The sequence below is a fragment of the Cupressus sempervirens genome, chromosome 6 (genome assembly GCF_028749045.1).
Source record: "Cupressus sempervirens isolate cs-2001-9-10 chromosome 6, ASM2874904v1, whole genome shotgun sequence".
Classification (NCBI taxonomy): domain Eukaryota; kingdom Viridiplantae; phylum Streptophyta; class Pinopsida; order Cupressales; family Cupressaceae; genus Cupressus; species Cupressus sempervirens.
The window spans coordinates 629,946,055-630,090,233 of record NC_143123.1 but is presented as its reverse complement, the minus strand read 5'-3'; the positions used below and the strand labels follow the sequence as shown (position 1 = coordinate 630,090,233).

General features: G+C 33.9%; 2 protein-coding genes and 1 pseudogene across 3 annotated transcripts; 2 read left to right on the top strand and 1 right to left on the bottom strand.

The window, feature by feature from the left end:
• Positions 1–3,426: 3,426 nt before the first annotated feature.
• On the top strand, positions 3,427–5,868 carry LOC149553812 (transcription termination factor MTERF8, chloroplastic-like). The gene has a single exon (XM_089789168.1). The coding sequence runs from the start codon at positions 3,646–3,648 to the stop codon at positions 4,801–4,803; it is 1,158 nt and encodes a 385-aa protein (XP_089645294.1). The 5' UTR covers positions 3,427–3,645; the 3' UTR covers positions 4,804–5,868.
• Positions 5,869–7,515: 1,647 nt separating this feature from the next.
• LOC149553811 (putative inactive leucine-rich repeat receptor-like protein kinase At1g66830) lies at positions 7,516–9,855 on the bottom strand. 2 transcript variants are annotated; one of them, XM_089789169.1, is made up of 3 exons: positions 8,095–9,855; positions 7,827–7,898; positions 7,516–7,723 (listed from the first exon to the last, which is right to left on the bottom strand). In XM_089789169.1, exons 1-3 carry the CDS (start codon positions 8,199–8,201, stop codon positions 7,648–7,650), a joined length of 255 nt encoding a protein of 84 aa, XP_089645295.1. In that variant the 5' UTR covers positions 8,202–9,855; the 3' UTR covers positions 7,516–7,647. The 2 variants fall into 2 exon arrangements, with proteins under 2 accessions (XP_089645295.1, XP_089645296.1); XM_089789170.1 differs by having other exon boundaries at positions 8,101–9,855.
• Positions 9,856–45,097: 35,242 nt separating this feature from the next.
• Positions 45,098–101,281, top strand: LOC149553810 (uncharacterized; annotated as a pseudogene).
• The last annotated feature ends 42,898 nt before the right edge of the window (positions 101,282–144,179 follow it).

Below are 144,179 nucleotides of genomic sequence, written 5' to 3'. Positions count from 1 at the left end.
TCATTTCTACACATCCACATATATTTCTACGTATTTAGTATAGAAATTAAAATTAAAATTTTGGTTGCTTTAATCCATTTAAAAAAAATCTTGAGTCAATCAAGCACATTTTTAAAAATATATTTAATCCCATGTGCTAGTATTTAAAGTTATTCATTGAATTATTCTATCATTCAAGCATTAAATGATCAAACTATAGAGATACATTTAAGTTTGGTGCATTATAAAGAGAAGAATCTACATCTAGTACTCCATTCAAAGGCCCTTGCTTACTATCTTGAAATGTTTGTTGACACATCTAAGTTTAGTGCATTTAAAATAGAAGAATCTTCATATTCCACTTGAGAACTCTTGTTGACTATCTTGAAAATTTTAGAGACATTTCTTAAAGTCAATCTAGAATAACAGATATCTCACATAACTATTCTCCCAAATTATTCTAAAATATACATTTAGACTTAGAATTGAGTTCTTTATGAACTACTTCTGAAATATTTTTTATGATGTCATCTTTATAGAGAGGAAATTTAATAAATACAAATGAAATATATAAATAATTAATATTAAAATATAAAAAATAGACTTAAAAAATTACAAAGTTTGTAGAATAAATAAATTGCTAAAAAGGTATCAAAGAGTCGTCATGTAACTCTATACCAAATACATTATACATACGACTCAATGAATAAAGTAGCTGATGAATTTAAATAATTAAGATACAATTAGTAAATTAAGAAGGAAATTATACTAAGGTTGACTTAAAGAGAGACAAAATACAATTAAAACAAGTGCCACGTAGTGGTGAGTACTTAAACATCACACACTAGGACTAAATTCTCAGGGGTCGTAGTTATGTAGTGCAAAAAATTAATAGTAACTAACATTGTTATATTTCATAACTATTTAAATAGATTATTACAAATATGTTGTATATAGTATTTGTAAGGAATTAAAAATACACTAGGACTAAATTCTTAGGGGCCATAGTTTTGTAGTGCAAAAAATTTATAGTAACTAACATTGTTATATTTCATAACTATTTAAATAGATTATTACAAATATGTTGTATATAGTATTTGTAAGAAATTAAAAATAGTCGAATGGTTGAAAAAATCAAAATATGTTTTAATTTTAATTTTTAATGAAATATTTAAAAATTGTTTTAAAGTTGATTATTTAGTTACATTAATTATTAATTTTTATTAACAAAGATTAATTCATTATTTGTTTTAATTTTAAAATCTAAATTTTATTTGGAGTGTGATATTTTTTAGTTCATGGAAAATAGTTATTATTTAAGCTATGGGATAATTAACGTTTTAAAGTTTAAATTAGAAACATAGATGTTGTAATGTTATTGTATTTGTTGTAGGCTATACTATTGCAATCAATTGTACTTAATTAGTGATTAATATTTTTGATTTCGACCAATTAGATGTAAGTATTTTTATTTCTTATTGTCACTTTTCATTTTTCTGAAGTATATATGTGCATTTTTTAGTTTCTAAATTCATTAAAATTATTTTAATGCAATTTGACTAGCTGATATATTTTGGGTGTTATAGAAACAGATTTCCAGGAAACACTACCCGACAATATTCTAGGAGGCTCAATATATTAATATATCTAAACTTTAATTCTTTTAGATTCATATTAATTTATTATTTTATATTAAGTGTTTTATCCTATTTACACTCTCAATGTAATTTTTCTACAAACTATATTCCACCCTAATTCATCAATTTTTCATACTTTATTTTATTTATATATAAAAAATACATAAGTATTTTGAACACTATTATATATTATTTCTATATTAATTTAATTGTTTCAATTTTTAATTTTAATATTGTATAATCATTTTATTTAAATGAATTCTTAAAATCAAACTTTTATTAACCTATGTATTCTATTTCTATTGATTACAACTTACGAGCCACTATGTGACACTTGTTAATTTTTATAATCTATAAGATGAAAGTTGTTTCGATTGTTTGTAGCTAACATTTGACCGAGAAAAATACAATATGGAAAACCCTTCTAAAAAGGGCTCTTATAACCCATAATCAAATCACCTCATCATGTCTTTCTTATCTTAATCTTCACTATAATTATATGAGAGTTATGTTTCTTCCATAATTTTCAATTGCATTACATTGTTACTTAATATCTAAATCAGAATTGTATATTTCCTTATATTATCAATTTGTAAAAATTAAGGAAAATTATATTACCCTAACAATACAATTAATTTGTATAAACATACACTTAATTTTTTTTAATGATTTATTTAAAACATAATGAATGAAATATCTTACCCTCACTAACTCTAATTATACAATTGTATATAGAATGTATAAACTAAAAAAATCTCCTTATAAATTTAATTCAACAACTGCACAATTAAATATTATAATTTCAACATCTAGGGGAGAGGAACCAGTAGTCGTGAGGGCTAACTTCGTCAACATGTAACCCTTACATGGGATATCATAAGACCTTCATTTGTTTTTGAACTGTAAAATAGACATTGAACTACCTACAACTAAGGTTTGAAGGTGTGACTCATCACACAACTCGTTAAAATAGTGCACCTAGTGAAATGTGTCTAAAAAATGACTTTTAGAACATTCGACCAAAGTTTAATCTAAAAATCTCTACTAATTGAATTTAAAATTATTATTTGTTATTAATAGAATATTGTATAACTATATGAAATGTAACATATATGCAACTTAAATGGACCAAATAGTTATTATTAATCATAAATATTTGTTATATATAACTTTTATAAATAACACAAAAAGACAAATCCTTTAACACAAAAAAATTATTTGTTGTTATAAAAATAACACATTATTATATAAAATACAACATATATCCAACACAAAGGGACCATTAGTTGAACACCTTTTTTTTTTTTTTTTTTTGACAATCTCACACATTTCATAAGAAAATACAAGGCATTTATTGGTATTCACCTTTTATATTTGTGATGATACATATTATTGATATGGTTTACTTTATGCATATACATTGCTACCCCAATAGTTGTACAAATAAGAATAGTATGTGTAGACTAAGATATCAATATTTATTTAACTGAGCATATTATGTTTTGAGTGACACACACATATTAGATAACTATGATATTTTGTTTGAGACAAAAAGTTATTTATTTCACTCATTAATGAATTCATTTATTTATTTTTTCTATAATATTTATAAGTTTTCATGTGTTCAAGTATTGGTATATTTTTTATCAATATACGAATTTTTTTATATTTATAAATAGATCAACTAATTACAATATATGGTAAAAATGTGTTGGAAGATTGGACTCTATGTTCACAATAAGGTGATCGACTATTAGACCCCGCTCAACTATTAGATCCTCTCCCCTACTTATCAATTCAAAAACATTCAATAGATGGGGAATTATGTTATCCCATGCTCTAAGAAGAATTTTCAGCATAAACATCTCTCTGCTGCACAATTTTTTTTCAAAATCGATTGTTTAAAGAACCTTGGAACCCTTTGCTTGTCTGTTCAAAACCTAGATGTCCTTCGTCTGATGCAAAATTTTCAGTATAAACATCTTTCTTCTGCACATAAATCTACCTTGGGTGATGCGCTTGTCGAAACATGATCACTAATCTCTTATTCTGCTTGCCTGTGCGGCGTTATCTGTTTCTCAAAACCCTAACCAATTGTCGCTTTAATTTCTCAGTTCTCGCCGAGAGCAATGTTAGCAACAACCATGCCCCTTCAAAAAATCTCTTCGTGGAGTTTTTTACGACCAGATTTAACATGTCTTCAGCGGACGCCGCAAAAATGTTAAAATCGGAGCCCCGCCTGCTGCGTCTCAAAACCCTCGATAGGGTTGAACAGCTCGCGCATGTGCTCAACGGACACGGCTTCACCGAAGATCAGATTGTAAATATAATCAGATGTGAACACACGTTCATGTTGTTGCGCGCAGAAAGATTGTTGGAGCCCAAGATTGAACTGTTAAAAGACTCCGGCTTGGGGGTAGAATTTATAACAAGGTTCCCGAGGATCTTGACCTGTAAACTGGAGACTCTACACTCCAACCTTGAGCTTCTCAAGACTGTATTCCTTACACGGGATAATCTGATCAGAGCAATTACGAGGAACCCCCATATTTTTCGAAAGAACTTGCAGAATGTCTTGAAACCCTCGGTTGCCTTTTGGGAGGATTTTGGTTTTCATGGAATAGAGCTCACCGAGTTGTTTTCCTCAACTCCTTGGCTTTTGACGCGCTGTTCGCTGACGCCCGAGCAACTTGATCTCATTCGCAAGATTGGCATTCACAGGGAAAGCAGAGCGTACAAACACGTTGTGAGCAGGGTAGCCGTAAGTCGGGTGGAAGTGTTAGAGGCTAAGATAAACAATCTTCAGCTTTGCGGTCTCTCGCCTGAACAAGTCTTGGATTTGGTTAGAGCTTACCCTACAGTCCTCAGTTTGTCCGAGGAAACCATTAAGAATAAGATGGACTTCATGCTCAATCACATGGGACTCTCTGTAAACTTTGTAACAAAGCATCCACGCATGTTTACAATGAGTTTGGACAAGGTAACAAGGCCCAGGGTTTTAGTTTTGCAAAATATGGCAGCAAAAAATGGAGCCGGGGAGGTCGATCCGACTCGACTTTATACTATGTTGATGATGACCAAGGCCAAGTTTGTTGGTCAGATCATACAGGGGCATCCTGAATCCGCTGCTCTGTGTACGGTTTATAAAAATGCCATTGCTAATGTCTCAAAGAGCTCAAAGATCTAGAGCTTTTAGTTTCTTAACCTCCGATTAGTAATCAAGGTATGTTAGTAAATTGCTTTATTTCTGTAATGACTATCTAATTTCTTTCATCAGTGTGCAGATATCTTAGAACTTCCAGCAATTAGAAATATACAGATGTTTTTAGGTCGGGTTTTGTTTAGTTACTCCACTGTTATGGTATTTTGTCTAATCGATATTAGAGCACCGTGCATTCACGTGGATGCTTATTCTTCACTGTAGCAGACCTTTAATTCCTCATCTTAATGAATTTGGAGAAGTAGTCAGGTCCAGATTTTAGTTTTGCAAAATATGATATCAATGATGGAGAGGGAAGGTCTATTGAATACAGCTTAATCGTATATATTGATTATGACCGACGCCAAGTTTGTTGGCCAGACCGTACAAGGACATTCTGAATCTGCTAGTCTATGGTGACCGTTTACTAAAATACCATTGCTAACTTTTTAAAAACCTCGTAGCTAAGAGGTTTTCAGTTCCTGAACATTTTGATTTCTTTTTAAATGAGTAAAGGTCATGAGATTTTGAGCTGAAGAACCACCTCAATACTCGCGATATCCCTTTCTACTTGATGTTGGCTATCTAACATTTAAATGGCGGTGATCCTGACCCTGTTCTCCCCAGAGCACCAATTTCAGTTTAAGTGGAATGCAACTTTTGTTGCTCCAATGTAGAAATTAGTGCTCTTGTAATTGCACTGTTTTAATCAAGGCATGCATCTGGGTTAAAACATGAGGTTTTGAGTCGAAGAACCATCCAATATCCAGGAAATGCCTTTTAATTCATGGTGTACAAAACCACTCCTGATCTTGTTCTCTCTGAGAGCACCAATTCCAGGGTAAGTGAAAGGCAACTCTTGTTACTCCGATGTACAAACTAGTGGCGGCCATGATTTGAGATTTTACTTTCATTGAGTGTGAAGTTATTTCTGAACTTTCAAGAAATACAAGTTCACACATGTTTTCTGTTGGGCTATCATATTTAACAGATGTTTCATTGCCCCACTTTCAGGGCATTTTTATATAGATGATTGTCTGATTTGATGGATAATATGAGACCATTCATGTGAATGTTTATGTGATGATTTATTTGACATTTTCTTATGCTGCTAATTAGCTGTAAGCAGGAGCTTATTGATAATGTAAAGGAACTACCGAATGGAGATGAGCTTATTGATGATGCGAAAGACTGATCCAATGCAAATGAGCTGATTGATAATGCAAACCACGTCAGTGAGATTAAATGTGAAGTCTCTTTATCATAAAAATTGGAGTGGTGTTTGATTTGTTGCAATAGCTTTTTCTTTTACTAAATTTCCTTTCACGTCCAAAGATCTGAAGAAATCGCCCTTTGGCCAAGACTCACATATTTGCGCTGGCAAGGATGGTGGAAAATGTCATGTACTTTGGCTTGACACCTCTCAATTTCATTTGCTTAAATATTTTTAAAATCTCTTGAATGAATGTTTCTAAAGCCTTGTGCGTACCCTGCAATCAGCACAATCCATGAGATTACATTTCCTTGGGAATTCACGTCGAACTGTCAACATGGGTTGTCTATCGTTACACATTTTTGATATCCTTAATTCTTATTCATTTTAAATTTGTCTCCTTATATCATACAATTCTGTACTTTCCTTTCTTATGCATAGTTTAGGTCCACAAACAATGAATTGTTTCCATTAGAATCTCTTGTATGAACTGAGAAGTCTTGTATATTTTATAAGATGTTCTTAAATATTCATAAAACTCTCCCTGCCTACTTCCCCGCCCCCATCTCTCTCTCTATATATTTTTTTGATGGAGGTTTCAGACCTGCGAGGCAACCCAGTGAGGCATGAGGTCTGCGAGCTACCAACCAGTGAAGGCCACCACTGAAAGATTTAGGAACCCAATACGGGCTCACACGTCCTTGAAACCACATCCGCTTAGAGCCAAGGACTGACGGGCATCCACGCTGTCAAAATCACCTGGGGCACAATCCCGGCCTCATCCCATATGGTGTCGGATCCTTGCACTCAGCAAGATTTGATCCCTGGTAGGCTCTTTGTGAGCCATTCAACTTCACCAGTAGACCAAGGGCCCATTGATCTTTCTCTATATTTCTATATCTCTCTATTTTTATATTCTTATTCACGTTATTACTTACACCAAGTACCTTATATACCTTACCACAATCCATCATCAGAATGTGAGATAAGGGTAGAAAAAAAGAAAGAAAGATTTGCATATTTTTTACAGGAAAGTGAAGGACCTCCTAAGCCAAAAAAATTGCCACTTACAAAATCATGCGATGGGTCAGGTTACCCAACTCTGCAGGAACTTCACCTTCTAGGTAATTACCTCGCTAGTACCTGTGAGAGCTTAATATGGGTAGAGACTAGTAGATTCAGAGCATGTCGGTACCATAAAATACCTGGATCCTGCAGCGAAGCTCTGGAACTCAAAAATTTTGTATACACAATTTTTTCACTTCACTATGAAAAATAATAATAGACCAGGTTATAGGATGAATGCAACTTTTACCTAGCCCTAATTGCTGTCAGCATTACACAATATTTGACAAATAATGTAATAAAACAATCTTTATCCTTGTGTTAGTTTATGATTAGGATAAGTATAAATTTTTGATCTGCCTGTGACAATGATTCAACTAATTTGTTAAGCGACTATCACCTTAATGAAACAACAATCGATATCAGAAACTGAAAATTCGCTGTTTAATTTCATAAAAAGGGAAAGCAAAAATTTTGCCCTGCTTCCATCAGGTTTCTGCCTTGAACACATGGATATACTTATTAGAAAAGAGAATGAAGAACAGATAATTTCCTCACAATGCTCGCAACTCTTTATAATTGACAATCTCTTGGGGGGATAATCGGTGTAGCCTATTTTCATGAAGAGATCTGCACACACACAATAGTATCCAGTCACTGATACAGAAAACAAAGAGAAGTTTTGTATTTGCAAAAGCATAAATCCCAATGACTAGTAAGGAATCAAACATACGATCTGTGCAGCTTCTTCAATTTGCCAATGCTGGGAGAAATAGTTCCACCAAGGAGTAGATAAGGTAGGTTTCTAGCGATCAAACAGAGGACACCATATAGTTCCATTAGTAAATCAACGAAGTGGAAAAATGTTGCACAAAAATTAAATGCAGTTTCCAGTCAAATTATGTGATCTCGTAACAATAGCTAAAAACTTCTATTTGTGATATTTCAGGACTGTAAATAAAAATGGGTGCTCGAAACTTTGAAGAGAAGAGGGTGTGCACATGTACAATTGAGTAGCTCTTTTACTGAAATGGTTGCATACTACCCCACTCCAGCCACATGGGTTGGCGTCTGATGCATTCCAATTTCTCAAAACATGCTGTGTCATTGAGTGTTGCCTTGAATTCTAGTAAGGCTAAACCTGTCATCCAATTAAAACTCTCTCCGAACCTCACAAAAATTAACAAATTTCATGGCAAAAATCCTACTTATATGCAAAGAAGAGAGAGTGTAAATTATCATTTTTGCCTTATCAGTAGAACTCAACAACAACAATTCCTCTCGTTACCCACTGATTGTACATTAGGACCCTGCAATCAATTTATACACCTTCAATAGATACATTGGACTGACTACCATCTCAATCTCACAGAACTTAAAAGTTTAAAATCCTGTATGGTTAATGATAAGACTTACAATCTCACTTAAGGACTTCAAGCAACAAGAAGAATACTATTGTCTTGGCATTGATACTCACTGCTACCTGAGACTTTTTATGATTGAAAGAATCAGCTGCACTCCTACATTACTTCTCTACAATTTAAAACCATAGAAGGGATCAGTTGTATAGCTTACCTTCCGGTATCAGGGCAGTGGAATGTATACTAAAACAGAGGAAAGCTGCAAGAAAGAGCAGGCATTGAACAGGCCTCAGAGCTTGAACCTGTTTCATGCAATCTGTCCAAAATGATGGCAGGGCACCCAATGTCATTCACACTGGCTATTTGGTTCTTTGCAGAAGGGGCAATGAGTATCGGAATCGCTGGAGGGTTGCGCTAAGGCAAATGATTGCTGAAAGAAATCCCTGTTACTGAAGAAGGCAGCGGATCTGATGATGGTGGTTTGGGGTGGTTGAGGAGTTTTGCTTCTCCACCGCATGCATATAAACCACCATATTGCCATCTCACCTGCAACATCACATACCCTGCTGTTCCTCCCCATGGAAAGTACACATTTGAAACACAGGCTTCCCACAACCCGAGTCAAACTGATATAATGGAATCCTCACTCCTGACGACAGCACCATGGATTTTGCTGATAACGTTGCAGGTCTCTTCTCCTCCACCCAATCTACAAAGGACATGAAATGCTCACTGTTTCCAAAGCCACTCATAATGCTGCGTACAAATTTCTGCAATCTTACATAAAGGCTCTTCCGATGTCTGCTCTGCATAACTCTCCTTGAAAGAGATTGCCATAACGTTTCCAAAGTAGGAGGGAGGGAGGTTCAGATGCTCGCGCCCATCAATTGGGAGTTTCCAAATATACGCAGAAACTGCCTCCATCTTTGTTATGGCTTTCCTAGGGCGGAGTTTTCCTTGAGTTTGGCTCGACATAGCCTGCAAAAGGAAGTGCCATGTAATGCTCATCATCCACAGTACCATTGGGAGGGTTCTGAGGATTGAGGAGCGAACGTTCAAAGCATGGTGTGGTCATTGAAAATTACCTCATTTCCCGGCGTTTGACCAGGTCGGAAAATCAAAACAATCCGGTGGGCAGTCTGGCAGGAATAAGCCTATGGGCTTAAAAACTTTTTGAAGTATTTATCTGCTTTTACAATTGGAAGCTCAACGATATTAGATTCATACAATTTGTAGTTTAATGTATATAATTATTAGGATTTTGCATTGATTTTTAAAATAACATTTCTAGTCTAGTAAAAATTGGAGTAGTTAGTATGAAGAATTTTACACAAATATTTTAAGATTTGATTATCTCAAGTTTTTATAATTGTAAGTAAATATGTTATATATCTATTTTACTCTTTTAAAGATTTTTCATGCATGCTCAAAATTATTATCCTCCAAAATTTTTGAATAGAGAATTGTGATGCTATTTATTATGATTTTATATACCTTACCTTACATATATTCAATATGAGACATTTTTATTGATGACAAAGTGTGGTATCTAAAATAAAAAAAGATAAAAATTGGTGTCATTAGCAATATAAGTTTTTTCCTTTTTTTTTAAGGATCATGAAATGTTCAACTTTTAAAGGATTGAGAAATAATAATTATGGTATCTTGTTGATTGTTGCAATTGTCATCGGCTACAAAATTATCACATCTTTACCTAAGACAATTGTTATTCGTTTCTATGATTTTTTTTTTCACAAATATTGTTGTAGTAATTGTTGGAGATGATATATCTCACATGAGCATTTTAAATGTGAGTATAATAGTTATGTTAATAGTCAAAACACCAGTGACAATAAGGGTGGATTATAATGGTGTGAGTGTGCTTACAAAAATTCCTCCATGTAAATTTTATTGATAAAATTGTGATTCTTTTTTTGAAATTTTCTACATTTGCTTTTTGGATTATGCTCAGTGATGCATCAATAGGATGGGGAACAAATATTCATGTTGAGTATATCGATACCTCTAAATTTAGTTATGTAAGCTTTTTGAATTGGAATTTTTGGTCATTGTTTATTTACTCATCTTGATGGGTCAACTTTGGTCTAAATCATTCATTTCAAAAAGTACATAATTGAATTCAAAAACACTTGTATCCTCCACATGAATGCTATGATATTTTTGTGCATGGTTATGGTAATTGTGAATGTTCATTTGAGGTGTGCTATTAGCACCCTTAATTTATGAACATTAGACCATATTAGGTGGTGCGGGAGCACCTCATGACTCCAAGGGCCTCTAGGATGTTCAATTTGAAAGATTTGTGTTTTGAAGTACATTGTATCATGTAAATAAGGTTGTGTGGACCAAATGATGTAATAAGGCCAATTAGAGCTAATTAGTATTATGGTAGGGTCATTAGGTTTGATAGTCTTGAAAAGTTGTCAAATTGTACAAAGTCGTCATTTTGGTCATGGTCAAATTTGGAAGACCATGAGCAGGTTTTGGTATTTGAAGCCATATTTGATGTAAAAACATACAAAGTAACCATTTGGAGTCAATAGGTTGACCATAAGGGCATCGATTGGTTTTAGGTAGTTAAGGGGAGTTTGGTTGGTTGACAAGTTTGTATGGTTATATATGTGGTGCAAACATTCAAGGAACAATGTAATGGTTGTGACTCATAAATTTGGTAATGATATTCAAGTGTTCTCTGCAATTCCTCACAATTTTCTTGTGTTAACTTTCTGATTCCGTCCGTTTTTCATGCTAATGTAATGTCCTCATCCTTTTAGCATTTCAGTGGAGTTCTTAGCCTTTACATTCTCCAAAGTGGAGAAATAAGGAGAAATTGATTAAATTAATTTCTTATAAAGTCATTAAATAAATTAAAATTAAAAGGTGATTTTATATTTAATTAATTTAATTTTCTAGAAGCACAATTAATTATTGTATTGCAAGGGAGAAGCTTCTAAAGAGTGCATTTTTTAGAAACACAACTAATTTTGTAGTGGAAAAGGGGAAGCTTCTAGAGAATGCAATTAAATAATATTTTATTTCCTTCTAGAAGGGTGAAGGAAAAGAATAAAAAGAGGTGAGAGCTTCATTATTAATCATCCAATTATTGTGAATTGCATTTGATATAAAATTGGGAGAAGAAACTAAGGCTTCCGATTTCAGTCAAACATTGGAGAATGTCAACTCTTCAGTGTTGCAACCATTTGAGGTGGTGAAATATCCATTGAATTTGGTATTCAAGAGAGCTTCAATTCAAGAGTTCTATTTGTGATTAAATTGGAGCATACATTTATTGTTGGCTACTACAGTACGCAAGAACGACGCCGCACTATAGTAGTTATGCTTGATTCATCTCCATCCTTGGGTATCACTATTATCAGGTTCCTCTTGCAGCTATTAGTAGTTAACATTGTAATTTTTTTTAGGTCATGATTTTGTTGTGATTATTCAGAATCAAATTTTGGCATTACTATAGTGATTATTGTAAGCCATTTGTCTTGGCAAACTCACAACAACATTGTACATGAGAATGAATTCAATAAAAGAGATAAATGTTGCATACCATTTGTTTGACGAAATGTCCATCTAATAGCATATATGATCAGCATAATAGTTGTATGTCAATTGTTTATCAAAATGTTAGTTGGTTGTAGGTATGCATTCTATATCTAGTTTCCATGTATATGCATTGAAAATATCAAAAGAATTGCACTTGCATATTAGTTCATTGTAAGAGGCATTGTAATATCATTTGCGAACATTCTAAATTTCATAGCATTGAAAGGTAGCAATACAAGTGTTTGACAATATTCTTTGCACTAAAATTAGTTAGTTTGGGCCAAAGATATTACATTGGGATCAGAGCTAAATCCTGCCATCCTAAGGGTTTAACAATCATAAGCCACCTAAGGTTGGCTCTCATAGATTTTTCACTATCAGGCGAGCTTTGTTTGACAGGGAATAAGATTTTATCAGACAACCAGATACCATAGGTGACAGCCAAGAGTGTAGCCCACCAAGAGACAATAGGAATGAGGATAAAAAAGAAAGGGAATTTTTCAGAGCAACGGTTACAAGACGAGAGCGAATGGCTCAGGCTTTGCAGGCACTCACCACCATGGTTAAGCACATGAACCTACAGGACAAACAAAATTTGGAACAAGGGGATATCAGGAGTGCAGTGGGATCACCTAGAACTCATAGAACTCTTTCCAGAACAACAGACAGGCCCACACATCCTACTTTTGTTAGAGAGGAACCAATAGGAACCAATAGAGGAAGTTGAGGATGAGACATTTGCAGATATCCTTATGGTTGCACATGATGAATGAGAATTATTGACACTGCAGGTTCAGGAGAGGATGGCCTTTAAACGCTTTGTAAATCAGAGGAGAGAACATTACAGGTCACTTAGACAAGATAGGAGGCCTAGGGGTCAAAATAGTGAGTTGAAGAGGACTATAGGCAAGCTTACTATGCCTACATTTGATGGGAGTGGTAAGATGATAGCTCAAGCTTGGATTCATAAGCTTGGCACATTCTTGACATTGAGGCCAATCACAGAGATTGAAGCTATCAAATATGCCACTTTGCATTTGGCGGGAGTAGCACATGATTGGTGGTACCATGGTATTGTAACACTTCAGCATAATCAGGTGACAGAGTAACACGACTTCGTGGATAGGTTGGTCGAAAGATTTGACAAGAAAGATCTAGAGGTTTACTTCTGAGAAATAGCACAGTTGAAACAAATGGGCAACTTGGAGTATTTCATTAGTGAATTTCAACGGTTGGCAGTCATGGTGCCAAACATTTCAGAGCATAGATTGATAGTTCTTTTCATTGAGGGCCTATCCGAACCATTGAGAGGTTGGATAAAGGCATTTGATCCCACTTCTTTACAGGAAGCTATGAAAAATACAAGAAGTATGGAATATGTAGTCCCAAAAACAAATTTTAGTCCAAAGGAGCATCTTCTAGTAAGGATAACAAACCATTTTATAAAAAACCAAAGAGGACTAATTTTAAAAATGATTCTAAAGATAAAAATCCAGTACCTTTTGACAGGGAAACATTGAATGATTTGAGGAAGAAAAAATTATGTTTCTACTATAAGGGACCCTATGATGCAAACCATGACTGTACTCTTAGACCAAAAGGCAAAGCTAACATAATTATGTGGGCATACTATGAGGAATTAGAATCAGATAATTCAGACCAGCAGTTTGATATAGAGGAAATAAAGGGTGAAAAAAAGGAAAACAAGGTTGAAAACTTGTCTAAAATCGAATCCACAGATGGGGAAGGAGATGAGCAACTTAGGGAAGCTCGTCTCACTAGTATTAAGTAGGAAGGATCATTTCGAATGAGAGGAGTACTTGCTAGACAACGAATTATAATTTTGGTTGATACCGGTGCCACTCATAATTTCATTGATGCTAGGTTGGTGGAGAAGCGTGGTATACAAACAGAGGAGTTTGGGGGAATTAGAGTGAGGGTAGCTGATGGCTATGTCCTCAATTGTAAGATCACTAGACTCCCGTTGGAAGTTAAAATTATACCTTTAAGGCAGATCTCTATGTTGCCTATGGGAGATATAGATATAGTCCTTGGGATGAGTTGGTTGCATGGGATGAGTTGGTTGCATGATATTGGCGAGTTCACTCTTAATCTCAAGGAGATGGAGATGAGGTTTAAAGTGAATGGGAAGACAAATTAAGAAAATTAGGGACAATGATTTCAGAATGGTCTCTTACTGAAGGATGGCTAACTTGATTCGACATGATCAAGTAGAGTGGGCAGTAGAGTGCATGTTAATGCCATCATAGGAGGGACGACTAAAGACTAAATATCCTCCTGATATTCAAGAGCTTAGAGTTAAACACTCTAAGTTGTTCAGTGACATTCCACTAGGTAGACCACCAGACAGGGGTATTGAGCACATCATTGAGTTATTAGAGGGGGCTAAGCCCATCATGATTACACCCTATAGGCATCTAAAGAGGTTGAAGGATGAAATTGAAAAAACCATAAAGGAGTTGCTTCTTCAGTGGTGTCGGTGAAGAAGGATGGGACATTAAGGATGTGCATTGGTTATAGGGTGTTTAATAGGAAGACAATTAAAAATAAGTACCCCATTCCCAGGATCAATGAGTTGATAGATGAGCTTCATGGAGCTTGCTTCTCAAAGATAGATTTGAGATCAGATTATCACCAGATCATAGTTAGAGAGCAGGACATCGAGAAGACAACTTTTAGATGTCATTGTGGCCATTTTGAATTTGTAGTTATGCCATTTGGGCTAACTAACACACCTGCTACTTTTCAGGCAACAATAAATAGGGTTTTCCATCCTCAGTTGAGGAAATTTGTACTTGTCTTCTTTGATGATATCTTCATGTACAATAGATATTGGGAGGAGCACTTGGTTCACCTTGACACAGTGTTTGATATATTGGGCATAGAGTCCTTGTATGCAAAGGAGTCAAAATGTGATTTGGGTATGATAGAGTTGTATTTGGGCCACATCATCAGTGCAGAAGGCGTACACATGGATCCTGAAAAGATTCATGCCATTGTGGAATGGCCTTCACCAGTGAACCTTACACAATTAAGGGGCTTTCTGGGATTATGTGGTTTCTATAGGAGGTTTGTGGATAGATATTCTAGGTATGCAACACCCTTGACAAATTTGATGAGAACAGGAGCTTTATTGTGGACTCTTGAGGCACAAGAGTATTTTGAGAAATTTAAGGAGTTGATGACTTTCTATCCAGTGTTAGTGTTACTAGATTTCAGAAAGCCTTTTGAGCTACACTGTGATGCTTCCAGAGAGGGCATTGGAGCAATGCTTATGCAAGAGAAGTACCCTATTGCTTATCAGAGCAGGAAATTAAGAGGGCCAGAGTGGAGCTTCAATATATATGATAAAGAAATGTTAGCCATTATGCATGCTTTGGCTAAATTCATGCAATATTTGGTAGGTACAAAATTTTGTATCAAAACTGACCATAATAGCCTAAAACACTTTTTGGGGCAGTGAGATCTCAATGATAGGCAATAGTAGTGGGTAAGCAAGTTACAATCCTATGACTTTGATATTACATATTTTAAGGGGACACAGAATGTAGTTGCTGATGCTTTATCACGTAGGCCCCATTTGAGTTTATTGACAGATATATCGAAGGATTGGAGACACTTGATCCTTGTAGAGTATGCAAAGGATGTGTAGACAGTTGGATTCATAGATGAAACTATTCAGGAGAGCAGATACACCCTTTTGAATGAGCTCATCATTTACAAAGGACGAATATTTTTGGTTCCAGGCTCAATAGTGAAGAGGATGGTTCTGAAATCTTTTCATGATTCACCTATGGCAGGACATCCTGGTTTCTTCAAGACATACCAACAAATTAGAGAGTGCGTCACATGGAAAGGGCTCAAAGAAGAGGTACTTTAGTATGTTATGGAGTGTCTCACCTGGCAATAGAATAAGCATGAACACTCCTATCCAGCCGGTTTACTTCAGCCACTTCTAATTCTTGATAACAAGTGGGAGTGTTTATCTATGGACTTCATTACAAGACTACCTAAAGCCCATGGCAGGGACTGCATATATGTGGTTGTGAATCACCTTACAAAGTTTGCATACTTCTTTTTGATCACTGCTACATACATTACTACACAAGTGGTAGAGTTGTTCTTCAAGGAGATATTCAAATTACATGGCTTACCTTGGAGCATTGTGAGTGACAAAGACAACAGGCTTATGAGTCACTTTTGGCAGGAGCTATTCACGTTGTGTGCAACAGAGCTCACTCCGAGTACTAGCTACTACCCTTAGAGAGATGGTTAGACGAGATAGTGAATAATTGGGTGGAGGGATATCTCAGAAATTATATAGCAAGGCAACATAAGACATTAGTAAAGTGGATTTATCTCTGTGAGCATTGCTACAATACCATTTATCACATGTCTATTCAGATGTCACCCTTTATGGCCATGTATGGGTATGGGGCACCCAATTTTATGGATCTAATTTTGAGTGATAGTAGAGTGCCCAGTGCAGGTGATTTGTTACAGGAGAGTCAAGACAATGTTAAGACTCTCAAGGATAATATAACCAAGGCACAAAATCAACATAAGTAGTATGTCGACTGGAAGAGGACTGAGCAAACTTTTGAAGTTGGTGATATGGTGTATCTTATGTTGTAGCCTTACCGTCAATCCACTCTCAAGAAGAGTGGTACTAAGAAACTTAAGCCACGATACTATGGTCCATTCAGGATTATTAGGAAAGTGGGAGAGGTGGCTTATGAGTTAGATTTGCCAACGGAGAGCAAGGTGCACAACGTTTTTCATGTGTCATGCCTCAAGAAGGTGCTAAGACATCATATTGTTCCCTCTACAGTGCTTCCACCCTTTGATGATGAGGGAAAATTGGTATTGGTGCCAAAGGCTATCATTGATTTCAGGAAAAGGAACTTGAGGTGGTGTACTATAAGGGAGTATTTGGTGAAATGGAAGGACCTGTCAGTAGAGGATGTGAGATGGGAGAATGAGGAGGTTTTGCAGCATCTGGACTTGAAGTTGCTTGAGGATAAGCAATTTCTGGGAGGGCAGACTGTAATGTCCCCATCCTTTTAGCATTTCAGTGGAGTTCGTAGCCTTTACATTCTCCAAAGGCTAAGTAGAGAAATAAGGAAAACGTATTAAATTAATTTCTTATAAAGTCATTAAATAAATTAAAATTAAAAGGTGACTATATTTAATAAATTTAATTTTCTAGAAGCACAATTAATTATTGTATTGCAAGGGAGAAGCTTCTAGAGTGTATTTTCTAGAAACACAACTAATTTTTGTATCGAAATAGGGGAAGCTTCTAGAGAATGCAATTAAATAATATTTCATTTCCTTCTAGAAGGGTGAAGGAAAAGAATAAATAGAAGTGAGAGCTTCATTGTTAATCATCTGATTATTGTGAATTACATTTGATATAAAATTGGGAGAATAAACTAAGGTTTTCGGTTTTAGTCAGCAATTGGAGAATGTCAACTCTTCAATGTTGCAACCATTTGAGGTGGTGAAATATCCACTAAATTTGGTATTCAGGAGAGCTTCAATTCAGGAGTTCTATTTGTGCTTAAATTGGAGCATATATTTATTGTTGGCTACTACAGTATGCAAGAACGATGTTGCGCTATAGTACTTATGCTTGATTCATCTCCATCCTTGGGCATCACTATTATTAGGTTCCTCTTGCAGCTATTAGTAGTTAACATTGTAAAAAAAAATTAGGGCATATGATTTTGCTGTGATAATTCAGAATTAGATTTTGGCATTACTGTAGTCATTATTGTAAGCCATTTGTCTTGGTGCAAACTCATAACAACATTGTACATGAGAATGAATTCAATAAAGGAGATACATGTTGCATACCATTTGTTTGATGAAATGTCCATCTAATAGCATATATGATCAACATAATAGTTGTATGTCAATTGTTTGTCAAAATGTCAGTTGGCTATAGGTATGCATTCCATATCTAGTTTCCATGTATATGCATTGAGAATATCAAAAGAACTGCACTTGCATATTAGTTTATTGTAAGAGGCATTGTAATATCATTTGCGAACATTCTAAATTTCTTAGCATTGAAAGACAACAATACAAGTGTTAGACAATATTCCTTGAGCTCAAATCAGTTAGTTTGGGCAAGGGATATTACAACTAAACACTTACTAAAATGTTCTAAAAGTTATCTTGAGATGGTAATGCATTGAATTAACTCCCTTTTGGCATTGTAGTCAATCCATTTCATTTTGCTTGGAGGAAGATATTCATTTTTTTGTAAAATAGATTAAAACCCTATCAACTACGGTATACAATGGCTTTAATAAACTGAAAAAAATTGTGTTTCACAATCAATGAACCCTCAAATTGGGAGGGATGATGCCATGCCATTTGTAGAGTACACACTCAAATGCATGTGGATCCAATAAGCAAAAGTCTGGTTTCTCTTTCACAGACTGAGACTTTGATAGTAAATTGAGAATGTGGCACATTTTGTCTATATAAAGGTTTTGGGGGTGGGGGGTGCTATGGGTTTCAGAATGTGTGGGAGATGGGTCTTTGACATTTCCAAGTGAATGGAAGGCAAAACACTCAAATCAAGGCACCTAAGATGATTGTCTCAAAAGTAAAGTGCAAGTGTCACATTTTGACAATAAATTATTATTTTATATAAGTTGGGTCAAGAGTTAAAATCATTGTCCAAGGGACTGAGATGTTCGAAGAGGACCGAGACAAGGGTTCTAGGTGAAGACATAGAGAGGATCCCTTGAGAAGGGATAGACATGTTGTGGGAATAAGGGAGAACGTACTTGAATATCTAGGGGAATATGATGTAGTCACGAATGCTTTGATTGTACAAAGAGCTTTAAGGTTTTTGGGTTTTATTTTGTGTTTTTGAGAGCAAGTCAAGAAAATCTTTGACCATAGAGCCAGACCAAGGAAATTTATGGAAGGTGATCAAGTTTTTCTCTAGGACAAGAGAAGAGAGCCAAAGGGAGCTCATGGCAAGTTTGAATCACTTTGGAAAGGTCCCTTCAAAATCAGCAAAGCTGTCAACCCCAATTCTTTCATACTCTGGTATTTCGATGGAACGAAACTTCACCTATCCTACAATGGGAAGGACCTTAAACATTATCAATTATGTGGTTCTTTGTTCTCTTTCCCTTCTTGTATATATGTTTTGTCGTGTTTTTTGCTAGTCTTTTTCTCATTTTTGTTTGCTTTCGGTTGTCATTTTGTTTGATTCCTTTTTGTGAAACCATAGATGTTAAATTCATTTTCAATCCCTTACAGTCTAAATCCCTAGTTAGATCCAACTATTACCCATGTAAAAGCCACATGTAATTTTTCTCAATGATTTTCAATGACTTTGTTTTTAGTCTGATTTTTGAACTTTGAACATTGAACTCAACTGAGTTCAATGTTCAAGTTCACTAGTTTCTTTTTTCCCCCAGACCCATAAATGTAAATCTTTTTCGTGCCCTTGAACTTGAACTCTGAACTTATTAAGTTCAAAGTTCAAAGTTCAACCAACATGTCCAATTGGTAGCTGAGCTCGGTGTTGACATAAAATCTATTGAATATTGGGCCCTTTTTGAACTTGAGATTTGAACATTCATTTTCTTTCAAACTTTGTTGTTTATCATCCATATCCTTTTGATGAAGTTAATGATGGTTTCGTACACCTAAATTTCTATACTCGTTGGCTTTGAACTTTAAATCTAATCTTCTAAATAGTTCAAGGTTTTAGTTCATGAACCCAGAACATTCAAGGAGACTAGCAAGTGGCAGTATGAAGATGTATCAACATTTTTCGAAAAAGGCTGAAGCGACACCTTGTGATAAATGATTGGTACAAAGTGTGGTAGAAAGATTTGTTATGTGCGAAGGCAAATACTCTCATCAATCAATCTAGCACTCCTGTCAAATCGGTACTTTCCATATCAAGTCATGATGCGAGTATCCATCTAAAGGCTTCTCTAGGTTGTTTTCCTTTTCATTATGATATCAACAATAAGGTAAATACTCACCCTTGTATGGAGTTGTAAGTAGTTTGCAACAAAATTGTTCATGGAAATACATTGTTGTTTCTCCCATACGGTGAGTTTCTTTTACCTCCTCAATGGTTACTGTTACTTCTTTCACTTAAGTGAGTAACTCTATTAACCTCCTCCATTTCCATTTGTTCTTAACTATTTTTGAAAAAGGATTGTTGAGTTTTGTTTCCATGGTTGGTTCTCGCCCTAAGTTACCAAAAGAAAAGTCTGTCACTTCCCTTACCTGTTTATTGCCCACACTAAAGGATACCTTCCTTGATGATGAAGACATAAACAAGCTATTGTCTAGGTTCTCTAAGCCAAACCCCAGTTCCATTACTAAAAAGATAGCTAATAGTGGGTTGTTGCAAGCCGTTGGTTTCTCAGAATCGGTTCTTTTCCTGGAACTAGTTGTAGAATGAAAAATTAGATATGATGCTACCCAGAGATGCATTAGGACATATCTTGGAGAAGTTCTTGTCTATATAAACATAGTTACAATCATGGGTGCTTTGAGGATTCTGCCACATGAAGAGTATGAAGCTTGGACAATTGGTCTCTAAGACATTAAATTTTCAGCAAACCCCAACATGTTCAATAATGCTATTGCTAAGAACTAGTTACTCAAGCCAGAGAAAGGGGGTTCTCGTCTTTCTCACTCGTTGACAAGAGAACACATGATTCCTTATTCAAGGATGTGATTACTCCCCTGAATAGGGTCAAAGGAAATCAACATGCCTTTCACTGGGAGAACTGGATGTATTTCTTTGTCCAAACCATCTTGAGTGATAAAAATAAATGCATTGACTAGGAAGAAATCATAGCTAATAGATTAAACTAAGAGCTTTCCCAAGCGTCTGGAGTGTCTTGTTTCTATATGAGTTCATACTTGTTTTATGTCCTGGCATGTTGTAAAGAATGGGTCGGACTTCCTCATACCAGTTGGGTAAATAACATGCCTATTTATGAATATATCCCCTATTCGCAAAGAGAAAAAAATCAAGATCATTTCAAGAGAGTGCAAGATACATTCCTTACTAAACCGATCTTTTAGTTGAAATGAAGGTGAAGGATGAATAGATGATGGCTGATCTAGAAGCAAAGTTAAATGTGTGGGCTGAGGAAAATGAGAGATGGGAGGACGTTGTGGTTCACATCACATAAGTTTAGGAGTATAGAGCATATAACTTTTTGGTTGAAAAGAAAAATTTCGAGATTGATGCGGATTTCTTATATATCTCCAGAACTAACCTGGAATGGAGAAATATGGTCATTGAACAATGCCTGGAGGAGTGTTCAAAGCTAGTCAAAGAAATCAATTTCTTGAAAGAGATCCTACACAATGATGTGAAATGCACCAATGTTGAGATCTTAGGTAATAAAGACCAGTCCAAAAAGGATTTGAAGTAGATAGAAACTACTTACCGGGATAAGCTACAAGCTCTCAAGGACACCAAGGAGGTCTCAACTACGAGTCTCACACTTGTTCAAACAAATTTGATGATCATAATCAATGACGATCATCTGATGATGCAAATGAAGAAGATGGAGCACGCCCGTCGGGTCATCACCATCTGGCAGCTAAGAATAGAACAATTGGAAGTCCCACAATAGAAAGAGATTGTGGATTTCAAAGTCACTTATAAGGATTGGAAAACTGCAGGTGGCAATGCAACTTTTGAGCAAGGACAACTAGGAAATCCAGTTAATATTTCAACTACCTAGCTTAGAACTAAGGCTTCAGTCATTTAATTTCTTTTAGTTTCCTAAATTAGTTTCTTTATGGTTCTAGGTTTAGTTTTATCAACTTTGACTGAAGTTAGTTTTATAACTATTTTGTAAGCCTTGCACGACTATGTATTGTAAGACTTTAAATGTTTTTGGTATTGATACTCTAGTAATTCTACGATAGTAACTTAAGTTGTTAAGGTAGGTTCAGATTGAACCATTTTGGTTATCCTATTTACATGAACAAGAAATACAAACATAAATCTTTTGGTATTGGTTAAACATTGTTGGTCATTTGTGATCGTACAAATTTAGCAATCTAAATTCGTTTCATATGGAATATTTTCTTGATCGTGATTAATGATGATATGCTTTGTTCTATGAATGGTTCTTAATTATATTGTTCAGTGGAATCAATCATCCTTAGTTTTAATTATTCTCTGGTATTTATTTTATTAAGTCTTTGGGCTTATTTTTGAAACAACATTATCCTTGCAATAATTTTACATAAGAGATGGAAAAGTATTTCTAAAAATCCTTAGTTCTTTCTGGTTAAAAGATCTCACTTGATAAATTCTTTTAAAATAAAGGAAATTATTGTTCATCATTTAAGGAGGGAGCTGTGGCTCAAAACAGAGGGAGTTCAATCAAAGGAACTTAATTGTGGTGGAAGTTTTTCTTGCTCATTATCTTTTGTGCTTCATTTTAAAAAAGGGAAAAATTGTTCACTAACACCACCAATATAAATTTGTCTTTATTTTGAGTTTAATAAATGATCATTATTGTTCTTCTAATCTTCTTACATCTAAAGTCCTAATTGAAATATATATATAACTTTCAAATGGTATAATATTTTTCAAATTTTAAACATTTCTCATATTCCATTCACATAAGTATAAGAAAAAATGTTTAAGTTTCAACTAAATTATGGTGGTTAGACATGCAAGTCTTTATATTCTAAAAAATGTTTTTGTTAAAAATCATAATAAATTATTTATTTAGAAAAAAATACCAAAAAATATTTGTTAGATCATAACACAAGTCTTCTACTTATATCTAGAATGCTATAAAAAAAAATTATCTTTTGATTGTGGTTAGGGTAGTTAGAGGTACACCTACTACTTATCTTTTTCTTGAAGTTTACATGCTACCACGTTGAAATTTAAAATTTACACCAAATATTATATATATATATTCCAAAAAATAACTAGTAACTGAAATACTATATTTGATTTCCTACAAATTATGTTCTTACATATTTTTGATATAAGATTAATAACGTATTGAAATTCTCATGTCACATTGCCTACCTTTATTTTTCTTCTAAAATTTTATTACCACTTAAGGGCCTACTTTGGCCCCTCATGATCGTACACATACCATTATGTTGATTAATAATATCTTCCCTTGAATATAGAAGTTTTATCCCCATTATTACTTATATCATTCATAAAAAGTTTTATCCCCATCATTAGTTATATCATTCATAAAAAATTTACTCTTGATACAATTAACAATGGTAGTAGGATACTCTATATCACAATTCTCCCCTATTGTTGTACCTTATGTTGCAAGGTGTGCTCCCTTGTTCTTCTTGTTCAATATAGTGCTCTAGTTTGTGACATACAACTTAACCACATCTTGTAGACTCTATTAGTTTAATGGTAGTATCGAGTATTGAAAAGTCAATATTTTGGTGCAAAGAGAACCACACTTGTAATAAGTGGTATCAAATCTTGTCATGTGTTAAAATACCTCGCTCGCATTGTTGGGGGGGGGGGGAGATTGTTGCAAGATGTGTGCCTTCTTTTCAACATAGTGCTAAGGTTTACGACATGGCTTAACCAAATCATATGGATTCTATAAGTATATTGGTTATATCAAGCATTATCAGGTTGATCTTTTGGTGCAATGACAAGATCACACTTGTAACACTTTATGTCTCCTCACCATTTCCTATCATATTTGAGTTTGAAATCAAAGGAAGATTTGAAAAAGAATGAATGTCAACATGATTATTTCCTTGGAACACTATAATTTGATATTCTTTCCACTGTATATACCTTTGAGGTGGAACAATTATCTAACATGGTGTCTTCCTTTATTACATTTCATTGACTACTAGTTATTTTAGACCTCGACTCTTTACATCATCCATGTTCATAAGCTTTTTCTCATCCTAATTCTAGGTGTTCTACTGCACTAAGACGGGAAAACATCTTTAATATAGGAATGGATTTGTAATTTCTTAAACTCAAATATAAGAAAATTGAATACTAAAAAAGGGAAAGCATCTCTAACAAACGAATGAATTGGCATTTTTGAGGATTGATGCATGTACATATTAATAATCAAATGTGAATTTGAGCTTATACTCTAGTTCTCATTTCTACACATCCAAATATATTTCTATTTATTTAGTATAGAAATTAAAATTTTGGTTGCTTTAGCCCATTAATTTTCTTATCTTGAGTCAATCAATTACATTAAAAAAAAATATTTGATCCTATGTGCTAGTATATAAAGTTATTCAATGAATTATTCCATCAGTCAAGCATTAAATGATCAAACTATAGAGATACATCTAAGTTTGGTGCATTAAAAAGAGAAGAATCTACACCTAGTACTCCATTCAAAGGCCCTTGCCTACTATCTTGAAATGTTTTTCGACACATCTAACTTTAGTGCAATAAAAATAGAAGAATCTTCATATTCCACTTGAGAACTCTTGTTGACTATCTTGAAAATTTTAGAGACAATTCTTAAAGTCAATCTAGAAGAACACATATCTCACATAACTATTCTCCCAAATTATTCTAAAATATACAATTAGACTTAGAATTGAGTTCTTTATGAACTACTTTTGAATTTTTTTTTATGATGTCATCTTTATAGAAAAGAAATTTAATAAATACAAATGAAATATATAAATAATATAATTACACTATAAATAATTAAATATTAAAATATAAAAAATAGATTTAAAAAATTACAAAAAAATTACAAAGTTTGTAGAATAGATAAATTGTTAAAAAGGTATCAAAGAGTCCTCATGTTACTCTATACCAAATACACTATACATATGACTCAATGAATAAAGTAGTTGATTAATTTAAATAATTAAGATACAATTAGTGTATTTAGAAGGAAATTATACGAAGGTTGACTTAAAGAGAGACAAAATAAAATTAAAACAAGTGCAAAAATTTAATAGTAACTAACATTGTTATATTTCATAACTATTTAAATAGATTATTACAACTATGTTGTATATGTTATTTGTAAGAAATTAAAAATAGTGGAATGGTTGAAGAAATGAAAAATATGCTTTAATTTTTAATTTTTAATGAAATATTTAATTTTAAAAAAAAATTGATTATTTAGTCACATAAATTATTTATTTTATTTATTTTTTATAAAAGGGGTAAAAACTTTATTAAATATCAGAAAGCACTAATACAAAGAAATCAAGGACCTAAAGTCTCGAGAAGAAACAAAAGTACAACCCCAAATAGAGATAAAAATAGCCAGCACCATCAACTGCCATCATTCTCAACCCTATCCTCATCAAGAATACTCCTTAAGTCCAAACAGAGTTCTTGAGGAAACAACTCCCATTCCTCAATTCTCCATCCCTTAGTATGCTCAGAAGCCCATTTCGCCAAACAATCTACTGTCCTATTCCACTCCCTTGGAATATGGGCAAAGGCCACCATTTCCATCAAAGAACTAATTTGCAAAATTTGTTGCACAATCCTAGCCAATTGCCAATTAATATCAGTCACTTTTTGCTCAATAAACATGTTTCTCAAGACCTAGGAATTGGATTCACAAACTATTCTTCTCCATCCTAGAGCGTGAGATTTCTCAAGAGCAACAAGATTAGCCAACCCTTCCACCAAGTTAATGGTCTGAATCCCATCACAGATCGAAAAGATAAAAAACACTAAGCCCATAAAATCTCTACCAATCTCGCCAATATCAGACAGTCTCGGATTACCCCTTGAAGATCCATCAGTATTGATCTTCAAGACCCCATAGGAGAGAGGTTTCCATTTACCAATCCTTTCAATTTTTTGATTCTCATGATGCCTTCTCTTAGCCTTGGTTAACGCCAAAGAAGACCCTAAAGTCCCCAATCTCACCACCAACTCTGTGTCTCATTTACCCAAAGGTAATTCCACTTCACACTTAGCCTCCACTGTCTCTTGAATCATGCCCAATATCCTTTGCCAAATTTGTTGCACTAGCCTCTGCTCTCCATGGAAAATCCTATGATTGCGCTCCAACTAGATCTGCCATAATAAGAAGACAGGCCCCACAAACCACACCTCCTGCAGAAAAGGGGCCGTAGAAGGGGGGTGCCCCATCCCCTGCTAAAACTCAATCAAGGAGGACGCATGAACACAAGGGGCTGTCCAAACTCCCCACCAAAAATGCCAAAGCTGTAGGGAAAAAGAGCACTGAAAGAACAAATGTGAAGAATCTTCCTCATTATCCCCACACATAACACAAATAGAAGGGCCATGGAATCCTCTCTTCTGAATATTATCCCAGGTTAGCCACTTATTCCAAGCCAACATCTAGATAAAATAGTTACATTTTGGCCAAGATATCTTGTTCCAGACCCTCTTCCACCACTGTACTTCAGGCAGAATCATCTTCTGAGACATCAATTTGTTGTACCTAGAGGCAACCGTGTACGTCCCCTTAGAATCGAGAGACCAAGCAAGCACATCATCCTCCCGAAGTGAACAAAAACTTCTATTGGAAAGGATGTTTTTTAACATAGCACATTCCTCCTGTAAATCGGCAACCAACCATTCATCTAGGGACTTCCATTTAACCATTCCCATCTGACCACATGGGAAAAAGGACTTAAAATCACTCACCCGAGACCAGCCCGCCTCCCGAAACTGCTGGCCAAGAAACTCAAGGTTAGGAAATTGAGATAGAATTGGGGGATATCCATCCTAAGAGTTCAACCAGAATTAGGCCTCCATCCCACTCTTGCAAATCCAAAATAATCCATCCTTAATAAGCTTAGCCCCTTTCTTTAAAGTATCCCAAATCACAGAACCCTTCCCCCCATGTGGATAACTGGAAATATCAGAGTGAGGAATTCCTGGGAGATACTTTTGGGAGAGAACCATCACCCAGATCTTATCCTGCTCATTACACCATCGCCAATAAAGTTTAGTGGCCAATGCGTCACTTGTCAAAGCCGACTGCCTCAAGCCTAGTCCTCCATGTTGTTTCAGACTACACACCACTTCCCATCTAACCAAACTCCATTTGGAAATCTCCAAGCTTCCCGCCCATTAAAAAATGGTGTATCACAGAGTCTAGATCCTTCAGAAAGCCCATAGGCGCAACATGGAGCATGCATCTATAAATGGGCAAAGCCTGCACAATGGACTTAATCAATTGAACACAACCAACAAAGGATAACTAACGGTGATTCTAGTGATTAAATTTCACCTGAAATTTATCCAAAATAACCTACCATGACTCCTTGGGAAGCCTACTCACCGAGATGGAAATGCCAAGATACTTCAAAGGAAGATTCCCAATCTGAAATCTCAAAGTGTGAGCAATTCTTCGTTGAATAGAGCCCAGAGTATTGAAGAAGTAGATGGACGATTTTCCTTCATTAATATGTTGTCCTAAAGTTAGCCAGGTACACATCCAAGACCCTACGAAGATTGGATGCCTCCCTCATTGTAGCCATTCCCATCAAAGCAGTATCATCTACAAATTGCAAATGGGTTTGCGGGGGCAATGTTCCACCTCACCTCTAGCCTTGAATAGAACCAGACTCCACATTTTGTTTAATCCATCTCCCCAAGCCTTCTGCCAAAAGAATAAACAAATAGGGGGAGAGAGGGTCTCTCTGGAAAATCCCCCTTGAAGCTTCAAAAAGCTCAGAATGGCTCCCATTAATAAGCACTGAGAAAGAGACTGAAGTAACACAACTCTAAACCCATTGAATCCAATCCTCTACAAAGCCAAAGGTGCTAAGAACCCACCATAGGAAAGACCACCTTACTCTGTCATATGCCTTGACCATATCCAATTTGATAAACATCACTTTTTCTTTTGATCTAGCCATTTAATGGATGACCTCAGTTGCAATAACAATGATCCCATCCAGAATTTGCCTACCTGCAACAAAACCACTTTGCTCCTTAGATATCAAATCAACAAGTCCCTTCTTCAACCTATCTGCAATAAGTTTGGAAATAATTTTGTAAATAACATTGCATAAAGAGATGGGTCAAAATTGGCTCAACCTATCAGCCCCCTCATCCTTGGGGATAAGAGCTAGAAAAGTCGCATTTAGAGCCCTTAACATCTACTTATTGTGTTGAGACTCATGAACCATAGCCAGGAGATCAAATTTAATGATATCCCAAAACTCTTGGAAAAACTCAATTGGGAAACCATCAGGTCCAGGTGCCTTCCCTTTCTTCATACTAAAAATGACCCCTTCAAGCTCCTCAATAGAGATATCCGTCATGAGTTGCTGATTCATATCTTCGGTCACTAGAGAGGGGATACATGTAAGAACTTGCGCTTCCTCAGGAGACCACCCTTGCGAGTCTTCTCTAAAGAGAGATTCAAAGTGTTGTACTGCCTCCCTAAACATCTCTAGAAAGGAAGAAAGATGCTCTCCCCTATCATTCACCAACCCCAAGATAGAGTTACCATGTCTCCTAGCTTTCAGAGAGTTGAAGAAAAAAGCTATATTTTTGTCCCCTTCCTGAAGCCACTCAATTCGCGCCTTCTATTTCCAATACATTTCCTCTCGCAGTTCCCATTCTTCAAGCAATTTTATAGCCTGAGCCTCATCCTGAAGCAGAACATCTGTTACTCCCTCCTCTCTTATCCTTCTTGTGATATCATCCAAATTAGCCTAGGCCCCTACCTTCTCAAGGAAGACATTCCCATAGTGGAAACGATTTCATCGTTTGAGCTCAAATTTAACATATTGAAGAAGCCTAGCAAAAATATACATTGTAGTGCCATAGGCTGGTCTACCTTTCTTCCACCAATCAAAGACTAAATCATACAAAGATGAGTCCCGAAACCACATAAGTTGGAACCTAAAGGAAGGCTTCCGAAGTACTTGAGTTGATTTTGTAGATAGTTTAATAGGCCAATGGTCCAATCCTCTCCAATCCAAGATCTCAGAGAAAGATGACCACATCCCTCTAATCTAGTAACAAGAAACTAGGAACCGATCCAACCTTTCTGTGATACAAAACTCTCCACTCCACTGGTTGTTCCAGGTGAGCTATCCATTGCTAGGCTTAATATCCACAAGGTTCAGGGTATTAATATTGTCTTGAAGTAGCAGTGTAGAAGGCTCCAATCTTCCTTTACCACCCCACTTCTCAGCCAACTCACAAATAGCATTAAAATCTCCAGCTAAGATCCAAGGATGAAAGGGCAACATGCTATGAATCATCCTGATGGGGGACCACAAAACTTGTTTACCCTAGCAATTAGTAGGAGCATAAATATTGGACAACAATATGACCTACCCTGTCACAAGGCAGGTAGCAATCATGGACTGAGAGGATTTAGAGGAAATCCACCAAAGAGGCTAGATTTTTTGAGCATTCCATAAACAAGACAAACCCTCAAAAGCACCCTGAGCACCAATGCATTGACATTCCCCACTAGTCCAAAACCTTGGCTTTAGACCTTGCATACTCTCCATAGATAGTTTAGTTTCCTGCAAAAAGAGAACATCAGGACCTTGTTTTCTGACTAACCCATGAACCGCTTTTTGTCTAGGGCTGCTGTTCAAGCCCCACACATTCCATGAAAAAACAATCATTTTGAGAGGCATGAAAAAATAGAATCCAGAGGCTTAACTGCCCTCGACTCCACTAAATTTTCACCAGCTAATTTAATCTTTTCCATGTCCTTTTTTCGGCTAGATTTAACAAGTTTCTCTGCCCCACCCTTTTTGATATCTTTCTACATAATGCCCAATCTGGGAAGTGGCTTAACCTTCACTACCAAACTTGAGCCAATGTGCTACCCAATAGCTGGAGAATCCATGCTTGCTGTAGTAACAATGGCCAAGGGTTCCTACACCTCGGAAGTCCCCTTTTGCTGGTCAAAAATTAATTGCCTACACTCCTCCCCTAGGTGATCCATAGTAGAGTCGATGACAGGATCCTCCTGAGCTACATCCACAAGACTGTGGTCCAAATTAATCAAACCCAGGTTCACCTCTTGTTAGCTAAGCTCATCCAACACCTCAAACCTATTAAATGTATCATCTTGCCTTTCTTTAAAAGACCTTTTTTGACCCTTGTTCCGATTTCAAGCCCTGACTGGAACAAAACCATTAGAAGCACCTGCCTCACCAGGAGAAATGCGCTTCCCTTTATCTATCTCAGGAGGATTTCTCATAGGCTATGACAGAAGGGATTTCAAAGGTTTATTCCTTGGGCATCTTCGCTGCAAATGACCATATTCTTGACAAAGGCAACAACGAAAAGGCAACATTTCATAGTCCAATTGTTGCACCTAAGAATAAGAACCCACACACATCTCTATTGCATCTAGTAAAGGTATACTTAGATCAATTTCAACACAAATGTGAGCAAAAGTCATTACCTTTTTTCCCAAGGTCTGCGATGAAGTCCCTACAGGTTTTCCAAGCACTAAGGCCAAAAGATGCAACACATTCTCTCGACAACATTCTACTGGGAATCTTGGTAAGCGGACCCATACTGGAACACGATTAGGTAGCTCCTCTATGGGATTAAAGCCAACATGTCATGGCTTGATAAACAACCCAACCTTATTGTGGAAATAAGGGCCTCCCTCAAACACCCTATTGCAATCAGCAATACAATTTAAAGTAACCATGAAATAACTATTCGCCAACAACATTATCTCCATTTCCCATTTTGGCTCCCAGGTCCTCCGAGCCCAAACCTCCAAGAATTGCAAGGACACCCTCATCCCTAAGAACTTACAATATAGGGAATGATGCGAATAGTATTCAACATCATCTGTAATCATTTCAACTGGGACCACCAGTTTTGGCCTCTCCTTGCATCTCTCAAGACAACCATTGGTCTTCGTAATCCTTGAACCATTAGATAATCCCAAATCAACATTCCTAGAGTTTGGAGTGAACAGATTGTTGTCAAAAATTTTCATCCCTTGATTTGAATACCTAGGGCCTAAAGCCACTCGAAAATCCATGCGAAGGCTCAACATTGCTATCTCCCCCTGAGCATCCGCCATTTGCAAAAGCCAAGAATGAGAAAGGAAAACCCTCCACCCTTAATCCAATCCCAACCAACTTCAGTGCTACACTTAGACTTCTCCTTCCTTCACACCAAAAAATAGAACAGAGCCATGGGAAATCAAATCCCACACAATCCCGTCCACTGCCCACACACAACAGAGAACAACAGGCAAGAAACTCCTCCCCACGGGCGGCAATAAAATCCTCCCCCGGAGCATGCCCCAGTCCACGGTTCTACAGTAAAATTCACCCAACTCAGCACCCTTCAAACCCCCAATCACCCACTAGCATAGCTAACAGAGGAAGCTCGAGATAGAGCTAGGGCACAAGTGCCCTAGCTTGCGACACAATCTGCATGAGAGCCATCCGAAAAATCCAATTGTGTAAAAAAAATCTACAATATATAAATTATTAATTTTCATTAACAAAGATTAATTCATTATTCATTTTAATTTTAAAATCTAAATTTTATTTGGACTCTGATATTTTTTAGTTATGGAAAGTAGTTGTTATTTAAGCTATGAGATAATTAATTTTTTAAAGTTTAATTTAGAAATGTAGATGTTGTAATGTTATTAATTTTTATAATCAATAAGATTAAAGTTCTTTTGTTTGGTTGTAGCTAAAAAATATGAAAACTCTCCTAAAAAAGGCTCGTATAACACAAAATCAAATCACTGAATTACGAAATTTATATAATATATACAAAATATAGATAAATTATAAATTTTTTGACAAATTTTAATTATTTAAAAATAGTTATACATGATCGGTCTAAACTAATTCAATAATATAACAAAGTGAATGCAACAATATAATTTCCTCTAATACAATAGTATGTGAAAGCCAACAAGAAATATGGAATAACTATTATTTAAGAAATGATGTTCCTTCAAATGTAAGTTGATTGATGAAATGAAGAAAGAAGTGATCCATCAAAAGGAACGCATGAACCTTAATCACAAAAATATCCTCAAACCAAAGATATGCTAATCCCATGAAGCATGGGCCGATGGGGCCAACGTTTCTCCTTTAACATAGTGCACAAATAATGAAGGCACCTCATCATGTTTATTAATCTTAATCCTCACTATGAGAGTTAAGTGCTATAAGTACATTTTTTTTCCATAATTCTCAATATGCATTACATCTAATTCAAGATCACATATTTCCTTATATTATCAATTTGTAAAGATATACTAGCAATACAATTAATATATATAATTTATTTAAAACACAATCAAAACTTTAAAAAAAAGTCTTAACTATAAATTTAATTCAAAAATTGCACAATTAAATATTATGATTTCAACCAGTGTAACGTGACTCGTGGAAAGTCACGCAAGTCATGCGAGTTAGCGAACCACACTAACCTCGTCGAGTCACAATGACTTGTAACCCATGAGCAGCGAGTCATGCAGAGTGACTAATGTGACTCGCGTGACCCTTGAGTCCCGACCCTCCTTGACCCGGTTGTGACAGAGTTAAAATCCAACCATTAAAATATTATTTTTTACAAGTTTTTTTAATGTTTTCTTTTACATTTCTCACTCATATAACCCTAAAAGGGCTCCCATAATAGTCTATAGTGAAAAGAAGAAAGAGAGAGAGAGAGGTAGAAGAGAAATAAAGTTTTCTTGTTTTGCAACTAGCTGAAAGGAAGGGAAGAAAAGCTAGCATTTGTGACATTGGAGCTTGCATTTAGATCATCAAGGAGTTTATAGGAGCTTTGCTCAACACTTCTCAAAGCATTTGAAAGAGGTAAGACTTGATTGTTTAGATTTTGATGATTTTTTTGTCTATGCTTATGGGTTTTTTGCATGAATTTTTTTTGTTTGTTTATGAGTTTTTTTTTAATACTTTAGATCTTTATAAAATGCAATGCTGAAATGGTAATATTTAGTCTAAAATGTCTTATTGCAACAACCTTTATATTTTTCCTTAATTAAGTCATAATGGCTTCTAGAGGTAAAAAAACCCAAGCTCTCTAAAGGCAACAAAAAAGATGAGTGTTGGAAGTTCACCGTAGACTTTCCAGGTAGAAAGAGAACCCAAAAAAAATGCCTATTTTGCAAAACCATTAATAGTGAGGGGATAAATAGATTAAAATACCATATTGCTGGCATACATGGTCACGATACTGAGCCTTGTGGAGCTACAACTGTTGAGGCTCAACATTTTTGTTATGTAGCCTTGGAAAAATATGAACAAGAAAAAGAATTAAAAAGAAAACAATTAGAAGAGTTAGCTCAGATTGGTTCTAGTTCCCTTCCACACTCATTTGTAAATCTTTTTAATTCTGAGTCAGTAGGTTGTGTTGGAGAAGGTTCTTCCTATCCCCCCTATCGTCCTAGTGCTTCTATTACTCATGCTTCTTCTACATCTATTCCTTGCACTTCTAGTGATGCTACTACTGTTGCCCCTTCTAGTAGTACTGGCTTTACCTTTCATCCTAGAGTCAAAAAATCTAGTAGGTTGGACAATATTTTTGTACTGCGTACCACTACTTGAGAGCATGAGCTAGAATAGGGAGATACATGAAGTTGGAGTAAGAGCAATTTGCAAGTTTTGGTTTTTCTGCAACATTCCATTTATAGTAGCCAGGTACTTCAAGTTTTCAACTTCATTTATATTTGATTGTTTTATGTTTTAAGTTTTAAAATTTATATTCAATTTTATACTTTTAACTTGATGTTGAAAATTTGAAATATGCTAATTAAAATATTTTTATAAATGTAACAAGACTCCTTATTGGCAGGGGATGATTGATCACTACTACATTTGACACCATTTTTCGACCAAAAATTTTGACCATCAATTAAAAAGGTTAGGTTGGTCGGATTGTAGAAGGAAATTTTTCTCTTTTTTAAAAATCTAACCCGTGTTGGTTGAAATTTTGACCAACACAAGCTTTAACTTTAAATCATTTCACTGAATGCGGGAAGGAGCCAAAGTTTAAGTTTTAATTTGCAAAATTTGTCGTGAAATTGAGATTGAGATTGAAGGAGCTGGTTTGGTGAAGAGGCAAAAATGGTTGCACAATTCGATGTTTCCGATTTCCTATTGCTAGTCTTCATTCTAGAGACACAAGAGTCAAGTAGGGGAGGTAGATTAGGGTTTTTTGAAGCAAGAGATGACATTCAAAAGGAAGAATGGAGGGCATAATAAGCACGATCATATTTCTAGGTTTTCCTGTTCTTTCTTATTTTACTATCCTTGTTTCCGTTCTTGCTCTTTTTTGATAACTGGCCTTGTATGCTTGTGTTTTGTTCCCACATTTACTACAAATTTTCATTTGTTCTACAAAATTTCCCCATCAACCAGATACATGCAACTTCTAAAACTTGCCCCCCAATTTATTCTTTGTAGGGTTTGTGAACTGTCCTCAACCAGATACATGCAACTTCTAAAAAATTACCACCCCCCAATTTATTCTTTGTAGGGATTGTGAATTGTTATGTCCAATGTATTCAGATTATATTTCTACTCATGTTGAGTATGGTGTACAATCTTTTGCATATTTTATGTTTATTATTTATAATTATATTTACAATGCTGTGAAATTTCCATAATGCTAAGGAATGGTTTCTTCTCTTAAGAATAGAATCATCTTAGGGAACAAAATGTGTTTGTTAGTTTAGGATTCTAGTGTAGGATTTTCACTTATTTTATTATTAGAATTTACATTTGCTAGTAGATACAATATAAGGTATACTTCAGACACTATAGCATTAATCATGGAGTAAAAGTTAAAACATGGATATAACATCTTTCGACTCATTCGCATTTTTGTTGTTGACATCTTTCTATTTTGCTTTGGTTTATATGAAGAGATACTTGGAATCTAATAATTAAGCTACAATAGATGGTGAGCAATGAGAATCAGTGACAACATACATAAAATCATTTTTCTTGTTTGTATAGACCTATTCTAGTGTTCCTGTTATAGAAAAAATACTGTCAGTTACAACAAGTAGGTATTAACTAACATATTCATCAAATACATATCTATATATAATTCGTGGTTGATTATAGGTATCGGTGACATTTCTTTATAGTTCCTCTGTTGTTCCATATTATTGTCACACCTTGCAGACCTTGTTCTGTGAAGTCAATGTGTAAAGCTATTTTGTACTTAAAAGTGTAGATTATTAATTTGTGATCTTTTTTGGGAGTATCAATTATTCATATCAAGCCATGGTAAAAGCTTCTAGAGATGTAGATCTAACAAGAGTGACTATTTTAACTTTCCAGATATTTGCACATACATAATAGTCAGCAACCTACATAACCAATTGGGTTTCCTTTGATTAATAAACAACTATGATGTTGATGGAGTTGCATATGGAATAGAAACTAAAAGGAATAAAACACCTTGATATAAGACATGATTGATAGTTTGAGAATAAGATCACTTACATAACAGATTGATATAAATATGTAAACCTGTGAAAAGATGCTATAGCCTTCAATTTAGCATTAATCTGGAGATTGTATATAAGTTTTTTGTAACACGAGTTCTTGTTGTAGTGGGAAGCTAATCATATTTTACTTTTGTGGACTATGTTTGATTTTTAAGCTATTCTATATCCTTCATTTGTGCTTTAAAATTCATAATGTCCTAGTGAAAGGTTGTAAATTTCATTTCATTTTGAAGGTTGCTACAAAAGAAATTTCAAACATTATATAGGCCTCAATCAAATATGTTTGCAAAGTGGGACATGTTCTTGATTTCAAGAGATTAGTCATAGGTAGTATTGAAATGTTTCTTCTGCCTCTTGTAGTGCAGGCATCCTATATTTTCTTTGTCAGGCTAGGAGAAAGATTTGTGTTAGGAGACTTTGTGATAAACTTTTACATTTTCTTGTCTCTACATACTATTGATTCACTTATTAGACTGTGTAATATGCCATTGCCACCTTTAATAAATCTCTCACTGTAATGTCTCAATCATAGACTCACAAGTGGAGAGAGTTTAATAGGCATAGTTTTTGATTGAAGTATGAGAGCCAGTTGACCAAAACAATAGATCAGTGAAGGAGAAGGAGAGTAAAAAAGTATTAATATTAAAGCTTTAATGATTTCATCTTGTTCACTCTCTTTAAATACCCAAACCATACTGAGGAATTGTGGAATATTTGCATCAAAATCAATTTATAATAAGCCTTAGTTCTATTAGTGACCTACCTAATATGTATGATGATAACAAGTAGATTATAATAGTAGAACAGAGAAGGAAAACTTTAAACATGAACAAGATCATAAATCATATGATGATGACATATTGGAAATGATAAACTTATGCTTGAACAATGATAAAGTTTATTGTTAATCAATATTCTATCAAAGTTTCAAACTGATTAGGTATTGAATTAAGCTTGATAAACAACGAGCTGATGCAAAAATAAAAAATTGGAAAAAAAAAATAGAAATCTCAATCAAGGTCCTTAGCTATCAGGCTCTCTACCAATTAGTCAGTACTTGGGATATGTGTACCCGGTACTTGGGTACATGGGTACGAGTTCCAAGGGTGTGGGTACAAGTACCCATGCAATGTTGATAGTTTATCAGAACACCAATTTTTTTTTCTTAAAAGTGAACTTTGGTGTACAAAAAGAAATTAAAATAATTCTAATAATCCTAAGGTACAACACCCTTTTATTTTTCTTGGTCTTTCTTCTATGCAAGTTCCCTCATTAGAATCCATTATTGTTTGTCTTTAGAGAGAGAAAATATAAATTGGTAATGGTTGGAGTAGAATGTGGCCTTAATTTGGACGAGGAAGATAGCCCTTAGGCATTTGGTAATAGAACATGGGCCTACTTGAGTGATAGGCCATGTAATTGTACAAGATTATAAATGATTGAATATCAACCTTCTACAGAAAAAAATGGTAAAACGTTGCTTCAATGAGCACTCCATCATGAGGTGGAGGCCTACCTCTAGTTTTTAAATGCTTAAAAAATAAAAAAATACTTGCTTCCTTTTTACTATAGTCTTACAGTTTCTTTCTATATTTGCAGCTCTGGAAAGTGCCAGATAGTTCACTGGAGAAAAGGTCACAAGCAATAATGTCAGCCACCAAATAGCAGCACTAAATCTGATTTTCCAATTCCATTCAAGATGGATGAAGTTAAATCTTTTGATGTGAATATACAAGAGACAATAAACTTCAGTTCTGGATCTCAAATGTTGGGTTCTTCTATTAGTGCTGAAGTTTTTGAAACCTCTGCTTTAGGAGTGATTGATTTGCAGAAGACTAATTCTGAAGCAACATAAGAAATCTTAGAGATTTTGGTTTCTAATGCAATTGAACCTAGAGAACCAGCTATTTCTGCTATTGAACTTGAATTAAACAACTTAGATATCCATCTATCAAGTAGCATATCAACATATGTCTATTCAAAGACTTCTCCCATGGATGGCAAGCATAGCTATCAATGTACACTCTCGAATTGTTGTATTACAGGTATGGAGGCTTTACAAGATTATGTCAACTCAAATACTGGCAGCTCCTGTCATGCCCTAAACCTAGCAAGGTAAAAATACAACTACTTTTTTTTTTTTGAAGCTAACTAAGATAACATGAATGGGTCCTTACTGAGTCACATACAAATACCAACTCCTATCCACTTGAGAATGTTATTGAGTTTCAACTTCGATCAAAGTGATTCATAACTAGTGAGGTATTATTATTTAGTTGTTGATCAAATAAAATTGTCAATTAATTGTTTAGTTGATTGATAATCAATTTGGATAATAGTATGCATTAGGGTCTTCTAGTTGTCTTCCCCTACATTCGCATCCTTAAGTTTGATTCCCTTATTTCCAAAGTAAGGTTAATCGAATAATCTCACACAATATCCACATGCATCTAGGTCTTCCTATGTGTTATGGTATATGGTTAGCTAAAGAGATTTCTATGGGGACTCACATAAACCCTTTGATATTTCATTACACCATTACCACTTTCAACTCTATTCTATAATTTGTAATAATAGGAGATCTAGAATTCATTTAATAGATTAATAAGCTTACAAATGATTAATAGTTATCAAAATAAAATAAATATCTTAAGGAATTAAAGTTAGTGAAGTATATCAATTAATATATGATTAAGTCAAATAACTTAACTAGTACTTGAAACAATAGATAATCGTTAAAATGAATCCAACTCAAGATGTTATCCTATAAGATGGTGAAGTAAAAAGTAACTAAAGGTTTCCATATTATTAATTTTCAGTCCTCCTCTTCAAATAATTTAAATTCCTAAAAATCAATTCCTCAACCATTTGCAAAATGATTATAAATCTAAACCAACCTCTGAACCTAATTGATTTTTATCTAAACTATACGCCCCTTATCTATTTCCCTAACACGTATTTGTTTAAAACAAGTAATAAGGAAGCAACAAATTTCATTCTCATGATTATCTTACTCCTTTCCAAATTTCAAGTTTACCTAGGTCACATGCTCAACACTTTTTTTTAAAATTATTATTATTTTGTTTCATTTTAACAAGAATCATGTGACTTACTATCCCTGTGCAGAGAGGATTTGACATCTCTACTTGACAAGGTTTAAGTCCCTTCAGGGACCCTTCCCAAGGCCGCCAATTATCTCTCCTTCTACACATGTGGGTCCCATTCTTCTTAGGCGTGGTGGGGAGAAAAATGTTTCCCAACAAAATCTCACACTACCTTTTTGCACTTTTCCCCAAACCTAGGCGGATCTGCATTGTGTCAGGCGAATAACTAAGCTTTCTTTTCCATGCGGTACTCTTGGTAAGTTTTTCAACAATACTCAAACATGGGTCACCAAGTATTTGATTCAAGGTGAAATATAAGTCACCTCCCAAGCACTTTATTTTTTGGGAAAATAGACATGGGCGGAAGATTTAGGTGGGTCCCCATCGTCTCCTCCATAAAGTAGACCCCCATCAAGTGGCTTTTTCCTAGACCTTTGGGAAATTGGGCGCCTATTACATGGTGCCCCCAAATTATAAATTTGGTTAATGTAGGAGTGTAACAATAAGTGGGAAAATTGGATAGTTTAAATAGTTTATTTATTTAGTTATCCATTTTTTTTTTTTTTGCTATCCTGTCTTAGACTTTATATATGAATATTGGTCACTGTCAATGAGGAGAATTTGTTAAGGACTTGAGTGTTCAACTAGTATTAGCAATACTAGGCTTAAGTCACTTCTCTACAACTTGTAGGTCCAATCTAGGAGTTAAGTACATGTTCATTTTATTATATTAGTCTATATTCTTGGGGCATTATTCTTCTTTCTCCCATACATTTTCCAGAGAGGAAAATGTAGGTCTACAGCAAGTCAAATTTGGATTGATATAAATGTTGTTTTTCTCAACTAACCTCTTTATTTTGAGTATGTATGTTGTATCATAAAAAGTTCTAGGTGGATATATGTATAGTAGAATAGTATTGTCTACTAGCAAATTTATTTGATCTTCAAGAAAATTCAACATGAATGAAGATTAGACATATATAATGAATTATCAAGCAAAAAAAATGATTTTCTTCCAAGCTATATTATGCACAACCTACAACTTTTCCATGTTTCTTATACTTTTTTTTTTGTATCTAACCGACTATATTCATAATCATAAATCTACATGTCACTTATAAAATACACATATATAATGCATCAAGAGAAGAATTAGCTACAATCTTTCTTCATAACATATGAAATTTAACATAGAGAACTTCATTACAATTAAAATATGAGCATACAATCTTTCAATCTTCCTTCCACAATTTTCAATGGTAACCATGATACAAATATATTATACATCACATAATAACTCTTCCAATACTCATAAAACTTCAAATGATCATTTCTTAACAAGGATACATACATACATGTACAACACTCTCAAATTCTTCCCTCTACATAGTCTCATGGTAACAATGGCACAATCACTTTACATCACAATGAGACAACACAAGAGTCCTTCAAAATCATGAGCATTGAGAACATGAACATTGAGCCTTCTTCACTCATTTGGTTCTTCTCCTTTTAGACAAGGGTGAAACCCCTAATAGGTTAGAGCATGAATCTTCACAAAAACCTACACAAAACACACAAATAGGAACCATGGAGGCTCACCTCCCAACCTAGGCTTCTTGAAGCCACCCACCGAGCAAGGGGAACAAGGACCAAACAAGTTACACACATACATCACATGAATACACAACACAAACACAATCAAACCCTTACATGGCTTGCACAATGATTCACCATTGGGAATCATAAAACACTGGGTGAAGGTGGGCTCTTCAAGGAGGAGAGATTCTAACAACATAAATATCATATTGCCAATGCATTTTTCCTTTCAAGGCCACCACAACATAAACAACATATTGCCACTGTATTGCCTCTCAAGGCCTTCAAAAACAACCATCTTCTCCTCATCCAACAAACCTCCTTATACCTCCCAAACAACAAGATTTCATGGCCATGATGGAGCCCATGCTCCATGATAATAACAAACCTCATCATGAGGTAAAAAAAAAGATTTCTTTTCTCACCTGCAATGTCAAGCCCAACTTGTGCCCTTCACCCAAGGCTTCTTTGTCCTCCCAAGGGTGAGTGAAGCCTTCACACCCATAATCACAATCAACACTCACACTCAAACAAGAACAACAACAAAAAAAATGAAGAACAACAAAACAAAACCAAGAAAAGATCTTCACGAGCACAAGACACATTCACTTCTCCACATCACAATGACAAAGATCATAATGCAACAAGAACACTACATATTCTCACAACAACACAATATCCATCCAAGATACAAGACTCCCACTATAATGCATATTCCATTGACACATTCCTCATACTTGCAAATCTACTTTGCAATACTCAAGAATGAGAATGAAGCATGGTTTGGAACACTAACCTTGGTCCAAGCTAGGGTAAGGATAGTTGTAGTAGATCTCCCTTCATCTCCCTCCAAAACTTAACTGTCTCTAAAATTAGAGAGTGGGTGAACACCCCACTAGTTTTCCCAAGACCCTCTTATAAGGCCTTCACACTAACTATTTTTAGCAAAAACACTAAGCCATTTTCTCTTACAAACTTGTCTCCTCTGATTTTGCTATATTTGGTTTAGTGGAAACATGAAAGAGAACACATGTGACAAGTCCATTTTCGAATTTGAGGAAGAATGCATGGATAAAGGGGCCCTCTAGGGTGTCTAGTCACCATCATGGTCAAAATTAGTTCCCTGACATGATGTACCATCATATGGGTAACTTATTTTCACCTAAAAGACACTTTGGGATCACCTAATGACCCCTCAAAATCCTAGTCAAGTCCAAATTCGAATTTATTATGATTGAGACCCATCCTTCCCTTGTCAAGTGCGTTTAAATTACTTATTAATAGGGTAATTATTTTTAGGGTAAATTGCCACCATGGTCCAACCCAAAATGACACGTCAATCACATATAAAATTCACAAGTGTCAAGTGACACATAAAGCACATTCACCTTACCATGACACACTCCTCATGCACCTAACTTATGATTAAACATTTCCTCATGCAACAAAGTTACATTAAAACAACACATTTTCACAATGAGGCTTTTTGAATCTTCCATAGATTTTCCTTGGTTAAACTGTGTTCACATAGGTTTGGAACTTGTTTCCCCCCCAAAGTATCCATGGTTCCACTTCCTGCACATTCAACTTGAGCATCAGTAGTCCAAGGAGGTTATATGGATAAATATCATAAATGCCTATAATTTCAATCGTTACATAATCTTATTAACATAATTCAAATAAATTTCCTTTCCCAATCATTTCAAGTAAATCATTCAAAATGTTAAAATATCAAGATCTACATATCAAAATCAAGTCAACATATGTCTATGTATCATAACTCATCATAATTGAATTAACATTTATCTGCATACCACATTAAATCTTAAATCATCATTATCAAATTAACATTTATCCGTATTTACATCATAAGCCATTGTAGTCAAATTATCATTTATCTACATATCATAGATCATCGTAACCATCATATTATAATCTAATTTTATCATGTCATTAAGTTGCATCCATATGTGTTTGATCATTCCATTCACAATATAAGTTTTGTTGTGCATATCGTAGAAGCAGAACACTACTGTAAGTGTCAAAATCAATTGATAAGTAAGCCATTGTCCTACTAGATATGGAATAATGTCAAATATTCAATTATCGAATATAAATAATGAATCACAAGCATTTCTACAATTTAGCCTCTATCAAAGCAATAGAAAAGGTCTAGTTCATGAGCAAAATCATTAATTATATCATTTAGGCTTTAATGTGCAAACATAAATGTGGATCATCAAAATGTAGATATTAAAATACCAGACTAAAAGTACCACAATGCAATTATGTCATCTATACTATGACGGATTGGGTGAGGTCTCACAACTCCTGTGAAGGAATCAATCTTTCCTCTGAAAATAATGTGAATCAAGTCACCTCCCTAGCAGATGAAGTGAATCTTATCCCTTGTTTCAGTGAGAGAACAATCAAAATGTGTGATGATCCAGTCTCTCCTAATTTCCTCAAAAATGTGACAAGGTTTCTAGTTTTTGAATAGAAAATTAATAGGTCTTTGAGCTGCACTCATGATCTTTTGAATTCTGGTGGGTTTATTACTGAAATAACTCCAGATAGTATACATGAAGGATCTAAAATAACGAATAACATCTATGACCATACTCTTGATGACTCTTCAAGTACTGATCATCATATTGTTGATACTGTTATTTCTAAAAATCATATTTCAAATACTGTTAGTGAGTTATGTCATGTGGATGTTCCATTTTATGGAAACTCTAATATTAGTATCTTTAATTTTTCCATTTCAAGCATCAATGTCCCTTTTCTTCATATTTCTACTAGCTTAGGTTCAGAAGGAGCTTTGCTAATCGGTGATCCTAGTTCTAGCTCATTATTGAATTTCATTAAGCTCCAAAGTCAGGAGCCAAATGAATCCAATACAAAAATTTCAGAAGATGAACTCCAAAGTTCAAGCACTTATATATTTTTCTATGATACTTATGAAATTCTAAACACACCTTAAATATAACCTACACACATATTTGCAATGCCAGTCACAATTACAACAATCCTTTTTGCATTTACAGCTTTCAACTTGGAGAGTATGGAGAAGAGGAAGGAGACTTGTATAGTTTATGACACATCACCCTAAATTATTCACTTTACTCACACAAATGAAACTCATGGCATTAAATCTTGAAATTCAAAATACACCTTCCTTGATGCGAAATATGAAGATTTTATACAAAATCTACAAGTGGTCCCAAGGGCACCCCAGGGAAGTTGGATACTTTGGTTTTCCCGCAAGCTTCTTCCCCTTATCAAATCCTAAACTAAACCTTATATATGATCCATTCACCCATTTGCATGACAACTCAACAACCACAATCATTTTTGCAGTTACAACTGTTACCTGAAGAGGAAGGAGAGAAGAGGATAGGACCATGCATTGTCTATCACTAGTCACCCATGAATGGTCACATTTATTGCACAAATCAAACTCATGGTGTGAAATAATAAAATGCAAAATACACTTTTTGATGCCAAATATGACGCCCTTCTACACAATCTACACATGTTCCTGAAGGCACCTCAGGAAAGTTGGATACAACAGATAGGTACAAGTGTTCTATTAGGACCATATGCTTGAGTTATTTTCCTCTAATAGTGTTTCAAGCTTGGAAACAAGGTTTTTTGGGTGCTATTCTTCGGTTGTTTAGCTCTGCAACCTAAAAGATTCATTTCCATTGCTTCTATTTCTTCTGCCAAATTGGGGGTGGATGTAGTTACAAAGTACACATTCTTTTCTCTCCTAAACATACAGTAGCTAGATAGACATCTGCCCCTCCTTGGATACACATATCCTATCTGTATGGATACGATATGGATACATATTAGATAACATACCCACACGAGCCCAAAAAATTTTAATTTTTAGACTGTGCAGGATACTGTGTGAAAATTTGGCATAAACCTTCCTAAACTTATTTAACAAAACCGGAACCAAATGAGGATGACAAATGAAATGATTTTTCTATTTTGGGGACCCATTTTTTGGGTTATCTACTGATGCAACTCTACAATTTTTTTTGCATAGTAAATTTTTTAATGTAAATTTATAAATATGTATGGAGCAATTATTTGTCTATATTGCTTTAGATGTAATGCAAATAGGGTGAGATTACATTTGGGTTTACTTTTGGTGATGTCATTAACTGAAGTTCAAGAGACTCATTTTGTATCATTGAGTTCATTATGTAGGAGTGACAATGATGCTGAATGAAAATTTTCTAACTCTTAAGTATTTGTAGAGCCTATGGAAGCATTAATTATGTATAGCATCTTGAGTTGGATGTTTCCTAGGGTGCATTTAGACATTCATCATTAGCTGAGAAGCAAGAGACTCATCTTGGACAGTTGAGTCCATCACGTGGGATTGACAATCATACTACTGAGCAAAATTGATCTAGCTCTGATTTTCTTGGAGAGCGTAATGTAGAACATAATATTAGAACTTCAGTTTGGGTGTTTGTTGGGTGAGGAGTTCTAGTTGTGAAGGTTTATTTTCTACTCAATGATTATGCTATATGTCTTCAACTACTAAGCTCATATTTTTGAAGTTTAAACTTTAAAAGTAATTTAGACATTTTATCTTGCGACTTCCAATTTTATCATATTCTGATCTTCTTTGGGTAATAATTTACACTTTTGGACAATTTTATATTATCTTTTAATAGATTTATATTTATTTTTGGACAAATGTATAGACACCACAATGTATATGGGAGGTCCTTTGCTTATGAAAATGCATGCATCCACTATATGTAGATGTTTTTTTAATGCAAAATTGTAAGTGTATTTGCATGATAGTGGTTATTGGTTAAAAATTTTTAGGTAGAAGGAAATACAGTGCATATAATGAACGCATTGGCTAGTTGCCCCGGAGCAGCACAAAGTCTGATTGAAGATGATTCACTTCAACTTTTATTTCAAATGGTTGCAAAAGGGGAAAATATTGGTACACTTCCTTTGCACATAGTTCAACTTCACCGACATGTTGTGCAAGTTAGATTTAGCCATAATTTATGCCAATTCTAGGAATAATATGAGGGTTTCCTTTGAAATTTTGAGCTCTCTTAATTATAAGATTTTAATTGCCATTTCAGTTGTAATGCAGATACTTGGTCTCCTTTTGGTCAATGATAATGGAAGCACAGCCAAGTACATTCACACTTGGTGTTTTGTGTGTTTTCTGATGACTAATTAGGCTTATTAATTCAGTGTATTGAGCAGTCAAATAATCATTCAGTGGATGAATGGCCTTGAACTTATTATGGTTTTATAACTTGTTAAATATTTGATTTCTATGGATTTTAATTTTCTAAGCTAAAGTGCATGTTGATCTTTGTTACTATTAGAGTTATTTCTTTATCTAGGGGCAAAGATAAAATGATTGTTTTTTATTTCAAGTTTCAAAATTATTTTTATCAGTCATTTGTTTCCTAGCTAGATTTTTGTTTGTTGGTTCTTGGTCATTGCTATCTCGAAACCATTCCATTAATTCTCAAAATGCATCTAATCAAATGGCTAATGTAGATAGTGAACAAAGAGGAAGGTCTCTATATTGTTGCAAATATTATGAATTTGAGGTATACTTTGATTGTTATTCAGGCATTTGATGCTGAAGTTGGCTCATTCATAATATTTCTCCATCAGAACTATTCCACTTTTTGCTATGTCATATTTTAGATTGATAAAGATGGATACAATTTCTAGCTCAAGTGATTTATCTTTAATACACATGTTATTGGTCTAATGGAAAGTCAATTGAAGGAAGAAAAATAAACTAGAATTCCTCATGCCGTGGTGGGATCTACAGCTTAGACTCTCAGTTAATCAATTTTTATTGATTTTCTTGTCAAAAAATTCAGATTTGAGGTAGAGAATCTGTAATCTCAAACATAAATTTGAGTGTTATAAAAAATAGTTGTGGAAAGAGTAACTTCAACAATTAGAACCATTTGTAGCTTTCTTCATTCATTTTGGGTAATATAGTTGATGGGGATATAACCTCTTTTTGTAGTTAATGAGGGGATGCATATGCATGTTATTTATTGTGATAGGTAGAGAGCATTTTCTTTGCTCTTTTTTGCAGTGGAGAACAAACCATTTACTAAATTTCTAGTGGCAGATTTTCATTCCTGGCCTCAGCATGTTCATGAGAAGAAGATTCAAATTGGTCTTGCTCTAGCTGCTATAGTTAGGATACACAAACAAACAAATGATACCTTGAACCCTCAAAATGGTCTATCTATATATCCTCTTTGGCCCATAGGTAACTGGCCCACTAGAATAGATCCAATTGGATTTTAATTACATTAACTACAACCAAGGATAGAGCAACAATGATTAAACCAGTAATTGCAACACCATCCTGAGAAACACAATAAACATATTCAAAGGTTAATTCATATAATATTCTCACAAAGATTCAGGCTTTTATTATAATGATTGGTTGATGTATCAAAAATAATCTCTTAGTTAGAAACTCTTAGAACAAAGCAAGGAACCATTATTTTATTTATAATCTCATTGTGGCATTCTTTTCTGATTGATCTAATACCTCCATCATTACTGCCACATTGAAACAGGTTCTTTTCTGACTAATCTAACATCCATGTGGCTTTGAATATGTTAAGAATTCTCGTCTACTCTCAACAAGTATTTGAAGGATGTATGAATTTGATGTAATCATCTAAATCTCTGTCCTTTATATTGATTCTTATACCCTTGTGTGTATGCCAATATATTGATCAACATGAAGGGATGTTGCAGATCAATTTGGTAATATGTCAGAGATTCAACACTCTTTAGGCAATATTTAATAATGTTCCTGATTTTCATCGCTACTATGAATAGTATTGTTCTAGCTATGGTTGATAGAGTACCTCCTTTAGTTGGTGGTTGTTTGATCTCCAATAGTGAATATTCTTCTGAATATAATTGCTAGATATATTCAAATGTCTATAATCTAATCCTATACAAGTTTTGTGAGTTATCTTCTTCTCTATCTTTGTCAACAGTTGACTTTGATTGCTATTGATTTATTTTATTTTAATTTTTTCATGATTTCTCCTCTTGTCTGAACATATCTTGGAATCTATGACCTTTTTTTGTACTTCTTCCTTGTGTAAATATTCAATAGTTAAAGTCAAATGGCTAATTGTTCAAATACATAGATCTAATGAATAGAAGGGGACCGAGGTCTAATCTCATATCCTCTCCAAAATGAGATTGAGAAGCTTTATATCTAGTCAATATGTAATTATTAATCATGTTCCGCATTGATAAGTAGGAGATATTTTCCACAGCAATTCAAATTGTGATATTGCTATCATTATTTAACTCATGAGGCACAGGTCAATGAGTTTGACTAAAAAAAATTACACAGTTAAATTTTGATTGTGATATCACAATGTCCCATATTACTAATATCATGGCTACTTAGATTCTTAACAAATATTTCCTAAGGGAAATCATATTAATTCATACTATTTGGTTATTGTGTGTATCAATGTCTCGGTGTGCATTTTTAGTGGTAATCTTAGTAGTTAGCAATTTGTATGATGCCTGTTGGTGGAATTATCATGTGGCAATGATTATTCAAAGGGATATTTGTTATATTATTAATTATGTGTCTCACTAGGAAATTTATAAGGAGACGTCCAATGTAGATGACTGTTTCAAAATTGGTATATTGCATCTAGCTACAAGCCATGTCAGAAATACAATGCTAAACCCTTATTTCAATGTTCATGTCCCATTATCTCAAAATCAATTTTTTCAATCTTTTCTCTTTATGTGATGTTTCCTAGCCAATTCCTATTATGCTTGTTTCATGGCAATATTATCCTTCTTGGAATATTCATGTGTAGGTCTGTGAAGGCTTCCCCAAATTATATTTGAGAGCAAAAGAAAAGTTTGCCAAGGCTGAAAAAAGTGGTCAACCAAAGCCACTTTTTATTCGTCCTTCTACATAGTGGTATGCATGTGAAGAGAAGCTTGAAGGCATAGGTTCTGATTTGATTCATGTACCATTTATTTCCATAAGACAAATGAAATCAGTACTAAAAGGAGTAGAAAGAGACCAGTTTGTTGTTTGGCATGTTTGTTTTTCTATGCACTCATCTAAAGAGGAACTTGAGGAAGCATTAATGGTTCTGAATCCCAAAGAAGTCATTTCAACCACTTCCAACTGCAAAGCAACTGAACTACAGTATGTTAGTAAGAAAATTGGAAATACTTGAAAATGGTCTGAAAATGATTCAGGTTTACAGTCCAAAACTACAAATACATTCTGTCAAGCTGGTTCAATATTAGGAATCAAACAAGATAGGGTTAATGATGTAACTGCATTTCATGTTTCAATCAACTAAAATTTATTTCAAAATGAGAGAGAAACTCAGATTTGAGAGTAGCTTTAGATGAGAAGCATTCTCACACACACGTGCACTTTTCTTCACCACTTAAACCCATTCCTCTTTTTGGGATAACAAGATACAGTCTTCCGCCATCTCCACCTATGTCTTTTAGTGATGAGGAGGATTTTTTAGCTCTTCAAAGTGAAAGGCTTCAATAAATGATGCAGGACCTCTGTCACCTTCTCATTTGCCACAAGATATTAAGAATTTTATGTGTGGTGGAAAGAAAACATCTCAATTTACAAATTCAGTAAGGGCTAGAAAGCTTGATGATGAATCCAAAAGCTCCATAGATCATGCAGAGGACTGCACACAATCATCTGGAAGGATAGCTTTGCATATCAATGAGGAAGTGAAGAAGCCACATGTATTAAGTGGCCATTTAGAAGAGAGTGAGCATTTACTTGACTATACTGACCATCCAAGTCCTAAAAAATATGGTGTAGGTGACAGTGAACAAGTAGGCTGCATGTAAATTTACATGATGGAAGAGAGCTTCTTGAGTTTTGATAGCCATTGCAAGCATCCCAGGTCACTTAATGAAAATGTTAGAAAAATGTACACATCATTACATGTACCAATTCCTCAGCCCCCTTTTTCATTATTGGACCTTGCAAATATCACCAAGTGACCTAAAATCTAAAACTCTCAAAGTTAATCAAATGAAAAGAAATCATTGTGGCTTCTCATTCAAACTCCTTTCCTATTCATTTTCTAGATAAAAATTGGAGTCTAGATTAAGATAGTAGCATTTCATTCTATTATTCATTATTATAATTATTTTGTAAATTACCTCATTCTATGTACTATGATAATTATATTTTCTTATCAAGAATGTCATGACACTCAATTGCTTCAGCTCAGTGGGGCTAGTTGTATACTAGTTGAAACATTTAGTTGTACTCCAATGTAGTCCAGTCTAAAATTTAGTCAAATATTAATTGTTCAAAAGCTATTATTATTCTATGTAATATCATATTTTTTTGAATTCAAGTGCATTTAATACCGACTCAGTCTTCATGCTAATTAGCTAGAAATAATATTAGAAAGAAATTATGTAAAATCTGGTAGCATGGAGTTCCTGACATTTGCTAAAATGAATGTTTAAAAGAGAGCAATTCTTATGCAGTAGCTAAATGGTTATATCTTCTAGATCAACAAGACCTGAACATTAGTAATGCATTTAAGCACCATACTTGAAAAGGGTTGTTCATTTGTCTTATCAAAATAAGTTTCCTCGAATCTAAGAAAAGAATTTGAAAAGTGTTTCTTTTGCATATGGTACCCATGTGGTGATACATAACATAATTAATTATCTTTGGCACAAATACAAATGTCAGTTTCACTGCCATTTCTGTGAACAATATATTTGTTGTGCTCGCATCAATGTCCCTTACTAATGTTTTTCATCCTAATTGTATAAACTAAATCTTTTCTTGTGAACCATATTGAATTAAAGGATTCTTTTCCTTGAATAGGGTTGTTATGATTTTAGCAGATGTATAAACTATCAATGTTGGAGCTCTATTTCTCATGATAGATTTTGAGTTTTTGATCACTTCATGTATAAATCTTTCAAGCTCTAAGGAAATTTCTGGATGGAGATGCCATATTAATGTTAGATCCAAAAATAAACAGAAACCCTGCTGCAAACTTGGTGATAGAGAAAGTGCTATTAAGGAGTGGTTAAAAGGCTTGGCAGTGATTTGATTTTGATCAATCATGTATGCTTCATGTGTCTAGACTTTGTCTACTCAAAATTTAGCTCTTGTTTATGGACTATTATTATTATGAGCTTTATAAGTTTATATAGTTCATTTCTCTGTTAAAAATTTCTATTACATTTTGGTTTTCTTTGTGTTGTACATAATCCAAATTAAACCTGTTTATTTATTATTACAGGGCCGCATTAGCCTTATGCTTGAAAAAAGAAGAGGAAGCCTCATGTTATAAGAGTAGAACCACAAGAGCCATAGGAGAATGTCAAAGATAGTCACAATGTGCCTATTAGCATCATGACTATCTTTGACATTCTCCTATGGCTCATAAGGGAGACTAGCTAGCGAAGATGCTCTGTTAGCTTTTAATACGCTTCATAGATGAGATTGCATTATATGAAATTCATTACTACACCAAAAAATGGGCTCATCTTCAATCTTTGGAAGATTGAAGATGAGCCCATTCCCAGTGTAGTAATGAATCTCAAAGCTCCTTCAGCCTGAGCATATGATGTCTTTTGGACAATCTTTCTGAAGCTGCATCAACATTTTATCCTTCAGGTGTTTGATTCTTCATCTTTCTTCTTTATTATTCTACAGAAAAATTCTTATGGTTTAAGTTTTTAGCATCAATTTGTAATTTTAGTCAAAAATCTCTATATATCTTTTCTTTCCAGACAAGGTTGCTTAGTTTTTATGTAAATGTCTTTGCTTTTGTAGCTTGGACTTGAATTCACCACCAATGTTCTTTATACTTAGCTAACAATATATTTGTACCAAGTATAGTGCATTGTAATGGTATTGTTCATAAAATGTTAATTTTTACTCAAGAAGACTATTTTTATTTAGTTTTATTCGCCAAGTTTCCTTTTCAGTTTGATTTTGAACTGGTGATGCTTGAGACTCAAATGCCTACAAATGCTTCATGCAGTGTCTAGTCTCAAGCCCTGATCACTAGGGAAGCTCCTAGCTCTTATTACAGTTTGCTTATTGCATTGTCACATCCAGTTTGCATGTGATTCTATTGACCTAAAGGATCCTTAACAACAAACAACAGTAGTCTCCTCTACCCAAGATAATACAACTTTGTTTGGATTTAAATAAGAAAATTGCAACAGCATTATTAGTGAGGATTTGTGTCTGCTCAGAAACTTCTTATCTAAGAAAGCCTTCCTAAGGGTTGTGAGCTTGTGTACTTCTCCTTTACATCAAAGGTTCAATGTGAGCATGTTGCTAAGACCCTGCCCAAGGTTACAAATGCAAAGTGAACTAGTTCTAATTTACTTATGGTTTGCTGGTGTACTTTGATTGCTGTGGTTTTCTCAATATACGCAATGCCACACAATATATTTATAGCTAAGCCACTTGTAAATGGATGTAGTGCACTTCCAGATTTATTTAAATACCAAAGTGTGTAATAGAAACTCTTATTATTTTTCTTCGACAAGGTAAATATTAGAAAGCTTGCCTACCATAACACCACCCAGGTCAGATTATAATTTCTGAGAACTAAAATATCACTAAACAATTCTTGATTCCACTTCAAAAATGCATCATTTGATTTATAATCACTTGTAGTAATTAAAATACTATTTGTGATATAGATTTTTAGCATATTTCTCAATCCCCGTCTTTAGTTATGTGCATCTCTTGTCTGCCTGTAAAGTTGGACTTTGCCCTTTGTTTGTTATGATTTTTGAGTCTATGATATAAAGCCTGTGATATGATAGGTGTTTCTTTGGTTAGTTCCTTTTTATTATTGATGGTATTTTCCTTTTCTCTGATTTCTTCCAATCAATATTTCTCTTTTCATGATTACCCAAGGATATATCTCTATGTGCAAGTTAAGTTTTATTGTAGTGTCAAGGGAATAGCTGCATATCTTTGGCTTGAAGTGTCAGATGGATAGAAGAGCATTGAGTCACTGGCCTTGCATCGAACTCAAGAATCGGCATGGGGAAAAGATGTCATCTATTTCAGAGATTGATCAAAGGTAGTATTCTATGACGACTTTTAATGTTTCTTTTGCATATGGTACCCATGTGGTGATACATAACATAATTAAATTTACTTGGCACAAATACAAATGTCAGTTTCACTACCATTTCCGTCAACAATATATTTTTTGTGCTCACAATCAATGTCCCTTACTAATGTTTTTCATCCTAATTTTATAAACTTGTATAAGTCTTTTCTTGTGAACCATATTGAATTAAAGGATGCTTTTCCTTGAATAGGGCTATTATGATGGGACTAATGCTTCATGCAAAAGGTCTACATTTAATTGAAAAGTCACAATATAAAGAGGCTCTTGAAATACTTTCCATGGGAGAGGTATCTAGTGCATAGACAAGCATTTGCAGGACAAGCATTTCCAATGAACATAGATGTTGCATAGACAAGCATTTCTAGTAAACATAGATGTTTTAGTTGGCATCCCTTGCCATTTGGCTTGCCCTTCTCAATGTGATTGTAGCATCTAATGTAATAGTAATAAGTTGTAATTGAACTAAAAAGTTATTTATATGCTTGTGATAAATGACTAATTCAATCACAATAACCATGATTGAAGTTTCTCGTTGTAGTCTAGGAAAATTTGCACTAACCTACTTTTGCATTGTTTGAAGGTTGATAGATGGGGAAGTCATGGATGTATGAACTTTTTGCAATGACTTTATTCATTTGGGTCACAACATTGGATTCTTTTTACATGATGATTTATTGTCAATCATGTCCATTTGCTACCAAACAATTCATATTCTACAAATTTGAGATGAAACTTTTGTGGATGTGCAAGCCATCAGAGCATACTACAGGGAGGATGACAAACTTATTCTCAACAGTCAAACTTAGGTAAGTGATACAAATTGTAAAATCTTAACATATGGTTGTTCAAATTCTATATCTCCTAAATGATTTCCTTTTAGCATATAACTTGTTGTGCATAGTTGCCAAGTTCGCTTATTGTATCGAGCATATTAATCAAGAAGCATATTAGTTACTGTTGGTGTTTACGACAATTTGATTAGTTACTGTCAATTTTTTTAGGCATTCTATGAAATAGTTCACATGCTTTGCGTATGATATGGCATTTTACATGCATCCTGCACTCTCTCATCCGACCGATGATGGATTACGGAGAATGATCTAAAACCATGATGCTAAAAAACACACACAATAAAATCCAAAATGAACTTGCATTACAAATGGATTGTGGAAATCTGATATTGTTGATTTTGCATGCATGTCTACCAGGACAAACACAACTTAAACATATTGTGGAAATTTGATATTGTTGATTTTGCATGCATGTCTACCAGGACAAACACAACTTAAACATATGTTTAAGTTGTGTTTGTCCTGGTAGACATGCATGCAAAATCAACAATATCAAATTTCCACAATCCATTTGTAATGCAAGTTTGTTTTGGATTTGATTGTGTGTTTTTTAGCATCATGGTTTCAAATCACTCTCCGTAATCCATCATCAGCCGGATGAGAGAGTGCAAGATGCATGCAAAATGTCATATCATATGCAAAGCATGTGAGCTATTTTATAGAATGCCTGAAAAAAAATTTACACCCAGGCGTTGGTAGAAATTTCTACCTTCATTGGTCAAAATTTCTACCTTTACTGGTCGAACTTTTTGACCTTCATTGGTCAAAATTTCTACCTTTATTGCTTGAAATTTCTACATTTATTGGTCAAAATTTTCTTCCTTCATTGGTCAAAATTTCTACCTATATTGGTCAAAATTTCTACCTTCATTGGTCAAAATTTCTACCTTTATTGGTCAAAAATTTCTTCTTTCATTGGTCGAAATTTCTACCTTCATTGGTCAAAATTTTCTACCTTCATTGGTCAAAATTTTGACCAATTCCTAGAAGAACTTGCACCATGGCTATGGAGGTTTTTTTGACCAACGTATTGGTCAAAATTTTGACCAAATTTTTTTTGATTTGGTCGAAAAATGGTCTCAAATGTACTAGTGGATGCATTTTCCATCTGTGGTGCGGGGTTCAAAGCCCCCACTGAAGATGAGTTGAGTGGCCCCCTCTTACTAGATATGGTTGAGGAGATGAAACTTGAGTTGGAGGACCATAAAGAGATTTGGAGCCAAAAGGGGTGTACCATTATGACAGATGGATGGATAGATGGGAGGAATAGAACCCTCCTAAATTTTCTTGTTTCTAGCGGAGGTAATTCATCATGCTCTACTTCTTGAAGTCTAAAATTTAATGTATACTATTATTGAATAACGGAAATTTTGTTTTATTGACTATTAATTCTTGAATGATAATTATTTTTTTAAATTTTCACTTTTAGGATCCACCATGTTTTTGAGGTCCATAGATACTTCGTCACGTGTGAAAAATGCAACATTCTTATGTGAGACTATTGAGGAGGTCATAAGGGAGGTGGGGGAAGAGAATGTTGTCCAAATGGTGATTGATAATGCAACTAATTTTGTTGTTGCAGGTAAAATTTTAACTTCTAACTTTCTAAGTTCTACTCCTAAAAAATTTGTTTTAGTTTTTCATTAAATTTTGGAAATTAAAAGTCTTTTAATACATCAAAAAATTTCATTGTTCACTAACTAATTTAAAATTGTTGCAGGAAAACTTTTGATGGAGAGACACCCAAAAATCTTTTAGACTCCATGTGCGGCTAATTGCATCGACCTTATGTTAGAGGATATTGGAAAGCTTGTATGGGTGAAATCATGTGTTACCAAGGCCAAAAATCTTTGCAAGTTCATCTACAATCATGCCTTGGTCCTCAGCACTATGAGGCAATACAAAAAGGGAAAGGAGTTGGCTCGTCCTGGTATCACAAGATTTGCCTCTAACTTTATCACACTGAAATCCTTCCTGACTTCAAGGTTAGCATTGAGGTGCATGTTTGTTGGTCCAGAATGGAGTTCCTCCTCCATTGCCACCAGCCCTACAGGGATAGATGCAACAAAATGCATTTATGATGATGAAGGTTTTTGGGAGCCATGTTCAAAGATTGTGGAGGTAATTTAAATTTTAAAAGCTTAAGTCTTAAAATTTTATAAATTAACTTATCTCATACATATTTCTATTTTATTTTCATTGTGAAACTTTACAAAGATTCATCATTCACTAAATTGTTTTTTTGTTTAATTGTTTTGTAGATCATTGAGCCCCTTGTATCCCTCTTACAAGTTGTTGATGGCGAGAAGCCCTCTATGGGCTACATTTATGAGCGCATGGATAGGGCCAAGGAGGCTATTAAGGCCAAATATGTAGAAGTTGAGGAAAACTATGGCCCTATTTGGGAGATAATTGATAGGAGATGGCAAAATCAGCTTCATGAGCCCATCCATGCAGTAGCCTATTACCTCAATCCGACATATTGCTTCCGTGATGATTTCAAGGTGGATGAGGAGGTTTTTAGTGGCCTATACATAGCGATATCGAAGATGTCCCCTAATCCTACAAATATATTGCTTGAGATGGATGCTTATAATAATGCATCAGGGGCCATTTTTTCAAGTCAAATTTGCAAAGAAGGTCGTATAAAATTGCAGCCAGGTAAAAATTGCAGCTTAAGCCTTATACAATCTAGTTTCTAAATTTCTAGCTTTAAACTTAAAGTTCTAATTTTGAATTTGAAATGAGGCTAATATTTTTTTGTTTTCCTTTTTTCAAAATTTAGATAGATGGTGGCAAATGTTTGGGCCTTCAACCAAAAACCTTCAGCAAATTGCCATCCACATTTTGAGCCAGCAGAGTAGCACTTCTAGATGTGAGTGCAATTGGAGCATGTTTGAGCACATCCACTTGAAGAGGTGTAATAGGCTATTTGTGGAGAAAATGAATAGGCTAGTCTTTGTGCACTACAACTTGCGCATTATGATCAGAGAGATTTTGGATAGTGACACCTCTCTGATTACTCTAGATGAGGTTGATCCAGAGTCTGAGTGGATCACTAAGGCTTCTGATCCTATCTTTGATGATGAGGACCTACAATAGCTTGACCAAGCAGATAGAGAGGGCCATGCTAAGGCTGTGACTATGGTAGTAGAGGACTAGAGAGCTCTAGTTGTTCCTAGTGGCACCTCATCGACATTGTTAGAGCTAGAGGCAGAGACTGTAGTTGATCCTAGAGGCACCTCATAGATTGATGCTATGGCTATCGAGACATCTATGACCTACCTTAGATGCCTTAATAAGAGGCATTTTATATATTATACTGAGCCTGAGGTTGAGGATGAGGATGAGGATGAGGATGAGGATAATGATGAGGACTCCAACTAAGAGCCATAGTTGTAGACTTATAGTCTTGTTTTAACTTTTTTTTTAACTTAATATATGATCATAATTTGGAACATTTGAATTTGATGATGACTATTGAATGTTGATGTGTTGGATTTCATAATACATAATACATATACATTTTGATGGTTTACAATGTGCATGGATTTATCATTTTATATATGATTCTATGTTTTACACTTTTACTTCTATAATATTTCCTTCAAGCTTCAGCTACTATTTAAACTTTAAACTTTAATTACTAGTGATATAGTATTTAGCAATTTATCTTTGTAGTATTGTACTTATGTAATTGATGTTTGAATTTTAAGTTTTAACTTTAAGTATGTGCATTATGATCAAATTATCTTCTATTTAATGATGTTATTGTGTCTTTATGCTTTATTCAATAATGGGTGCATGGAATGTTCTTTAAATCCTAAAAAATCTCAAAATTTTGAGGTTTTTTCACTTTGCCGAGTCACCGCTGAGACAGGTCATGAGTCAAGTTACCCTTGTCGAGTTCAAGTCGAGTTCGAGTCTCGTTACTTTGATTTCAAAATCTACTTATCAATTCAAAAAAATTCTATAGATAGTAAATTACGTTATGCCATGCTCTAAGAATTTTCACCATAAATATCGCTCTATTGCAGAATTATTTTTCAAAAATTAATTGTTTAAAGAACCTTGGAACCCTTTGGTAGTCTATTCAAAACCTAGATCTCCTTCATTTGATGCAAAATTTTCAATCCTCCCGCACTCAAATTCTTGAAACCCTAGTTCGTACCTTGTGTGATGCACTTGTTAAAACATAATCACCAATCTGTTCTTTTGCTTGCCTCTTTGGTGTAGTCTCTTTCTCAAAACCCTAACCCATTTTTCGTTTAATTTCTCACTTCTCACTGAAAGAAATGTTAGCAACAGCAATGCCCCTTCAAAAAATCTCTTCGTGGACTTTGTTATGACCAGATTTAACATGTCTTTAGGGGATGCCACAAAAATATTAAAATTGGAGCCCTACCTGGTGCGACTCAAAACCCTGGATAGTGTTGAACAACTCGCATACGCGCTCAATAGAAATGGCTACACCAAAGTTCAAACTGCAAGTATAATCAAATGTGAACCCATGCTCATGTTGTTGCACATAGAAAGAGTGTTGGAGCCCAAGATTGAAGTGCTAAAGTAGAATTTATAACCAGGTTCCCGAGGATCTTGACATGTAAGCTGGAGAATCTACACTCCAACCTTGACCTTCTCAAGACTGTATTCCCTACATGGGATAATCTGATTAGAGCAATTACAAGGAACCCCAATTTTTTTTGAAAGAACTTTCAGAATGTCTTGAAACCCTTGGTTGCCTTTTGGGAGGATTTTAGTTTTCATGGAATAAAGCTCACCGAGTTGTTTTCCTCAACTCCTTGGCTTTTGATGTGCTATTCGCTGACGCCCAAGAAACTTGATCTCATTCGCAAGATTGGAATTCATAGGGAAAGCAGAGCATACAAACACATTGTGAGAAGGGTAGCCATAAGTCAGGTGGAAGTGTCAGAGGCTAAGATAAACAATCTTCAGCTTTGCGGTCTCTCGCATAAACAAGCCCTGGATTTAGTTAGGGTCGACCCTACAGTTCTCAACAAGTTTGAGGAAAACATCAAGAATAAGATGGACTTCATGCTTCATCATGTGGGAATCTCTATAAACTTTGTGACAAAGCATCCACACATGTTTACAATGAGTTTGGACCAGGTAATGAGGCCCAAGTTTTTACTTTTGCAAAATATGGCACCAATAAGTGGAGTAGGGGAGGTCAGTCCGACTTGAATTTATGTTGGTGATGTAGGCTTCCAGCTGTTCTTTTAATCTCCCCTGCCTTTACCTACTCCAACTACTTTATTTATTATTTTCTTCTTATTGAGAGTTCTAGATCTCTCATTTTAAACTATACTTCTAGATTATTAGGTTTAAGTTTAGGGTTTTTTCAAATGCCGACTATAATATTTTTCCAGAAGTTTGTAGATGTTTTTTCTTCTTAGCTAATGGTAGATTTATCTAGAATATTGTATGATTTCTTATAAAAACACTATGTACTCATTTGAGTTCATAGGGAATGAAATATAATATAGTTTATTGTGTGGCAACACATTGTGTTGTTCTATGTCTTTGTTATTTTTCTTCTGCAAATTCATCATATTGGTATTAGAGTTGTAAAAATCTGGGCATTATTTTTATGGGCAGTTGTCATTGTGGGTAAAGGGAAAATGAGAGAAAAGCTAAAGATTTAAGGAAAATATCATAGTTGTTGTGTGAGGAAGGAAGAGAGAGGGTTTGTAGTTGTTACAAGTCAGAAAGTTTTACTGTTAAATCATGGCAGGAACCAATGGAAGAATTTCACAGCCACAAATTCCAACTTTTAATGACAAAAATAATGATTATTAGAGCATCAAAATGAAAACACTTTTTCATTCTCAAGATGTTTGAGATTTAGTTGAAAGTGGGTTCCCTAAATCAACAAACCAACAAGCATATCAAGCTCTTCCACAATCTAAAAAAGATTTATTAAAGGAAAATAGGAAAAAGGATGCTAAGGCACTATTCTTTATTCAGCAGGCAGTGGAGGAAGCAATATTTCCAAAGGTAGCTACTGCCATAAGCTCAAAGTAAGCATGGGACAACTTGCAATCAACATACCAAGGCACAGGAAAGGTAAAAATTTCAAAGTTACAAAATCTTAGAAGAGATTTTGAAAATTTACAAATGAAAGAATCAAATTCAATAGACTCATTCTTCACTCAAACAATGGGGATAGTAAATCAGATTAGATCATATGGAGAAACCCTTGGGGATCAACAAGTTGTAGAGAAAATACTTAAAAGTCTACCAAATAAGTTTGATTCAAGAGTTGCAGCCATTAAAGAATCTAAGGATCTCTCTTTGCTATCAATAAATGAGTTAATGAGTTCTCTCTTATCACATGAACAAAGGTTGAATCATTCGAGAACTTCATCATTGGAGAATTCTTTCAAGACTCAACTTTCATTTGGAAGAATAAGAGGAAGATCAGATTACAACAGAGGTAGAGGACATTTTACACCAAGAGGAGGATGAGAAAATCCACAGTTTGAGAGTAGAAGGCCAACATCAAGCTCATAAACCAATTTCACATCAACAAGAGGAAGGGGGAGCAACCATCATCAAGGAGAAAGGTATGACAAACCTAACATCCAAGTCATTATTGTATTAAATTTGGGCATTTTGCATCTGAGTGTAGAAAAAGACAATATGACATGAATAGGCAAAAGGCTTATTTTACAAATGAAAGTCAGCCCAACACTAGTGAGCAAAACACCATCTTGATAACATGAAATGTTGCACAAGAGAGTTCTAAAGAAGTATGGTTCTTAAATAGTGGTTGTAGTAACCATATGAGTGGGTCTAAGGAGATATTCTCAAAAATAGATGAATCATTAAAATCAGAGGTTAAGTTGGGGAATGATCATCAAATTTCAATCATGGGAAAAGGTTCAATTAGCATAAGAACTAAGAAAGGTGAAGAAAAGGAAATTCCTGATGTATATTATGTTCTTGGATTGCAACACAATCTAATAAGCATTGGGAAACTAATACAAAAGGGATATAGAATACATTTTGAAAATGGTGAATGTGTGATTCTAGATAAAAGACCAAGCAATAGGCTGATTGCAAAATTTGAAATGACTCAAAATAGAATGTTCCTACTTAAAATCCAAAGTGAATTATTCTTAGAGTCAAATAAATTGAAAAAAGTAGCTAAATCTACATTCAAAGCTTTACACAAAAATGAATCTTGGCTATGGCATTTAAGGTTTGGTCATTTAAACTTTAAAGGTTTACAACTCTTATATAAGAAATGAATGGTCTATGGGTTTCCATCAATAGAGCCACTTAAGACATGTGAGAGTTGTACTTTGGTAAAGAAAAATAAAGAAAAAAATTCAGTTGGAAAGTCTTGTAGAGCAAAACATCCACTTGAGATAGTCCATTCAGATCTTTGTGGGCCAATGCCAACACCATCCTTAAGCGAAAAACTTTATTTCTTGACATTTATTGATGATTTCAGTAGAAAAGTTTGGGTTTATTTTGTGAAGTATAAATCAGATGAATTTGTTGTAAATCAGATGTATTTGTTGTCTTTAAAGAATTCAAGGAAAAAGTTGAGAAAGAAAGTGGATACTCTATTAAAACATTAAGAACCGATCAAGGTGGAGAATAAATATCAAATGATTTTCTACATTTTTGCAAAGAAAATGACATATGGAAACAATTTACAGCAAGGTACACTCCACAACAAAATGGAGTAGCAAAAAGAAAAAATAGAACAATTATGGAGATGACAAGGAGTATGTTAAAGGAGAAACACTTGCCAAATGAGTATTGGGCTGAAGCAGTTGCATGTTCAACATACATACTAAATAGATGTCCAACAAAAGCAGTAATAAATAAAACACCAGAAGAAGCTTGGAGCAAAAGGAAACACAATATAGCACATTTGAGAATATTTGGTTGTGTGGCATACTCATTGGTACCTCAAGAAGTGAGACAAAAATTGGATAATAGAGGAGAGAAGTGCATATTTGTGGGATATAGTGAACAATCTAAGGCATATCGGCTATACAATCTCATCACAAAGAAGTTAATAATAAGTCGCGATGTTGAGTTTGTAGAAGAAGAAACATGGGATGGTAGCTTGGATAAGTCAACTACAGTTGCAGCTAGTGTTCCACAAGAAAATAAAGAAAATGAAACTCAAGATGTGCATTCTACAACACAAACAAATGTTCCTAAAACACCTATAAGGGCACCTACCACTCAAAACACTACTACTCCAGCAAGCACTAATAGAAGTGAATCATCTAATCCAACACTTGCTTCATTAAGATCAAGATCTATAAATACTTCAAGGAAGACACGAAGTCTTAGAGCCATATATGATGAATTACAAGAGGCTGAAAATGATGATTTATGCATTAATTTTGTACTCTTAGCACATGTTGATCCAATTTATTTTGAAGAAGCTATTAAAGATGACAAATGGATTTCAGCCATGGATGAAGAAATTTAGTCAATAGAAAAAAATGATACTTGGGACTTAGTAGATCTTCCTAAAGGCAAGAATGTGATTGGAGTTAAGTGGGTATACAAAAAAAAATATAATGCTGATGGAAAAGTAGAGAAACACAAGGCAAGACTAGTAGCCAACTTCACACAACAACCCGGTATAGACTACAATAAGACATTTGCACCTGTGGCAAGATTAGACAGTATTAGAATGATTTTATCCATAGCAGCCCAGAATAATTGGAAGGTTTATCAAATGGACATGAAATCGATATTCTTGAATGACATTTTAGAAGAAGAAGTGTATATAAAACAACCACTAGGATATGAAATTTTGGGAGAAGAACATAAGGTATACAAGCTAAAGAAGGCACTATATGGCTTGAAGCAAGCTTCTAGAGCTTGATACAATAGAATAGACTATTATTTTGTGAATAATGGTTTTAGTAAGTGTGGCTATGAACTGACTTTGTATGTCAAAGTGAACAATGAAGGAGAAATATTGATAGTTTGCTTATATGTAGATGATTTGATATTCACCAGTAATATGTCAATTAACAATTTCAAGGCAGCCATGAAAAATGAATTTGATATGATTGATTTGGGACTCATGAGATATTTTCTTGGGATACAAGTAAATCAAAATGACCAAGGCATTTTCATTTGTCAAAGTAAGTATGCTACTGATTTGTTAAAAAGATTTAAAATGACAAATGTGAATTCAGCCCCTACACCGGTTGCATTGGGTATAAAACTTAGCAAGAATGATTAAAGTCCTAATGTAGACACAAATTTATTCAAAAGATTAGTTGGTAGCCTTTTATATTTGACAGCTACAAGACCAGATATAATGCATGGAGTTAGTCTCATTTTTAGATTCATGGACAAACCAAAAGAAACTCATCGGAAAGCTAAAAAGAGGATTTTGAGGTATATAGCTGGAACAAAGAACTTTGGGATCTTATATGCACATTCAAATCATTACAAGCTAATTGGCTATACAGATAGTGACTGGACAGGTAGCTTTGATGATAAAAGAAGCACTTCAAGACATATCTTTCACCTAGGATCAGGAGCTATTTCTTGGGCATCAAAGAAGCAACCAATTGTGACATTATCATCAGTTGAAGTAGAATATGTTGCAGCAACATCAGCAGCTTGTCAAGCAATGTGGATGAGAAGAGTACTTTCAAACTTGAAGCATCCATAGGAAGAACCTACAAGAATATATTGTAATAATAATTCTACAATTGCTTTATCAAAAAATCATGTCTTTCATCAACGTAGTAAACATATAGATATAAGATATCATTATATTCGTGAATTAATGAACAATGGTGACATATGTCTTAAGTTTTACAGGTCCAAAGAACAACTGGCAAAAATTTTCACAAAGCCTATTGCAAAGAATGTCTTTGAACATCTTCGAGAAAGTATTGGTATTATAGACATACATGGCAATGAAGATTAAGGGGGAGTGTTGGTGATGTAGGCTTTCAGATATCCTTTTAATCTCCCCTACCTTTACCTAATCCAACTACTTTATTTATTGTTGTCTTCTTATCGAGAGTTCTAGATCTCTCATTTTAAACTATACTTCTAGATTATTAGGTTTAGGTTTAGGGTTTGTTCAAATGTTGGTTGTAATATTTTTCCAGAAGTTTGTAGATGTTTTTTCTTCTCGGCTAATAGTAGATTTATCTAGAATATTGTATTCTTTCTTATAAAAAACAATATGTACTCATTTGAGATCACAGGGAATGAAATATAATATAGTTTATTGTGCGAAACACATTGTGTTTTTCTATGTCTTTGTTATTTTTCTTCTGCAAATTCATCACTTTATACTATGTTGATGATGACCAAGGCCAAGTTTTTTAATGGAATCATTGAAGGGCATTCTAAATCCGTTGTTCTGTATGTAGTCTATAAAAATGAAATGGCTAATGTCTCAAAGAGCTCCAAGATCTAGAGTTTTTAGTTTCTTAACATTTGATTGGTAATCAAGGTATGTTTGTAAATTATTATATTTCTATAATTAGATTTTTTAGTTTCTTAACATTTGATTGGTAATCAAAGTATGTTTGTAAATTATTATATTTCTATAATGACTAACTTATTTCTTTCATTAAGTGTGAAATTATCTGAGAACTTCTAGCAAATAGAAGTACACATGTTTTTATTTTGGGTTTTGTTTAGCTACTACACTGTTATTGCATTTTGTCCATAGATATTGTTAGAAATATAAATTAATATTTAAAACTCACAACCCTAAACCTTAAAAATATTCTCGGCACATGAAGGTGCCAAGTGCCAGTTTTGCTCAGCACTTAAAAACTACTCGGCACATGAAGGTGTCGAGTGCTAGTTTTGCTCGGTACTTGATGGTGCCAAGTGACAGGCAATAGGTGCCGAGTGACAAGAAGCGCGGCACACATAGTAAATGCTCGACAACAATAGATGCCGAGTGAGCTCGGTTCCGACTGAGAAAGAGGATGTCGAGTGTTCTGTTTCAACTGAAATACTATAACTTAGAAAAAATCCAATGTGAATGCTTTCACCATTAAAACCAGAGAGCCAAAGCTTTATGCTTCAAAACAAAACTTGTCAAATACAACATTCAAGGGAAGAGTAATGGATTAAAGTATGCCTACTTGCTTTACTATTCAACTTGATTAAACCATTACAAAATTTGGGAGCATTCGGCTTCAACTAGAAAACCCTAAAATAACCCTAAACTGATAATACTTCAAACTTCAATAAACTTTTAAACTTGCAGCTCTAATGGCTGCATACAATGGTGCCTAGAGAAACCACTGCTTCAATAGGACAAAAAAAAACAACAACTAACTCACAGAATGAACAGAGGAGTCACGTGCAACTGGAGACACTGAACATACTTCCTTCTATCTCTGCAACAAGTGGATCTGCTGACCACTTTCTTCTTCTTCCTTTGCTTTGCTCTGCTGAACTGAATCTCTGAATAATTTAATTAAATGAAAATGAATGTAGAAACATTCCTTTTTGTCACATTCCATTTTCCCCCTCATTTTTTATTTCAAAATCTCACCCACCGTATTTATGTTTCTATCTGTTTTGAACATCAGAGGTGGTAGGTGAGCGTTTGGCTCTAGGGAGAAACGGCCACTGCATTTAATTTTCCAACACTCCCCCTTTGTCTCGAGCTAAACAAACAAGGATCAATGCTGATCCAAATCAATTACACCAAGACACTCTCTTAGGTGTACAAAAGATCCAATGCCTAAAGACTTAGTAAAGATGTCTACTAACTACTGCTCAGACTTGCAAAATTCTATCTTGATATCTCCATTCTCAACCAACTCTCTAATGAAGTGATATCTGATCTCAATATGCTTGCTTCTCCCATGGAAGACTGGATTCTTGGACAATGCAATTGATGAGATGTTGTCACAATAAATTGTGGTTCCATCCTCTTGCCTTTCATTCAAATCTGTCAAGATCCTTCTTAACCAGATAGCTTGACATGCTGCTGCATTTGCTGCTATATACTCAGCCTCTGCTGTAGATTAAGCAACAATAGGTTGCTTCATGGATGCCCATAAAATTGCACCCGATCCCATATGAAACATGTATCCAGAAGTGTTATTCCTATCATCTAAACTTCCAGCCCAATCACTATCAGTATAACTTACCAACTTGAATTCATTTGATGCAGTATAAGAAATTCCAAATCCCTTAGTACCTTTCACATACCTTAGGATCTTCTTTCCTGCTTGCCAATGGGAATCCTTTGGTGTTTCCATAAATCTAGAAACCAGACTTACTACATGCATTAGGTCTGGCCGAGTTGCAGTTAAGTACATTAAACTTCCAACCATACTCTTGTATAGTGTTGGATCCACTCTTTTGATGTTGTCTTCTTTGCTCAACTTTTGACCTATTGCTGTTGGTGTGGGGGTTGCCTTACTGTTATGCATTTTAAATCTCTCCAAGATCTGCCCTGCATATTTTTCTTAAGAGATAAAGATGCCATCATGCATTTGTTTTACTTCTATGTCTAGAAAATATTTCAAGAGACCTAGGTCTGTCATTTCAAATTCACTTTTCATGACCTCTTTGAATTCACCTATTAGAGCCTTGTCATTACCAGAAAAAATCAAATCATCTACATACAAGACAACAATCAACGCATTACCATCTGTTGCTTTGATGTAAAGAGTGGGCTCACCATTGCTTTTGCTAAATCCATTGCTCATCAAATATGAGTCAATCCTACTATACCATGCCCTTGGAGCTTGCTTGAGCCCATAAAGAGCTCTCTTCAATCTATATACTTTGTTCTCTTCACTTGCAACTTTATAACCAAGTGGCTACTCCACATATACTTCTTCTTTCAATACACCATTTAGGAAGGCAAACTACACATCCATTTGAAATACCTTCCACTTGTGCTAAGCTGCAATTGCTCTGACAGCACGCACGGTTTCCATTCTTACAACCGAGACATATGTCTCATCATAATCTCTTCCATATTGCTATTTGTAGCCATTGACTACTAGCCTTGCCTTATGCCTATCAATTTTGCCTTCAGCATTGCATTTGGTCTTATAGACCCATTTCACTCCAATCACTTGCTTCTTGGGAGGCAATTCAGTTAGCTCCCATGTCTCATTCATTTCTATAGCATCTATCTCTCATCCATGGCCTTACACCATTTCTTATCTTTGATTGCTTCTTCAAAAAATATTGGATCACTATGAGAAATAATGCAAAATTAACACTCTCATCATAATCTTCATACCTTTCATCTTGGTATAACTCCCTAAGACTCTTTGTCTTTCTTGGTAATAGGGAGGAGAGTGTGGGATTAGAATCTTCACTACTACTGCTTTGCCGACCAGCTCGATCTTCACTGTTACTTGGTACTGACACTCAGTCATGCCTAAAGGAGCTTGGCAATGACTGAACTTGCTTGCCTTTTCTTCTATTTGCTCCTTCTTTTTGTTGTTCATCAGCATCTTCTTCACTCATAATTGGCACTTTACTTGAAGTGCTCAGTGACTCATCAGTTTGGCCATACCAAGACTGATTTTCAAGAAATTTCACATCTCTTGAAAGAGTCATCTTGTTGTTCAATGGGTCATACAATCTGTATGCCTTAGATTCTAGGTTGTACCCTATGAAAAAAAATTTCACACCTTTTTCATCCAATTTTTTCCTTTTCTCTTTAGGCACATGTGCATATGCAACACATCCAAACACCCTTAGGTGTTCAACTGTCCATCTTCCTCATGACCATGCTTCCATTGGAATTTTATCACGAACTGCGTTTGTAGGACACCTATTAATTAGATAAATTGTTGTTGCCACAGCCTCTCCCCAAAATTCAGTTGGGAGACCTTCCTCTTTCATCATGCTCCTTGTCATTTCAACAATGGTCCTGTTCTTTCTTTCGGCCACTCCATTCTGTTGTGGTGTATAGCTAACTGTGTACTCTTTCTTTATGCCATATTTCTTGCAAAAACTTACAAAAAAATTGGAGCTATATTCCCCTCCTTTATCTGATCTTAGGACCTTGATATAATGTCCACATTCTTTTTCAGCTTGGGCTTTAAATTCTACAAATTTATCAAATGCTTCAGATTTATTTTTTAAGAAATACACCCATGTCCTATGACTGAAATCATCAATAAATGTCATGAAATAAGTACTCCCCCCAATGGAAGTAACTTGCATAGGACTGACTAGGTTAGTATGCACTAATTCTAATGGATATCTAGCCCTCCTAAAAATTTTAGAATTAAAGGGAAGGCTATGTTGCTTACCCAAAACACAAGCCTCACACTTGTCACATGAATTTCTTATGCATGGAAAACCTTCTACCATTCTTTTATTTGATAATAAATTTAAACTAGCATAGCCAAGATGACCATACCTGAGGTTCCATAGCCATGAGGGGTCTTCAATCACACTCCTTAGAGCTGATTGTGTGGGAGGTGCAACACCAACTTGAGATGAGAAACATGTCTCAATCCTCAAGGAAAACATTCTATTCTTTGTCATTTGAACTGCTACAAGTAAGTTCTTGCTCCCATCCTTTTCTTGAATGACACACTTATCATTCTCCATCAATACTTTATATCCATTTTGAATGAGCTGACCAATGCTCATCAAATTGTGCTTCATACCAGGTGCAAAATACACATTTTGTATTTCCTTCTTCTCACCTTTCTTGGTGTGGACCATAATAGATCCTTTGCCCACAATTGGTAGGGTTCCATTGTTACCCATTTTAATCTTAGATTTGAAACTCTTGTCAATGAATAAAAACAAAGTTTCATTACCACTCATGTGGTTGCTACATCCACTATCAAGGTACCAAACCTCAAGGCTTCCTTTTTCACCAACATTACACATGATGAAAGCAGTGTCATAGTTTCCACTTCTCATGTTCACATCAGCCACATTTGCTTGTCCTGACTAATCATTTTGCTTCTTCCAGCATTCATTTGCATAATGCCCATATTTATGATAGTAGTAGCATTATACATTACTCTTATTTGAGTTGTAGTTTTTCTTACCTCCTTTTGAGGTATTTTGTGAGCTACTTGCTCCATCTTCTCTTCTTGAGTTTTCTGCTGCAACATTCCTTTGTCCTCCATCACCTCGGCCTCTGCCTCTGGAGTTTTTGCCCAAGCCATTTGTTCCTCTCCCCCTTCCTCTTGGATTTGACTAAGCCTTGAATGCTTGCTCTTTGGAAGAAGAAGATGTAGATCTATTGATCCTATGCTCATGGGTTTGAAGAGTACCCATCAACTCATCCATTGTCAAAACAGTGAGGTCTTTTGCCTCTTCTATGGTCATGACCAAATTTTTATATTTATGAGGTAAACTCCTTAATATATTTTCCACTATCCTCTGCTCTTAATAGTCTTCTCCATTTGACTTCAATTGTTTAATCACATTGGAGGTCCTTGAACTAAAGTCTGCAACTGATTCATTTTCCTTCATCTGAAGGTTCTCAAACTCCTTCGTTATATTCTGTAGCTTTACTGTATGGACTTTATCAGTCCCCTTGAAGTTCATCTCAAAGATATCTCATGCTTCCTTTGCATAATTTGCTGCTACAATCTTAGGGAATATAGTATCTATCATTGTTGCTTCAATGAGACTTAATGCCTTAGCATCCTTCCTCCTTGACTCTTTGAAATGAGTTTTTTGTGCATTTGTGAGTGCAGCATATTGAGTTGGATCTGTCACATCATTGAACCCATTTACTATGAACTCCTATAAATCATTTGCAACCATTATGGTTTTCATCTTCTTTGCCCATGTATCATAATTTTTCCCATTGAATGATGGTGGTTGCTGCCATATCTTTCCTATATCTACTGCCATGTCAAATATCTCAAGAAAAAAAATGCCCTAACTCATTGTGGATGTGGGGCCTCAAAGCTCTGATACCATGTTAGAAATATAAATTAATATTTAAAAATCACAACCCTAAACCTTAAAAAATTTCTCGGCACATGAAGGTGTTGAGTGCCAATTTTGCTCGGCACATGAAGGTGCCAAGTGCCAATTTTGCTTGGCACTTGATGGTCTCGAGTGATAGGCAACAGGTGCCAAGTGATAGGAAGCTCGACACACAAAGTAAATGCTCAGAAAAAATAGATGTCGAGTGAGCTCGGCTCCAACTGAGAAAGAGGATGCCGAGTGTTTTGTTCCAACTAAAATATTATAACTTAGAAAAAATCCAATGTGAATGCTTTCACCATTAAAACTAGAGAGCCAAAGCTTTATGCTTCAAAAAAAAACTTGTCAAATACAACATTCAAGGGAAGAGTAATGGATTCAAGTATGCCTACTTGCTTTACTATTCAACTTGATTAAACCATTACAAAATCTGGGAGCTTTCAACTTCAACTAGAAAACCCTAAAATAACCCTAAACTGATAATACTTCAAACTTCAATAAACTTTTAAACTTGCAGCTCTAATGGCTATATACAATGGTGCTTAGAGCAATCACTGCTTCAACAGGACAAAACAAAACAACAACTAACTCACAGAATGAACAGAGGAGTCACGTGCAACTGGAGACACTGAACATACTTCCTTCTATCTCTGCAACAAGTGGATCTGCTAACCACTTTCTTCTTCTTCCTTTGCTCTGCTCTGCTGAACTGAATCTCTGAATAATCTGATTGAATGAAAATGAATGTAGAAACATTCCCTTTTGTCACATTCCATTTTCCCCCTCATTTATGATTTCAAAATCTCACCCACTGTATTTATGTTTCTATCTCTTCTGAACATCTGAGGTAGTAGGTGAGCATTTAGCTCTAGGGAGAAACGACCACTACATTTAATTTTCCAATAGATATAAGGCAACATGCATTCATGTGGATGCTTATTCTTCACTATAGCAGATTTTTAGTTCATCATTTTAATTAATTTGGAGAAGTAGTCAGGCCCAGATTTTAGTTTTTCAAAATATGACATTAATGATGGATGGTGAAGGTCAATTGAATACAACTTAATCATATTTTTTTTTTTTATGACCGATGCCAAGTTTGTTGGCTAGATCGTACAAGGGCATTTTGAATCTGCTAATCTATGGAGACCATTTACTAAAATGCCATTGCAAACTTTTTATAAACCTCATAGCAAAGCGGTTTTCAGTTCCTGAGCATTTTGGTTTTTCTAAATGTGTCAAGGTGATGAGATTTTGAGCTGAAGAACCACTTTAATACTCACAAAATCCCTTTCTAATACTTGATGTTGGCTATCTAATATTTAAATGGCGGTGATCCTGACCTTGTTCTCCTCAGAGCACCAATTTTAGAGTAAGTGAAATGAAACTTTTGTTGCTCCTATGTAGAAACTAGTGCCCTTGTAATTGCATTGTTCTAATTAAGGTATGCATCTAAGTTAAAACTTGAGGATTTGAGTCGAACAACCATTCAATATTCAGGAAATGCCTTTCAATTCATGGTGTACAAACCACTCTTGACCTTATCCTATCTAGGAGCACCAATTTCAGAGTAAGTGGAAGGCAAATTTTGTTGCTCTAATTTATAGGCTAGTGTCTTTGACTTGGGATTGTGATTGTATTACTTTAATTAACATATGCGGCTGAGTTGAGCTCAATGTTTTTGGGTCAAAGTATCATTCAGTATTCAGAAAATGCCTTCCAGTACATGGAGTACAAAATATTCTTTGATCTGATTGGGATCATGACCTTGTTCTCTCTGAGAGCACCAATTCCAGAGTAAGTGAAATGCAACTCTTGTTATTCCGATGTACAAACTAGTTTCCATGATTTGGGATTTTAATTTCATTGAGTGAAGTTATTTCTGAACTTTCAAGAAATAGTACACACATGTTTTTTGTTCGGTTATCATATTTAATAGATGTTCCATTGCTCCACATTCAAGGTATTTTTATATAGATGATTGTCTGATTTGATGGATATTAGTAATTATGACACCATTCAGGTGGATGATTATTTGATAAATTTTTTTGACATTTTCTTATGCTGTTAATTAGCTGTAAGCAGGAGCTTATTGATAATGTAAAGGAACTGTTGAATGGAGATAAGCTTATCGATAATGTGAAGGACTAATCCAATGCAAATGAGCTTATTGATAATGCAAAGTAAGTACGCAATGGAGATGAGCTTACTGATAATGTGAAGGACTGATCCAATGTGTTGATGTGAGTTTCATATCACTTACATAACATATTAGGATTTGAATATTCAATATGGGATATCAAACATGCAACTCCTCTCTTGAAAAGTTATTACTCATGAAGACATAAGCAATAGTTCCAATGTTCCTTACACTGTTGGATACTCACTCAGTTTTATCGATGTGATTTGTTGATAATCACATAGGTGGCCTTATGCTATTCATTCAAGGATGACTTGAACTTTGGTGGAATGATGGAGATGATGATGGGTTTGTGAAATATGCGAGTGGCAGATAATGTTGATGGTGGTGGTGATGAAGGATGTGTCTGCTAGGATGTTGATGGGAAAGTGATGGTTATGGGAGCTGAATGGATGTGTTCTAATACTTGACCTACTCTAACTTCTTTCTCTAAACTTCGACTACCCAGCTACTCACTATTCTACTCCTACTCCTATGAATGGAAGGTTAGCAAATGGATGGGGATCGAACCTAATGAGAGCTGACCAATGACCTCACTTCTACAGGTGCAATGATTCAAATGAATGATAAACTAGTTTACCACTCAAAAGCTTTCCAACCAGCCGCTAGGATGCTAATGACCTAGTATTGATCCCTATCAAACATTTACCGATGCTACCATACAACTATCCATCTACTTCACTCCTACTTAGCAACTTGAAATAAAACCAACTTTAACAACTTGAGAGGAAATCTAACTAAGTGGGAGTAGAAAACATGCAATAATACCCAATGTTCTTAGTCAACATGCAAATCACAACAATGAAAAAGAGAGTAATTTTGGTATTATCTTCGCAACAATTTCTCCAACCCCCTTACAAATGAGAGCAAATGGCCTTTTATAGGGGCTAGAAATACAATGAATGATGGAGATCAAAACAAGATCAATGATCTAGATTGGATCCTCAAAAACCTAATTAGGGTTGCCACCCCATCGACCAATGAGAAGCTGCCACCTCATCAATGGACCAATAAAAAAAGTGCAAAAAGTGGCAACCAATGAGAAGGCACCAAAATGGTGGCCAATCAGAAATAGACACGTGTCCTATTCTAGAAGAAAGAGAAATTGCCACTTGGGCTTATATCAAATGATCTTCTAATATAACCCTTCCCTTTTCTTTCATCTTCTTAGCTAAGGCAATGAACTTAGCTAGCCTTTCGTTAACTTATTTAGGAGGACAAAGTATGTGCTTTGCCTTGAGTTCCACTGACTTCACCATGCTACTTGTTGCTTGTAGTATCCTTTCATGATCTTTCTCATATTCTTTTGCAAATCCAATAAAAGCATTGAGAGAGGAAAGGGTGCCCAAATGCTTTTTCTTGATAACAACCTTTTCTAGCTCATCCAATCTCGATCCAAGTCTTATCTCATTGATATCCTCTTCTCTGATGTCTTCAAAATAAAGGGTTGCTCCATTGTAGCTCATCATGGTTGTAATGGAAGTGTCGATGCCTAGGTTGTGATGTGCAACTTCCTTTTGTATATCCTTTTATGTTATCGCCATTGGTATTGGTTATTCGCCTCATTTTTGAGAAGAAGGGAGTTTTGGGCATCATATCCTCTTTGTCTTTCTTAGTGTTTGCTTGCTTGGGATTCTTATTTGCACTACCATCTTCCATGCTCATCGCCCTATTACAGGATGGTAGAACGGTGGAACAGAAGGTAAGAAGAACCAAGAGGAGCAATCCTTAAACTAGAACGAAAGATGGATGTCAGCTTAAGGACCCCTTGCAACTCTAAATGATGAAACTTACCTCTACCTATAGCCAAGGGGGATTGTCCTTCCTTTAGTCTGTCCTTCATCTGTATCATATCCACTATATCGATATTGGTGTTGATTATTCTCTTCATTTTCGAGAAGAAGGAAGTTTTGGGCATCATATCCTCTTTGTCTTTCTTAGTGTTCGCCCGCTTGGGACTCTTACTTGCACTACCATCCTCCATGCTCGTCGCCCTATTACAGGATGGTAGAGTGGTGGACTAGAAGACAAGAAGAACCAAGCGGAGCAATCCTTAGACTAGAACGAAAGATGGATGTCATCTTAAGCACCCCTTGCAACTCTAGATGATGAAAATTCACCTTAACCAATAATCTTACAGCGACTTTTCGAAACCTAGGATATGACTTTCAAAAATTTCAAATCCCCTTTGCAAATTAAAACTTTATCATGCAATTCACCTCCAAATAAAATTACCCAACCTAGGGCCAAAATCACAGCCTCTTGCAAAAATCAAAATTTTATCTTCCACAAATTTCGGCTCCCACAAAATTCGGCTTCCACACATTTTGGCTCCCACAAATTTCGGCTCCCACAAATTTTGCCCTCCACAAAATTTGCCAAGCAAGAAGAGTGCAGATCTGCTCTTGCAAAATCACTAACACCTTAAGAAGAAGAAGTGAGAAGTGAGGAAGAAATGGGAGAGAGGCCTCCTCTTATACCCAACTTTCTTTTTGGACCCTAGGAGAAAGAAAAACAAATAATTAATGCAAAATTATGACCCAACATTAAATACTTAACCAAAATTAATTTTGCCATGATGAAAATTAACTTTCTAAATTGTCAATTAGTTCTAAATTGCAAAAAAAAATTAAATAATGCCTTGAGGGTGTTAAATATTTCTATTTAATGGGGGTTTAATAATTAATACGTCATTAAATTTAGATTTTGGCTAACCAAAAGCTATTTTTTCAATATTAAATTACCAATTTCATTAAAGGCAAAAAGTTTTCAAGGCAACTTTAATCTATTAAAACCAATTTTTTTGCAATTTCTCTCCAAATTGATTTACCTAAGCAATTTTAAGCATTTTAACACAAATAAAATTATTTCTCTAGAGCCTAAAATCGATTTTGCAATTTTATTTCACCATCACAAAAATTAATCATTTTCACCAAAAATAATAATTAAAATTTTTCAAAAGACCAAATTTAACAAAAAATTCATTTTTTGAAAATTATCCAAATTTATACAATTATATCCAAATTTTCAAAAGAAAACATCTAAGTACAAAATTTACAATTTTATCCTGTCAAGTTGGAGTTAACTTTGAAATTTGTTCGGCCTAAGGATAGAATTGGTGGCTCTGGAAAATCAAGTTAAGAAAACTAGGTGAAAATAAGCTAAGTCTCTCCCATTGGCCCAAAAGTGTCCAAGGCGTGAAATCTTTAAATTTGAAACCTCTGGACTGAAAATTGCTAAGACAATCGAAAAAAAAAAAGATTCCCAAAATTTTAGAGCGATAGTGTGAAAACCTCACAGCACAATGCAAATGAAATTATTGATAATGCAAAGAACCCATCCAATCTCCATAACAGAGTTACTCATCTGCTTCCAAGTTTCATTATTCTTACAATCTAATCTTTTTTGCTACCAAGTTATTATGATTTTGTGACAGTGTGATCAGATGTTTTGATTTCGGAGTTAAGATTGTCTTGTGTAGCTAGTTTCTCATGCGAGATATCAGGACTATTGTTTTTATTTGTGTAGCATTGAGAAGTAGTTCCGTTTCAATTTATATTCTATGGATAGTTGTTAGTCATCCAAAATTCAGTATTTGCTAATTCAAAATGATTTTTGTAGTTGTGGGCTTCGCTTTTATCCTCTTTGTAATTTGAATAATTTTTTTGGGTGCTTGGTTCCTCTCATTTTCTTATCCCGAATCAATTGAGCACACATGTTATACATTTGTATTACATGCTAGCATTTAAAGGTATCTGATGAACTTGATTCAATTATTCAAAAGTTGTTTGAAACTAATAACAAGAATATATTTGTATTTCCTTTGGCCACACTATGAATATCTTTTCTTTCACATTTAGTTTTCTGCAAGTCCCACTTTTTTTTTTATTCAGTGTTATCTGAAGATGCATTTTTCGAAAAATTTGATTTGTTTCTGTTTACAGGATGTTCCAGAAACTCCAAACTTTCAGAAACTTTTCTCTTACTAAATTTCGCCTGAAGAAATCGCCCTTTGTCAAAGACTCACATTTTGGCGCTGGCAAGAAGGATGGTGGAAGATGTCATGGACGTTGGCTTGACTCCTCTCAATTTCATTTGCTTAAATGTTTTTTAAAACCTTTTCAATAAATCGTTTTGAATGTTTCTGAAGCCTTGTGCATGCCCTGCAATCAGCACAACCGATGAGATGATATTTCGTTGGAGATTCACGTCAAACTGTCAACGTGCCTCATCTATTATTACACATTTCTGATATGCTTAATTCTTATTCACTTTAAATTTCGTCTCCTTATATCATAAAAATAATTTACAAGCAAATAATTATATCCATTAGAATCACTATGAAGGAAGAAGCATTCAAATGTAATGCATTGAAAAAAAACCCATTTAAAAAAAGAACTTTGAAGTATTTATCTTCGTCTATATACTTGATATTTGATTTCTACAATTTTTATACATTAGATTTCTACAATTTATAATTTAATGTACTTGGTTTTTGGATTAGACTATCTATTAGGATTTTGCATCGATTCTTCAAAGCAAAGTCTCTGACCAAGGTGTCTTGCAAGCAAGTGTTAGGTCAAAACTAACAATTAGGTTGGGATTAGGTGCATGAATTACCCAATTTGTAAAGAATAATATTTCTCATAAGAATTTAGATCATTTACTTAAAATGGATGTGGATAAATTGAGAAAACTTGCAGCTAGTGTTCAATCATTAAGTTTGTCTAAGAAAAGGTCAATGAATAAGAAGATAAGAGAAATTATGACTCAATTTGATAACACTGAAACACTTGAACAAGCTCAGTTGCTTTCGCATTTGCTTACACAAAAGAAGTTGCAAGAGGCATTGAAATTGTTAGGTGTAGATATAGCATAAAAAAAGAGAAGATGTTCTAACATGCAAACTAATCTAATTGAAAGTGTTAAACAAGGTCTGAGAAAGATAGGAAAACACTCTCAAAATAAAGATAAGTCTGCGGCAAGAAAAGTGATGTTGATGTCTGTTGTAAGTAAGAATATGACCCAAAATAGACAAATATCTTCAATTTCGTCTGAAATGGGTTTTAGTAGGAAAACAATGAGAGAATATATTAAGAGAAGATTAATTGCGGATGACAGTACTATGGAGGGCAATTGAAAAATCATGTGTAGAGCACCTCGTTCTGATAGGATTGAAGAGTTATTAAAAAATTTAGTCATATCATTTTGGATTGATAACACTCGTCCTTCATCAAATATTAGAGATGTTATCAAGCATAGGATTGCACCTGGTCAATATGAACATCATACAAAACATTGGTTGGACACAACACAACATAAGTTATATGTTTCATTTTGTAGTGAACATCCTAATGTGAAAGTTGGGCAAACATTGTTTGAAAAATTGAAGCCATACTTTGTGAGGTCAAACAAAGTGTTTGAAACGTGTTGTTATCGTCATCATATTGAGTTTAATCTCCACTATTAGGTATTTTGAAAGTTTGTAGAAGACACATATGGGTTTCATGTTGCTCCTCCTAGTAGGAGAAGTGAGTTTATATCATCCATTTTGTGTGACAACATAGATGATCTAGCTGGTCAAATAAATTGCATCAAAGGATTATGTGAAACATGTGGTGAATTGGTTCTATTTCTTTTCAAAATTGAAAATATTGATGTAACAAAAATATTGAATTGAAAAAGTTACAAGTATGTCAAGAATGAAACAAAGTTGGGGAAAGAAACAAAAAGGTTGGAATATGTTGAAGAGGAGTTGCCTGTTCTAACATTTATGGACAGATTTAAAAAATTGATTCAACCTTATATTTGTCACGCATTTTTTGCAAAGTGGCAAGCACAATAGTTTCAAACTCTGAGAGATAATTTCCAACTTGAAACAATTGTATCAGTTGCTGATTTTGCAGAGAACTATTCCTTTGTTCATCAAAAAGCAATTCAATCAGATTATTACTTTAATAAGCAGGTCACTATTATGGTACATGTTTGTTATAGACATACACAATTAGATTTGGATGGTGTTCAGAGTACAGTTCAAGCACGAGTAATTATAAAGGAATATCATTTTTATATACATGATGATAAAGAACATGGTATTCACTATGTAGAACATTGCTTCAATATGTTCTTTTCTTATTTGAAAGAAAAAAACATAAATGTTGATAAACATTATGTTTGGTCTGATAGATGTGCCGCACAGTTTAAATCATCTAGACCATTTTATGCATTGTGTAGATATCATCACAATGAGAATATAAAACACATATGTAATTTCTTCAAGAGTGGCCATGGAAAAGGTGAAAATGATGGTGCTGGAGCTTGCATCAAACGTGCTTTGCAAAAGTATCAAATGAATCATCAGGGAGTTTGTGTAAATGATGCACATGATGTTGTTGAATGGTGTAAGACTCATTTTGCATTAGATGAGGTCGGGACATCATCAACCACAAGTCGACAGGTACCATATAGAGTCTTTTGGGAGATAACAGGTACATGGATGTGTATGTCTGTTTAACTTTTATGCAATTAAGTTATAAAATTTTATTGTTAAGTTTTATTTTTCAATTCATTGAAGTTTAAATTCAGTTTGTCTATATTTTCAATTCAATTCAAAGTTTTAGGTGTTAATAGAAAAAACTTGCATGGTTGCAAGAGGATAGAAAAGACACGTTCCTTACATTCAGTGATGAGTACAGATAATTGCAATTGGACATTGAAGACAAGAGAATACTCATGTTTTTGTGATAGTTGCATTAATGAAGACTATGAAGAATGCATCAATCAAACACGTGGATATACAGGTGCATGGATTTTGGTACCACTTGATGTTATCGATACATTTGATAAAGATGATAAATTTTTTGATGATATTCCATTGATTTCTGATGATTATAATCATATCTCTGGATTGGTAAAAGTGGGTGAGTATCTTAAAAATTAATCTCAACTTGTTAATTAATTATCAATTGATTCCAACTATGTTATATATATTGTACACATACATTCATGTATACTTGTTATGCAAGAGATGTCTTTGCAATGATTGTTGAGCTTGGAAATCTTGAAGGTGTCAGTTATTATATATTGCGATGTACTGCAGAGAGGACAAAGTTATATGACCCTGAAGAAAGTGATGGAATGTTGTTCCCCATAGGTAAATTATACATATTCATGTATGCACATACATATTTAAATAAATAAATATATATCTAGGTAACTTTATATCTATCAAATTTTAAAATACTTAAATTTGTGGTGTAGGTTCTATTGTGATAGAGGGAACATATTTGAAGCAAGACAAAATAGTCCAACATGGAATACACTTTGTTGATTATCAACTTGACAACAAGGTTTTACAATACAGCCACCTGGTCATTGCTACCGGGCTTTGTCTACATCTAGTCAAACTTAAGTGTCTACGTCGCAAGTGGAAACTAGATATTGAAGATCATGAAAAGATATTACATGTTATAAGTTTACATCATGGTTGATTAGACCTTTGAGATTTATTTGCTACCAAGTTATTATGATTTTGTGACAGTGTGATCAGATGTTTTGATTTTGGAGTTAAGATTTTCTTGTGTAGCTAGTTTCTCATGCGAGATATCAGGACTATTGTTTTTATTTGTGTAGCATTGAGAAGTAGTTCCGTTTCAATTTATATTCTATTGATAGTTGTTAGTCATCCAAAATTCAGTATTTGCTAATTCAAAATGATTTTTATAGTTGTTGGCTTCGCTTTTATCCTCTTTGTAATTTGAATAATTTTTTTGGGTGCTTGGTCCCTCTCATTTTCTTATCCCGAATCAATTGAGCACACATGTTATACATTTGTATTACATGCTAGCATTTAAAGGTATCTGATGAACTGTTTGAACTTATAACAAGAATATATTTGTATTTGCTTTGGCCACACTATGAATATCTTTTCTTTCACATTTAGTTTTCTGCAAGTCCCACTTTTTGTTTTATTCAGTGTTATTTGGGGATGCATTTTTTGAAAAATTTGATTTGTTTCTGTTTACAGGATGTTCCAGAAACTCCAAACTTTCAGAAACTTTTCTCTTACTAAATTTCGCCTGAAGAAATCGCCCTTTGTCAAAGACTCACATTTTGGCGCTGGCAAGAAGGATGGTTGAAGATGTCATGGACGTTGGCTTGACTCCTCTCAATTTCATTTGCTTAAATGTTTTTAAAAACCTTTTCAACAAATCGTTTTGAATGTTTCTGAAGCCTTGTGCATGCCCTGCAATCAGCACAACCGATGAGATGATATTTCGTTGGAGATTCACGTCAAACTGTCAACGTGCCTAATCTATTATTACACATTTCTGATATGCTTAATTCTTATTCACTTTAAATTTCGTCTCCTTATATCATAAAAATAATTTACAAACAAATAATTATATCCATTAGAATCACTATGAAGTAAGAAGCATTCAAATGTAATGCATTGAAAAAAAAACCATTTAAAAAAAAAAAAACTTTGAAGTATTTATCTTTGTCTATATACTTGATATTTGATTTCTACAATTTTTATACATTAGATTTCAACAATTTATAATTTAATGTACTTGATTTTTGGATTAGACTATCTATTAGGATTTTGCATCGATTCTTCAAAGCAAAGTTTCTGACCAAGGTGTCTTGCAAGCAAGTGTTAGATCGAAACTAATCAAAAATAGTGCACAAGACCAAGTTAGCTATCGCAAAATATAGTATATATGACTAGGAATCAAAATCTAAAATAAACCTATTTGAAACTTTTGAATCTAGCAAGTCAATTTTGCCCATTATTTCTAGTTTGATAGATTAGAGCTAAATACTCTTTCACCATATTATTGTGTGATACTTAGCAATGACTGGCGAGATGAGACTTTGGGGTGATACAAATCTACATAGCTATGTGATAAAAGGGAAAAAAGGATGTGATGAAGTATAAAGAAGTGATGTGATGAAACTATTAAGGAAGTTTATCACATGTTGTATACCATTTTATTGCACGATAATCTGTACCTCTATGATAAAACCCAATTTAAACATCTAAAAAATAAAGTCAGAAACACATTCTAGCCCCACCATGGGTGCCAGAAATGTGTGCGAAATGCGGTAATTTTCTAGACATATATCATTTTCTATTTTAGCTTTGGTAATGACATTGAAAATTTGAGTATTTGATAAATAACTAATGTCATGCATATATAGATATTATAAGTTAGGGTAGTCATTGTACCAAAAGATTGACCTGTTAATGCTCAATATAACTACTCAACTTATAGAACGTAGGAGGCAGTTAGGCCATATCACAAATCTTGAAGGGAATATTGATAGTTAGTCCAACAATCCCCTAGTCTCTGATACCACTTGTTATAAGGTACCTAGGTTGTCGTTGTACTAAAAGATTGACCTTTTAATGCCCGACACAACCACTAGACTTATAGAACACAAGAGGTGGTTAAGCCATATCACAAGTCCTAAAAGGGAACATTGCCAATTAGTTTAATAACATATATTATTATATTATAAAGTCATGTTCATATACACTTATGTTATAGATGCATATTCAAAATTTGAAAACTACGAAACTATAATGCACTGAGAATTTGGACACTTGAAATTTCAATAGAACTATTTGCCTTAATTGGATTTTTTCTCTTCATATTGTCATTATGAATGCAACAATTTTTTATTTTTTATTTCTTCATCAATAACTTTCTTTTGTGCACTTTTGATTTTTTTTTTAAAAATCTTTTTGCTTATCATTATCGAGGGTAAATCTTCATAACTCTATGCATCATTTTGAAGGAGAGAAATTTGATTTATAGAAATGAACTTGTTGTGTGCTATGGAGATTGTCTATGCTTCTATTGAGATTGCTTTTTGAAGTCGAGATAAGCGCTCACATAAATATGTAAATATTGTGTACTTCCAAAGTTCCAAGTTAATTACATGTATGTTTATTGTTTTTGTCTTATTGTAAGAACCACAATAACATTCTTGTATTTGGATGCTTTGCTAATAATGCAAGATGACATGCATACTTCTAGCAAGATTTCCTTACTCTATTTGTATGATCATTTAAAATCTTTACATAATTTTGGCATGCAAGTAATGTATCCTTCTAATATTAGAGCTAAATACTCTTTCACCATATTATTGTGTGATACTTAGCAATGAATGGCAAGATGAGACTTTGGGGTGATACAAATCTACATAGCTATGTGATAAAATGGAAAAAAGGATGTGATGAAGTATAAAGAAGTGATGTGATGAAACTATTAAGGAAGTTTATCACATGTTGTACACCATTTTATTGCACGATAATCTGTACCTCTATGATAAAACCCAATTTAAACATCTAAAAAATAAAGTCAGAAACACATTCTAGCCCCACCATGGGTGCCAGAAATGTGTGTGAAATGCGGTAATTTTCTAGATATATATCATTTTCTATTTTAGCTTTGGTAATGACATTGAAAATTTGAGTATTTGATAAATAACTAATGTCATGCATATATAGATATTATAAGTTAGGGTAGTCATTGTACCAAAAGATTGACCTGTTAATGCTCAATATAACTACTCAACTTATAGAATGTAGGAGGCAGTTAAGCCCTATCACAAATCTTGAAGGGAATATTGATAGTTAGTCCAACAATCCCCTAGTCTCTGATACCACTTGTTATAAGGTACCTAGGTTGTCGTTGTACTAAAAGATTGACCTTTTAATGCTCGACACAACCACTAGACTTATAGAACACAAGAGGTGGTTAAGCCATATCACAAGTCCTAAAAGGGAACATTGCCAATTAGTTTAATAACATATATTATTATATTATAAAGTCATTTTCATATACACTTATGTTATAGATTCATATTCAAAATTTGAAAACTACGAAACTATAATGCACTGAGAATTTGGACACTTGAAATTTCAATAGAACTATTTGCCTTAATTGGATTTTTTCTCTTCATATTGTCATTATGAATGCAACAATTTTTTATTTTTTATTTCTTCATCAATAACTTTCTTTTGTGCACTTTTGATTTTATTTTATTTTTATCTTTTTTCTTATCATTATCGAGGGTAAATCTTCATAACTCTACGCATCATTTTGAAGGAGAGAAATTTGATTAATAGAAATGAACTTGTTGTGTGCTATGGAGATTGTCTATGCTTCTATTGAGATTGCTTTTTGAAGTCGAGATAAGCGCTCACATAAATATGTAAATATTGTGTACTTCCAAAGTTCCAAGTTAATTACATGTATGTTTATTGTTTTTGTCTTATTGTAAGAACCACAATAACATTCTTGTATTTGGATGCTTTGCTAATAATGCAAGATGACATGCATATTTCTAGCAAAATTTCCTTACTCTATTTGTATGATCATTTAAAATCTTTACATAATTTTGGCATGCAAGTAATGTATCCTTCTAATATTGATGATTACATACATCTACTTGTTCTTAATGTCATACATGCTTTCTTCTATAGATAGATTAATTGTTTGGGACAAAATTGCAACTTATCACGATAGAGATGAAGGAAGAAATCCAAGCTCGACATGCTATACTAAAATGACTTCCATTAGTGAAGCCCAATTATGAACAATTTTTGCTTGGTTGACCTCTGTTGGTTTTGTTCCTCATATAGTCAATGTTGTTCATGGTATTAAAATTGATCCACTTCAAAGCATTTCTTTGTTGAGTTTTTATACATTTTCTTATGCTATTTGGTTTCCACCATTTGTATCAATATTGTTTGAGAAGTTTTTGACTACGATGTGTTTTCTTCATTCGATAAAATTTCCCATCTTCTATTTCTCAATACTTTTCCCTATACAACACAAGATTGTTATATTAACTTTGTTCAATGGAACTTCTTATTTTCTGAGGACAATGGATCACTTTTATATTTTATTCAATTTAATGTCATGTTAAAAAATATGACTTAGTTGACTTTAGAAGCAATCTTTTGAACAATATAATTTATTTTTTATTGAGAAGGCAAGGATTGGCATGCCCCTGAAACTTGTTACAACAAGAAAATCCTTAGAACATAAGCTTGAAAAATAAAAAACTTAGCCAAGGAGATAAGTTTACATAGCCAAATCCTATGAATTTTCAAAAGGATCCCAAACCTTCAAGGATTTTCCTAAGGATCCTAAAACTTCCACACCTACCAAACTACATGTCTTCCCAAACAAAAACAACTATAAACCAACAAGTTCCCTTTAAAATTGATAGCATAAGTATCACTAACACTGGGAAAAGCCAAAAAATTACAATATCTTGTTTAGCATTAATAACCTGAAAATAAACTAAGCCTGAAGGGGAGATACAAACCCTAAATAGAACAATACTAAGAGAGCAAAAAACATTTAAAACTCTAAAGCTCCAAAACAAAGAGCCACCAACCCCACAATCACAACAAGGATTTCAATAATGAAAGGGATTTGCAAACCCTCAAAACATAGTCCCCAAAAGGAAGCACCATCATTGCCCAAATAAGGGAGTGGAGAAACAGAAGCCCACTCATGCAATAACACCAACACCACATAAGTTCTCAACCACAAACAAACCTCCTTGCCAAACATTCATTTAACAACTAAAACAACATTTGATCTCAAACTAGAAAGAAACAAATGAGAATAAAAAACCATAACACTGTCATAAAAAATAGAATATCTCCCATCTTCGAGAGGGCAGAGCTCCACCACAATAGGAGCACATCTATTGAAGTTAGGAAAGAAGCCACTCTCAAAGACTTCAGAGCACCACTAGAGTAAACTCCTAGAGGGGACCAAGATCCACAAGAGCAACCCAAACAACTAGTCTCCTTGACACAAAGAGGATAGCAATGGACTACCCAAAAAACATTGGTCTTAACACCAACATCAAAGCCAAAGATCTAATACCAAGAACAAATCCCTTTGAATCCAATTAGACTCTTTAGCAAAAATTGCATCCTCAGTGCTTGAGAGCCAAGCCCACAAAAGAAAAAGCCCCAAAACTCAAAATGTATCACTCTTGCAAGGTAAGAGCCAGGCACAAGAAACCCATAATAGTTTTTTCCAATGCTCTGAGAATAAAGCGCAACCAATAGAGTTGTCTAAACAAGAAAGAAAACTTAGTTACTGGGAAACAAACTTACCTCCAACAATATACAACTAGACCTCCTCTAACCAAAAACCACATGGTCAAAGCCATACCAAAATGAATTGCAACCAACACTAGGGGAGAAAATCCACCCTCCCTAAAAGAACACTGGTCTAACCCATAATGATTTGCAAAGCACCATAGAAGACAAAGAAAATCTTTTGGCAACTAAACTGACGACCAGCCAAAAATGACGCTCACCCCCACCCCACCAACAAGGCAACCATCATCACCAAAGGAAGAAGCAAACCAATTGGCCTACCCTAGAGAAGAAATCATCTTTCCATCTTCATATTCTAGTTCAACAATGTCTCCTTCACTGCTACAAACCCTAACCCCTCCACTCAAATTGCTCCCGCTCATCATAAACATGTGATGAGAGTATTAGTATCACTTGTTTATAATTACCATTGAAGTATTTTTATCTGTCACCCTAACTAAATCACTTAATTCTTAGTTTGAAAGCATATGAAGAGAAGGATAAAAATAAAATTGAATATGATTTTTCCTAACATATTTGGAAATAATCTAACAAAAGGTGGTAATATAAGAATGACTAGTAATTTCATATACAATGAGCGGAACTTTACTTGTAGAAGATGTTGGTAACTATCTAAAGAAATAGGTCCTCTATAAGTTTATGAATATCCCTAGGGAATCATAAACAAGTACCACTATCTATGTCATGGTCCATCAAAATACATAATTCCCAAGGACTAATGCTTCACATAACAACAATTGATATAGGTAAAATAGAAAGACAAGGGTTTAACATTTACTACTATATCAAGGGTTACATCAATAAATGACCTTTGTATACAACCACCATTCTCCTTTGATTGATATTAAAAAAAAAAAAAACAATCCATACAAAATTATTAATAAAATAGAAGAGTTTTGACTACTATATCTCTCATTACAATGAGAAAAGATGTGCAAATTTGACTTCAACTTATGCACTATGAGTTCTAGTTTTTCTTTTATGGTGCTTTTTACATGCACCCATGTGGGTGATCCCACAATAATGGGTTCCACTTTTTGACCAATTTTGACACTGAAATCAATATTTTTGCAACAAACATCACATTCAAGTGACTATGTCTTCAAAACTATAAATAATTTCAAGATGACACAAACTAGTGATTTTTAGTACTTTGTTCCTACTTTGTAACCATATTTTTTAATCTAAAAAAATAAAATTATTTATGTCATTTTTTTTAATCTCGTCTGAAAAGTGGTACATAATAAAATTCAATATTTTTAAAGAGTGACAGTCCAACACAACTTTTTTTTTAGAAATGATAATGAAGTAATTCTTTTAGCGTTAGATTTGTAACATCAATATCTAGAGGATGCATTTGGTTTGATTTATTTTGGTTGAATATTGTATAGTTTATGAAGTTTTGAAGTAACATGAATCATAATTCAGACATATGTTTCGTTTGACACCTAGATAATTTGAAGTCAATTTATCATAAACCTTTTTTTTTTTTTTGAATAGAAAGGTATCTCAATAAGCTAGTTCCTACATATTTTTCAAAAAAATATTGACCTGATTTACTAATTTTCCTAAGGTGTCAAAGTCGATTTATGTTCAATCGGTAATGAACCTATAATGAGTTAAACTCATATTTGAAAGTCTTAATGACTAAAATATGTATCACAGTTATAGTCGTTGGAAAGCCTGCTCCGAGCAGCACATTTTGACATTTTTTATTTTACAATAGGAGATCATTCTCCTATAATTATGGGAGTCAAAAGAGCAAAAAAAAAAAAGAAAAAAAGGGTTAAAATTTTCCTAATTTTATGCGTTCGCACGAACATATTAGGCATGTTTGTGCAAACATATTAGGCATGTTCGCACGAACCCATGTTCATGCGAACATGCCTAGATCCAGTGTGTTCATGCAAAAAGTCAAATAACCTTTAAAAGATCAATTTGTAAAGCTATTTGCCATCAACCTGGTAGTGCATTTTTTGTCTTTGTCACGAATTTCGTTCGTAGAAGTCAAATCGAAGGCAGCTGAGAGATTTCTCAATATCTGCAAATTAATGTTCTTCCTATCTTTGTTCACGCTTCCATCAATATTTCCTATCTTCGTTCACAATTTGGTAAAAAAATTGTACATCTAAATTATTTATTTCTTTCTTTCATTAGTGAAGTTGTTTAACGGATGCATTGAAGTTAAATTAAAAATTAGTAACACATTCATGGTGTTAAGAAATGTATATTCTTATTGGTTTTTTCATTTTTTAAAATATTGAATTTGTTAAAAAAAAATTGAACATCTAAATTATTTCTTTCTTTCTTTCATTAGTGAAGTTGTTTAAAGGATACATTGAAGTTAAATAGATTCAAACTAGATACTTTTAAAGTTTGGTTACATGTTAGTTTTACTTATCTCACTTTAATTATCTCGGTAGTTACATTCAACTGAATTTTTTAATTTACAACTTGAATTAATGAAAAACATTTAATTTTATTTTCAAATCAAATTCATTCAACTGTATCCAACGGGGCCCCAACTATGTCATTGACGCAGTCTACACTGTCTGGGCACACTTGGGGGTGTTCTGAGACATTTTGGCTTTCTGGGGTGTAATCTGCTCTATCAAAGCACACCTGGTTCACAGTGAGCACATACATAACACAAAATCTACATCTAAGGTTTTCATTTCCTTCTAGAACATAGATTAGATGATTTTGTGTTACTAATGATCTCCTTGCAGCATGTGGCAATCATGGGATGAAGACATGATCATAACAAACTACTAATGCTTGCTTTGTAGGATGTTGTCGAAAACCATTGTGTGTTTGTCAAAACCATGTGTGTGGATTTATTAGATTAAATAACACTTCGTTTGGTGCTTAAAATGAACTTTTCATTTTCTGCCTGGCGTGTCTATAGTGTTTAAATCCCTAGGAGTTGTATTGGACATATCCTCTCCCCTCGCCATTCGTGGATCTTGGGTGTAAGAGAAATCCATGTAACTTCTATAGGAGGCCTACCTTGGACCAAGATACTCGATATTGGGTATGCCAGGGGACGACCTCAGAGAGGTAATGGGCCAAAAGCTAGGTCAACATTCTAGTCACTATATAAAACTTGATTACGGTGAAAGCCATATTAGTGGTATTGCTGAGTGATAGTTCTCCTCCAGTACCCTTGTGGTGCGTCAAACCCTAGTTCTCAGGGCTGGGAGACCTTATGAGGAAGTTTATCACTCACTTGCTGAATGGAATGCCCTTACTAAAAAATATGTTTTAGTGGCCAAAATCCTTTTTATCCACTGGCTCAAGGGGTCACCGATGCCCGTGAAGACATCCTACATTCTCGAGATCCTTAGTAGAGACAACAGTCCCTTGGGAAGTCATGCCTCTTGGGAAGTGGATCTTGGTAGCCCTGAGAAGTGAGTGCACTGTAAGGGGGAGCCTATGGTACTAAGGTCCTAAGTTGTTCACTCTGGATAAGTGCGGCTGAACTTTGGTTCAAGTAGGAATTCAGTGGATATAGTCCTAAAGCCTAGATTGTGGTGTGACTGTTCAATTTTAACAACAGCTATTCTTGTCTTAATGTGTCTTGCGTGTGTATAAAACATAATCAAGATAAAAGCCAACATTCAAATTTACACCTTGGAAACTTGCAAAACCTTGTCAAAACATCAAACATTGTCAAAACCTTGTCAAAACATCACAAACTTTGGTTCAATACATTCAAACCTTGGAAAACATGGCAACTTGTGCTCTTAAACGTGCTTGGCAAAACATAGATTTCACTCTTGCATAGCATCCACTTGCATTATCCATAGTTTGAGCCTCATACTTTCATCATATAGACTTCATATTGCACCTTTTTAGTATCCCTCATATTCACATTGCATTCATTAGCATTTAAGCTTGCATCCTTTGCATTTCACCTCCAAAATCATCACTTTGCATCTTCCATCTTGCATCTTTGCATATCCAAACCTCACCTTGACCACTTTAACCATCATTCTAGATGTCCTACACATCATTTTGAGCATTCATTCTAGTCTCAACATTGTCCTCTACTGTTTACCTCACTGTGGCATCAATCTGGAAAACATAGCTCTTAGAATTGCCTTAGTTTCAGCCCAGCTTCCCAACTACGCTTTGAAACTACCAATTGTGCCCTTCTGAGCCCCAACTACACCATGGACATATTTGGTACTATCTAAGTGCACTTGGTAGTCTGAGAACCCAATTTGGGCTTCCAGACAGCATTTTGAGGCTTCAGAAGTGTCCTTAGGTACCTAGATAGGTCCCCTTGCATCAGCATGCCCTGATCTACATTTTGCACCTCCTAGTCTTACATCATTCCTTAGGTCATAAACTCTATTCTACATCTCCCAACCCATCATAACATCAACCCCAACATCTTAGCTTCCTGGCATATCAACTTGGCAACCATACCATTCTAAATCAGCAGATGTTCACCTAGCTTCCCAACTGTGCCCAGAAACTACCAATTGCGCCCTTCTGAGCCCCAACTACACCATGGGTGCATTTAGTACTATTGGAGTGCACTTGGTACTTCCAAAATACATTTAGGCACTTGCATGACCATTTTGGACCTCCAAACTACACCTTAGGACCCCAAAACTACATCTAGAAGCCTCTGCACCTCCTCATTCTGCACTTGACCCAAAATCGTATCTTGCACACAAAATCTCATTTTTCACATTAGGAACTTTGCATATCACATATCCGCTCAACATCATCACCATTTCAAGTCACCTGAACATCATTTGGAGAAGAAAGAAGGACATGGGAGCTACAAACAAAAGAGGGGGTTTCTAACCTTATGTTTGCTTCTTTTGATTAGTTTGGCTTTCATGGTAGACTAGTGGGTGCTAATGTATGTTGATTGAGTTTTGTGACTTATCATAGTATGTTATGCATTTAACCCATTTTTCTAGTCCTACAATAAGAACAAAAAAAATAAAGAGACAAAAAAATTATATATTTTATAAGAAAGAAAAATTTATTTTTTAGGAGAAACATTCTAGTATTCATACCATGTTGTTTGTTTGTGATTCAATGATGGCTTAAGAAGGATTTGGTACTTTTCCACTTGTAAAGAATGCAACTCACAGATTTTAGTCATATAATGAAGAATATTTATGCCTTGTTGTGGACGACTACATTCTATTGATTTTTGTCAAACAATTTAAAAGTACTGACAGCGATAGACAAATTCGTACAATGATTTTTTTATTTGGTTATTGCGTGAAATTTATCTTGAGGCAAGGGATAATTTTTTTTTTTTGATTTTATAATGGGAAACAAGAAAGGAAGGTAAAACAAATATGCAAGGAAAAGATTTGATGAAGCAGAACAAAGAAATATTCAAAAGACTGTGGCACGTTATCATTGAATTAAACAAGGTGAAGGAAATGTTGAAGAAGGCTCAATAGAAGTAGAAGCATTGCATATGGGAGAGAGGTCAGGAACACTCCCTACGAAATCTCAAAAAATGAATGTTGAAGAAGACTCAAGATCACTCCCTACAGAGGTTCAAATAACAAAAGTTGGAGAAAGGTCAGAATCTTTCCTTGCAGAATCTCAAACACTGGATGTTGGAGAAGGCTCAAAATTGGTCCCTGTAGAAATTCCAGTAACAAAAGTTAGAGAAGGGTTGGGATTAGGTGCAAGAATTGCCCAATCTGTAAAGAATAGTATTTCTCATAAGAATTTAGATCATTTACTTAAAATGGATGTGGATAAATTGAGAAAACTTGCAGCTCGCGTTCAATCATTAAGTTTGTCTAAGAAAAGGTCAATGAATAAGAAGATAAGAGAAATTATGACTCAATTTGATAACACTGAAACACTTGAACAAGCTCAGTTGCTTTCACATTTGCTTACACAAAAGAAGTTGCAAGAGGCATTGAAATTGTTAGGTGTAGACACAACATCAAAAAAGAGAAGATTTTCTAACATGCAAACTGATCTGATTGAAAATGTTAAATAAGGTTTGAGAAACATAGGAAAACACTCTCAAACTAAAGATAATTCTATGGCAAGAAAAGTGATGTTGATGTCTGTTGTAAGTAAGAATATGACCCAAAATAGACAAATATCTTCAATTTCGTCTGAAATGGGTTTTAGTAGGAAAACAATAAGAGAATATGTTAAGAGAAGATTAATTGTGGATGACAGTACTATGGAGGGCAATTGGGAAATCATGTGTAGAGCACCTCGTTCTGATAGGATTGAAGAGTTATTAAAAAATTTAGTCATATCATTTTGGATTGATAACACTCATCCTTAATCAAATAGTAGAGATGTTATCAAGCATAGGATTGCACCTGCTCAATATGAACATCATACAAAACATTGGTTGGACACAACACAACATAAGTTATATGTGTCATTTTGTAGTGAACATCCTAATGTAAAAGTTGGGCAAACATTGTTTGAAAAATTGAAGCCATACTTTGTGAGGTCAAACAAAGTGTTTGAAACATGTTGTTGTCATCATCATATTAAGTTTGATCTCCACTATTAGGTATTTTGAAAGTTTGTAGAAGGTCACACATATGGTTTTCATGCTGCTCCTCTTAGTAGGAGAAGTGAGTTTATATCATCCATTTTGTGTGACAACATAGATGATCCAGCTGGTCAAATAAATTGCATCAAAGGATTATGTGAAACATGTGGTGAATTGGCTCTATTTCCTTTGAAAATTGAAAGATATTGATATAACAAAAATATTGAATTGCAAAAGTTACAAGTATGTCAAGAATGAAACAAAGTTGGGGAAAGAAACAAAAAGGTTGGAATATGTTGAAGAGGAGTTGCCTGCTCTAACATTTATGGACAGATTTAAGAAATTGATTCAACCTTATATTTGTCATGCATTTTTTGCAAAGTGGCAAGCACAACAGTTTCAAACTCTGAGAGATAATTTCCCACTTGAAACAATTGTATCAGTTGTTGATTTTGCAGAGAACTATTCCTTTGTTCATCAAAAAGCAATTCAATCAGATTATTACTTTAATAAGCAGGTCACTATTATGGTACATGTTTATTATAGACATGCACAGTTAGATTTGGATGGTGTTCAGAGTATAGTTCAAGCACAAGTAATTATAAAGGAATATCATTTTTATATAAGTGATGATAAAGAACATGACATTCACTATGTAGAACATTGCTTCAATATGTTCTTTTCTTATTTGAAAGAAAGAAACATAAATGTTGATAAACATTATGTTTGGTCTGATGGATGTGCCACAAATTTTAAATCATCTAGACCATTTTATGCATTGTGTAGATATCATCACAATGAGAATATAAAACACATATGAAATTTCTTCGAGAGTAGCCATGGAAAAGGTGAACATGATGGTGTTGGAGCTTGCATCAAACATGCTTTGCGAAAGTATCAAATGAATTATCAGGGAGTTCATGTAAATGATGCACATGATGTTGGTGAATGGTGTAAGACTCATTTTGCATTAGATGAGGTTGGGACATCATCAACCACAAGTCGACAGGTACCATATAGAGTCTTCTAGGAGATAACAGGTACATGGATGTGTACGTTTGTTTAACTTTTATGTAATTAAGTTATAAAATTTTATTGTTAAGTTTTATTTTTCAATTCATTGAAGTTTAAATTCAATTTGTCTATATTTTCAATTTAATTCAAACTTTTAGGTGTTAATAGAAAAAACATGCATGGTTGCAAGAGGATAGAAAAGACACGTTCCTTACATTCAGTCATGAGTATAGATAATTGCAATTAGACATTGAAGACAAGAGAATTCTCATGTTTTTGTGACAGTTGCATTGATGAAGACTATGAAGAATGCATCAATCAAACACGTGGATATACAAGTGCATGGATTTTGGTACCACTTGATGTTACCGATACATTTGATAAAGATGATGAAAATTTTGATGATATTCCATTGATTTCTGATGATTATAATCATATCTCTGGATTGGTAAAAGTGGGTGAATATCATAAAAATTAATCTCAACTTGTTAATTAATTATCAACTGATTCCAACTGTGTTATATATATTGTACACATACATTCATGTATACTTGTTATGCAGGAGATGTCTTTGCAATGATTGCTAAGCCTAGAAATCATGAAGGTGTCAGTTATTATTTATTGTGATGTACTGCACAGAGGACAAAGTTATATGACCCTGAAGAAAGTGATGGAATGTTGTTCCCCATAGGTAAATTATACATATTCATGTATGCACATACATATATAAATTTATATATATATATATATATAGGTAACTTTATATCTATCAAATTTTAAAATACTTAAATTTGTGGTGCAGGTTCTGTTGTGATAGAGGGAACATATTTGAAGCAAGACAAAATAGTCCAACATGGAATACACTTTGTTGATTATCAACCTGACAACAAGGTTTTACAATACAGCCACCTGGTCATTGCTACCGGGCTTTGTCTACATCCAGTCAAACTTAAGTGTGTACGTCACAAGTGGAGACTAGATATTGAAGATCATGAAAAGATATTACATGTTATAAGTGTACATCATGGTTGATTAGACCTTTGAGATTTATAATAATTTGAATATCAACTTTGATGAAATGTGTTTTTAATTGTATGATCATAGTCTTAGTTATCATTAGTTTATTAAAAAACTATAATATTAATTGTACTATGGATGAATTTAATAATTTAACAACAAGTGATATTTAAATACGCTAGAAGTTAGTTTGAACTTACACAATTTCATTATCTATAGATATGTATCAAAAATAATTTAATATGTTACAATTCTTAAATATCAACTTCTTTTCAAACTATTGAATTTCACTTTTAATTAAATGTGTTTTGAATTGTACGATCATAAGTTCTTAATTATCATTAGTTTATTTAAAAACTATATAATTTAATCATTTAAATTAATTGTACCACATGGATGAATTTAATAATTTAACAACTTGATATAAATAGGCTTTAAGTTAGTTCAAACTTACACAATCATTATCTATAGATTTATATCAAAAATAATTTAATATCTTACAATTCTTAAATATCAACTTATTTTCAAACTATTGAATTTCATCTTGAATTAAATGTGTTTTTAATTGTACGATCATAAGTTCTTAATTATCAAATTTAGTTTATTAAAAAACTATATAATTTAATAATTTAAATTAATTGTACCATGGATGAATTTAATAATTTAAATTCATTTATCAACTTTTTTTCAAACTAGATTGAATTTCATAAGTGAAAATTAAACATTGGTTTTTTAAATTGTAAGATTATAAGTTCATAGTTATCATTTAGGTTAGTTTATTAAAAAACTATATATTTTAATGTTACTTTATTACATCTACGGTCATGTACTCTTAAAGTTTAAATTAGTTTAAATTAATTTTTTTTTTAATATTATATTTTGTAAAAGTTTTCTAAAATAATGTATTGGCTTACCTAATTAACATATTTTTATCCACATAAAACTAATATTTATCTTTAGCGGATTAGTAATTGATAATTTAAGAAATATGTATCTTTCTAACTTCCTACTAACCGATAATTGATATAAATGTACACATGTCTCAAGATCATGTTCTATAGCTATAACACACAAAAAATACACATATACACGTCTCAAGAATAAACATCTATAGATTTAATATATCTCTATGTATTTGAAATACAAACTGTAAATCTCAAATAAATACATGTATGCAACAAAATATAAAAAGTCATATATACATACATGTGATGGTATCTAACTACTGAAATACTCAATAATCAAATAAATAGTGAAAGTACATGTATGTCATCAAGGAATTGAAATACACATGTGTACATGTAAACTGAACCTCCAATATATAAATGCATCAAAAAATATATAAATCTGATCTACTACTAGAGGGACTCCTCAAGACACATACGAACAGAATGACCTTCTGATCGAGTCTCCTGTACATCCTCTCACTGAGGTGCATCAACCAAGCCCTGCAAATATATATACATATATACATACATGTGTTAGAGTTCTATCTTTAAAACATATATATACATACGTGCATCATGTACATGTACGTTCAAATTAAATACCAACTTGCATATATATATATATATATATATATATATATATATATATATCTAGTTTTCAAAATATTTAAATAACTTTAAAAAAACTATTTAAAACTCAAGTACCTGAGCACTACCAGGTGCCTCAATAGAATCATCTCTCTCATGTACATGATGCCCTGAACCAACAGTATGTGTAACCATGTGCTCAACGACCTGTGCCTACATGAATTATTATGAGTTAAAGATTAAATTAAATATCTACATATATATCTGAACTAAATTTTTCAATAAATGAACATATTTTTTAATTTCATATATATTTAAAATTAAAATTAAATTATATATGTACCTGGGTCTCCGGAGGTGGAGGATGATCAGCAAACTCCATCTTATCATCTACTGATGCACCTGAGCCTGAAACTCCATGTCCAACTGCTAGTAAATCTGAGTGAAGTGGACTCTGTAATTGGCTGGGTAATGGTGTAGAATTAATGCTGCCAGGTCTGAACAATAGGTCCATGTACGATAAAATACCCAGGCTCAAACTAGTATCAATCTCAAACAGGCCTCACAACTGCTCACCAAAATCATCAAGACCCTCAGCTGTGATATGGACATCTCCAACTCGTATGCTCAAGTCATCTGTAGAGTGTCGTGAGCCTGGTACTGAATGTTGTGAGCTACACACAGGTGTATCATCTATCACTGGAGTGGTGGCCTGTGTCTGTGGAACTATGTCAGGGCTCTAATGCTATCTAACAACATCCATCACCGAGTGTACTAGAATCCTCTCTGTATCAAAAATATAGCTAATAAAGTGCAACATATCCTCCAAAAAATATAGTGCCATATCCATATGTGTTTTCTATCCTGAAAGACCATGAATATCGCCTGGCAGTGGTAGCCCAGTAGCTCTATATGCATCATTAGAGGAGGCACCTAAAGTGCTACTAGATGCCTATGAAGATGGTCAACAAAGTGGATGAGGACGTTGACTATGAAGATAACAACCAATAGAATCTAATGTGATAGTAGCCGCCGCAGATGCAATGTGTCCAATAGTGTCAATTGCTCCCCTTTGGGAAGCAATGACAACTCTATCTACAATAGGTGCATGTGCAGGAGTCACAAGAGGCATCCTCAATTCAACAAACTTTCTAAGATCTATAGGTGGTAGATGATCTACACTGCAGTATTGGTCACAATCTACGATCTGACCACGCCTCTGTCCACAATAATCAAGAATATCCAAGTAGTTGACGTTGAGCCCTATACAGAACTCAACGTACAATTGTTGTGCAAAATAAAGGGGTATTTGGTCGTTATTAGGATAACGACCATGTGGAGCTAAAAATTGTGGATAGATCATGCTAGAAATAATAGGGTCTCTACATCATGTGACTCTATAGCCTCTCACCCTACCCTGTGTTCCCTCATACGCTAGAAAGAGCTCTCTCTGGATGACGTCTTTGGGGGCTACCCTCTTGACGTCATCAAATGATGCATTTCCTGAAACCTTAGCCCTAAGCTCCCTAGATATGGAAGCTAATATGGCAGGAGTAAATGAATGGTGAGCTCTAAACCTAGCTGTCAAATCCTCTAAACTCTTACATATCGTAGTACATATGTCTCTATAAAGACCATCATCAGAGCTCAATATAGAGTGTTGTAGTCTAGCAACCTCCTGCTCTGAAAATGAAAATAAAGTATTGATATCGATGCGTGGAGGTGGTGCAGCAGGACCTCCAACAGGAGCTGCAGGTGCAGCTTGACCTGGAATAGGAGTCGCACCAAGAGCCATGGTAGGACCTCCACTACTAGGAGCCAAAACATGAGTTGCACGACGAGCCCTACGTCGAGGTACACAACGAGCCCCACCAGAAGCTGCAGCATGAGCCCCACCACGAGCTACACGAGGAGCCAGATCAGGAACTGCATCAGGCGCTACAACAGGAACCGCATCAACCTGTGTCGCAGTAGGAGCCGTAGCAGAAACTACATTAGGTGCCGCACCAAGAGCCGCATCAAGCTAATCGTGTGAAGCCATATCTGTAGAAATGTATGAAGAGCTAAACTGCCTATTGTACACACAATTTTTTATTTTTAAAATTAAAAATTATACACATGTAATTGAACATATATCACACATCATGGACCTAGATAATCTATAACACATCTAGACCTAGATTAATTTGCATATAAGTATAAGATAACTTTAAAGTTGAGAGTTTGGTTATGGTTAGAGTTAATTTATTGTTCTAGGATTTTATTATACTTTGGGGGGGTATTATTAGAGAATTCAATTAAAGGGTAATAAATTATTTATATTACTCTTAAATGATAATGTTTCGAGGTTTAGGTTTCAATTTGGGTTACATATATATCATTTAAAACAAGGGTCATACTTCATGTATGTACATGTGTTTGAATGTATGTGCATGTATCTCAAATGTAATTTTTAACAATTTAGGATTAGGGTAACTTGTTTTAATTTTATGTAAGTTAGGCCTCAATTAGGTTTTGAAATAGGGTTTTAGTGTAATTAGGCTCAATTTTATGGTAAGATTTAAGACCTTATGACATTGTTAGGGTTTACATGAACTTACATAATTTCTAGCATTAAATTTAGGGGTTAATATTAAGGTCCATGGTCAAGAATTTAGGATAAGGGAACTTAGCATATGAAGTTTATGATTTGGTTCAAGATTATGATTTAGGGTATTTACTATCATTTATAATCTTGGGTTTAGAAATTAAATTTTAAGATCAAGGTTAGGGTTAGGGTTTGGATGTACATGTATGTAATATTCATACCTAGATATGTAAATTAATCTACATTCTTATATATGTATAATTTAGGATCTCCCCTTAAGACATCTCATTGAATTATATAGTTAATTATATAGTTCTAATTATTAAGACATTAAAAATAATAATATATGTACATTTAAACATGAATATTGAAAACATATGTATGCACATCTATATCTAACACATGAACATATTTACATGTACATTTATGAAATAAAATATACATTTTAATCTACATTCTTATGTATAGTTTAGGATCTCCCCTTAAGACATGTGTTATTAAATATAGTTAATTACACTTAGTTATAAGATAAATTAAGATCAATAGTTAACATATACACAAATAATACATATAAAAATGTGAATTTATTAAAAACATGTACATACATCTACTTTTAACCATGAACAAATATACATGTACATCTATGTTCAAAATAAAAAATTATACATTCTAATCTATATTTTTACATGTACAATTTAGGATCTAGACCCTTAAGATATGTCATTTAATTAAACTCCTAAGATTAAGACATTAAGGTGAATTTGACATATATACATAAACATTAAAATTAAAAACATACATGTCTACATTTAACATAAACATATATGTGTGTGTGTGTGTGTGTGTGTGTGTGTGTTTTCTAAAATTTATATTATTATAACTTTTGTAATGTTTTTCTAATATTTTTTCTAATGTTTTTCTAAATTTGTTTTCTAAATTTTATATTATTATAAATTTTTTAATATTTCTTTAAATTTGTTTTCTAAAATTTATATTATTATAAATTTTCTAACGTTTTTCTAATGTTTTTTCTAAATTTGTTTCCTAAAATTTATATTAAATTATAAATTTTCCAATATTTTTGTAATATTTTTTCTAAATTTGTTTTCTAAATTTTATATTAAATTCTAAATTTTCTAATGTTTTTGTAATATATTTTTTTTAATTGTTTTCTAAATTTTATATTAAATTATAAATTTTCTAATATTTTTTCTAATGTTTTTCTAAATTTATTTTCTAATGTTTTTTAAATATTTTTTCTACATTTTATATTAAATTATAAATTCTCTAATATTTTTTCTAAATTTGTTTTCTAAATTTTCTAATGTTTTTGTAATATTTTTTTCTAAATTTTTTAATTTTTAAAAATATTTTTTATAAATTTGTTTTCTAAATTTTATATTAAATTATAAATTTTCTAATGTTTTTGTAATGTTTTTTCTAAATTTTCTAATATTTTTGTTATTTTTTTAATAAATTTTCTAATGTTTTTTATAAATTTTTTAATATTTATTTAATATTTATTTAATATTTTTTTACTTTTTTTTCTAAATTTTTTTTCTAAATTTTATATTAAATTATAAATTCTCTAATGTTTTTGTAATGTATTTTCTGAATTTGTTTTCTAATGTTTTTCCTAAATTTTATATTATAAATTTTCTACTATTTTTCCTAATGTTTTCTAAAATTGTTTTCTAATGTTTTCTATATAATATTTTTCTGTTTTTTAAATTAATATAAATAAACAATAAAAATATTAAATTAACATTTAGATATGCTTTCAAAACCACTAAAAACGTAAATAACATTCAAATATGTTTTTAAAACATTAAAAAATGCATTGAAAACATTAAAATCTACTTTGATAACATTAAAAAATACTTTTAAAACGTTCAAAACATTAAATTAATAATATTTTGACATACCTGATGATGAGAATCAGAACGAAAGCGACAGGATGATGTTGACGGAGGTAGCACAAATCACACGTTCGCTCCAACGCCCAAAATGAACAATACTCGCCGTGAAAATGAATTTGAAAAAGTTAGAAAAACATTTTAAACTGTCGAAAATTGGCACGATGCATGTTCGCGTGAACATATGACATAGGCATGTTCGCGCGAACATGCCCATCCCATATGTTCATGCGAACATGTTTGTGAGGTTCGCACGAACGTGTGGTGTATTGAATTCTCAAAATTTCTCAACTTTTCTAAGTTTGTTCGTCCCACTAAAGTGAAACCCATTATTGTGGGATCACCCCCATCCATACATTTTGTATAGAAACTCACTAATTTCTTCTTTCAATGTTTAATCATTGTCATTTTTACAAATTTACCCCTTACTACATTGCTTCTACTTTTTAGTTTTTTTAAATAATATATTTAAACTAAGGGGGTGTCTCCCTACTCACCTAGCAACCCATTTAGGGGCGAGCAAGGCAAACTAGTTCCCCTTAAGGCATGCACACACACATCATTCAAATCTGAGATAGTTTGGAACTCGAGACCATAGGGTAACCCATGACTTCTTCTTATATGTCCTACTATACAACATTTACAATTATGCATGCAAATAACGATATATATATATATATATTCAATTTAGAAGAAATCACAAATATTTTCTTATCAACTATCCCTTCACCTCCTTCGGGTGCAAGTGCAACTAGGGGGGGCTAACTTAAGGCACCTAGAACTCCTATTCTATATGTCAAAATTTGCCATTTTTTTCAGTGAACCTCCGTAGGTGAGTGAAGAGCTTAAAGCTAACTTTTCAACTTTTGTGCATTTACAAACGTCTATGTAGAACTCGTAGAGTGTGAGGTGGTCTAAAAGTGTCATTTAAAATGTTCAACTGAAACTCATTATGTTCACCCCCCCAATAGGTAGCTGCTCACCAAAAAAATACTACTTTTTGTCATATTGGTATTAGGATTTAATTGTGTAGTTTTTGAGTCAAACTCATTGACCCATATATCATGAGTAGTGATTCACACATGAATCTTTGTCTCATGAGAATAAATGGAACACTTAGCACTCACTGGATCTAGATGATACTCATAGAGTTGAAGCAATGAGACTTCCGGAGAGGTCACTCATCCAAGTACTACTCCAACTTGAGCAAGCTTAACTATGGAGTTCCCTCCATTGTTAAACCCACTATGCTTGCAACCAAGTAAGCTAAAAGATGATCAACTATTTGCACAAATAGACCAATCAACAACCACGAAAACTAAAAGATGATCCAACTATTAATACATGTGTGATCAGCTACTAGTACACGTGCTATCTTTTTTTGAAACATTTTATGAACAATAATTAAAAGAATTTATAACATAAGAACATTGAAACATGAGCACTAATGGCTCTTCTCCCATTGAAACTATAAACATCATCACTCAGCTAAACGTTTATTCTTCAAAATCAATATTTTAAAATAGCCCTGAACTTTATAGCTCAAACTAGATGCATTTATCTGTTGCAAAACTTCCAGTCTTCCTAACCATCTTGCCCTTTGTGAAACCCTAGCCCTTCCTCTGTGTGATGCACTCTTCGGAAACATGATCACCCATATTCTTAGAAAGAATCTGCAGAATGTCTTGAAACCCTCGATTGTCCTTTGGGAGAATTTTGGTCTTCAGCTTTGTGGTCTCTCGCCTAAACAAGCCTTGGAATTAGTAAGGGTTGACCCTAAAGTCCTCGACGCGTCTGAGGAAAACATTAAGAAAAAGATGGATTTAATGCTCAATCACATGTGACTCTCTGCAAACTTCGTGTCAAAGCATCCACACATGTTGACAATGAGTTTGGACAAGGTGATGAGGCCCAGATTTTTAGTTTTGCAAACTATGAGTGAAAGGATTGGAGCGGAGGAGGTTAATCCGAGTCGGGTTCATACTCTCTTGAAGATGACCGAGGCCAAGTTTGGTGGTCAGATCATACAGGGGCATCCTGAATCCGCTGCTCAGTGCTCTGTGGACAGTTTATAAAAATGCCATTGCTAATGTCTCAAGAAGCTCAAATATCAAGAACATTTAGTTTCTTAGCATTTGGTATTTTCTTTATTGTAATTGTATTGGTAATCTAGGTTTGCTTATGCATAGGAAAGTTTGTTAGAGGAAAGTTTCTTCATGTCATATGGAACAATAATATGAGTAGGAAAAAAATCTATTATATTAAAGAATTTAATTCAATCGGAGAACTTGACAAAAAAGTGCACACTGGGGCTGCTATTAAAGGAAAGACAAGGTTATTATTGACACAACTGAGAATGAGATCTCATCACCTCAGATGCAAGATGGGAAGATGGAAGAGGCCCAAAGAGACTTGGGAGCAGAGAATTTGTATATTTTGCATGTCTGGAGTGGTTGAAACAAAATGACATTTTCTCTCAAAATGCATGGCATATGACAACAACCGATCTCTCTAAGATGTCATCTTGAAGACGGACAACATGCATAGTTTATTTGAAGGGGATAAGATAAAGCAGACAGCTGGTTTCTTGATTAAGATACAAAACAAAAAATTAGAAATGAAAAGAAATTCAAAAATTATCTTAGTACAGTTGTTCTTCAGTCCCTTAGACTGCTTTGATCTCGTAGACATCATTAGAAAACATTCATTCATTCATATAATGAGAATCTAATTACTTCCAATTAAGTGTGAAGTTATTTGTGAACTTCCAACAAATCGAATTTTATAGATGTATTTTGTTGTAGTTATCATTCCAAACGCAACACAGATGTTTTGTTTAGGTACCCCACTGTTACGAGATGTTTTCTATGGATATTAAAACACTATTCAATGAGTTTGTTGGCCAGATCATACAAGGGCATTACGAATCTGCTAGTCTGTGGATCGATTATAAAAATACCATTGCTAGCTTCTCAGAAAGCTCATAGCTAAGAGGTTTTCACATCCTAAGCATTTTTTTTTGTCCAAATGGTTGAGCTCGTGAGATTTTGGGTTGAAGAAAAACCTCAATACTCAGGAAATCCCTTTCTAATACTTGCTGTTGGTGGCGATCCTGACCTTTTCCTCCCGAGAGCACCAATTTCAGAATAAGTGGAATGGAACTTGTGTTGCTCTGCTGTACAAAATAGTGCACATGACTTGGGATTGTTTGATTAAGGCATGCCTTTATGTTAATATTAAGGTTTTGAGTAGAACAATCATTCAACATTTAGGAAATTCCTTCCAATACATAGTGTACAAACTACTCTTGATCTGGTGGTGATCCTGTCCTTGTTCTCTCTGAGAACTCCAATTTCAGAATAAGTGGAATGCAACTCTTGTTGCTTTGATGCACAAACTAGCGCCCATGATTTGGCAGTGTAATTGTATTTGTTTAGCTAACGTATGCTTCTAAGTTAAGCTCAAGATTTTGAGTTGAAGAGCCATTCAATATTCAGGAAATTTCTTCCAATGCATGGTGTAACAAATACTCTTAGCTGGTGGCAAACCTGATCTTGTTCTATCTAAGAGTACCCTTTGGAGGGTAAGTAAAATACAACTTTTGTTCTTCTGATATAAAACCTAGTGCCCATGATTTGGGATTGTAATTGCATTGGTTTAATTAAGTTATGCTTAAAATCGTTAGACATCTATAATGGCCATTTGTAAAGTTTCTATCAAATTTCAAAATAGTACTTTGTGAGTTTGTGTGATTTAATTTGCAGGTTCAAACGCTAACGAACATGAACCCTGATTTACTTCATAATACATGTAATACTCTACAGTAATATGGATGAGATTTTCTTTATAAACTGTGATGCTAAAAGTTTCTTTAGATCTGCTGGCATTAATAGATTTTGATGTCAGTAAGAATGAGTTCCTTTGAATATATATATCATATGTGTAGGTATGGGGTGAATGGGCATGTCTCTAAATATTCATAGAATAGATAGCACTTAACAAATGCTAATGATAATCAAAAAGTATAAGCACCAATTCAATATTGTGCATTTTTTCCACACATAGAACTTGCATGATCAATCAACATTATTCAAACAGACCCATAAATATTAGAATAGACAATGATTGGCATCTTCAGACATGCCGATAATGATATCAAATATGTGTGAACTTGTCTCAATGAAATATATATGGAATGCATCAGACATTCCGAATAATAAAACAATAGCATTGAACATACTTATGAACAATATGTATATATATTTGAGTGGTCTTAATTTAGTTTAGGTAAACCAATAACCATCTTCTCCATAGTTGATAAGGTTCTGAAATTTAGATGTCCTAACCTTCTGTGCCATATTTCATTTATGTCTATAGCTTCATGAATTAAGGCTTAAATAAGTTGACTAGGTTTTGAATTTAATTCATACAAATATCCTTTTCTATGACCAGTCAACTTTGCTTTATTAATTGAGGAGTTCTTAGCCTAGGTTATTACTTTACCATCCATGAATGTAGCATTATGTCCATCATCTTCAAATGCCATAACTGAGATTAGATTTCTTTCGATTTTAAGGACATAGAGTACTCCTTTGAGAAGAAGATAATTTCTTGATTTTAGTTTCAAGGTGCAATTTCCAATTCCTTTGATGGAATGTGCTGAATTATCATTGATGGTGACTTTGCCATTAACCTTTTCTAATATAGAGTCTAGTGCTTCTTTGTATCCTATAATATTTCTAGATGATCCACTATCAATCACTCATGCTTTACTTGTGACTTCATTTGATAGTGACAAATACAATACATGATTCTCAGGATCATAGTTATCTTCTTCCCTAGTAACATTTGTACAGTTCACTTGTTGTTTAGAATTCCCAGGGCAATTAGATCTGTAGTGTCCAAACTTTTCACATTTGTAGTACTTTATTTTGGATATATCTTTATTAGATTTGTCATTCTTTTGATTACCCCTTTTCATCTTGAAATGCTTCTTCTTGCCTTTATAGGAGTTTGTATTAAGAACATGAAGTTCTTCATCTTCCATTTTCAATTTCCCTCCTTTCTTTAGTTTTCTAGATTCTTCCTGAAAACAATCTCCCTTAAGTCTATTGAAGTCAAGAAATTTATCTCTAGCACAAGTTACTCCTTAAGAAAAAGTTCCCCATGAATCTGGTAATTCGTCTATAGCCATTAGTGTTAGTTCCATGTCACTAATAATGATTCCTATACTTGCAAGTTCATCTCTTAGACTAGCAACCCTTAGAAAGAAAGAATTCATTGATTCTCCTTTCTTTATTTGTATGTAATTTAGTTTCCCTTTTAGTGCAAGAACTCTAGTTACATTGTTGACCTTATATGCATTTAGTAGTGCATTCATCATAGCAAATGTTCTTTGATGTTTTGTTAGCATAGGTACGACATCATTTTTCACTTCATCTAATATGATATAAATGGCTGTCCTATTTCCTTTAATCTAGAAGGATTTGTGAGGTTAGTGTAGGTTGCTTGGATGTTGATTCAACAAATTGTTTTACATAATTTTCTTCAAGATTGATCATGATTCTGAATTTCTAGGCATCAAAGTGTTCTTTCCCATCAAACCTATCCTCAAGTCTGATTGTGTATGCCATTGAAGATAGGAGAATGATGATATAAGGTTTGATTACTTAATTTGCAGAACCTAGTTTACTTAATGATACTTGATACCATGTGAATTTTTTTTGGTGAATTCTTTAACTGAATGAAACTTAGATTATACCTTCTTAAACTTTCTATACGTAAACTTCAAATTTTTGTCTTGAATGAATTTAGAAATATAAATATGGAAATGTCTTTTTCTTTTGCAAGTTGTATTTGGGTAGTATTTACTAAGGAGTAGACTTTATTATTTCTTATGTGCTCTTAGACTTCAATCATACCCTTATTAAATATAGAGATCAAGGGACATTGTCCTTACAAAGGACATGTCCCTTCCAAATTCTACTTTGACTCATCCCTCAAAGTCGGTGACTTTCCATGCAATAACAAGTTTAATCCTAAACTAAAACAAAGGAGTTTAGTTAGGTCTAAACTAATACTCAAGGACAGGCCTACACTGATATCCTTAAGAGGATAATGCAATGACTTTAGATCAATATATATCATGCAAGATCAGATCAAATCGATCTGTTATTAGATCAACATGATTGCAAGTTACAAAATTAACATTGGTAAACTTAAATGAATATTTAAATTAGCTTAGTTTGTAAGAAGAATGTCTTTGTATTGTCTGCTTAATACGATGTGATTGTGTCATGATATGCTTTCCATGACAATGTAATAGGTGGAAGTTATATTATCTTGCAATAGTTATCCTTGATGATGTATGATCAACTATGATATTATTGTAGGAGAAGTTGCTATGGAATAATATGTTGGTTGATGTATTTTGCTATCTGCCAGTAATGTGTTCATTAAGCTTCTTTGGGCTAATTTGTTATTACATATCTATTTTCTATGCATGGTCAAAAGTCCACCTAGATGACAAGTACTGTATGAGTTGACCTAAATTATTGTCTATTTCATTACTATAAAAGTTCTTTGATGTAATTATTATTATGTTTAAATCATCATAATCATCAATAATTCCTTTTCTTATAACATGATTTTGTATAATGAGTAGACCTTTTATTTAGAGGAAAACATGCAAGACAAATATGATCTTATGTGATTGAAAATATTATACAATGGGTGCACCTTGAGCATTATGGATGCACAATTATATTAGGTAGTTAACTTGTTTTATGTGGAATAAATAATTGTACTAAAAGGGTTGCCTACATTGGATTAGATATCTAGAAATATTGCACACAAAGATAACTAAGTATTGATAGTGTGGTCAATATTTAGATTTATTATGACATGATTTAATTGAAATGAACTGTGAGTCACTAAGAGATTGATTGTACTACCTTACCTAAAGTCCTAATTTTTGGAAAGAGTTTTCCTTAACGTTTGATGCCTTCCTGATGGACATATGGGAAGAAACATGTTGATCTTAATTACTTTTCCTATGTAATTGATTGAAATATATCATCTTGCATTTGGCTACAAAATTTTGTGTTACTTGTTTGGTTTAATTGTAGATAGTGTGTTACACAATTCCATTACTTTTCTTGGTTTTATCTGTTTAGTCTCCCTCGATGCCAGGTTGGGTATCTTTCATGTCAGGAAAGATTTTGGGGAAGCTTAACAACTTTGTGGTAGGGTGATAAAGCACTCCTACAATATTCTTGCCCTTGTGTTCTTACACTAGTTATGGAACTTCTGTTGAAATGGCTAACATAATCGGTACATCATAGTATTCTGGTAAGAATGTTACAGTTTCTTTTAGATTTGAGCATATATGTATATGTATTATTTTTGTTAAAGTTAATGATAGTTAATCAACCACTCTTGACTAGTCAATAGTCCTTAACTTTGACTCGCATTGAATTTTTCTCATTTTATGGAGATTGCTGACGTGGCATTGATTTTGTAGGGGCAGTCCTTATAGCATTGTAATAACTGGAATCCATGAGATTGACATCTCTTTGAAGTTTCATGTCAACGAGTAAATTGGCTTGTTTATTATTCCACACTTCTCATATCTTTAATTCTTAGAAATTAAAACTGAATTTTGTTTTTCTTTCTTTCTAATGATTTAGGTTGACAAACAATGAATTCTTTCTGTAGAATCTCCTCCAAGTTCTTAAAGAAAAGGAATCTAATAATGACTTTTAATTTTAAACATTTTTTACCTTTTCAGAATTTTTTTTTTTTTTTTTTTGCATACTTGCTTTTACAATACGATTGAAGTCCTAATGATATTAAATTTCCACAATCTATAATATATTGTATAGCAAAAGAATCTAATAATGGGTTTTTTTCTTTTTCTTTTTTTAACATTTTTCACTTTTTGAGAGGGAATTTTTTTGCATACTTGCTCTTAGAGTTAGATTGAAGTCATAATGATATTAAATTTAGACAATCTATAATATAATGTATCTCTTGATTTCTAAATTAGACTACCAAATATGTTTTTTCATAAACATTTTAGATTACATGCTGTAATGTATACTTAGAATATTAGACATTAAAATAATTAATATAAAGATTTTTACTTAAGTATTTGTTTGAATGTGTTACAAACATATTATCCACCTATTTTGATATTTTAAAGTTTCCCAGGAATGTGCATAAAATTTATCTCACAAATCTTTCCAATTGTAATTCCATTTACTCTATTTCACTTTACACAAATTGTAGTTCCTACCCCTAGTTTATATTTTGTTATTATTGTCGAACTCTTTTAGGCCAGTTTATGCTTGATGATTAGTAGCATTATCTTTCAAATTATCAGATTTGTTTTCATACTCAATTGATTATATGATGAGACTACTTGGTACTAGTTACTTCATGTATGCATGATTATAACTTGATGATGATTATTTATAGTGATTTCAGTCATTTGATGATGTTATATAGATGGATTATTTATGCATGTTTTCTATGGATACTTACCCCATACTGCATGTGTATGGTGTGTGTGTGTGTGTGTTTTCTTTATATATAACATTTTTGATGCGGTTAAGAAAGGGAGTCGTAGTCACCTACTAGTCAGGATCTACATTATGCACCACTTCCTACCATTGCATGTTTAGCTTAGAATATATGTGTTTGTGCATGCATAAATTTTATGCAGATTGTAGGTACCGGGTATCGACTTCCCTAAATTTTTAGGATGAGCGTACCCTATCGCAATATCTTAATGGTAAGAGAGGGGAGATAAATTCTTGAGTCCAAATCCTAACCTTTAAACTAATTGTCTTAGAAAATTAGGACAAGTATCTGTGATGATTACCCTTCCAAATTTGTCATATGATGTAAATTTATGATTATAACCCTTGAGTTTGATATTTTATGTGGTATATTATGATGGGTTTTCATATTTTGTCTTGTAAGTCTTTGGTGATTTTTGGTTAATTAAATCAAATTAAAAGATTAATTAATGATTTAATTCAATAATTTCAATATTTAATTAATTGATAAATTAATTAAATTAAAAGAATTAAATTTAAGAGAAAATTATAGTCTAATTTGAGAGCATAATAATATTTATTAAATTTAATAATAAAATATTTAGGTGATCATTTTAAAATAAATGCTAAATATTATTATTACTTAAGTTAATAGATATTTTATCAAATAACGCTTCAAAAATTAAAATAAAAGTGAAAGAGGAATTAATTTATTAAAGATATTTAAAATTGCATAAAGTATGCATGAAGTTTCAAAAAAGGTAATAAAGAGTTAAAAGATTGTGATCAATGAGTTCCCTCATATGATCACACAATCAAGGCCCCGATTTTAGGGAAGAACTCCATATCAGTGATGAAGAGTTTTTTTCGAGACTAGGAATTTTGGAGAAGAGAATTTTTAGAGAGAAGGTTTTGAAAGAAGAGATTTCTCTTACAATCTTCAAGTGTTTGCAAATTAGCATCAAAACCAGGTAGATTCTTGTATTTTGTTCACCCGGTTAATTATGTAATTTAATATTCCTATCTTCTTCGTGATTGTTGAATTATTTTCTAGATTACATTGTGATGAACTTTTCAATCTTTCATTTGAAATTACTAGTATTCATGTCAATTTCTTCTATATATACAAGGATTAATGATGCAGGAGCATCCAGAGGTATAAGGGCAATCCTGTGTCACCCAAAAAAATGTACTTAGACTTAGTTTTTGTTTCATGTGTTTTCATTTTTGGACACCCATTTGGGTCAAATAAAGGTTCCAACTCTCACAGTTCAACTATCAGTGTGCTAGAAAATCTCAAAAAAATAGGAGCATGCAATTTGGCCATCATTTTGGTGACCTAGAAGGTGTGAATTGGCCATATGAATGTAATTGTGATTTAGAGCATTCCAAAAAAAGAATCAGGTCAAAAGGCCCCACGGTTTGAAAGTTATTGCAGTTTTTCGAGTTTTGGAAACCTCCTAAGAATGCTTCAAATTCAAGTTAGGAGCATTAAATGACCTCAAAAAGGGCCAAAAAAATGGGGGACAAGAGAAGCTGGTCCATAGGGCTATAGAGCGCTTCGAGAGCTTTTCGAAAATGTAAACGGTTCGTCAATCGGAGCTACGGTTCAAAAGTTATGCCTCTCGAAAGTTTGGTTACCGTTTCTAGATTCTTCTAGATTTGCACCGACTTCTAACGCAGCTTCTGGAACCTTCTATTTGGTCGGTGGATGCCTATTAGAACTTTCTAGAATGTACTCTTAGTCCTTAACCCTCCGGGGTCTATTTAAGGAAATTTCTAGCATTGTAAAAAGTAGTTCGGAGTGGAGTTTGAGAGGAGGTATTGAAAGGAGAAATTATCTCCAGATTTATGCTATTGTAAGCCCATAGGGCATGTTTTGAAGTTTATTTTCTCTGTACTGTTTGTACTAGCTTATTTTCTCAGTTAATACAATTTTCCTTTTCTGTTGTGTCCATTCTGTTCTTGGGTTGTGTCCCCATCAATTAAGAATTTGTAAAAACCTTGTTTCATAGATTCAAAATTGTAAATTAAATTTGGAAGGGTTGTGAAAGAAATGAAAATTTTAGATTGGAAATTTGAATAGTTTATTGTATTTTCTCTATCAGAGTATTGATAAAACTTCTATAATATATATATATATATATATATATATATATATATATATATATATATGGTGTTTTGGGAGGGGGATTGTTTTATATAAAAAAAACACTTTTTGAAAAAGTTATATAAAAAAAGTATTTTAATAAATTAGCAGGAGGTGGGGCCACCAATTCTCCACCTCCCCTTTTTACCTTCCCTGCAGCTTAGCCCTGCTTGTGTATGCAAACTAGCTATAGGCTGCAACAACAATATTTAATATTGCTGCGTGTGGCAGCAGACAGTTTGCGGCCGCATGACAACTGCTTGTGAAGGCCGACCATGTAGGCATTAAACACATTCATTATTGCAATGCTTACTTTTTAAATTTTTTAAATAATTTTTTATTAAATTTATATTTATTAAAATTTTAATTATTATTTATTAATAATTTTATTAATAGTTTTATTTTATTATTAATTATTAATTTAATTTTAATGATTAAATAATATTAATATAGTTTTTTAATAATTATTAATTAATTTAATTGAATTTAGTATAATTAAGTTTAATTAACAAGGGGCACATGCACCAAAGTTCCTGCCTTCATGTTTTAATAGTTGACTAAAGTAACTTTTGTAATGATCTCTTTCTTGTCAATGCCTCTATGTTTTACTGATGGAAACTAATGGCTCCAGATTAGTTTTTTTGTGTTTAGTGAGAACTGATGGAAAATGTTGAAGTGTCTTTTAAAATGGAAACATTCATAACATTTTTCTATATATATACAACTAAGCTAGTGTTGATATCAAGGATGCTTATGGCCCATGGGATATAATGTTATACGAAGAGAGAGCTAAAAGAGAGAATGATATGTTATTATAAGGACAAGTAAAGGTAGAATAATAGAGAGAGTTGAAGAGAATTTGAAAAATGTTAATAATTTTATTATTTTTAAAAAAATAAAATAACAATAAAAATTATATTATATGAATGAACTACTCATTTGTACCAATTCAATTATAAGTTAAAATATTTAATTTTAAAAAAATTGTTGATTACTTAAATCAAATTACCAAAATATGTAGTAAGTTTGAGGGGTAGTATTAATGGTATAAAAAAAAAATTGAGCAAAATTGTAAAATAGTAGAAGATAATAAATGTGTTTAAAATAAGAATATATTTAATTCTATATTTGATTAAAATATCTATATTTGAATAACATTTTAAAAATTACAAAAATAAACATCAATGTAAAACTAGTAATAAATATATTTAAAATAAGAAATATAAAACATTGAAGTCTATATTTGAACTTGGTAAGGAAAATGATTAGACATATTTGTGAGGTGGAAGATAAAAATGATTGTTTTTTTTGAAGTTTATCCACTTGTCAAAAATGTTGAAAAAATAAAGTTGCAACTAATGCATTCATTAATAGAGGTGTTATAAAAATGATTTTTTTTTTTAAAGTTTATCTACTTGTAACAAATGTAGAAAAGATAAAGTTGCAATTAATGCATTCATTAATAGAGGTGTTAGAAAAAATATTTGTATTTTTGTTGAAGAAAATCAAAAAAATTCATTGCCTTTTTCATCATGAGCCAATAATTTTTTTTTTAATTTATATTTTTCAATTCCAAAAAATATGCAAATTAATGTAGCTTTTGCAAACATTACAATATCTTGATTTTTTTTTTTTAGATTATGCAACTAATATGGAACCTCATGATTCCATTAGTTTCTTGCCAAAGGCAAGAACTAATAATGAATATTATCTAATAAAGTTGTAAATTTATTTTATTATTACTATTAATGATTTTGGATTTTAATCAAATTGTAATTATTTTATTTGAAAATCAATAATTATTATTGTAATAATTTAATAAATAATTACCTTTAAATTATTTTAGGATATTTAACTTATAATTAGATAAGGGTAATTGTGCAATTCATTCAAATACAAGAAATGGGTTAACTAGTTAGGGTTAAAATTACAATTCTTATGTACTCGAAAACTTACTTTAAAAATAAAAACTTGACCTTACTATTAAAACTATGTGTTTTCAAAATCAAACCAAACTATGAAACTGCATTATTATCTGTATGTTTTCTTATGTTTTGGGTTTGGGTTGACTAGAGTATTGACCAGTCTTAGGACGTCTACCAGAAGCTTAGGAGTTCTGTATTTGTGATATTATGACAATTTGATCTTTGATCTTTTAAACTGAACCATGGTTATGTGTCTGGTATTCTCTATGATGAGTTTGGTTATATTGTTCGTTATTACTTTCAGTGTTATTGTGTGATAACGAGATGAGTGTTATGACATGCTTGACTTAACCTTTGAGTCATCGATCAATTATTTTTGGGATACTTTTCAGTTGCTTGTAAAGAACTGAGGTGTTATTGTGAATTATCTTTTGATGCTTTTCAGTCACTTGTATAGGACTGAGGTGAAAACTATGATTCTTTGATTTGTACTTTTATGAGCTTAGAGTAGATTATCTATATGTAATGTCGGAAAGTGGCTTGTAATGGAGGCCAGAACCCAAAGTGGCTGCCAAGGTAACCCCTTGTAGGTTGTTTAATAAGTGAAAACACTACACTAAATGGAAATAAAATGAACTTAATAAAAGTTTGTCTTTCCTCGCCCATGCCTCAAGTGCTAGTACAGACTAGGATGGGAGTAGAGAGGATGCTTGGTTGTGACCATGCATCATTAGTACACCTTGTCAGTACGCAAGGATACTAGTGCCACATAAAGTCACTAGGGAGTCAAGGTCAAGTTATACTGTCGAGATAGCTCTAGAGTTGACTCGTGTGATGACACTTGCATGCTTGTATAGTAGATTCTCTATGTATCTTTATTTGCCTCTAGGTCTAGATGTCGTTTTATCTTGGAACCTTTGAGTTAGATTACTTTTAGGGATTTCCTTGACATAGATATTACTTTTTATTTTTTTGGGATTGATATCCTTTTTGGGACTTGAGACTATCTCCTGAGTGCGATGGGAGTGGACCTTTTTGGGTTACCACAAGGTTGAGTGGTAGGGCTTTTTACTTTTAACATTGAGCTCCATCCGTAGATGTTGTGGCTAGAGTTCCTTATTCTGCATTTCCTTTCATTCTATCTTTGTGTATTATGATGGATGGTTATATCTTTTTGATGGATGGTTGTATCTTTATGGTGGATGATTTTACTTATTGTATTGTACTTTGTTTCATAGATCTGAAAGGGACGATGCAATTTATATTTTTATAAATGCATATTCTTTTAGCTGTTCATACCCTGTGACATGTACAATGGATGATTGCTCGCATTCCAAATTTTGTTGCCAAGTGGCATTTAGAACAAATGTATATTATTTAAATGGATTTAGCTTTGTAATTATTCTTTCATGTGGATGTGTTATTTATTATACTTAGTATTATTTAAATTTAAATGTGACTCAATGTCTTGGGATCCCTAAGGAATGTAATTTCTTATGTTTGCTTATGTATGATTGTATGTTATTGCTTCTGCTACTTTATGATTATTGTACATGTTATTCTTTAAAAAAAAATGTTTGGCAAACTTAGTAAAACTTTAGGTTAGTTCTTTTGGATCCCTTGGTGGGGTGTTACACAAATATTTATACCATTTTTAGTGATGACAAAGTACAATATTTAACATTCAAAAGAGTAATAAGATTGGTGTCTTTGCAAGTTAGATGTTCTTCCTTAATTTTTGAAAGAATGTGAAATAATAATAATTTGATTGTTACAATGGTCATATGCTACAAAATTATGCATACAACAATTGCAGCTTTGCGATGGTCATACGATGCAAAATTATCACATCTTTTCCCCATCAATTGTCATTTAAGATGTTACATTGTCATCCAAATTGAGGTATATAAGAAGATCTTTTAGATCTCTTCTCAAACTTTAAGAAAATATTAAAGATATATTTTTCGATGAGAAATATTTCAGGTAAATATTGTTTTGTAGATTATATCTTTTGGTATTGTTTACATAGATATTTTTAAATTATAAGTACAATAGTTATGTTGGGACTCACATCGACAAAGACAATTAGGAATGTGTTTACAAAATTCCTTCAAGAAAATTTTATTAGTTAATTTGTGATTCTTTTGCATAGATATTTTTAAATATAAGTATACTAGTTATGTTGAGACTCACACCCACAATGCCAATTGGAAATGTGTTTACAAAATTCCTTCAATGCGAATATTAGTCAAAATGTGTTTTTTTTGCATCAACATTTTGGATCACTAAACTATGATTTTTTTGCATCAACATTTTGGATCACATTTAATGATCCATCATTAGAATGGGAAAGGACATTTATGTTGAGTCTATTGAGTACCTTTGAATTCAATTGTGCAAGTTTCTTGCATTGCCATTTTTAATAATTGTTCTATACTTGTCTTGATGAATCGAGTGCAATCTAAATAATTCATGCAAAAAAATGCAATTGAATCCAAAATGTTGATATAGTCAACACAAATGTTATGACATTTTCATGTGAATGTTATGGTCATTGTAAAGTAGATCATAATATAATAATTAATATTCAAAATTGTAAAGTTGAAATTTTCACATCCATGCTTATACTCAATTAGTTTAAGGCCCATGGCCCATGTTGGTGCAACACCTATTTAATTAAAAAATAAGTGGTGCACTCTTCTCCTCAAATTTGTTCCTTATTTGCTCTTGTTAATCTCACCTTCACCATTTCCATATACTTATAAATCTTATCCTAGGCACATTTGTAGTTACATTTTATTGATTCTTCAACTTGAGCCCTTCTATTCACTATCTTAGGTTACTTAGAATGCTTAATATTGACTCCAAAAATCATGTTTTAAACTTTGAATTGTTGAGTCTTACATTTTCCTACTAGTTTCCAACCAACTTGTGCTAGTTCCAATGACTATTTTATTTTATTATCAAAAGGATTAAAAAATAGAATATTATCTCTTTAAAACTAAACTAGAAGGCTAACAATCTAGAGAAAACAAGAAGCACAATAACAACTAACAATATGAAAAACCATCCAAACAAAAAATAGTGCAAATATTGTTGATCAGCTACCATTAGCTACTAACAATGTTCAAACTACTAATAAAACTAGCTTAAATTTTATTATCAAAAGGAATAAAAACTAGAACATAGTCTCTTTAAAACTAACCTAGAAGGCTAATAATCTAGAGCAAACAAGAAGCATAGTAACAACTAACAATATGACAAAACATCCAAACAAAATATAGTACAAATATTGCTGATCATACCATCTATGCTACCATTAGCTACTAACAATGTTCAAGCTACTAATAAAACTAGCTTAATTATACTTAAGCCTTATAAATATGGGATAAAGGGAAAATATGAACCAACAACAGGAAGCTACTATGAGTCTTAAACATGTACATTAAAAACATAAAAATTAAACATAAGGCCATTGCGACAAGTATCACTAGAGAACATTAAAATACCCAAGGCACTATATACATCTATCTCATTCAATTTTACACCAAATTGTCATAGATTATTAGCCCAATCTTCAATTAGGAGCTTGAAATATTCTTGATAATTCTCACTAATTATTCAAATATGCCCTTGGAAACTTGTATAATTGGAGAAGATGCATCCCTGAACCTAGAGATTTTTTCAATCTTCTTATATAACTCCTCCACTTTGGCCTTCAACATGCTTAACTCCTTAACCATTATGCTACAATTGGTATCGGTCATAATCTTTTACAAGTCCTTATCGCAACCTCCTCCTTAGCGAGGTCCAAAGGCCCAAGCCATGGCCTTTTAGAAACATGGGTGGAAGAATAAGTAATCTTAATTAGAGCTATCTTTAATCTACTTGTCTCCACCATTCTCAATCTCCCCATTTATTATTTTCTCCTTATTCTCTTCACTCTAGTGGAACTTCATATCATCAAAGTTAGAATCCACAACCTTTTTCCTCTTATCATCAAGTTGGGTGGAAATTCTATAAGAGAATGTAGGGGTACACCCCCCCTCCATCGCTTCATCTATAGATTCAACCTCTAGAACTAAAAATTTGGTATTTTAGCTCCAACTTACCTATTTTATTTGACAAGCCCTTCATTTTCCTATCAATAGAGTCTCACTTGATGGTAGTAGGGGTTTAAGGACTAGCTTGGAAGGAAGCAATTTTGAGGCTAGGGTTATTTCAACATTTTTTTTTTTTTGGAGTAGGGATGTCAGGAATGTTGACAAAAGAATTGGTATTGGGCCAAGGATCTTCATGAACCACAAAGTGTCTAGGAAATAAGATGACTAGTAAAAAATTTAAATATGGAAGATAAACTTGTGGTAGAGAGAGATGATTTTTATCCTTGACTTTTGGTATTTTCAACTGCATCTTTAACATAGTTTTCAAATGCATACAAAGGGAAGAAAGGAAAGGATATACAACTTTGGTTACAAAAAAGATTCAATAGAGGCATATACTAGAAATAATACACCTTGAATCTATTAGAGTACAAGGATTAACTTTAATTATTTTATTAAATTTTTCTTTTATCCTCTCTTAAGATTTCACCTTTATGCATAGTTGAAATTTAATAAATATTTTCATTTATTAAATGACTTTATCTCTGTAGAGAATCCATGATAGTTGAAAGATCTTTGATAGATGCCCTTGCTGATCTGCTATAGTTTTTAAATTAATAAACTATGTTTTCATGTGATTTCTTTGATGGTCTTTGAGAATAGACAGAAGTTGCAGAAGGTTTTGTTTTTGTTTTGTGTTTTTTGATAGTTTTCACAATAGTAATGAATAATGAACAATAAACATGAGAGGAGATTGAAAATAAATAAGAACATAGAACCAAATCAGAATTGCTATAAATTGTACCAGGCAGATTTTTTGATTTATAAAGCCAAATAATAAATTCAATGCAGTTCCAAGGAGCTTACATCCAACAATGATGCCAAATTGCTGCAAATGGCAGCCGTAAGACTGCAAGGAATCATGTCCCAGCTGAAAGAATCAATCTATAACGCTAAAACCATACATCTGTAACCTGAATCCACAATTAAAAATGGTGTACTCTATCCTTGATAACAACACACACTATCTGAAGAATCCAATGCCAATAACTGTTGAGGGCTACATCCCAGCCAATCCAGAACCTGGGGTTTGCGTCACAGATGAAGAATTGCTCTCTCAGAGCCAATTCACCAAAACAAGTTTTTCAATATGCCAAAGATAATAAGAAATTAGGTCTCCATCTCCTTATATCCCCTTCCAATTGTAAATTGAACCCTAAAGGGAAATTACACTTTGCCCTTTAAATAAAATATAATAAAATAAAAAATGTCCAATTAAAGTCATCCATGCTATAGGAAAAAAATTACTTTATTAAAATTCAATAGTTGAAGGCACCAAAAAGTCTATAGCTGGTAAAAATCATGTATAATAATTTGAGACCTTTCCAACGAGCTATAACACATAGGTGTACTTGATCAACTGAAGCCAAAATCCCCTTATTACTCCAAAATGGTTATATTATTAACCTTATTTTAATTTATTTAATCACCAACTTAGGAAATATTTAAATATATTAAAATATTTCCCAAATGGTCTGAAAAGGCCCAAAATGACCAATCAAACATGAATCTGACCTTGTCACCTGTCTGTGACTGATGCCGGACAAGATGGGTCAACTGGTAGTCCATCCCTAAAATCTAGGGATGCTCCTAAAAAGTAGGAGAGAGCCCCAATCAACCAAAATTGAGTCCCAATGACTCCTCTACTGGGTGCACCTCTGAGAGAACTGTCACTAAACTAGGAGTTCTTCCTAAAAAATAGGATATGCACTCTAAGTCTCCAAAACGTTCGTCGAGGTCTCCAAATGCCTCCTAGACCACTCCTAGTCAATCTCTACAAATTAGTAATCCCTCCTAAATTGTAGGAAATTTTTGTCTACTGCTCCAAACTACTTGGGAAGCTCATGCATGACTCTCAAAGCCCCTGGGTTGGTTCCCTCTATGGTTTGTTGGCCTATGGGAACCAAATAATAGACCAACCTTGCTAGAAATGTTGTCACTAAGGAAGGGCAAAAATTGGGGACATGACAGTGCTCCCTTCCCAAAGATTACTCATCCTCAAGCAATGTCAATCCAACTCCACAAACATTAGGCAAGTACATACCATAACCAAGAATGATCCCAGGGTCCCAAGCCATCCTGGAAGGTTTGTAGTTCCATCTTCTAAAAACACTGTCCTGCACTGCACCCAAACACGTAGCCTCATGAAAACCCCCTGAAGGAAGAGCAATCAAATATTGTACCAACTCTATCAACTCCTCAATGAATTTCTCTCCAAAAGAACCAAACTAGAACACTAAAGGCAAAAACTCTAGTAAGCCTACATTGGCTTCCACATCCTCAACTATTGAACTGCAAATCCAAATGATTCCAGGATTCCAAATCTGCCTCAAAAGGGAACCACCATATTGACGCTTCGTCACTCTGATATAAATATTAGCGAACCACAAGTTGTAAAAAAATTCATTAGGACCCTGAAGCACTAATGTATCAATGAGACCAGGGCCAAGATCCCAAACCATAATACCAAATGTATTGAATGAGATGAAGAAGTATCTCAACCGCATTCCATGAAACATACATACAATGAAGCAGACCAGCAAGGTGTGAAAGTGAACTCCCATAAACTAGTATTCCAACCCACATGACCACCTAACAATGCTACTATAATTCTGACCAGCAACTCGAATGATATCATAGATGTCATCATACCAATGCCAAACAACAAATGTCCCAAAGAAACACTCCTCAATGCCCTCATACTGAATCATGGATGTTGTCAATGCCAAGTCAAGTAGTAAATGATTCCAGCTTGGACAACCACTAGTCCATAAGGAATCAAAGACTATGGAATCACCAATCAACAAGGATACCATTGCCATATCAATGGATGTAGATGAAAAACTCAAAGATGAAGTATGTATGCCATCATGAGAAAAATTGAAGCATGTGTCATTTGTACCCAACATTGTAGGATTATCAATTCCTGAATCCCATATCGATCTGAGAAATGTTGCTCCACCCAACCATTGCGCTACTCTGATGTAAACATCTGTATACCAAAAGTGAAGCAACTCAATATGAATCCACTGAAGAAATTCCCAACACATGTTGATACCAAGATCCCAAATCTTTGCACTGACACATCCCTCCAGCATGTTGATACTCATTATGTTGTTGTTGTGAAACTGTACCTCATCCAACCAACTAAGAACTTCACTCCAAATGAAGCCACAATTACTACCAACAACCAATGTTGTTAGGAATTCACAAATGAGCCAATCATCAGCAAGGAAAGTTTGTTAATACTTTTCCAAGTCCTCCAAACAGCTACTGCAACTTTACCTATATTTCCACAAATTAGTGTGCCTTCATTAAAGGTTGTTAAGTAAATGTTTTGTTTAACCATGTAACTAATGAAGTCCCTTATATTTTGATCTTGAAGGCCCAATGTAATATTTAAAAAGTCTGAATCTTCAATCAAAAGGTACATTGCTACCCTATCATATGGAAGAGGTGATAAACCCATTGATGAATGAGAGATGTTTCTAATTATCAACAAATACAAGCTCTTTGTGGCTGGTCCACTAGGTATGCAACTTAATATTTCATCAACTCTTGGTAGGGAAGGATCAACTTCACACTTGAACACCCCAACTTGAATGTAACCAACCCAAGGTTCAAAGTTTGACTCATGAGATGAAAGAGAATTGCTGTTCAAAGTCAAAAAATCAGAAGTATGTTCATACCTTTCCACAATGTTTTTGCAGTCTTCTCTTGCCTCTTCTTCCAAGGTAGGTGACTCCTCTAAAGGTTCTGGTCCATGGGGTGTGTTCAAACGAATATAACATGTCTCATTAACTGCCTTAGCTACCCAAAATCTGATCCATACCTCTATCTCCATAACTGATATGTTTTCCATTACTAAAAAACTCCAAGGTGTATTATGCCAAACAAACCAAACATTATCAAAATGCAATATCTTCTTAGTAAGTAGCCTCTTAGTCTCCCTAATCATCTCTTTAAGACAAGATGCTTCATATGATCTTAACAATTATCCTTCCATTGTAGATGATGCATGAGTAACCAAATCAGAATCAATAATGTTTCATTCCACACAAATGAAAATAACACTTGTGGCTGGTCCATCAAGTGTGAAACTAAAATCATCTTTGTTCGGAGCATTTAAGGGGCTCTTTAAAAGAAGAACGTCATAAACTTCATGATGCAAACTAGACCAAACTGAGTTTTCTAAATCATAACTCTTTTCCTCTTCACACATCTCAACATGCTCTTCTTGTGACCTTACCTCAAGAAGCTCTTCCCTTGTATGCTCAACATCCTCACTTTCTTCCCTTGGAAGAAATAAGGATCTAATGTATGACTCTCTTTGTCTTCTTACATTATCAAGTTGATTGCATCTTTCCTTGACCTCTTGTAAGTGTTGTCTTGCTTGGGCAGCAAGCATCTTGGCCTTCTTAGCTCTATGTGACCATCCATTGCATGTCTCTTGAGCCTTTATCACATCTTCTAAGGTGGGGTAAACACAATCAAAACCTTTGTGGTTTGAATCCACAATATAAATCTCATGTGCAACACACTTAACCTGAGTACCATCATAGGAAGACTCAACAACCTCATTATCTTCATGTGAAATGGATGATACTACATGACTAGAGCTACTATTGCAAAAATTAGAATAGGGATCAGACCTTGGAGACATGCTTTCAGCATCCCTAATGGACTGATCCATGATTTTAATCTCTTCCATTTTGTGATCGACTTGATGAATCAATGGTGTGCTATGTGTCTCCTCTTGATCTAGAGTTATTTCTTCTTTAGGAATCCCACATGATGACTGATTTTTGTTTTCCATAGGCTGCAACTGAAATGATAACACATCTTCATGCCTTTCTTCTGCATACCTTGCAAGTGACTGATCCATTATGGTTTTTTTATCATGAACATGGATAGGTTGACACAAATCTTCTTTCTCACATGAAAACATATCATCAACTATGGCATGGCATTCCTTTTTTGCAAGCTTAACCTTATGACAAATTTTTGGATGCATGTCAATGTAATCTTTGAAATGAAAGTTCTCCCTAACATATTGAGGAAGAGTATTATACTCCTCAAGTATGCTAATTACTTCTGTTTTCTTGTCTAGTGGCAATGGATCCTTTCTAGAAGAAGATGATGATCCACTAGCATGTCCAAATTTCCTTGACATAGAATCATTGAACTGCTGCAATTGAAGCTTGAATTTTTGTTGTGACTGTTCCCATTCTTTCCACAGGGTTATATCTCTTAACAATTTTTCCATAATGAATTACCACATTGACCAATTGAAACTAACATGCCAGAGGAAAAATTGACCCTGTACTACTAATATGAATTATCAAAACTTTTGATCTAGTACCCAGATGCCAAAATGAATTATCAAAAAAAATTAGCCAGTACCCAAATGCTGAAATAAATTATCAAAACCTTTTATCCAATACCTAGATGCCAAAATGAATTATCAAAACTTTTTAGCTAGTACCCAGATTCTGAAATGAATTATCAAAACTTTTTATCCAATACCTAGATGCCAAAATCTGTTGTGACAATTTCTCACAAACCCTCCAGGCTAGCAGGATGTAGGCTCTGATACCACTGAAAGATCTCTGATAGATGCCCTTGCTGATCTGTTGTAGTTTTTAAATTAATAAACTATATTTTCCTATGATTTCTTTGATGGTCTTTGAGAATAGACAGAAGTTGCAGAAGGTTTTGTTTTTGTTTTGTGTTTTTTGATAGTTTTCACAATAGTAATGAATAATGAACAATAAACATGAGAGGAGATTGAAAATAAATAAGAACATAGAACCAAATCAGAATTGCTATAAATCGTACTAGGCAATTTTTTTGATTTATAAAGCCAAATAATAAATCCAATGCAGTTCCAAGGAGCTTACATCCAACAATGATGCCAAATTGCTGCAAATGGCAGCCGTAAGACTGCAAGGAATCACATCCTAGCTGAAAGAATCAATCTATAATGCTAAAACCTAAATCTGCAACCTGAATCCATAATAAAGAATGGTGTACTTTATCCCTTATAACAACACACACTGTTTAAAGAATCTAATGCCAATAACTGTTGAGGGCTACGTCCCAGCCAATCCAAAACTTTGGGTTTGCATCCCAGATGAAGAATTGCTCTCTCAGAGCCAATTCACAAAAAAAAGTTTTTCAATATGCCAAAGATAATAAGAAATTAGGTCTCCATCTCCTTATATCCCATTCCAATTTTAAATTGAACCCTAAAGGGAAATTACACTTTGCCCTTTAAATAAAATATAATAAAATAACATTTTCCCAATTAAAGTCATCCATGCTATAGGAAAAACATTACTTTATTAAAATTCCATAGCTGAAGGCACCAAAAAGTCTACAAATGGTAAAAATCATGTATAATAATTTGAGACCTTTTCAACGAGCTATAACACATAGGTGTACCTGATCAACTGAAGCCAAAATCCCCTTATTACTCCAAAATGGTTATATTATTAACCTTATTTTAATTTATTTAATCACCAACTTAGGAAATATTTAAATATATTAAAATATTTTCCAAATGGTCCTGAAAGGCCCAAAATGACCAATCAAACATGAATCTGACCTTGTCACCTGTCTATGACTGATGCCGGACAAGATGGGTCAACTGGTAGTCCATCCCTAAAATCTAGGGATGCTCTTAAAAAGTAGGAGAGAGCCCCAATCAACCAAAATTGAGTCCCAATGACTCCTCTACTATGTCTGAGAGAACTGTCACTAAACTGGGAGTTCCTCCTAAAAAATAGGATATGCACTCTAAGTCTCCAAAACATTCGCCGAGGTCTCCAAATGCCTCCTAGACCACTCCTAGTCAATCTCTAAAAATTAGGAATCCCTCCTAAATTGTAGGAAACTATTGTATATTGCTCCAAACTACTTGGGAAGCTCATGCATGACTCTCAAAGCCCCTGGGTTGGTTCCCTCTATGGTTTGCTGGCCTATGGGAACAAAATAATAGACCAACCTTGCTAGAAATGTTGTCACTAAAGAAGGGCAGAAATTGGGGACATGACAGATTGCATGGTCCCCTTATGTTTGTAGGAGTAGATGACAAGGATTCCCTTATCACCTTATCCTCCATAGATTTTGCATGATCTCCTTTGTATAGAGATCATCTCTCTTGTTTTATATATCGTGAGAACTCATTTCTCATTTAAGAGAACACTTGTCATTTTATGTTCACATAAATATATTATTTATACTTTTAGAGAAATCTTTTCTCCTTTGCTTCATCTTCCTTGTAATAGGTACTTACTTGCATATTATTTCTAGGATCTGTGAAGTTGTATTTTTATCAACTTTGGCATAGTATCAAAGCCTCAGATCTGTAGTTCCCTATTCCTATTTGAAAATTTTTGAAGTTTATGTATTTTTGAACAAGGAATCTGGAAAATGCTATCATTCTAGTGCTTTTACGATCTATTTTAGTGCATTTAAATTACGTTGTAGTGCATACGCACAATGTTTTGATGCTTCTAATTCTATTTTAGAGCACTGCATTTGAGATATTATGTAGCACTATTGATTTATACTATACGACATTTACCTTTTAAAATAGCGATTTTATATTTTGATTTGGTAGTCAAACTTTGGAAGGCCATAAATTGGTCATCTAGACTCCAAATTGCATGCATCTTTTTGATATGGGGTAGGAATTCCCAAATTTTCTAATGGTGAAATTAGTTTTTCAATATGATGCACATATTTTGAGATATTAACAAATTTTTATGACTGTACTTACTTAATCCTCTTTTTTGCAACTCTCAAAGCTCTGTATAGGCTCATACATGCACATTTTTAAGTTTTTTTTTTTAAAGTGCCTAATTTTTAGAGCTCTATCTAGATCCACTATCAAATGATAATACTTATTCTTCGTTAGATCCTTTTTGTGATCTAAGTATTTTTTGTATGAATATGATATTACTTCAGATTAGAAGTTGTAATCATAACAAAAGCAAAGCCTAATTTGCTTTTTTGCAACTAGAAATTGTACTTGCACTCTATTATAAAGTGTAAAAACTTTACATTTTTGGGGGTGGGTGGTGACGTCTGATTTTGTAAAACTAGGGGGTGTTGTAATCTGATTGAAAAAAATCATTGTATGAAATATATTGTTGCTACAAAATGTGTTCAATCATTATTTTGTCACCGATGTCAAACATGCTATTTGTTGGAATGGCAATTGCTTATAAGATCCAAGCACTATCACTTAGTTGATTGATGAAGAATCAATAAGATGTAACAAAATCACCTAAGGGAAAGGTTGAGTTATGGTTTTGTAATGAAGTGCAAAGATTAGTTAAGACAATGATAAAGTGATTTATTGACAATATACTTGAAGATGAAGAGGTTGACTAAACTTAGAAACTGTAGAAGAAGAAGTCGTAATGTGAATGTCTACAAAGCTTGATTAAATTCATCAGAGGGAGCTGAGAAAGCTAGTTCAATCCGAGCAAATTTTCAATAGGAGTCGAGTGAAGATCAAGTTCCAAGTGAAGATCAAGTGCCGAGTGAAGATCAAGTGCCGAGTAAAGATCAAGTACCGAGTTATGTTCATGTGTCGAGCATTAGAAAGCCAATAAGTGTCGAGCTGCTGCATTATTTGAAAAGTCAAAGATTTTCCAAATCAAAGCCAACATGGTTGTTATCTAGAATTTTGTGAACCAAATAGAAGATAAGAATGATGAGCTGGTGTTACAGAACTCTATGTAAAACATTTTTGGGCGAATACAACTGGATTCTAGATGAAGTTTCTAGATAAAAATGAGATATGGGATAGATACATTATATCCTACCTAATCTATTGAAATGAAAAAGTTGGAGAGGGAGAATTGAGTGGGAAAATTATTCCATATTTCTATTTAAGGAGTCATAAGGTCACAAAGCTAAGGGTTGGTCAAGTATGAAAGCATGAAGTGTTGAAGAAGGTGCTAAGGAGGAAGAGAGCACAAAAAATCTATTTTGATAGGTGACCATAGAGATGATTGCATTGGTATGATGAGCAAGAAGACTCAAGGAGATGAAGCTTGAGAGGAAGACAAGCTATCAGAGCCGTAGTGATTGAAGCCAAGAAAAGGATTGAACTAAAGTATGATCTGAAATTTGCAAGATATGTTGTGAGTTGTATTAGATCAAAATCCCTTATTGTTACTCTCTAGCAATTGTAATAGTTAGTATAAATTCTATGGACTTAGGTTGGTTTAATAGCCATGTTGTAAATCCTTTAACAGGGTGAGATTCCAAGTGAATGTTCCAAAGTCCTTTGATTAGGCCCATTCCTAATAGTGTGGTGAAATCCTCTAACAAGGTCACATTTAACAGTGTGTTGTAAGCCTTTAACAGGGCAGGTCTTTAATAGGGTATCACTTTAGAAGAGTGAAAATTGAGTAGCATGTTACTGGTGGTTTTTCCCAAATTGGGTTTCCATGTAAATCACTGTGTCATGTGTTGATCTTGCATGTTTTATTCCTAGATGTTGATTTGTTGTAACTTTCTAAGATGGTTGTTTTAAGCTTGGATGGATTAATAGTTTAATGGGCTCACTATAATTAGTGAAAAAGTATTATTAGGGCATTTAGACCTTGGATAACTAATTCACCCCACCCTCTTAGTTATTCTAAAACATTTACAACAATTGGTATCAAAGCATTGTTGCTAATTTAGTTTAAAGGAACTAGAAGCAGAAAAGATCAAAATGCCTAAGAGAGAAGTTCCCAAGCTCAAAAAAGACAACTTTGTTGCATGGAAAAGTTTGATGAAGCTGCATCTTTGATCCATAGATGATTATGCCCAAAATTCAATTGTTACTAAACATGTTGATCCAATTGGTACTCTTACTGCAGAAGATTTGAAGAACAAATAGGAACACAACCAAACAATGTTGGAGATTGCTTCTTCACTCAACTACATTGAATTCAATGATGTCAAAGGATGTAACACTGCATTCAAGATGTGGAAAGTCATGTTAGACATTTATGGAGGAGATCAAAATTTCCAAAGAGCAAAAAGAGAAAGCCTCAGAGGAAAGTTTGATGACATGAAAATGGAGGAAAGTGAGAATGCTACTCAGTATGCCTCTAGAATAAAGGAAATGGTAAGTGCAATAAGATGTTTGAATGGTCAATTAGATGATGATATTGTTAATAGTAGGTTCTTAAGAACCTTGCTCCATATCTATGCTATTAGAGTATCAATTATACAAGAGCTAAGATGTGTAACAAGAAATAATCTAAGTTTTGAAGATATATTGGGTAGACTCACTGCATTTGAGTTATCTAACTTTGACAACTACAGACCTGAGAATGTTGAATCTGCTTTCAAGGCCAAGCTATCACTGAAAGATACTGAATAGGTGAAATCAAAGAAGGGAAGAAAGATGAAATATGTATCCAGTGATAGTAGCACTAATGAGGAAGACGTGGAACAATTGGAAGCATTACTGTCTAGAAGATTTCACAGAAGCAAAGGAAAATTTAAGGGTAAGATGCCTATCATTTGTTTCAATTGCAATGAAGTAGGACATATTATTGCAAGGTGTACATAGAAAAAGGATTACAAGGAAGGCAGTAAGTACAAAAATAGAAGAGAAGATGATAAGAGAGATTACAAAGACAACGGCAAGAAGTGTTGTATTGCTGAAGAGGATTCTGATGATAATGATGATGAAGTTGTTTATGTGGCCATGAAGGACCAATCTGATGAAGAAGAGCCTACAACACTGGTAACATGTATGAACAAGAAAGACAGATGGATCATAGACAATGGGTGCTCACATCACATGACAGGAGACAAAAGTAAGTTTGTTAACTTTACTCAGTATGATGGAAATAGTGTTAGATTTGGAAATGATGCTTCATGTCAAATCAAAGGAAAAGGCTCCATTAACAGAAAAAATTTCATATGATAATCCATACTATGTTGAAGGACTAAACTACAATTTGTTGAGTGTCTCATAGTTAGGCAATGTAGGGTGCAAAGTAGAATTTGGAAACAAAACTGCAAAAATCTATGATATTGATGGTAAATTGATAGGAAAAGGAGATCAAACAAGAAGTAATCTATTTTATCTTGATATGGAAAATACTTCTTGTTTTTTTGCAAAATTTGAAGATGTGTGGTTATGGCATAGAAGACTATATCATGTCAACTTTGATAATCTGGTCAATATCAGCAAAATGAAAAAATTCAGAGGTTTACCTAAACTAAAGAAGCCTAACAACATCATGTGCAAACAATGTTAGCTAGGAAAGATGAGTAAGTCAAGTTTCAAGAGTAAAATCTATACATCTAAAGAAGTACTTGAGTTAGTCCATACTAATTTATGTGGTCCAATAGAAGTGTAAAGCTAGAAAGGAGATAAATATATAATGTTGTTTGTTGATGACTATTCTAGGATGATGACTATTATGCTCTTAAAGCAAAAATCTAATGCTTTTCAAATGTTAAAGTGGCATGTGGCTAGAGTTGAAAAGGAAATAGGAAAGAGTTTGAAATGCCTGAGATCAGACAAAGGTGGAGAATTCACATCAAATGAATTTGAGATATTTTCCAATGACAAAGGAATCAAGAGACAAACATCATCTCCTAGAACTCCCCCACAGAATGGAATTGCTGAGAGAAGAAATAGATCTGTGATTGACTGTGCCAAAACATTGATGATGGAAAAGACTGTTGCTCTGAAATATTGGAGAGAAGTTTTAAGTGTAGTTGTTCACATGTTGAACCTAGTACAAGTCAAGAAAGGTACAAATGCAACACCTTTTGAATTATGGTATGGTCACTCACCCAATGTAAAGCATTTCAAAGTATTTGGTTGCAAATGCTTTATCCTTAAAGATACTAGAAATGGAAAATTTGATGCAAAAAGTGATGAAAGCATATTCTTTGGTTACTCCACTAGAAGTAAAGCATATAAGTATTTAAATACTAACACTATCAAAATTGTGGAAAGTGTAAATGTAAACTTTGATGAGCATACAGAAGTCCAAGTTGAAGAACCAAAGAGATTAGATGAATATAGAACCTTTGTGTATTCTTATGAAGGAATGTCTGTTGAAGAGGATGCTATCAATCAAATTGGGATTCAATGGAAAATTTTAGTTTTAGCTAAGTCACAACCAGTGAATGTCAAGCTGCATTCAGAAGCTGAGTTGCAGAATGAAGAAAATGCACATTCTGACTTTGAAATTAGTACGCATGAAAGAGATGTAGAACTACCTGACAGCAATGTGGATAGTGACCCTAAATCTGAAAGATCAAATATGGAAACAAGGACAGAACCAAGATTATCCAAATATGTGAAGAGACATCACCCTACTAAATAGATAACTGGTGACAAAGATGTAAGACCAATGACAAGGAGTAGACTAAGAAATGAATCATGTCTATTAAGAAAATTTGAACCTAAGATAGTGTATGATGCATTACAAGATGGTGACTAGTATAAAGCTATGGAAGAAGAGATTGATCAAATAAAGAAGAACAAAACTTGGAGTTTAGTTCCCAGACCAGCTGACAAGAATGTGATCGGCACCAAGTGGGTATTTAGAAACAAGCCAGATGAGAATGGTGAGATTACTAGAAATAAAGCCAGACTATTATGTAAGGGTTATGCTCAAGAAGAAGGATTAGACTATGGGGAAACATTTGCCCCTTTTGCTAGAATCGAAGGAGTAAGAACTTTATTTGCATATGCTACATATAAAGGTTTTAAAGTCTATCAGATGGATGTAAAGTTTGTTTTTCTGAATGGTATATTGGAAGAGGAAGTCTATATTGAACAACCAGAGGGATTTGTTGATGAGAACAATAGGGATATGGTTTGTAAACTACATAAAGCACTCTATGGTTTGAAACAAGCACCTAGAGAATGGTATGAGAGACTTCACAAATATCTTGTCAAGATAGGATTTGAGAAAACAGTTGACAACAACAATCTCTATATCAAGGAAGAGAAAGGTAAAGATTTTTTGATATCTAAGATCTTTGTTGATGATATAATATTTGGAGGAAAAGATGCTCTATGTAAAGATTTCGCTAATTAGATGAAACATGAATTTGAGATTTTAATGTTTGGAGAAATCAAATTTTTTGTTGGATTGCAAGTACATCAATTAAAACATGGTATATTTGTAACCCAATCAAAATATATCAAAGAAATACTCAAAACATTTGGTTTAGATGAATCAAAACTAGTGAGTACACCAATGGCGATAGGACATAAGTTATCTAAGAATGATGATTCAGCTGAAGTAAACCAGACAGTGTATAGATCCATGATTGGGAAGCTACAATATGTTGTATACAGTAGACCAAATATTGCTTTATCTGTTGGAATAGTGGCAATATTTTTTGCAAACCCAAGAGAAAATCATCTTATGGTTGTCAAGATAATAATGAGGTATCTAAAAGGTACAGGTGATTTTAGTTTGCACTACAAGAGGACTAAAAAATTTGATTTGAAGGCCTACACTGATGCAGATTGGGGAGGTAACATAGATGATAGTAAAAACACCAATGGAGGAGCACTTTTCTTGGGAAAAAGATTAGTCACTTGGACTAGTAAAAAACAAAGTTGTACATCATAGTCCACAGCAGAAGCTGAGTATGTTGCTGCTGCTATAAATTTTACCAATATTGTGTGGATCAAGCATCTGTTGAAAGGAATGAAGGAAGAAATAATTGAACCTATGATACTTTATTGTGATAACACAAGTGCTATCAACATATCAAAGAACCCTGTGATGCATGCCAAAACAAAGCATATTGCAATCAAGTATCACTATGTAAGAGAATTAGCAAAAGACAAGCAAGTGAAGATGGAATATATCAATACAAAAGAAAAAACTACTAACATCTTCACAAAACCATTACCTAAAGATGCATTTGAATATCTTAGAGGTAAGTTAGGGGTGATACCCCTAACCAAGGCTGCTTAAGTAACAGCAAGACTGCCCTGCATCAAATGAGTTGATTGTTCAGATGATATAAGTTGATGCAGAGGGTACCTACTTTAGGTCTAGCCTAAAGTAATCAAAGTACTGACATTCCAAACAAGCCACAAGTAAGGTGACAGAGGGAGATATTGAAATTTCTTGTAAATGCTACAATTGCATGATATGCTGAAATAATGTGTCTTTTACATTGTTTTCAAAGAGGGAGAAATAGCAAAAACTGATCAAATCTAAGAAAGAGGGAGAAATAGCTACAATTGGTCAAATCCCTGAAATAGAGAAATAGCATAAACTAATCATATCATGATGCGAAAAGAACAGGAGATATGAAAGGGAGGAACAGAAGCAAAGAAAGAAATCATGATGACAGATCTCAGAAGGAGCAGCTCAGAAGATCAGAGGGGGATACAAAAGTCAACAAGTTTTTTTTTTGGCATTTGACTTACTCTTTTAGCCTAGTTAGAATTTTGTTAACTTGGTTGATCAGTCAGTTTTGGTTTGGTTGATCAGTTTGGTTTGCCATCAATGTCAAAGAGGGAGATTGTTGAAATCTGATTGAAAAAGATCATTGTATGAAAGATATTGTTGCTATAGAATGTGTTCAATCATCAATTTGTCATTGATGTCAAACTTGCTATTTGTTGGAATGGAAATTTCTTATAAGATCCAAGCACTATCACTTAGTTGATTGACGAAGAATCAATAAGATGTAACAAAAGCACCTAAGGGAAAGGTTGAGTTATGGTTTTGTAATGAAGTGCAAAGATCAGTTAGGACAATGATAAAGTGATGTATTGACAATATACTTGAAGATAAAGAGGTTGACTACACTTAGAAATTATAGAAGAAGAAGTCATAATATGACTGTCTACAAAGCTTGATTAAATTCATCAGAGGGAGCTGAGCAAGCTAGTTCAAGCCGAACAAATTTTCAATATGAGCCAAGTGAAGATCAAGTGTCGAGTGAAGATCAAATGCCAAGTGAAGATCAAGTGTCGAGTAAAGATCAAGTGTCGAGTGAAGATCAAGTGCCAAAGATCAAGTACCGAGTTATGTTCATGTGTTGAGCATCAGAAAGCCAATAAGTGTCGAGCTGCTGCATTATTTGAAAAGTCAAAGATTCACCAATTTGAGCTGACATGGTTGTTATCTAGAATTTTTTGAACCAGATAGAAGATAAGAATGATGAGCTGGTGGCACAAAACTCTATGTAAAACATTTTTGGGCGAATACAATTGGATTCTAGATGAATTTTCTAGATAAAAATGAGATATGGGACAAATACATTGTATCCTACCTAATCTATTGAAACCCTAAAATTGGAGAGGCAGAATTGAGCAGGAAAATTATTCCAAATTTCTATTTAAGGAGTCATAAGGTCACAAAGTTAAGGGTTGGTCAAGTATGAAAGCATGAAGTGTTGAAGAAGGTGTTAAGGAGGAAGACAGCACAGAAACTCTATTTTGATAGGTGACCACAGAGATGATTGCATTGGTATGATGAGCAAGAAGACTCAAGGAGACAAAGCTTGAGAGGAAGACAAGTTGTCAGAGCCACAGTGATTGAAGCGAAGAAAAGGATTAAACTGAAGTATGATCTGAAATCTGCAAGATATGTTGTGAGTTGTATAAGATCAAAAGCCCTTATTGTTACTCTCTAGCAATTGTAACAGTTAGTATAAATCCTATGGACTTAGGTTGGTTTAATAGCCATGTTGTAAATCCTTTAATAGGGTGACATTCCAAGTGAATGTTCCAAAGTCCTTTGACCAGGCCCATTCCTAACAATGTGGTGAAATCCTCTAACAAGGTCACATTTAATAGTGTGTTGTAAGCCTTTAACAGGGCATCACTTTAGAAGAGTGAAAATTGAGTAGCATGTTACTGGTGGTTTTTCCCAAATTGGGTTTCCATGTAAATCACTGTGTCATGTGTTGATCTTGCATGTTTTATTCCTGCATGTTGATTTGTTGTAACTTGCTAAGATGGTTGTTTTAAGCTTGGATGGATGAATAGTTTAATGGGCTCACTATAATTAGTGAAAAAGTATTATTAGGGCATTTAGACCTTGGATAACTGATTCACCCCCCACTCTTAGTTATTCTAAAACATTTCCAACAAGGGGATGTGATCTTGTGTCAATTTGAATGTAGTGGCTCCTTTAATTTTCTTAAGTCAACTGGGAAATCACAATTTGAACTCTTAATTCCACATAGTTAAGTATAAAAATTAATTTTGTGATTGGGTTATTATATTGTGGGGGAATTTTCTTTCTTGGTTTTTGTAATTTACATCATGTAAACTAAAACTTCTTTACTTTTTAACCCTTCTAAAAATAATGACAGATCCATCTCCTATAGAATCTCTTACTCTACACAATTATGATCTCTAGAAAGCTCCTATGACAATATGATGCAGGAGCATCCTAGGTGTAAGAGCAATCTTGCATCACCCAAAAATATTTTCTTTTCAGTCTTTTCTATTCTAATAAGGAGTAGTAGACAAGGTGGTTATAATTAGTGAGAACTTGCTATTTTTAGTAAGTTTGTCATTCGAGCTTGGAATGTTCTCATTTTCTACATGAAGGTTCATTTTAGAGTTATCAGCCTACCATAAAAATCTCATTGCTCCAACTTAAGTATCAGAGAAGTTATTACAGATTTTTGATGGAAAAATTTGTAGAAAAATCTTCAGGCTCATTGTTAGAGGTCTTAGAGTGCCCCGATAAGGTCCAAAAACTTGATGAAAGGGCACTTGCGCAGTTTTGAGCCTATAGATTAGGAGCTAGTGTTTCTAAAAAGTGGTTATAATAGCCAATCAAAGCAACGGTTTGGGAGTTATGGCCTTTTAAAGTTGGGCAAATAATTGTCAAAGATGTATTTGGCTGACTCTATATTTATTGTTAGGGTTTGTCAGCCCCAGGTAATAAGTTTCAATGTCTAGAACCTTCTCGAGCAACATAAAAATTACCTATTTAAGAAAGGCCTAAACATTTTTAGAATAGCTCTAGGTGATAGTTTGTAGCTTGTCTTGCATATTATTGTAATAAAGGTGCCCATGTGGGTTAGCATATTGTACTTATGAATTATGTAATTCTGTATTTGCGGCACAAATAAGAAGTCTATATTTTTCTCTTGCATTTGTTGTTGTTGTTTCTTTGTTTTTTGTTATGGTTTATGGTATTAAGGGGAGCACCCTTCATCAAGTGGTATCAGAGCTAGAGTTCTTGAGTGTGAGGACAAATTGCTGGCTGTGAGGCAGTTCACACTAGGATTGTGGTTTGGGCTAAGTGTGTAGACATATTGCCGATTGTGAGCCAATTTGCACTAGGGTTTTGGTGAAAGCGTAAAAATGTCTCCATGAAGAGAGCATGGAAAAAGAGATGTAGGTGTTACACCTCAGGGTTTCCAAGCCCTCCTAAGACAAATGCAAGCATTGGAAGAGAAAATGTGCAAAGGAATAAATCTTCCTGTAAGAGATGAAAGTGAGGATGAGGATGAAGTAGAAGAAAATGCCAAAGTAGAGGCAATTCTAAACCCAGAGGAAGAGAGGCTTTTTAGGGCCATCTCCAAGATTGGAAAATGACCTAAGTTTGAAGTTCCCATATTTTTAGGAAATCTTAACCTAGAGGAGTTGATTGATTGGATCAATGAACTGGAGGAGTACTTTGAGTATGAAGATATTGATGATCTTGATAGGGTCAAGTTTGCCAAGGCAAAAATGAAGGGACATGCAAAGATCTGGTGGTAGGAGGTTTAGTTGGAGTGAAATAAAAAGGAAAGAAAAAATCACTAGATGAGATTGGATGATAGCTAAATTGAAGCAACAATTCATTCTCATGGATTATGAGCTTGATCTATTGAAAAAATGCAAGAGTTGAAGTAAATGGGAAAATTTGTTCAAGAGTTTACCAAAGATTTCTACCAAGTTCTCATCAGAACTGGCCATACAGAAGCTGATAAGGAGAAAGTCACCCATTATCTTAATGGGTTAAGGCCAAGCATTCAGGATGAGCTAAGTTTGGTTTGAATAAACAATATTGAGGAGACATACCAGTTTGCCCTAAGAGTTGAAGAAAAATTGAACAAGAAGTTTGATAACAAGAATAGTGGAAGAGGTCACAATGGAAGATCTGGTAGATGATCTTATGGAGATCAAAATGATGATCAAAAGAACAAGGATGAGGCTGGAAGTAGTAGTAAGAACTAGAGGGGAAATAATTATGATCATTTCCATGATCAAAACAATAAAGATCAGAGAGGAAGAGGCAGAGGACAAGGATCTAGAAGAGAAGGCTTCTGTAGGAAATGTATTCACTACAGAGAACAAGGGCATAGAGCATTTGAATGTACCCAATGCAAAGGAAGGACAAATTGAAGAACAGAATGCCATGCTAGAGTTGCATGTGTTGATGAAGATGCCAGATCATCACATTTTGAAGATGTCAAAAGAAGAGAAGTCATAGTTAATAGAAGAGTCTTGTTGAGTGGTGAGAATGAACTTAATCAAAGAAGGAGATTATTTCACACAAGGTGCAAATGTGAAGAAAAGTGTTGTGATGTGATCATTGATGGTGGAAATACTAACAATCTAGTGTCAGAAATGATGGTCACAAAGTTAAAGATGAAGAGACAAAAACACCTGCGTCCATACCATATTGCTTGGGTGCATGATGACCACAAGGTCATTGCCAATGAGCAGTGTTTAGTGAAGTTCAAGATTGGAATCTACCAGAATGAGACACTTTGTGATGTCATACCTATGGATATTTTTCATATGTTGTTGGGTAGGCCATGGCAGTTTGATACGCATGTTGTACATCATGGGTGAGCAAATACCTACACTCTGACCAAGGATGGAGTGAAACATAAGTTGAAGCCATTGAAAGATAAAGAAGAAAAGGTATGTAGTACTTCCAGAATATGTTCTATTGATTGAAAAGAGTTTCTCAAAGGTATGAAGCATGAGCATATGTGTTTTGCTATAATTCCAAAAGATAGTGAAGAAGTAGAGGAGGTACCTGCAAAAGTTGCAGATATGTTGAGAGAGTTTTCTGATATTGTATCTAATGGATTTCCCCCCAGTGAGGAAGATCCATCACTAGATGGATTTGGTTATAGGAGCTAGTTTTCCAAACAAGGTAGTGCACAGAATGACACCAGTAGAAAGTGAAGAGTTGAACAAATAAGTTCATGAGCAGTGGTAACTTTAAGAAACCCCTCTCAAAAAAAATGCCTAAAATGCTGGTGAATCCAACATGTTGTAGGTAGGAAAATTTTAATGTTGAGGGTGATTGTTTTGTTCTATATAGGGAAATAAAATCTTATATGTTGGCAATTTTTTTCTTGCCCTAGCAAAAATTATTTTAAATGTGGTGAATTAATGTTTTTTCTTGCTGAAAGATAAATAAATGATGGCTATTTTTTCCCTTGCCAAAAATGAATTAATAATGTCAAGAAAATTTACTTGTTATGTAGGAAAATGAGTAATAATAGTCTTGGCTAATCTTTAGTGGTAAACTGAAAAAATTGTTTAATCTGAAAGCAAATTTGCACATGTATTGGCTAGTGACTATATTGACTACTGAGTAGTCACTTCAACTTTCAACTTGTGTACAATCTTAGGTCTATTATTCATAATGTCTTAACGTCGTTATGTTAGTGTCACTATTACCAAGTCGGCTACTATCACTTCCGTATTGTTAATACAATAGTTTTATCGACCGTTGATTAATTAGTGATCAACGAGAGAAGATACATTTCGAGGCCACTCACTTAAAAAGACCTGGAGTCGCATGAAATTCTCTGGAATGGAGACACGTGGAAATTTTTGCACGAAAACATTAACTGAAATGTACCCAATGTAGTGAATATCACATCAAGATTAAAATCATAAATGTGGTACTCACAGTTATAGCTATTACATTCCATTTACAGCCACCTTGGCAGGCACTTTCGACTATCCGAGATTAATACAAGTACATTTTGTACACTTGAAAAGTAATAGGAATACAAAAAAATTAGATATGAAAGATTGTAGATGCCAAACAATTTAATGCAACTGCCATTAAATAGCCTCTTCAATTCCTCTTTCATTATCATTTCTCAAATTTGTGAATCTAAATTCAACTTGTAGAGTTTCTTGAATCTTAGTCATGGATATGTCAATTCACCTAAAATGCACTACAATGGCTTTGCAAAGGCCCTTTTTTGGCATGATTCTTGACGATGTCTTTGCCATGGTTTCTAAGCAAAATGTGCAAGGTCCTTTTATTCGCCATGCTTTATTCATCGTCCTCGGCCATGAATTCTTAAGAAATAATAAGAGGTACCATGTGTCCACAAGTATTACCTCTCACTTCCTCGTGGTACCTTGGAGGCAATCAAGTAAACATTTTGATGCTTTTGCATAATGTTTTTGTAAGACGATGTCAAAATTCTTGTATTAGTCAAGCATTTACTGAGGTTGAGCAATGGCATCCCATTTGTAGATGTAGAAGACAAGTATTGAGAGCAAGGCATAGGGAGCATTGTACAAAAGCATCCCTTCCTGCTTGTCATGAATGAATGACAATTGACTCGCCATCAAAAGTGGGCACAGCTCGGAAGGGATTTTTTATGAAAGTGATTGTTGTTGGACAACATTAGCGAAACTAACTTCACATGGCTAGACAAGTTAAACAACATCATCTTCTCCAATAGATTCCTTGCGGAGGGATTTGAAGACCTTTTTGATTGAAGGCTTCAAGCCCTCGGCTCCTCAGCCCGCTAATGCTTCCAATCTCCTTGTTCTCTAGATCCCTATTCCCTATTTCCTGAATCCTATTTCCTTAGCCCTTGCCTAAAGATATCTATTTTTTCTTTGGATTGGGCCTTGCCCTTTAATGTAAATTACAAAATAGTAAATCCAGGCTGATTTAATTAGCTATTTTAAAAATCTATGCTATGAATTAGTATTATGTACATTGTACACTCTAAAATATTATCAATGAAAATAATAGTTTTTGGCTTCTCAAATCATTGTTCCTTTTAGTCTATGACTTTTTTTTGGCATCTCAATGCATTGTTGAAATGTTAGTTTGCGACTTTGTTATAAAAAAATTAACTGCTAATAGTTATAAAGTTAGAAACAAAAAAAGGGGTTTCAACAATCCTTTTATGGTTTCATATTTGATTAGTGATTTAGAGTAAAAAAAATTATTCAATTGAAAAATATCCAGTGAAAATTTGTAAATTTGTAATATGTATATGTATGTCCTTTAAATTCAAAACTTGTAAAATTCGATAATATATGAACACAGGGGCCAGGCCATGCAAGTTAATAGTTATTAGTCATAAGAGCTTTAACTATTCTTAATTTATTTAAAAATATTAAATAAATAAATAAATAGTTTGTTAAAGTTAAACTTAATTTTAAAAAGTCGATGCCTATATATAACTTTTATATATAAAAAAATAACAAATACTTCAACAACAAAAAAATATTTTTTGTTATAAAAATAACACATTATTATATAAAATACAACCTATAACAAACACAAAGGTTTAAAGGACCATAAGTTGAACACTAAAAGTTTTTGAAAACCTCACACATTTCATAAGAAAATACAAAACATTTATTAGTATTCACCATTTATATTTGTGAGACATATTATTGATATGATTTACCTTATGCATATGCATTGCTACCCCAATAGGTCTACACATGAGAGTAGCATTTGTACACTATTACTAAGATATCAATGTTTATTTAATTGAGCATATTATGTTTTGAGTGACACACATATATGAAATAGCTATGATATTTTAATTTTATTTGAAACAAAAAGTTATTTATTTTTTCCATAACATTTATAAGTTTTAATGTGTTCAAATATTGGTATATTTTTATCAATGTTTAGATTTTTTTATATGTACAAATAGTTTAATTATGTTATAAATATTAATCTTTTCTTGGATGTATTTAATTGGGATATTCCAAAGATCCCTAAATATAGTTTGTCCTATTGTACACATGTGAGGACAACTCATTTTTGTAATTCTTTTATAAAGAAAATAGTTATTCCTCCTTAAGAGGATAATGACACTTGTTATGCACACACTTATTGTTAGAGTAAATAATTATTTATTAATTATTTATTCTTTTACTTAAGTTTACTTATGTTAATACATTTATTTAATAGTTGTAGTGGATGAGTTGTTAACAACATGGAAGTTTGTTCCCTCCACTTTTTTGTGGATGTATGCTTTGTTGTCAACCTTATCTTCTAGCACTTTCCAATTTGTTCTACAAGCTTCCTTGAGGCCTTTATATTTAGTGTCTCTCTCATTGTAAATTCATTCATTCACATAGCAATTTCATTTTTCTATTGTGAAATATTTTATCTTTCTTTGTTTGCTTCAAGCTCTTGCTCCTTCAGTTTCTCTTCAACAAGCTATTTGATTGTAGGTGATCTTGGCATACTGTGAAGTTGGATTTCATCAACTTCTACACTTATAAATGTGGCAATCATTCACATGGAAGTTATAAATAACTATTCTTCTCATCTCTTTATAAGAGACACTTCTCTCTCATTCTAACAACACACAATCACGATGTAGTTAATGTAATGAGCCCTATGGCTCCACATTATCTCTCTCTCTCTCTCTCTCTCTCTCTCTCTCTCTCTCTCTCTCTCTCTCTCTCTCTTCATTCTTAGGCATTTGCCTCATTCATATAATTCACAAGGGTTTTTTTGCTTTCCTCTTTCAAAATGTATGTCTCCATTCTTGTGTTGATCTTGGAAAGCTCTGATAAAGTATGGTAATTATGTTCATCACAAACTCTCTTGGATTAATTTATAATTCTTTTTTTTTTAGTTCATTTCAATTTTATTATATCCAATATAGGTGCAAGGGTTTGTAATGGAGGCCCTCAGTTTGACCTAGTTTGTGCCCATGCAAGTACACCATGAAACAAGAGATTCAAAGATCCAAAATGCATACAAATGGAGATGAAAACTAATCGATATGATAACAATGCAAAATAATGCAAGAAAGGAAATGTAATAACAATGCAATACTAATCTATGAAAACAAAAATGGATCTATGCTAATATGCAAATTCAAGAATGAAACCTCATGATAGAAGCCATGGATGCATAAGAGAAAAAGATAAGAAGATAGAAGTTCTTGACAAAAAGCTTAAGTCTTCAAACTCTTTCTTCAAAAATCGCTCTCCAAACTTGTAACACAACAATAGCATAATAATGGATGTCAAAAATGAGGAGAGCTCTCCCTTATAAAGAAAAATGTGGAGGTGGGAAGCTTCTCACAACCAATATGGGATAATAGAGTTTGATCCATGTGAGACAAAATTCCACCAATGAGAAAAGAGGAGAAAAATTAAATGAGGGAAGGAAAAAAGAATTTATTTAATTTTTAGTTGTTTCATTTCCTTTTTCACATGGGATTTGTTTAATTAAAATGGAGCAAGTTCTTTTAATTAAATAGGAAATATTTAATTAAATTAAAAGAGGGGTTTTTCTCTTAATTAATTAAATGTGGATGAATTTAATTAAAAGACAGATTTTTTATTAATTAAATGGGACTTATTTTATTTAATTAAAAGGGAGATTTTCTTTTAATTAAATAAGACTCAGGATAAAATGATCAACTTTAGAAAAATAAATAATCAAATTTGATCAAGGAAATTGATTTGAATTGATTTAATAAAATATTGCAAACCATTGATTTAAAAAATTTGATAAATTGATAAATTGAATAATGGGGGCCCATAGTCTAGGTGACCATTTTAGGGTGCATACATTTGCCCCTCTTTGAGTAATGTGTGATTGATTTGGGAACACATGTAGTCAAAGAAAGAAATTGAAGTGTGAGATCGATTTGGGATTACAAAACAACTCAGATGTGTGGTCAATTCAGGAACACATCAGGAGAAAGAATACAAATAAACTTTGACTTCAAAAAGTTGAGGATAAAATTGATAAAACTGAATCAAAGATTCAAGTCGATAGGTACTACCCCTCGTGATCGAAATTGAAACGAGATAGAGAAGAAACAACAAATTGATAAATTGATCAAATCGAACAAAAGATAAAGTTCTTGATGTAAGATAAAAGATATAAGAATTAAAGAACCAAGGTAGATCATCAAGTGTGAAATATTATACCCCAAAGGTGAATTAGAAGAAACGAAGTTGGGTAAAAGCAAATGGAAGCTAGAAGTTTGGAAGATATGGAAAGAAACAGAAAGAAGAAAAGAAATTTTTTCATAAGAAGTAAAATGCTCCAAAATCAATCAACTATTTAAGATAGAAAATTTGATTAAAATCACAAAAGAAGATAGGGGAATGAAGATCAAAACATGACCACAGTTGATTCAAATTCCACAAGAAAGATGAAGGGAAAACCCTCTCAAACTCATAATGTAGCTTAAAAATGCAAACTAACATGAAGTCTAATAATGCAAGCTACATGAAAATGCAAAGGTGTACTTGCAAAAGAGCAACTATAACATAGGATTTTGTGTTCATCATTCATTAGAGAATGTAAAAGAACTTATTTTCATCATTGGGCCATTATTAATGGACATCAAAAAATCACACAATCATCACTAGTCACAACCGCAACTGTGAAAATATGAATGTGATTTATATCAGATCGAAATGTGGAAAGATTCTAACATTAGCATCAAAGACATAAAATTCAAGATGACTTCAATGTTATCTTATCCAATTTAACATAGTAAAACCATGCTTGCATCGACGCATAGATGCCACGATGACCAAAAGAACGGTTGTGCAAAAATAGTCAAGGATGATGCCTCAAATATCCTAAGTGTTTCAAAGGGACAAAAAAAGACACTCTAGAGTTTCAAGACCACGCCCACAAGCAGAAAACAAATAAAAACATGACCCATGCCCCAAGTCCTCTAGCTATGCATCCCAGAGAGACTTATTAGACAAGAACACTCAACAAAAATTAATAATAATAAGCACACAAAGAAAAGGTCATGACATAAGTCAACCATTAAGTGTTTCTGTTTAAAAATTTAAGTGCATTTTTTTTTTTTTTTTTTTTCAAAAAGAGGGGTAAAAATTTATTAAGATAGAAAGGAATACAACAAGGAGAGCTCAACAAGGAGCTTGATCCTGAGCAACAAGATCATCAAATTCTTGCACCATCTCAAAGGACAGTTGCCCCCTATCCCTAATATTCCAACCCGGATCATGACTAGAAGCCCATTTGGCTAAACAATCAGCAGGTCTATTCCATTCTCGCGGAATATACTTGAACCTAATGAACTAAAAAGAGGAAGAGAAGAAAATAATCTTCTTAATAATAGTGGCCAGCTGCCAACTAACATCCTCAAGCTCTTGTGAAGAAAGCATGTTCACCACCACCTGGGAATCAAACTCACAAATAATCTTACTCCATCCCCACAAGCAACATTGTTCCACAACATATAAAATAGCCTAAGCTTCCATGAGATTGTTAGTATAATCACCCTTATGAATTGAGAAGAAAAATTTAACATTCCCAGAACTACAACGAGCCACTCCGCCAATACCAGCCAGACCAGGATTCCCACGAGAAGAACCATCAGTGTTAATTTTCAGAACTCCACAGGGAGGAGGAGTTCAGTGCCCATCCCGGTTAACCTGATCCTTCCTCTGATGGTGAAGCTTCCTGGACATAGAAGGAAACCTATGAGCTGCAACCCCATCCTGCAGATGAAAATTGAGGCGATTACAGATAGCAAGATCAACCGGATCCATACCCCCATCAAGCTTACACTTCACAAGAATAGTTTCCTGGAGAGAATGTGATATTTTCCACCAAAGATGCAAAACACCAAGCCGAACATTTTGGAATATGCGATGATTCCTCTCCAACCAGCTATGCCAAAGCATGAAAGATGGGCCAGCAATCCAAGCAGCATGGAGAGAAGAAGACTCGGAGGGAGCACTACCCAAGCGAGCCCAGAACTCAAGCAAAGAGGAAGCATGCCGACAAGAGCAACCCCAAGCACTCCACCAAAGGTGCCATATTTGAGTAGAATAGGAACAATGGAAGAATAGATGGGAGACAAACTCCTCTCCATTACCACACAAAACACAATAAGAGGGGCCCTAAAATCCACGTTTACAAAGATTATCCCAAGTAAGACAACGGTTGTGAGCCACTAGCCACATGAAAAAATTGCACTTGGACCAAGAAACTTTATTCCAAACTTGCTTCCACCAAGGGACCTCAGCATCCCCAAATAATTGTCTAGTTATCTCCTGATACCTAGCAGAGACATGATATTTACCAGACAAGGTACCGCCCCAAGCTAATACATCTGGACCAAGCAAAGAGGAACACTCTCTAGAGGCCAGAATTTGAGAAAGCTCCTGATGATCCATGTCTGTACCTCCAGGAGGCCAATCAGAGGAATGCTTCCATATATAACCAACAATAGGTCCCAATTGATAAGGAGTCTTGTAATGAGCCACTTTATCTCATCCAGTGGCAAGAAAAGAGTCACAAAGAGGCTGAAGATGAGGGTATATGGATAAAATGGAAGGGAATCCATCCCAAGCATCAGACCAAAACAAAGCCTGAGAACCTCCTTTACATATCCAAAATAGACCCCTCTTCACCAACATCACACCTGTCTTCAAAGTATGCCAAACCATTGAGCCACGACCTTCAAGAGGAAGTGCAGAAATAGAGCAAGGATCAGCACCATGAAAATATTTATGAGTGATAATACGAGCCCAAAGTTTATGTTGTCCAGAGCACCATCGCCAATAAAGTTTAGCAGCCAAAGCTTGTCTACTCAATAGAGCAGAAGGAAGACCAAGACCACCCTCCTTTTTAGGCCTACAAACAGTTGCCCAATTAACCAAGCTCCATTTAGTACTACACAAATTACCACTCCAAAGGAATTGTCAAGAAAGAGCATCAAACTCCTTGAGAAAGTAAATAGGTGCAGCATGAACCATGCTTCTATAAGTAGGAAGAGCTTGGATAACAACTTGAAGAAGAGTAACCCGGGCAGCAGTAGAAAGCCATCTATGAGTCCAATGATTTACCTTATCTTGAAGCTTGGTAATCAAATTTTTCCGGAAGAGACATGGCTGCCTGGAAACAGCAATAGGAATGCCAAGATAAGTCAAAGGAAGTGAACCTATCTGAAACCGTAGGATACCAACAATCCTGTGCTGAATAGAATCAGGAGTGTTAAAAAAGTAAATGAAAGATTTGTGCTCATTAACTTTCTGGCCTGAAGCTACCAAATAAACGTCCAAATCATGTCGAAAGGCTTCAGCTTCCTTGATCCTAGCAAGACTGGCAAGAGGAAAATCATCAACAAATTGAAGATGGGAAAGAGAAGGTAAGCCATTACCCCACCGCCAGCCTTGAATAGAATTCTGGGACACCTGATGCTTAATGAATCTACCCAAGCCTTCAGCCATGATGATGAATAGATATGGGGAGAGAGGGTCACCTTGGCGGAGGCCTCTAGAAGAACCAAATAGTTGTGAAGGTTGACCATTAATAAGAATAGAAAAAGAGGCAAAAGTAACGCAACTCATAATCCAACTCACCCAGTCAGAGCTAAATCCAAAAGAAAGAAGAATACTCCTTAGGAAGCTCCATTTAACTCTATCGTAGGCCTTAGCCATATCTAGCTTAACAAACATGGCTCTCTCCCTTGAAGTAGCCATAGAGTGAATAGCCTCAGTAGCAATAACCACCCCATCCAAAATTTGTCTTCCAGCAACAAAACCACCTTGTTCTTCTGAGATAATAATGGGAAGCCAGCTTTTCAGTCTCTCAGCAATCAGCTTAGTAATAACTTTGTAGACCACATTACATAAGGCAATTGGTCTAAAAAACTCCAATTGATTAGCACCCTCTCTCTTAGGAATAAGAGTCAAGAATGTAGAGTTCAAAGCTCGAAGCATCTACTTGCTAGCATAGGATTTTTTAACCACCTCCAACAAATCATGATTAATGATGTCCCAAAATTCCTGAAAGAATTCAACTGGAAAACCATCAGGACTAGGAGCCTTCCCCTTAGGCATGCCAAAGACCACTGCCTCCAGCTCTTCCAAAGAGATAGGACGCATAAGATAATCATTCATTTCTTGAGTGATAAGGGAAGGAATACAGGAAAAAATAATATTTTCTTCATTATCAGTAGGAGGAGAGTCCTCAGAGAAGAGGGTAGAGAAGTACG

Coding starts and splice junctions, on each gene's coding strand:
- LOC149553812 (XM_089789168.1), top strand. CDS start 3,646: ATGATCACTAATCTCTTATTCTGCTTGCCTGTGCGGCGTTATCTGTTT.
- LOC149553811 (XM_089789169.1), bottom strand. CDS start 8,201: ATGACACAGCATGTTTTGAGAAATTGGAATGCATCAGACGCCAACCCA. Junction 7,899..8,094: donor AGAGCTACTCAATTGTACAT/GTGCACACCCTC, acceptor TTTGATCGCTAG/AAACCTACCTTATCTACTCC. Junction 7,724..7,826: donor TTGAAGAAGCTGCACAGATC/GTATGTTTGATT, acceptor GTGTGTGTGCAG/ATCTCTTCATGAAAATAGGC.